At 41.6% G+C, this 132,906-nt stretch overlaps 8 protein-coding genes across 9 annotated transcripts; 4 read left to right on the forward strand and 4 right to left on the reverse strand.

The window, feature by feature from the left end:
• Positions 1–2,727: 2,727 nt before the first annotated feature.
• stat6 (signal transducer and activator of transcription 6, interleukin-4 induced) lies at positions 2,728–21,015 on the forward strand. The gene is made up of 20 exons (XM_070839248.1): positions 2,728–3,014; positions 8,217–8,362; positions 8,661–8,805; positions 9,154–9,234; positions 10,333–10,516; positions 11,894–11,994; positions 12,130–12,278; positions 12,849–12,965; positions 13,098–13,265; positions 14,255–14,342; positions 14,420–14,542; positions 14,678–14,770; positions 16,826–17,029; positions 17,105–17,199; positions 17,296–17,429; positions 18,746–18,895; positions 18,999–19,059; positions 19,172–19,240; positions 19,689–19,811; positions 19,931–21,015. The coding sequence occupies exons 2-20, from the start codon at positions 8,229–8,231 to the stop codon at positions 19,989–19,991; spliced, it is 2,280 nt and encodes a 759-aa protein (XP_070695349.1). The 5' UTR covers positions 2,728–3,014; positions 8,217–8,228; the 3' UTR covers positions 19,992–21,015.
• Positions 21,016–24,163: 3,148 nt separating this feature from the next.
• Positions 24,164–25,424, reverse strand: mipa (major intrinsic protein of lens fiber a). The gene is made up of 4 exons (XM_070839246.1): positions 25,065–25,424; positions 24,688–24,852; positions 24,472–24,552; positions 24,164–24,349 (listed from the first exon to the last, which is right to left on the reverse strand). The coding sequence occupies exons 1-4, from the start codon at positions 25,422–25,424 to the stop codon at positions 24,164–24,166; spliced, it is 792 nt and encodes a 263-aa protein (XP_070695347.1).
• A 3,789-nt stretch (positions 25,425–29,213) lies between these two features.
• On the reverse strand, positions 29,214–33,889 carry ptges3a (prostaglandin E synthase 3a (cytosolic)). Its single transcript, XM_070839247.1, has 8 exons — positions 33,753–33,889; positions 32,703–32,816; positions 32,396–32,465; positions 32,208–32,306; positions 30,390–30,479; positions 30,233–30,289; positions 30,038–30,065; positions 29,214–29,675 (listed from the first exon to the last, which is right to left on the reverse strand). Coding segments are annotated over exons 1-8 (480 nt in total). The 5' UTR covers positions 33,755–33,889; the 3' UTR covers positions 29,214–29,655.
• A 5,120-nt stretch (positions 33,890–39,009) lies between these two features.
• Positions 39,010–44,598, forward strand: dtx3 (deltex E3 ubiquitin ligase 3). Of its 2 annotated transcripts, XM_070839334.1 has the most exons (5): positions 39,010–39,427; positions 39,656–39,696; positions 40,244–41,046; positions 42,165–42,382; positions 42,597–44,598. In XM_070839334.1, the coding sequence occupies exons 2-5, from the start codon at positions 39,684–39,686 to the stop codon at positions 42,670–42,672; spliced, it is 1,110 nt and encodes a 369-aa protein (XP_070695435.1). In that variant the 5' UTR covers positions 39,010–39,427; positions 39,656–39,683; the 3' UTR covers positions 42,673–44,598. The 2 variants fall into 2 exon arrangements, with proteins under 2 accessions (XP_070695435.1, XP_070695436.1); XM_070839335.1 differs by lacking the exon at positions 39,010–39,427 and having other exon boundaries at positions 39,563–39,696.
• A 1,661-nt stretch (positions 44,599–46,259) lies between these two features.
• On the forward strand, positions 46,260–49,054 carry LOC139210048 (probable E3 ubiquitin-protein ligase DTX3). The gene is made up of 3 exons (XM_070840005.1): positions 46,260–46,574; positions 47,524–47,741; positions 48,182–49,054. Exons 1-3 carry the CDS (start codon positions 46,272–46,274, stop codon positions 48,258–48,260), a joined length of 600 nt encoding a protein of 199 aa, XP_070696106.1. The 5' UTR covers positions 46,260–46,271; the 3' UTR covers positions 48,261–49,054.
• A 15,045-nt stretch (positions 49,055–64,099) lies between these two features.
• rnd1b (Rho family GTPase 1b) lies at positions 64,100–71,656 on the reverse strand. Its single transcript, XM_070839936.1, has 5 exons — positions 71,537–71,656; positions 70,920–71,007; positions 64,926–65,035; positions 64,649–64,783; positions 64,100–64,345 (listed from the first exon to the last, which is right to left on the reverse strand). The coding sequence occupies exons 1-5, from the start codon at positions 71,654–71,656 to the stop codon at positions 64,100–64,102; spliced, it is 699 nt and encodes a 232-aa protein (XP_070696037.1).
• A 7,297-nt stretch (positions 71,657–78,953) lies between these two features.
• Positions 78,954–89,342, reverse strand: cacnb3b (calcium channel, voltage-dependent, beta 3b). The gene is made up of 14 exons (XM_070839104.1): positions 89,291–89,342; positions 85,855–85,974; positions 85,509–85,631; positions 85,255–85,376; positions 84,974–85,026; positions 84,611–84,630; positions 84,305–84,385; positions 81,112–81,170; positions 80,787–80,887; positions 80,462–80,613; positions 79,820–79,915; positions 79,515–79,685; positions 79,379–79,426; positions 78,954–79,283 (listed from the first exon to the last, which is right to left on the reverse strand). Exons 1-13 carry the CDS (start codon positions 89,333–89,335, stop codon positions 79,397–79,399), a joined length of 1,173 nt encoding a protein of 390 aa, XP_070695205.1. The 5' UTR covers positions 89,336–89,342; the 3' UTR covers positions 78,954–79,283; positions 79,379–79,396.
• Positions 89,343–101,554: 12,212 nt separating this feature from the next.
• LOC139209987 (adenylate cyclase type 6-like) lies at positions 101,555–131,755 on the forward strand. Its single transcript, XM_070839927.1, has 23 exons — positions 101,555–101,657; positions 103,839–104,036; positions 104,189–105,080; positions 119,290–119,439; positions 119,851–119,972; positions 121,759–121,870; positions 122,175–122,302; positions 122,503–122,661; positions 122,765–122,906; positions 123,124–123,252; positions 124,786–124,814; positions 125,071–125,218; positions 125,333–125,430; positions 125,575–125,662; positions 125,801–125,917; positions 127,271–127,429; positions 127,627–127,799; positions 128,134–128,160; positions 128,276–128,408; positions 128,822–129,085; positions 129,309–129,513; positions 129,708–129,832; positions 131,084–131,755. Exons 3-23 carry the CDS (start codon positions 104,190–104,192, stop codon positions 131,210–131,212), a joined length of 3,528 nt encoding a protein of 1,175 aa, XP_070696028.1. The 5' UTR covers positions 101,555–101,657; positions 103,839–104,036; position 104,189; the 3' UTR covers positions 131,213–131,755.
• Positions 131,756–132,906: the final 1,151 nt, after the last annotated feature.

The following is a 132,906-nucleotide window of genomic DNA, read 5'->3' on the forward strand; positions in this document are numbered from 1 at the left end:
TACTAAAGAGTCTGATCTTAACGGTAACTGGGTCTGAGTCCATCAGCCCTGCAGTATTTGGCAGTTTTTGAACACAGTAGCAAGAGCTAAGGAGATAACATGGAAAGACTGAATCACGATTACCACGTGAAGTCTGCAGCTTGATGCCAGATAAGTAAGCCAATCTGAAATGTAGATCAAGTGAAGGGAAAAAAATGGCACAATGCTCTTTTGAAGGAAATGATCACATCTTTGCAGCTGCATTGTTTCTGTGTTGGACAGGTCAATCAAAATTCACAGGAAATTGGGTTTGACAGGTGGAATGTCCTGGTGAAATGCCCTGGCCTTTCCCCCTCTCACATGACTAAAATGTGATCACTAAATAAATAAACAGTATATAGTTTAATATAAGAGAATAAACAGGTTTCTCTTGAAAGCCAGAAAAGTCCCTTGCAGCAGAATCTGAAGCTGACATAAACGGATGAAAGGGTTAAGATGAAATTCTCCTGCAAAGTTTGATCCATGTAGACTCGTCTGCTATGATGGAACATAATTTCAAACAGACCAGTGAGCCCACTGAAGACAGGTGGGTTTTATGCAGGTCTTTACCTCCCTCATGTGGCCAATTTAAGAAAATGTAAAAACCAGATGAGGATCCACTCAGATTAGACCGCAACAGATAAAGCTACAATGAGCTGATTTTTTTGTTTTTGGTATTTATTTTGACATTAAAGTTAACCAGAATTGATTTAGCCAAAGTATTATATTGGACTCAGGACGTGCAGTGCTCACAAATAGGAAACAGTATTTAATCTAGTGTGTTGGATCTAAAGATTACCAGATGTAATATGACAATGAAACAGGGTTTTAAAGATTTGCAAAGTTATAAACAGCCACAAAATACCTGTAAAATGAACAGAATCACAAGTTTATAAACTTCAGACAGCAAAACTGAACTGTGACATATTAAACACATCAACGCCCCCTGGTGGCTCCTTTGAGGAAACACTGAAAAATTCCATTCATTTCTGTTCCACATGAAAATGAAACATATGTCCCTTATATGCACAACATGAAATATATAATTTATACAAAAGCATCCTAATATAAAGAACAAACATACTGTCCACTACAGGTAGTGTGTTACATGTCTCACATGCAATGATCATATCCAATTCTTTTTTCTTTATGTCAACATGTGAGTTCATACAGTGTATAATAAACAAACATACTGAATCTGTCGACGCATATGAGGTAACATAGTGAATTTATTGCTATGTACGCTGACATATGTGGTCTTGTGGGCAAACTCTAATAACATTTATATGTTATAATAGCACATACTTAACTAGGAGTGTTTCTAGATACTCCCATTTTCTCCTTCATGTTAACATACTAATGCAGTACTTGTAAACATATTGGATAACGTTTACCACAACGTTACCACAGTGTGAATATTTCATGCAATTTTTTTTTTTAGATGCAAAAAAGTAAAATTACAGGTGTTGTAAAATGTACCTCAATGTCATAGAGACTTTTTTATTTTCAAGTTTACATAAGCTGCATTTTAATGTTTTAATTGGATCAGGTTTCACCATTTTATATTGCCAGGAGTGATATAATCTACAGCAGTACATCAACATTTATATTTCTTATGATAATATCAGTGTTAAAGAGTAAAAACCACAAGTGCTCTGTTGCTACACCTCATAATATTTCTCTGCTCTCATGTGTTCTTCTGCTTTTAGGCAGCCCTGTGTAGCTACAGTATAATGTCAATATAAATCCAAAACCCACATATATAATTAATGATATAATGTAATATGTGAACACGTTGTCAGAACAGTTGTATGTTCACAAAGCTTTGGTGCATAACAAATTATGGAGTGCGTCATCCTGTGCAGTCCTTTCATACAGTATTTTGATAGAATGGCAGCTGTGGTACACAGCTTGTGTCCACATCCCTCATTTAAGTACAAGCAGCATCACCACAATATATAATTACTCCATTAAAAGTAAAAAATCAAAATGTCAGTAAAAGAGCAGAAAAGCTCCCGACACTGTTGTATGCATACATACATACATTTGTATCTCAAAATTGTACTACAGTGCAGTATTTGATGAAATGTAAAAGCTGCACAAGAGGCACCTTATAACGCTCTAAGAAAAAAAAAAGTCAAACCACGGTCTCCTACTCTTTCAAACTGCTCGAGGTCGCAGAAAAGGTAAAACAAATCCCGAGTATTGATGAATTCGATTAATTGAGGGAGTTGATTTTCCGACAGTGGGTGCCGTTGAGAGTATGTCTGACTTGAAGGCAGTGCCATCTGCAGATATGGTATCGTGTGTCTCAGAAGAGCGTTACTGGAAGTTACAGCATAGATCTGGTGAAATGACTCAACATTACTCCGCCTACGTTTGCTTCAGTGGAAGTTTACCAAGCTCACAGGACTGTTGTAGTTTCTGCTCGAAAGGCGGCGCATAAATGCACAAGTGCGCTCTAGTTATGGCTATTTTCGGTCTTGTTTCAGTCTTGTGACATTACCAGAGTGCAGATGCGAGGCCAGGGCCACACAGGGCGCACAGCTGGGGGAAATATTGCAGTTTATCCTGCATGCGCAGACTGTAAACAGTGTCCTATTGCTTAACAGCACAACTGCTGCTTTCCTGGATGTTTCATACTTGTGTGAACTTGAACGTGAGCACAGGAAATAAAGCGCGCTCTTGCGTTACTGGCACACGCACGCACGCACGCACGCACGCACACACAACGTGCGCAACAGGGAAGTGAGCCTAACCTAGTTTATGCCTTGGTGACAGTTGCTCGGTGCTCAAAGTTGATCTCTCCTCGGTTAAAACGAAGGTATCTGAAGTTTTCTTTTTTTTTTTTTTTTAGGGAAGCGTCCACGTTAAATTGAGTAATGGAAGCAGGAAATGCTCAGTAGGATATATTCGGACTGTCGGAGTACTCATGAGACAGAAGAGGAGGAAGAGGACATAACCGATTTTCAATGTTTTCTATGATTTAAGTGAAGGTGAGTGTCACTGTTGTTTGTTTTACTGTCACACAGTGGGACCTGAAGCTGATAAGACCTTGTCAGATGTATGAACGGTGGCTTATAGAGGAGGTGTTTGCTTCTGTCATGCTTTGGTTTACGTGACAGGCTGTTGTGCATGTTTTCCTCGGCCTGAAACACAATGTCATGTGTCCTTCTATATAAACCTTTAAAGTGATTGTATCCAGCAGTTTTCACCAGTTGCGCTTTTAATCGTTGTCTCGTGTTTTATATAATGTGTGACAGGGATTATGTGTTGAGGCAGCGAAAATGTTTTCTTTATCAGCTAGTCAGTCCCTCCCTTCATGCCCCAATAGACGCGGTGTTTCACGTCAACTGAGCTGTTCCTAGAAACCCTGGTCAGTTTAGTTCTGTTTATGTGGCATGAAGCCGTTCACTGATGGGATTCATTAGATTTTAACTTTGTTCATATCATAGTAGTAGCTCCCCAAATAATATTCAATGAATATCATACACGATCCAGGTCATTTCCTACTTTGCCATTCAGTATATACTGGTGTAAGTATTTTTGAGGCGTGTGGCTGCACTGCTCTCCAATGTGAGGGTGTAACTAACACATGAGGGGCAGATTAGACAGCTGTGACCGTCCCCTGTGTGCAGATGTCATCCAACAGAATCAGAGATATGAAGCCCCTCCAGATTTCACAGAGCCAACATTAAGGAAACATTAGGCAAGGTGCATTTATTTGTATAGCACCTTTCAGACACAAGGCAATTCAAAGTGCTTCACATGGACATAAAACACAATGAAAACCACACACCGAAACATTAAATGACATGTAAAAGATCATAAAAGCATGTCGATAGATGTGGACAAATTAAAAGAAGTTATGTGCTTGGTCTGATTATTGGAACGCTGAGTAGACCAGCAGCAGGTGACCTGAGGGGTCTGGACGCCTCAGACCTTACAAGTAAGTCAGTTATGTATTTGGGTCCAAGACCATTTATTGCTTTGTAAGCAAGTAATAGGATTTAAGAATTGGTGTGATGTGCACCAACTTCTTGGTGTCAGTGAGGACTCTGGCAGCTGCATTCTGGACAAGCTGCAGTTGTCTAATTGATTTTTTATTAATACCCGTAAAGACACTATTGCAATAGTCTAGCCTGCTGAAGATTAATGCGTGAATAAATTAGTTTAGACAAACATCTTGGTCCATTATTACACCAAGATTTCTGGCTTGATGAGTTGGCTTTAATTTCATGGAGTCAAGATGAGCGCTGACTTTTAATCTTTAGTGTTTGGGGTCAAAAACAATTATTTCAGTTTTATCTGTGTTTGGTTGTAGGAAATTCTGGCACATCCACTCATTGATGAGGTTGATACATTTGTTTAGCAAATGTAAGGGACAGTAGTCATGCGGAGACACTGTTACGTAGAGTTGTGTGTCCTTTGCATAGGTATGATACGAGATGGTGTAAGATTCAATGATCTGAGCAAGGGGAAGCATACAAACGTTAAAAAGAAGAGGTCCAAGAATGGACCCTTGAGGTACCCCACATGCTATTTTTGTTCGCTCAGATTTAAAATGACCAATTAACACAAAGTAGTCCCTATCCTTTAAGTAAGATTTGAACCAGTTTAACATGGTGCCAGACAGTCCCACCCACTTTTCTAATCTGTCCAGCAGTATTTCATGGTCGACAGTATCAAATGCAGCACTGAGATCCAATAAAATTAGAAGAATTAGATGCGTCATTACTCAGCTTTCCCAGAAAAGGCAAGTTTGATAAGTCTGTAGTTATTTATCACTGAAGCATCTTGATTAGACTTTTTCAAGAGAGGCATAATAACTGCTGTCTTCAGGGCCATGAAGAGAACTGTTGACAATTTGCAATATATCTGATGGTAAGCAGTTAAAAACATCTCTAAAAAACGGTTGTAGGCAAGCTATCAAGGCAACACGTAGTGGGTCTAAGATTACACACAATGTCTGTCAAGGCTGCACAATTTACAGAGTGAAAAAGTATCAACTTAAAAGAAGTGGTTTTACATAGAGGCACAGGTGACGTACAGGTTTTGCCCAGAGACGAATTACAGATTTTCTGTCTGATCTTTTCTATTTTCTCTGTAAAAAAGGATGCAAAGTCATTGCATGATTTGGCGGATAACAGTTCAGGGGGAACTGACACTGAGGGGTTTGTTAGTCTGTCAACGACAGTAAATAAAGTGCATGCGTTGCTGTTATTTTTGTTAATAATCTCAGAGAAAAAAAGATAGCCTTACCCTTTTTAATTCAAAGTTGTAAATGTGAAGTTTTAAAAATATCATAGTGAACCTAATGAAGTTTGGTTTTACGCTCTCTGTTATGCGTTTTCACCAGTGTGGCATTCCCCCATGGTGCTTTCCTCTTACCAGAGACCACTTTAGTCTTTAAGTGGGCAATGTCATCTGAAATATTTGTTACATTAAAATTGAAACTGTCAACAAAGTCACTGACGGAAAATGAAGGTAGAGCTGGTGTGGATGTAAAGGCCTGGGTGAATAATTGGAATGGTCATTTCAAAGAAAGCACGGTAGTGAACGGAGAGGGCAACATCAGTCACTACAACCTCAGAGATGAGTAGGCCTTTGGACATAATTACGTTTAAGTTATGTCCCTTATTGTGTATTGACTCTGATACATGCTGAGAGAGTTCAAAGTAGTTAGAAGTGTGCACTCAGCTGGAGTGCAACATATTCAAAGGAGGCAAATTTTCCATATGAGAACTGTTTGCATTGGTAAGTATTGTTAAATTAAGTGGCTACTCCTCGTCCTTTCTTAAATACTCTAGCCTGACTGATAAAATGGAAGTTTGAGGGAGCTGATTCAATAAGGGCTGCTGCACTGTTCAGACTGGTGTGGATGAGGAGTAACGATGGAGGTTAGTCAGCATGAGGGAGAGTGACAGATGGAGTAGAAAGAGTTGTCAGTTAGAATGTGTAAGCCAAGGCCATTTGTGTGGATGCCATCCTGACGGAAAAAAGCTGGATGATGAGTGGAGGAATGGGAGCATGAATAAACTGACCATTGACCATGAGAGAGTCCAGAAGTCCGATGAAGTTCAGAGGTCTGACTGGGAATGTCATTAAATTCTATGTGAAGGACAAAGTTTTGGGCTTTTCGGTGCTTGCCCAGGATTGTGGGAATCTTTCCTATGGCATCAGTAACTTTAGAGTGTGTTCAAATGTTGATGTAACAAAACCTAAGAATCTGTAGGATGTGGGGACCACAGAGGCGCTCCTGGGAGACAGATGAAAAGCCAAGTCTGCTGAGTGCGTCCTGTACAAACTGTATGATAAGAGCTCATATTGAGCAGCCACAGCTGGACTAACAAGCCACTCAGACAGATCGATCTCCTCTGCTTTCCACTACACATGATCAAAACGAGAGGGGAAGTCTGATGCTTTCTCTTTCAATTCAAGTCATACCAAACAGAATGGTAGGAATCTACAAATGACAGATGATTGAAATCACTGTATAGACATATATGTTCATAAAAATCCACAATATTACCTGTGACACACATTTACACTGAAAACAAGAGAAAAACCATGATGGTAACTGTGTTAATTCATTTGTTAGTTGTAGAGGAGAGAAAGGCTGCTGGAGCCAAGCAACAGATGGATTGGGTTGTCAATGCTCTTTGGGTAATAACAGAAGATTTTAAACATGTGTTTCTGAATAGTGACCTGGCAGCTTGTGCTCTGTTCCCTTGAAACACTTTTGCAGAAGCCTGCATTTGGACATTCAACTGAGTGCCTTTCCCAACTCAAAAATCAAACGAATGGGGTCCCACTCCTCACCACCTCTAACTTTCTTTTGTTTCATTAGCTGCTCATTTAAATAGCCTCTCTGTCTCTGTCTCTGAGCCATTGCTCACAAGTCAGCAATTATCTGACTTTTGCTTGGAATAATCAGATTAGGGGCTACAAAGCTTTGTTTTGTTAATCTATGTAATATGAGTCTGTAAAATTGGAAAATAGTGGAAAATGCTCATTCCAATTGTGTCTTCAAATTACTTGCTGAACAGGCCAGAACAGAGAACACACCCGAAATATGTCCGTACGTACGTCCGTACATACGTACATTTGCCATGGCCTCTAAAGCCGGATATGAAACTGGCCAATTTCATAAAGCAGGTTATAAACTACACAGAAGAAAGTTTATTGCTATAAACCCAAACTGAATGCATTTGGAGACAGACCAGGACGACATTCCAGGCTGTGGTTCTATTCTTCACTCTGTGGTTGTTTACTGCTGTAGACTCCCGGTGTGGCTGCCTTTCTCCCTCCAAGTCGGAGTTGGCAGTGCATTGTCCAGAGTCTAATGTCGTATCCCAACAATAACGTGTCAGAGGTCATTTGTGCTTCCTTTTTTTGACAGACAAGCAAAATAGCGGCACGTGCAATAAAACTTGTAAGCAGACTTCCCAAAACTATTCTTTAAAGGGGGGATTTGTTCTCCCTGCAGTATCCTCATTACTGCTCAGATTTTTAGAGAGCTTCCTCGAAGAACACAGCCTCCTCTGCCCGACCTTAACTTAAAGTAAGTTTTTCCTTTAAAGCACGGTGGGAATGTTTGTGGCAGCGAAGGAATTGCCTTCAGATTAGATTACGACATCTGCTGGATCCACGTAAACAGCTTGTCTCACGCGGCCCCCCTCGCCTCAGTATGAAGCTGTAACAGTTATAAAAAGTTGCTCAATTTTGCGTACTAGATATCAGGACCTACTGTAAGAATTTCCCTTGTGCCATCATCTCTCTCCTCACCTTTTAAAAGTACAGTGTCTGAATTGGACATACTTTATAATGCTGCTGTTTAATTAAATCAACATGAACACCAACTCAGATCAAAAATGAAGGTTACATAATGACAGCGATATCCAGATGAAATGAAAATGAAACTCTACTATATATTTCTGAGTCATTTTTAAAAAAGATTTACGTTTTTGTGAAGAAAGAACGTTCTTTGGCCTTAGTGCCAACAGTACAAGAGACAAGAGATTTATACATTGTTAGGTTTGGTCTTTTCATGGAATTGGTTGAGAATAAGAAAAATACTGAGTAACAATGCGTCCAGTTCTTGGAAGCCTGCCATATTGGACCCTTTAAAGTCAGTGTGACTCTTGATCAAAAGACTGTGAATTCAAAAAATGTTGTCTGCACTCTGACTTGTGCAGCCCTGCTCGATCATGGCCCAGTGGATACACATGTCCCAGATGATACAGTGCCTACCTGAGGAGACTGTCAGCAGCCTCTATCCCCCATCTGCCTTCCCCATTGAAGTCAGACATTTTTTAGCTGAATGGATCGAGAACCAAAGATGGTATGACACAAACACATGCTCATACAATAACATACACACACACAGACACACAAACATGCTTACATATGTTCTTTATGTTTATTGCACATGTGTGCAATGTGTGTGTGCTTGTTCATATGTTGCTTTGCGTGTATGGATCTGTGTGCATGTGTGCTATTAAAGAGTTTGGTCTAGACCTGCTCTTTATGGAAAGCATCTTGAGCCAACACTTGCTATGAATTGGTGCTATATAAATGTGTCTATGTTTACATGCACATACTGTATATGAATGTGCATGTATGTGTGTATGTGCCGACAGGGATGACTTTACCCTGGAAAAGGTGGAGCAGGAGAGCCAGGCTCAGGCTCTGTTGGACCAGACTATCAGCATGCTCCAATCGATTGCTCAGCAGAATGCTAATGTGGTGGACAGGATGAAGCTGATGCAGATCAGCAGGAACATGGTAGGGGGACGGGGGACAGATGGGGGGGGCGGGTTGGGGGGGATAGGTTCCTATCCAGTGAACCCTGACAGGTTTCAGTAAAACAATGTCAGTCTGCCTGCTGTCTGCATCTGAGGTCACATGCAAAGACAAAGGCATCAAGTACTTCAAGAATTCTGATGAACACAAGATATCATAGAAAAAAGGAATTCATTATAACTACACAAGCTTGCTTAAATGTGCTTGTGCTGACCCGCTATAACATAAAGGAAACGAACTAGAAGTGTGTTATCTATGATCTACCAACTGTGTAAAGAACTACACGCTCCATGGTCTTTAAGATTTGATTAACATGTGTTTGCTTTACAGGCCATGTTTCAGCAGCAGCCTCTACAGTTTGGAGTGATGGTCAGGGACATCCTCAGGAAGGAGAGGGCTTTCCTCAACACAGTAAGATCATTTGTATCAAATGTCACCAGTGTGTAGTTCAACTACAACCCTCATCCTAATAAGATGCCTGATCTGTTTGTTGGGCTCGATCTCTGAGAGTTTATATTATAGGTGACCATCACTAATACATAGTCCTTAATAAAAAGGCATGGCTACTTTGCCAGCATAACTTACAAAACACAGAACTATAACATTGGTTTTGCAATACCAGTGGTGCATAAATGACGATTTATATTTTTTCCAGGAAAACATCCCAAGTGTAAATTTATTTCCTAACTTCTTGGCAGCCACCGGTTTCGGTTATTATCAGTAGTATCAGTTATTGCTCAGAGTTGAAACTTGCCTGAGAAAGTTGTAACTTTTTAATCAGAGCATTCACTCATAATTTAACATCTCTCCTTTGTGGTTTATGTGTTCAAGGATCCAAGGACCATGAACCTGTTTATTTAGCTGTATTTTTTTCCTCCGGCATTAGTTTGGGGTGCGTGACAATTGTGCCAGCGTTTGCACTCCCTCTCTGAGTCTTAACTGAAATGTTAACACAGACATAATCAACTTGTTTTTGAGGATTTCATTATATCTGATGTTCATCGTGAATAAACGACCATAGATCTGGGCAGAAATGATAAAAAATATGCTCCTTATTACTCCAGAACTTGCCTAAGAATGTTGACGTTTTCAAGTTTTCTTCAGTATCAAAGCTATCCAGTTATAGTTGTCTGTACATTTATGGGTACATTGCAAACAAGAACTGTTAATAGCTGATTCGGCATAGTAATTGGTGCCAATTTAGCAAAATGCATACAAACGTGGGTTAAACAAATGGGTTATAGCACTCGGGTAATTTGATAATGCATGTTATTATATTTGTTTATATCCCCCAAATTATGGGAATTCAGAGTATAATTATCCCCCACATCAAATTAAGACAAAAAATAGTAATAGGAGCAGGGTTGGAGTCGTCAGACTTTGAACCCCCGATGTAATTACGTGTGCTATCTTATTACTATACATACTACTATTGATTTACAAGTAAACAGTTCTGAGCCCAGCACCATCGTACTGTAAGTATATTAAGTGCCGTTTCTATGTTTGTAGCCTTCTCAGATCTCCAACCCTCCACAGTACCAACAGTACCCGAGCAGGGAGTCCTCGTTCCCCAACATGCAGGATGTAGACCACCTGGTTCTGAAGGTGCTCGATGTCCAGAATATACGGCAAAAGATGCACCAGCTGCAAGAGGAGCTCAACTGGGAGAGGCAGAACTATGAGGGTTTACAAGGTGAGAGGCAGACGAACACAACACGAGCACAAGATAGATGCACACAGAGCTCACAGAGCTTCAGCAATGCTTCATGGTCACGTACATAAATAGCTGTGATTTAGCATAATGTTCCAACAAGCTCTAGTGATGCAAGTGGAGCTTACGTAAACATCTTACCACAGAGGCTGAGACTGGTGTAAGGTATTTTAGTTCTTTTATTTCTTTTTCAAGATGAATTAATGGTGTGATTTTATTTTCAGCTCCGTTTCCTGAGCTTTTGAAACAAGTTCTGTTTTTATCTTTGTTTGACTGAGTTTGTGACTTCTGTCTTCTCAATCATTTGGTGTCATGTGGTCATAAAACTCAACCTGACACTGTCTGAAGTTAAAACCTATTTAAGTTAAGGTTGAGCTCAGTTTGGGGAAAGAAGGGGTTTTCATAATCAACACTGCACATGCTCAGTTCTAAAGCTGGTTAGTTAATGAACCGATTAACAGAGACAATTAATCTGAAGCTGTTTTGATAAATGATTTATCGTTTGTCATTTTCAGAGGCCCCCTGGGAAACTGTGCTGTAGAGGTTTCACAGATCTCTCACATGTTATTGATCACAAGATTAATATAGAAAGTATTCAGTGGATTAACCAATAGTGAAAATATTTATTAGATGCAGTCCTACTCTACTTTTTTCTTTGCAGGAAATTTATGTCACAAAGCCGGTTGTGTTGAGTAAGACGGACAGTGTTGTTGAGATCAGTTGACAGATAGAGCTGCAAGTCACTGGTGTAGGAATGAAACACAAAGGCATTACGTCTCCGAATGACATGACAGAGAGCTAACATAACTAAATGCATGAATAAACCTGATCTTTCTTTCTAATAATACCCTGCTCCTACTACACACGATTCATGGATTAAACACTGTCCTCCAACATGTGTATAGAAAATAAAAAGAGAAAATGTGCTTTCTGTTCTTTTTCAGTGGGACATAAATGATGTATTTCTTAGTTTTTTCAAAAAAATCTTTTAAAATACTTTTTCAGTGTGCAGTGCAAGTAGCACTATCCATACCAGCTGTACATAAAATGTTTATGTGGCCAAGCTTAATGTATTTTGTGTGTCCTTTGTTTTATCTGTCAGAGTTAATAAGAGTTTTTTTTTTATTTTTCCTATCACCATCAGAATTCCCGTCAGAGTTCCCCCCAGTGTCAACCCTCACTTATAGTGATAATATATATTATTAGTGTTTTTGCTTTGTTTTCAAAACAATGACCACTATTTCCCATTTAGGAGTTAAGTCCACCAACATGCATTTTATATTCCTGTTTAAGGAAATGCAGTAGGATCCTGTAGGTTAGGATGGACTCACCATTTGATGTTATTCATTGTTTGCACAGGGCCGATTCAACAGAACGGACTGGATCCTGCAAAGTCAGAAATCCAGAAACTCCAGAATCACATTCAGCAGCTGGAGTACAATGTGAAAGCAATGGCCACGGTGAGCTCGGCAGTGACCTCTGCTGCTAGTGCCAACATTACCTGAACCTTGGAGGAAAAATAGGTCTTTTTTTTAATAAACATTTCTGAAGAAATTAAAGTTGTTTATCATTAAATGGATGCTGGTTGTTTGCAGAAGCGTTTCCAGCTGCTGAAGGAGTGTGTGGACTGTCTGGACAAGTGTCAGACCCGACTGGTGAGCAGGCTGAAGGCGTGGAGGTGGGAGCAGCACAAGGCCGCCATCGGACATCCCTTCGACGACAACCTCAACCCCCTGCAGACCTGGTGAGGTGCATCACAATCTGTAGGCCTCTGTGTTGTGATCTTATCCTGAAAAAAGCACACACCTAATTAAACATTACACTTGGTTACGTTACATTACATTACACAGCAAGACGATATCTGACACATGCTTATCTTTAAATGCTGTCTTACAGGTTTGTTTTATTTCCTTTTACAGGGCAAATCCATTGTGATACACTATCACTGCTTTACTTACCAAGGGGTCAAATACTCAAACATATTGCATCTCTGTAGTTACACCCCAGTAATTAGCTGCATCCCCATTCAAGTATATTGTTCTATTGATTGATATATTTCTACCCATGCTAGCATTGTGGCTCAAGGAATGGTTGGTCATTCGTTCCACCAGTCTGGTCCAGACTGAAATATCTCTAACTAACAAATGGACTGTCATAAAATTTTGTTTTCCAGTGAAATAACTGTATAATATAATTATCGATTATGCTTTAAATATAATTCTTAAGTTAATTTCTTTGGTAAACATGTCATGTTGTATGAAATGATGAACTTTCTATCTTGCCTTCTCATTTTCTTCACATATGTCTTTGTTAGGTGTGAGCAGCTGCTTGGTGTGAACGGGAAGCTGAGACAGGAATTGATGCTGATAGGGGAATCATTCCCGGAGCTCCAGGAAAGGCTGGGGCAACTTCTGCAGGTTATCATTCAAAGGTAGCGCCGTCAGATTGTTTTCTTTTCCATATATTCATATGTGAGTGCAAAAGAAAGACAATGTATTTAACTTCACTCACAAACTGCAACATAAAAGCAGAAAGTTTGTTTCCTCACTGATGTCTCCTTCAGCTCTCTTGTAGTGGACAAGCAGCCCCCTCAGGTCATCAAGACCCAGTCAAAGTTCTCCACCACTGTGCGATATCTGCTGGGGGAGAAAGTAGCTCCGGGGAAGCCTGTGGTGCTGAAGGCGCAAATTATTAATGAACTGCAGGCCAGAAATCTGGGCAGTGTACCAGGGTGAGTCATATGCGGCATATGCTGAGGAGGAGGAGGAGGAATATCTTGTTTTTTGTGGATTCCCTTTGTTGATTATTGGCTGTGCCAATTTAAGATGACTGGAATAATCTACCTGTTTGATCCATATCATCTTTCCACTTGTTCATGCCTTGTCTTCTCATTGTTGAATCAGTTGTACATGTCCATAATAACACAATTATGTTTCATATCTTTATTCATTCTATTAATGACATTAACATTTTTCTGTAATCTATGTTTTTTTGTTTTGTTAGTTTTTTGTCACATTTGGTATTGTATAATTACCTTGATGTTTTTTTGTTATATGTCTTCTAATTGTACTGTATTATTGTCATTGAGGACCCCTTTGAAAATAAGGTGATACATCTCAAGGGGTTATTCCTAATAAGGTGTCACAACTCTTGGAATCCAAAACATTTAAAAACACTTTACTTGGAAAAAAGTATTTGGTACACAAGCGATCTGTCTGGAGGATGACTAACAATCTAAAAGCAGGAACACTAAACATGAGTGCTGGAACGTTTGACACAGAGGTACACAGACGAGCTGGCACAGAGAGGGAGAAACACATGCACTAAATACTAAATAAAAAAGGGGAGGGAAATCACACTGGCTGGAAACACACAAGGGCAGCAAGTGAAGTATCTGAAATGAGAGAATCGAGTATGACGGAGTAAAACAGGAAATGACGAAAGAATTCAAATGAATGGGTCATCATCTGACTTCTGCAGGGCTTCACGATGAGCAGATCGTTTGAATCAGGTGTGTTGGAGCACGTAAACATCTAAAACATGCAGTTCAGTGGGCCATCAGGACCAGGATGGGTCCTGGTCCAATACAGACATCAGATCAAACAAACACAATAATAGAGACACTTCAAAATGGCCTCCATTAAGGTTCATACTCTACACTACTTACATGAATAAAATACTGACAGTAAACATCTGTTGTTTTTGTTTTGTTACCTGCAGTGATAATGTCGGTGAACTGATTAACAACACAGCCATCCTAGAACACAACACAGCCAGCAAGAGCACATGTGCCACCTTCAGGAATATGGTACGTACCTCTCGGCCTAAATTAGATCACAGTGTTGTCTTGTTAACAAATTTAAACTTTTATTTTTCCTTTAACAGTCCATCAAGAAGATCAAAAGAGCAGACAGAAAGGGATCAGAGTCTGTGACAGAGGAGAAATTTGCTCTCCTGTTCTCGACAGAGATCAGTATCACGGGCTGTGACACTCCCTACAGGATACAGGTTTGACCTTTATGAAAGAAATGTTGTTTTTTCTTGTATCACATTACATTGAGCTGAAAACTATGTGGTCATTCAGTATATATCCTTGGTGGGATCAGGGTTGTCAACAATTTTAAAATATGTCATTGATTATAGATGATCTCACTGCCGGTGGTCGTCATTGTCCACGGTAGTCAAGACAACAACGCTCTGGCCACCATCATATGGGACTGTGCTTTTGCGGAAGCAGTAAGTGTCAAAGTATTCTTTTCGCTTTTCTTGTTTCCTCTCTTTCGGTTTGATACCTCTTCACTTTTTAGCCCCTGTTATCAATGGTGCACTTTTGTCTGCCTGTGCCGTTGTGAACACAGTAGCTCTACTTTATGCAGTGTTAATGTTTGGTGCTTAGGCTCTAATGTCATCACTCCCTGTGTGGAAAGACCGAGCTCAGCACAGCAAAGAGTGGGGTGTTATGATAATAACTTCTTGCCATAGGGGAGCAAAGGCTACATACCCCACAGGTGGATGCTGGGATGAAGGTGGGGCTCATAAAATGCAAAATGAACAGCATTGGTAGCGAGTGACAGCGTAGCTCTCAGGTGAGCGCTGTTGCAGAAGGCATGAGTGGAGCACTGATGGCACTTGAGGGCACTGCCTGAACAAGGTTGCAAGTTTCACTTCATGAAATCAGTGACATATAGAGGCTCACCTTGTAGACTAGTTGATCTGATTGACTTCTAGAGGAATGTTCTGTAATTGCTTTGATATTAATTTGATTGGAAATGAACAATAACTCCTTAAGCTTACTAATCAGGGATGTCCATCTCCAGCAAAAATACTATTCGATAGTCACTGTGAACTAAAGATTATTCCAATATTCCCCTGACATGCAGCAATAGGCGATGACAGCTATGCTGCAGATAATGCAGCAGATAACTTATTAATAATTAATCATTATTAACTTATGTTATGTGTAATATATTCATGACACAATAATTCATGTTGTGGAATAGACAAGCTATATTTTGTTTTGAACAAAAATATGAAAATAAACAGCAGTGCAATGGTCTGAAGGAGAGAATGACAGATTAATGTGACATCTAGGGAGTACATATCTTCTTTCCAATTGTAAATGTTGGGACTTTGACAACATGCAGATAACGGATGTGACAATGAAAAACAGAACAGGAGGAAATGGCACATTCAGCCATAGAAAAATAAAGGAAGCCCTTGAGCGAAAAGCTTTCCTGTATTGAACTTTTGCCAAAGCTACATTGCAGGTTGATGTGTCTACAGATAGTAATGAATTTGCTGATTCCATTAACAGTGTAGAGTCTGGTGACAGCATAGTTCAAAAAGGTCTGCCATTGTTTCTTTATTTATCTAAGGTGCTGAACCACTTGTGTGAGCTCTAAATACTGGATAATGTAGAGCAGTGCCAAAACATAAGAGAAGGGGAGCAATCTGCACCCTTCACAAATGGGACCTACATTAAGACACAATTAAGCAAACTATCTTATCAGATGTAACTTAGTGTCAAAGGTTAAAGCTTAAAATTAGCTATGAGTTTGACTCATGTTGTACATGAGGGCTGTACATGAGGACTTTTTTGACTTGTCATAGTAAGAAAAGCAAACAAATTTGTGTCCCATTAAGCCATGGTGAGTGAGTGAGCCAGCATGAACAATAGGGGGAATACCATGGAAGTATGACGCATACTGTAAATGGAATGCAGTCATTTTTTATGCCTGCAATGAGAAGTCATAATGTTTGCTGCAAGAGGGCTAATGGATTTTTCCATAAAGCCAATATTACAGGAGGATAATCTCTATGTAAATGGGCTGTGCGCAAGATGTTTACGTCCTTAGCACCAAAATAAAATATTATCCTCCACTGGAAACCTGAGTTTGCATAAACCCTATTCAGACAGTACAGTACTTGTACTACTGTACGTCTTTGTCAAAATGTATTGTATACATGGTATATATTTTATGCAGCTTTACCAGTTTACTATATCAAGTTGGAAGTGAGCCATAGACTTCCAGTAATGTGCACACAATCCCAGTGGGCCTAAACGGATTTCCTGTTTGTTGCTCTTTGCTTTGTCTGGAAATAGTGAGATGTGTCCTGTAAGAAATAAATAGATTGTCTGAAATGCCTAACCACTCAATTAAAATGAGCAATGCCTAAATAAACGATAAACATTTGTGATACAAGTGTATTTAGTCATTCCTTTTCTCTTCCCAATTTTTGTTTCTTTCACTCTTCCCCTGATCATGTCAGCCTCTTTGTCGTTGTCATTAGGACAGAGTGCCATTCGTGGTGCCGGAGCGCGTGCCCTGGAGGATGATGTACAGCACTCTCAACAGTAAATTCACAGCTGAGGTCCAGACACAGCACAATCTGGACCACTACAACCAGCACTTCTTGGCCCAGAAGATATTCGACAAGCCTGATTTTGCAGACGACTTCAGCAACATGATGGTTTCCTGGGCCCAGTTTAACAAGGTACATGCACACACGCGCACAGACATGCACTGGCTGACATACGCTCACACCTAACCGAGCCTTTCAATCTCACAGGAGGTTCTCCCAGGTCGACCGTTCACTTTCTGGCAGTGGTTTGAGGGAGTGATGGAGCTGACCAAAAAGCACCTGAAGACGTACTGGAGTGAAGGGTGAGGAAGGCTCACTTGCTATTTCATTAGTAAATAAGAACAACCAGCGACAGTCTGTTAATAATGACAATTGTTTGTAATGTTTTGCTCCACCAGCCTGATATTTGGTTTCATTGGGAAGCAGCATCTACACCTGATACTCAAAGACAGGCCCAACGGGACGTTCTTGCTTCGCTTCAGTGACTCTGAGATCGGAGGCATCACCATTGCATATGTGTCTGCTAGTGAGAGTAAGTGTTGGTGTGGCCTCAGTTTGATTTTGATTGTGTATTTTCCCACAAATTCCTCTGTTTCTTGTCTTGACAATGATAATTCTGAAGTACACCCAGTAAATTCAGTGTGGACATATTTATCTTTATTTATCTGTTATTTTTATGTGAAGGAATTTGGGGACTTAATTTTGACAATTGCCATTTAAAGCTTTAACAACCCCCCACCACTTTACGGGTGGCTCTCCTGAATAAAAACAAATGGATGGTGTTATTTAGACCCTTTCAATAGATTTCGACATCTGTGGAGCTCCTGAAAGGCCATGGTGAGATTTTGTTTTCTGAAAAACTTTTGCATCTCCCTGCATTAAGTTTTATGTTCCCTCACAGTTCATTTTGCATTTCTTTCTTGGAGATGGACTGTAGCTGTTATTGTGACTGTCGCCATAGGATGGCATAGCTTTGGCCTCTGCCATCGTTGTGCTTTGGTTGTTGTGATTATGGCTGTGACACATTAGTTTATAATGGTGTAACACTGTCGACATGCAGGTTGTGGTTGTGTATGTGGGGTGAAATGACATGGTTGTGGTGGCACAGCGTTGAAGCGAAACTAGAGTATACCTGAACTCCTGTGATGTATTACTAAAACATCTGTCATATCTAATGTAAGCACCTCAGATTCAAATCTTCAGTGGCTCAGCAATGTTTTCTTGGCAGACAGGAGTACTGAAGAGTAGAAACAGTACAGGGAGCCATATCTGTAACGCCATACATGAATTAAATCACAAATGCAGCCTCAATCACCACAGCCAGGCAGAGCAGCTGCAGCTGTGCTCTTGGTCAGTGACTGGAGTTTGGCCTTTTGAAAGGCGTAATGAGCAAAAAATGCATAATCTAAAGGGTCTAATCATCTCTCCTTTCTGTTGTATGTGCATTGTTCCCATAAACTGGCAGTCTAACTGCTCTATAACTTGGCTGAACCAACACACTAACTGTTCATCTGGATCAAAGGGAATGCAAAAAGCATTAACGTAGTTCCAGGAAAAACCCCACTGTGTCCTTTTGGGGCTCCTTAGATATCCTTTTTTGAAGGCAGGAAGCCACTTTCTGATCTGTACTCCTCTTGTGTTTTGGATGTGACTCATTTTCACAACACAACATTGTTTTTGAAAATGACCAGAAAGACCAGAAAGACTTTTCTAACTTTTCCTACATAGTTACAATGTCTTAGATGATCAGTGGATATTAAGCATTAAGTAATAATAATGTGATAATACTCCTCTGCCTCTCCCACTCACTCATATGCACTGACACATCAAACATTTTTTCTCTTCTAGACGGGGGACAGAAAATCCAGAACATCCAGCCGTTTACCAAAAGAGATCTTGAGATCCGAAGCCTTGGCGACCGCATCCGCGACATCAACCACATAACACACCTGTATCCTGACTTTCCCAAACATGAGGTTTTCAAAAAATTCTACTCAGGTAACGGCCTTCATGCACAGAGTCAGTTTCATGCTCAGAGGTACAAGTGAGAAGTAACTAACAATTCTTCTTTTTTTTTTTTTCCTGCTATCATTTAAACCAGAGCCTCAACCGTCACCCATCGGGGGTTATATCCCTGTGTCTCTCCATACTAAAGTTGGCATGTAAGGATTAATTTTACACATAAACAGTGTCATTTGATGCACTTTGAGTAAAAATATTTGGAACATGTTGGTCATGCTTTGTTTCTGTGTGTGTGTGTGTGTGTGCGCGCAGGGAAGCTAGCTCAGCCACATCCGTGGCTCCTCTCGCTGTAAACCCTCCCAGTAATGCTGGCTTCACCGGGTAAGTGTCACTCTCATTTTTTGTAAAGGTTATGTTGAAATAGTTGGTGCTACACTCATGCTACTTTCTTCCATTATTACTTTATTGGCTTGGTTAGAGTCATTGTGTACATACCTTACATTATGCAAAATTTTCGTACGTCATCCCCTATAACGTCTCATGAAATAGAAAATACATGCGCAAATCAAGGGTAACTCGTATTTGTGGAAATTTCAGTATGATGCATATTTGTGTTGATATTTCGCTTTAGATTTGACATTGAAAGATCTTTAGTAAATAATGAGGACCATAAATTTGATGTGTAATTTGTAATAATGTGTCAATTTCTTGCGCTTAAACATGCCAACTTTGAGTCCTTTGATTGAGTGAATGACGGAAGTTTGTTAATGGTCATTAATGAATCCAAGGTTCCTTTTTATAGCGCTCCTGTTCCCGCTGTTTATTTCAGACATCAGTTCCAGCAACCATTTGGTTCGCCAGAGTCCATCAGTCTGGACAGAATGGAACGTGCTCCCACTCCTGCGGTGGAGTTCAGTCCAAACACTCCTGGTGTCTTCACTCCACAAGACATGTAAGTTTTTATCTTCATGTCTGTGTATGAAATCCATTCCATTGTTTCTTTTGTTTTTTTCTAGTTTGTAAGTCCACAGTTCTGAGAGGCCATTTTATGAATGTTTGTCTGTCTTCTAGTTCCACAGATACCAGTATGGACATAGATTTGGACACTCTCCTTCAGACTCTGAATAATTAGGAGGATTTCCCATCAAAGACATTGAATAAAGACCAAAGTCTTCCATCTACAGCTTCTTCTACTTTTGAGTAAAAACTTCCCAGAGACCAGTCTGACTTCTCTTGGACTCAACATGTTGAGCTGGTGCTACGTGAAAGCAGGAAATCATTTTAAGGACAAAGTAAAAACAGAAGAAGCCAGATCGAGAAGTCATTGTCTGTCTACCAAATGTGTTGCGCGCCTCTTTAAAAACCTTCTCTCTCTCTCTTTCTTTCCTGGTGGTAGGTTTGTTGATGCTGATCTCTGTGCTTGTCTGTTTATACTACACTCCATGCATTTTGGGAAATGAGTGATTTACTGTACATAGTGCTCCGCTTTTCCTGCAACAATACATCAAAGTAGATTGTGTAATGCTCATGGAAACATAAAAGTAAAGTGACATCTCCACTCAGTGAACAGTCATCAACCGAAGATTGGTTTTGACGTTATTTTACCTTCAATACTTGTTGCATGTTTTGCAGTCATATTTGAATATTATCCCTGTGTTATACATAACCCTTTCTTGTGATTGAAAAGCCTGGCTAAGCCTCGGTGTGTTATGTACTGGGTCTCACGGTATGCATGGTAAACACTTAGCCCATCATGCTCTATGTTATAGTGAGAATCAGCAACATGAAAGGAACAATAAACTTTTCATCACTGTTGGCTGTGAAACATGTTGATGGAAACTTACAATGTAGCACGATGGGAGTGGTGATGATGATGGTGGTGGGAAAATGCTTACATTATATCTTTAAACTAAAACTTCTGTTGTATATATATATTTTTTTTCAGTTTTTGCCTAATAACCTCAACTAATAATTTTCGGGCCTTTTTGTAAGTAAGTATCAAGTCCTGCTTATTGAGCATAAATGTTACTGATTACATGGGTTTGATTTTTTTTTTTATTACTCTATTTAGATGTCAGTGATGAAATCTGAATCTGTCTTCAGTCTTTGGAGTGAAAAAAACAGATGACAATGGCAAAAGTAAATGATCGACAATATTTTTACATATCACTGTTCTGAATTATTCTTCAATGTAAAATCTCCAGTAAGATGTTCTTTTACGTAACTGAATTAATGCGCCGTTTGGAGTGTGACGTGACACCTTAATGTGCCGTTAAAATGGTTTAAAAGTATAAGAAATATAAAAGTAAAGACGTAATTAGCATTGCAGTTAATAAACATTATAGGGTTAAGAGCAATATTATGATGGGGGTTACTGTATTGTTTCATTGTGGGAGCTCTAAATCTAATATTGTTCTGATTTTAGGAGCTTTTATTTACCTCTGAATGTATATCTAAACAAATCTTCCCCACAAACTAACTTCTGGGTTTTTGAGAAGCTTTGCACTACCTACCATCACGGTAGATAAGATAATGGTATGTTGGATGGACCGTGTTGCATGCATGCTTGCTGGATGGTGAACTTTTATATCTTGTAGACTGACTTTTCTTTACATCAATCCGAGGCTACTACTACAATCCATATAGTCTTTTAACTGTGGGAACAAATAAAATCTCAGTTTATCTCAAAATATCAAAAATATTTACAGGAAGTTTGTCATCTCCCTCAAGTCAACGTTGACTGATATTACAGCTGTTTGGGGAAAACTTTGACACTCTACACATGAAGGAATGCGTCCTACAAGCAGTTACAGACAGATGAATCCCAACTTTTACTGGCCACTGTGGTATCACAGATATAACCTCAGCAGATGTTTATGTAAATGGTCACAGGCCTAAGTTCTCAGGAATGAATTTGTCATGTATGATAATTGTTGTGTACATCTAAGAATCCCTTGCAAATGCACATATAGGTCTGTCCGATCTGGAACCATCTGTTTAAATACCATATTTTTCTACAGTCAGTCCAAAAGAAAACAGACAAAAAAAGGATTGGAAACGTAAGAATTTTCGGATTTTTTTGACATATAAAAATAATAAATCAGTGGCATTGTGATTGGGAAGGTATGCCTGGTACCAAAAAGCCTGTCCATTGAATGAAAGCATATTGGTGTATAACATAATTGGCATTACTTCCATAATCCATCAGCCTAAGAGGAGACATTGCATAACTAGCATATTATATTTCCTATCCATCCAGTTTCAACAATCATGATATTGATTTTTTTTTTTAAAAAAAAGAAAACTTTACACTGTACATCACAAAGCTTTTCCATTAGAACACAAATTCTAATTTCAACATGTCACTAAAATGTAAAATTCTACTCAACCACTGCCAGGGAAATCACACTGGAAAAAAAAGGTTATGTAGAGGAAGCAGAAAGAGAATCAGCTTACATGCCTGGTTCATTAACTGCTCTGGTGAAATTTGTCAAAATGCTAAATTAGCATCAGTGCCCCGTCCCCTTCCCTCCATCCCAGCAGCTTTAGATGTCCCCTCATTAGAGCAGAACAAGATGGCTGCCTCGTAAACAAAGGGAGGAGGTAGGGTGAGGGAGGGATGGAAGAGAGAGGGGACACCAGGGCAATGTAGAGCTTCAACTTCAAAGTTCATTCTCTCTTGTGTAGATCGTATGAAAATAAAGGTGTACATTTATCACCCTGTACAAACACACTAAAGATTTCAGTCGCCTCACAGTGACCTTCTCTCTTCTCCCAAATATCAGAGAGGGGCTTGTCCAATAAAACTATCTCACTCCCAAAGAGCCACCCAGCTCAGCGTAGAAAAGAGAAGGCACCAGGTGTTTGCCAACACCAGCAACAAGCCACCACACCTCATGCACTCTTTCATTTCTAACCTCGAGTTGATGTAACAAAGACCCTTCAGTCGTGCCAAACAACACAGTTCAACTAGAAAACGCTTGTTCCTCACGACAGCTTGTCAGGTTTGCTTTCTTTGTTTTTCCATGGCAGACACGCAAAAGTAAAAAGCAAACCAACTATCACACACCTGTACATGAATCTTTGATAAGCGCTGCTCTAGAAGCAAAGCTCATATCAGAAAGTCATTTAAAATGTAGCCCAACACAAATACTGTATAAGTTCTCTAGATGTGGCACAAACCTGCAGATTTCCCCACTTATAAAGCAATGGGTAACAGATTTGCTGACAGTTTTAACATTTCAAATGTAATTTTGACTTTGTGGAAGACTGAGCTCAGAAAAGACCAGATAGTTTTGTGTTTTGTGTTTATTTTAATATAAATATGAATGTGTGTGTATTTCACTAGATGAGACACAAACTCTAAACTGAATGAATTTGGCTTTTTGACTCAAAGGCATAAGTTATTTTCATCTGATATAAAAAGGGGATCACTCTAAACATGGAATCTGTTGAACTTTTGCCGCATCAGTGAGGGCGTGGAAAAGGCTGCATCTTTCCCTAAAATATGCTTGTATGATAAAAAAAAATCACGATACAGACAAAGGATTGTGGCAATGAAAAATGAAAAATAAAAATGATAAATTAAAACAAGCACTCACGCATACACATGCGCAGAGACATGAATGCACACTCACTCTCTGTCTCACACACAAACACACACACATACAACTGGAAAAAAAAGTGTGAGCCAAATAAATACTGGTAAAGTACAATACGTACATGTAATTTACCCCAAAGTTCATTAAACGAAACAAAACAAAGGGCGAGATCACACTGGATCAAAATGGAAAAGCATGCAGAAGTCCACTGCTCTACTGTAGCTTCACTCCTAGCAGACTACAAAATAGGGAGAAAAACAGAAAGAGGGAGAAAGGGGAAGAAAGATAGAGAGAGGCCCCTGTCCTGAGCAGTTATAGCCACCTGGTCAGCCAGGAGTAACTGACTCCCCACACCACAGGGCACAGGGTGCTTCCTTCAGTGGCAAGTCTTCTTCTAACCCTCCATCTTTGTCCTGCAGTCCAAGGGGAAGGAGGAGGAGGAGGAAGGATGCGTAGAGGTGAAATCAGGTGAGATGGTCGGGGCTGTGGGTGCCCCTTCGCTGTAATTCAGCAGGTCCAGTTCTGGATGCAGAACAAGGATAACAAAGGTGTTTGGGATCTGTGTTAGCATGTGTGGAGGCAGGGAGGAGGTATGTGTGCAGAAATGCTGAATGGGCTGAGGATGGACCGGGAGTTAGGGGTGCAGATTGGGGGGTGAGGGGTGAGGAATGGGGGGTCAGAAAGCCAATCTTCTTCTCCAGGCTTATAGGGCCTGTGTCTTGAGCTCGATGGGCTCTCCCCTGGTCTCCTGCTGGCCCTCGGCTTCTGGGGGCCGAGTGCCCTTCAGTGTGGCGAGCCTCTCGGAGAGGCCGCGCATACGGGGGAACAGCATGAAGTCATACAGCAGAGCACCCATGGCACCACCAATCATTGGTCCCACCCAGTACACCTGTCATTAACAGAAAAGACAGAGAGCAGAGCGTGTTGGCGTGAGTTTGTTACTCACATTCACATTACTGTGGTTTGCAACAGTTTGTAGTGTAAAAACACTTAAAGACACAATTGTCTTACCCAGTGGTTGACAAAATTCCTGACCAGGACAGCAGGGGCGAAGGACCTTGCTGGGTTCATTCCTGCTCCGGTGTAGTACATCTAAGTCAAAGACAAAGAAGGAAGTTCTGTAAATGTGACCGTCAATGTGTTTATGTGACATGATACAATAGTCAGATCATTGTATGAATCCAGTGAACCGTTTCAAACGTTCACATCCTCCTGGTTGGTTCTTACCCCGAGAAGATGCCCCATGAGCACAGAGAAGCCGATGGCCAGGGCAGCAGAGCCCATGCGTCCATTGCGCCTCTCATCAGTCACAGCAAAGATGCAGACGACAAGCTGCAGGGTGAGGAAGACCTCCATGGTGGTGGCCATGCCCAGGCTGATGCCTGGCTGCAGCTGAAAGACCGGAGGGGAGAAGAAAGAAAATTAAAAAGACACAATTAACATGGTTTTAAGTTCTGATAGATGCAGTTGCATTGCTGTTTATGTAACTGAGATGCAGAGTTTATTTTGCAGAATTGGCTAAATGTAATGTAACATTTGTAATACAGGAATGAGACCCTGTCTGCTTAGTCTGAAGCATTTCAGTGATTGGCAGGTGATCTTACCGTGTTGAGTGCTAGATTTCCCCTCATGTTGCCGGGTGTGACCCCATAGAGCACGGCAGCACCAGCCATCGCTCCGAGACACTGGGCCATCATGTAGAAGAAAGCACGGAACAGGGACATCTGGGAGCCAATCAGGTAGGCAAAGGTAACAGCTGGGTTGATGTGTCCTCCACTGATGTGGCCGATGGACTGGATGAGGGTGGCAGCCGCCATCCCAAAGCAAAAGGCAACATGGAGGACATTATGGGGCCCAGTGGTCCAGCGGAGGGCTGCCCCGAGCCCAAAGAATACAAAGAACATGGTGCCATAGAACTCAGCGAAAACCGCCCGCCAGAAAGACATAGACCTGAACTCCCACATGGTGGCAAAAGGTCAAAAAGCAACCTCTAAGCAATGGAGGGATGAAAAATCAACAGAAAAACTAACTAATTAACTCCACAATAATGACTGTCAGAGACCAAAAAACACAGAGCAAATGACAAAAATTTGCCCTCAAACAGAAACTGCCTCTCTAAAGCTAAATGCAACAACACGTAAACTGCTCAACATGTAACTCTCATGCAACTGTGAACAATCTGCTGCTCTGCCTGAATTCTGATTTCTGTCATAGAGAGCTCCTGAGTGGAGCAATTCGCCAGTCTCTGTGCATCTATGTGCCAACCCTGCTGGTTGTTAGTAGAAGAACATGGATAGACAAACGTTAAGCATGTCCTGCAGACATTCAGCCTCTTTACCAGAGCAGGGGGACCTCAGAGGCCCTTTTATAACACCCCGGGGTCACAGCAACCCCGCCAAGCCCAGGGGAGGGGCCAGCGCACAATACTACAAATCAAAACAAAATCATTTAACCCTTCGCATGCCTTGACATCCCTCTATCTGCTCATTGCAAAAAATTACACTGAAAGCTCTCAACATACTGCACTTAGTCAGTTTTCAAGGTGCTCTGAAGTTATGACTTGAGGTTGAACCTATGTGCTCAGGACAAGAGGAGAAGTAAACAAAACTTAAAAAGCTTTGGAACATCTTCTATTATTACACTGGGGGCTCGTTTTTACTGGAAGAGGTTGAGATCTAGTACCTGAGTACCACAAACAGCCTGGTTGAAGCATTAAAACAAACAAAGTGGCAGAATATCCCATTCATAACTGACTGAAAAGCCCCAGTCAGTATCTGCACCGACCTGAAAATAGAAAAGCAGTGGGCATGTGGTGGACAGAACCTGTGAACAGGTAGAAGTGGAAAGCAATGGATTTTTGCTTTGTGTCAATTAATTTTTATGTTTTTTTTTTTTTTTTACAAGCACGGAAGTCATGTAATTACAGTGTCCACCTTTTACTCATTTCCCATGATTTTGCTTGCATTGTCTCCTCTGCAATGTACGATCAACAGTTCACATTCACTCCAATCAAAGCTGTGATCACCAACGCACGAGCAATTTCTCAATTTCTCCACTTGTGCTCTGGATTAGCACAAATTAGGTTTGTGGCAGCAGAACTGATTAGGCACAGTTTTGCATTGTGTGTGTGTGCTGGGCAGGTTTGGAGGCTCAGGTCGGATAAAGCGGTGGAAAATCCACGGTTGGAGAGGAAGAGGGGAGAGCCGGCCTGGTATTGAGCTTCTGCACTGGAGCATCATGCTGACCAGGGCAGCCAGAGGGACGGCCGCAGCCCTCTGAAAGGATTATGCTGAGCTCACTGCTTTTCTCCTTTCATGCATGGAAACAAAACGCTGGCAGTAACAGTTTCTGCTGGTTTCTATGATCTGTTTGTGTTGCCATCTCTGAATCTGTGAGTCCCCATTTCCATGGGCCACAGTGGCTATATATATAAATTTACATACATTTTTGCCGCTGCACTCATGCTTCAGACAGCTGTGTTGAAATGGCATCAGAAGAATGCATAAATATAATCAGTGGACATTTTTATGTTTCAGATATGTTTTGTGGAAGTTGTCTGTGGTTTACAAATATTCAAAGTGATTTATCATATCAATTTCAAAGCAGCCAGACATTTGGATGTTTCATCACCTCACATTCAAAACAGGGGGAACAAAATCTAAAACAATCATATGCTGTACAATGGTGGTTGTTACTGGAGAAGAAAAAAAATCTATCGCTAAAAATAGTGTTGATGCTGTTGCCCTGATTCTGACAGTTTATTAGTTTGCCAGTTGGTGAAACTCTATTGTGGTGAGTATTATGTCCTTCTCATGACTCCCTCCATCAGTAGTAAGCCACCTTTTGTGGGTTTAAGCCCACAGTTTAGTTTTACAGGGGAGGGGGTTGAAAAGGTGCTTGCATTGTATTTTCCTGTTCCCTGGGTCCAGACTGCTGACACATACATAATAACATGCAGCCCCTAAACATCTCACAGTGGAGTAGGAGCTCGGGCCTGCAATCAGCACACAGTGGTGAAAACATGCATTACAATCCTTCGTGAGATGAAGGACTTTAATATCCATGTAATATATGGGGTCCTCAGAAGTGCTGATAAAAGAAAAAAAATCCTCAACAGGAGATTTAAATGATCCATTTACATGACAGAAACTACAGATTGAATACCTTCGTCATCTATAAAATCTATTATGAGCCTCTAAATACTTTATAGACTATTTGTTTTAATACCAGATATAAGAAGCGTCAAAGATATATGAGATAGCACCTTTGCATATTACTAAGGGAAGTATGTATTACCGTTACCATGTTTTGAAACAAAACAAATGATTTACACCGGAAATTTACAGCATAAAAGAATTTCTGGTTTCCATTTCCCTTTTTTTGCACTAACTGTAAACGCACAGGGAGGATGGGAAGCCCCTGAAATGTCCTGAGTAATAATAGGGAGAAGTGAGAGTAGAGTGCTCAGAAACATTAGCACTACACAGTGGTGACAAAGTAACATTTCACATTTCCATGTGAATCAGACGTTATCAGAGTTAAGACACGTGAAGTGGGTATTTTGTTTGTGTTGTGTTTATGTCTTTTTAGTGTGAAGTTCCCTCTTTGGGTTACAGTCACTCTGCTGCAGCTTAGAAAGGAAATAGAGAGGGAATTTTATTCTAAAAAGCCTGTAAACTTGGAGGATCACCACTTGTCTACCTCATACTTAAAAAAAAAACCAAACACAGACCACATATCAATGATTTTGCACGCCGTCACTTATATTGGATGGTGTTAGGAATGGATCTTCTTGGCCAGTTAAGACAGGAGGATCAATTACAGTGTGAGGATCAATTACAGTGTCGAAACCGAGACCAGTGGTGGAAAGCAACGAAGTACATTTATAATACAAACTATAACGAATTTAACTATGTATTATTAAAAATCAAGTCAAGACTTTATTGATGCCAAGTGGAAAAATCAAAAGCTACTCAGCAGTATATTAAGTAATTTAAGTTAGCACCACCTTAACCAACTGCATCATTAAAGTGATGTTATCATTGACACGTCAATAATTATAGTGCAAAACAATAAACACTGCCTCTACTTTCGTGCTTCGATGCAAGTCAAATCTTGCATATATTTATACACTATGGTATTGCTAGTTTTATAGCAGTACTTCATCACTCCCACAATATTAATCCTCCCACAGTGTATTAAATCTCTAAACTCAATTGAAATAAATTTTTTGGGAACTTTGACAAGTGATGATTCAATACTAATATTTGTGTTCAACGGTCTGAAACAGTTTATTAGAAATATATAACCAAACTCCCACAGCATATGACAAACGCAAAAGTGTTCAACACGTGTTGCATCAAACACACAAGCTTCAAAGCATAGTTCTAGTGTATCTGATTGACAAACATTTATAACCTGTATGGTTTAAACTATTTGGGAAACTCTTGGTAGACTACATAGGATTTCTGCCTTGCCCTCTGGAAGAAAATGCATTTTAGCACCTGCTACAATGTGCAATGTTTTGTACACTGGCATAGAGAAACAAACTCAGTGACTAGATGCGATTGTACTACTCCAATTGCTTAATGTCAACACAAGCTGTAAGTTGCACAAGCATGTTTATTTTAAATGCTGAAATATGTTTTAAAAAAATGAAATTATTGTTAAATATCTGAAGATGTTGGCATACATTGGAAAACCCATTTCAAGCGGAACCTCCTGCTTTTTAAATTAACAAACAAAATAAGTGCAATTTACAATACAAACATTAAAGGGGAAAATCTGTCATTAAAAAAATCTACTTTTTTGGAAAATAGGCATTTTGAGTTATTTTTTTTTCTTCTTCATTAGAAATCACAATGTCCAATACATAACCTGACATCGCAAAAGAACAGAGAGAGAGAAGGTGTAAGACATCAGCACATCCCATTACAGTCATTTAAGTCAATGAACAATAACATTTTCATTTGAATAGTCGTCCATGCAGAACAGAACAGCAAAGCACAGCACTGTATGTCGCTATGGATCTGTGCATGTCTGTATCCAACAGTCACTCCCTTGAGGGGTTTCACTTTGGAAACTGCGTAGAGAGATGAGGTTTCTTCTCCAACATGGCTGCCAACTCATGTCTACTCTCTCTTCGACCGATTTATAACTTGCTTTGTTTACTACTGAGGTGGCATCCATATTCATCTACTCCAGGTCGGGCATTTCTGGACGAGAGACAAAATTAAAAACGTGATGTGTGAGAGCATGTGATTTCATTTGAATCTAATCATTTGTCAATTAATAATGACAAAAAAACTAAAAGGACCAAAAAGTAAAGCTTTAAAATGTAATTTACAAGACATTCAAAAAAATTACAGTACTACATTATTCGGCCACATTTGTGATTTTATGGTAAAAGTTAACCAGCTCTTAGTTAACTCTTAATTTTAGCCATTTTGATTGAATACATTTTCTTTCAAAGACATTTTATAGCTTACTTAACAGATCCTAACAATGACCCCCCCCCCCACTCCATGGGATCTACTGACTACAAATTATAAGGCAGCTCTTTGAGAATAGTACTTACTTTCATCGTCGCTGTCTGCAGAATCACGCTGCAAAACAATATTATATAATTATAAAGCAAAAACAATGACAACTTCCTGCGCTGCTTTACCTTGTAAATTTCACTTGATTAAAATCTTTCCAAACAAAACACATGCATCTGTAATAGAGAATATGAACTACTTAAAATAGTTGTGAATGCGCTTAAAAAACAAACCTCGTCTTCTGCACCATCTAAGTCAGGTAGATCATCCCCTCCCATGCTGTTCATCATCTGGAGAAAAGCGAAAGAGACAACAATGAGCACATTACAGGCATAACAGTACATCTGGAAATACTCACACTTGAGCACTGTGCATGTTCAACATGCTTACCTCTGAGAATTTGTCAAAACTTGACAAGTCCTCATCTGAGTCATCTTCCCAGTCTTTCCAATTATTGAAATCCACACTCAGCCAGTTGTTCTGAGAGAAGATAGATTCATGTAAGGCAGCATTTAAAATGTAGTCAGTTTATCTCCGCCAGGCGTCAGACTGCAGGGGATCATGTGTTTGCTCATGTGTAGGGATGGGCATTGTTAGGATTTTATTGATATTACTGCTCTTATTGATACTCCTTATCCGTTCTTTACTGATACTCTTCTTTTTTCATTACAAAATCATTGCATTTCTTTATTAAAGTCTATTCTGAAGTTTAGAAAAAATGAACAGACGTCAGTGAGTATAAGTCATTCCTCATGTCCTCTGTCCTCCTCCCTCTACCAGCGTTACCTGCTGACAGTGAATCACCTCAGCAGCAGAGGACAGCTGATTTGTCTCAGCTAAGTTTAACAATTTAGTTTTAGCTTATACAAAACTTTTGTTTTACCTTGTTTGTACCAGGTCGCTATTAGCTGAGCTAGCGCGCTGTGCTTGTGTTAAACAGCTGTGATGGATGAGAGACTGAGGACACAGCTGATTAAAATATCATATTTTTACACTTTTATGCTTATTGAACAGGTGTACTGATGAAGTATTGGCTGTTAACTTGCAAACGTTTATTGGACTTATTTATTGGATTACAGTAACAAGTGTAGATGTCAGCTCAAGTAATGTGAAGTACAAGTTATCTTTCACTTCACCTGATTAACTTCCTCCACCAAAGCCACTCTGCTGCTGCACTCTGTGTATGAGGAAGAACTAGGCCCAAACACAGAGAGCAGAGAGGCTCCAGCGTGCTAATAAATTAAACAAACATTATAAAAAGTATGGATAAAAGAAACTGCAACAACAGAGCTAATCAATTCTATGGTCTTTAATAATTTAGCCCCAAGTCCAGTTTAATACCAGGCTGTGGTACCTATCCCTTATTTTGTGTGTGTGTGTGTGTGTGTGTGTGTGTGTGTGTGTGTGTGTGTGTGTGTGTGTGTGTGTGTGTACCTAACCACATGTCCGCAGCTAACCTTGAATACTTCAAAACAAATCAGCCTTAGTTATTTTTATGTAGATTTATGCCAGTATGCTCAACAACCCCTTGTGTTAGCCTATTTTATTGACCATTTTACAACGTCATTGACTCCTGCAAGTAATTAACAACTGCTTCAGTTTGACATCACAGTGCACATGGCATTTGCAGCATTTGTCAAGGCCAAAAAACAGGCCACGTTTTGGACTTTCTAATGACTCAAATACTGAAACCCACAGAAAAGTTTGGCCTCTTTTTGAACCAGATCATCTGCAGATAAATTCCACACCTGATATGGTATGATCCACTTAAGTTAAGTAAGATACAAATAAATTCCTGTATCTGTTTATCTTGCCACCATGACTGTTAGGGGGGGGCGTGTTAACAGCTGTTGAGTTGAAGTCTGCTCCCCCATTAGACAGCGTTTCCCTGTTGCCCTCTGCAGGTGGGGTTAGATTATAGTTAGGCACAGATCACATAGTGGAGATCTGCATTCTACTGAGTACACTTTTGTATGTAGTTTTGTATTTTTTCAATTCTCGTTTACTTAGCTGTTTAATTAGGTGGTATACTATATTATTACCATGAATAGAACTGTGGCTGCTTTTAATCATACTTAGTAAGACTAAGCAGCTAGATGCATGTTTATTTTTCAATATAGAGGTTAAATATGAGTTAAAAGCTTATTAAGATTGATGGCAATTAAATTGGCAGTATCTGGTCCGTCTTTTTTAAATAATCAAAGTTACCTTTGTCTTATCTTTGGTAAGTCGTGGCCATGATTTTCCAGACTCTGCTTTTCGTAAACAACACAGCACAGACCTGTCCGTCCGTCTGTGTTTGGATGCCTGTGTGAAACAGAGAGAGTTTAATGAAGTATTTGAATGAATAAAACATATGGTGGAACTATAAATATATCAAAAGGTGACAAACATACTTTGGGGTCTATCTCCCCAAACAGGTCCACTGTATTCTGATGTTTGATTTTATCTGTCCCACTAACACAGCTGTAAAGATGAAAAGAGAAGAGGTTGTGAGATTTCCAACAACAGAAAAACAATAAGTTGTTTGTGTTTTAATCATTCTGCTCATATACTGTATCAATACCCCATTACCAAAAAAGCATCTCAAGTATAATCTTTTCTTTAAGACGTTTCTAGAAGACAGGACCTCAGTCGGTTAGTCCAAAGGACAAGTAAATTCTTCAGAATTTAACCATTTAGTGTGCTATTGATGCAACTTACTTGAATTCAAATTTGGAGTTGTCGAATTTTACTTGCACATCTTTACTGTCCTCCACGCAGAACTCTACAAAAACAGAGTCCCGTCTGTCGTACCACTTGGCTGTTGCAGGCTGCCTAATGGCAAAGAGTGGAAAGAAGGAACAAGTCATATTAGGACAATCCAAACTCATCCATGCTTCATTCTAATGTGTCATCTATCCAAGAACTATCCCGTTTGTTAATATTAGTTGGGCATGGCATGTTTCCACAGCTTGGGATCTGCTTTTTCTGATCTGGTGGCCCATGAGGTGAAGGACATCCGAAGTCAGGCTTGACTCATGTTGACGAAAGCTTCATTCATTCTCTTCAGATTAGCATGAGAGCCTCAAAAGTATCATACTGCGAGAATGAGCCCTTTAATCAAAATGGTGCACCTGCTAACATTATATTTCGGCTAACACACACATATGAGAGCACCAATTAGTCTGTCATGCTTGGAGGGAAACGAGTAGTACTACATTAATAGTAAATTGTATGTCTATTTGAATGAGAACGACAGTGAGGAAAGAAATATTTGACAGAATTTTGCCAGCTTGTGTTATGTGTATCAATGAGAAACGTGTGTAATTTGGTGTTGGCATGCGTTAGCTAAAGTAAGGTTTTCCGAGCTAATCATGACACCATGCTTTTTCAGCGCTAACATTAACGTTACCCTTATTGTGTTGGTTGACATTAGCCGGCTAGCTAGCTAGCCAGCTAACAAAATTGTAGCTGATGTGAGGTGCGTTAGCAAAACTAGAGTTTATCAGCTAATGGGGCATAGTGGTGCCAAAATATATAACGTTGAAGAAAAGTTAGCTGTCGGTGGATTTAACTGTGTGCTGTGCCTTTTAGTCTTGACAGCCGCGTAAGTATGACTGCACCACTGAGGCTAACTCGTGTGCTAAGCTCAGTTAGCTAATGTTAGCTAATGTTGATCCGCAGTATATCACACCACCAAGACTTGCAGCCAGTTAGCTACCACGGTTAACGGTCTATGCTAACGACCACGCAGTCACACCCAAAACTTACATCTCCACAGTTTTAGCAATTACACTCCCTCGTCGGACCACGATCTAGGTAATAATGTTATCTAGCTGTAGTGCCCGGCAAAAACTGCAAACTGAAACCTAAACAGTTAACTCAAACGTTTGTATCAGATACATCCAAACATCGCGAGTTTTCCTCGTTCTCTCGTGACGTACCGTTCCACGAGACTGAGCACGAGAGCTTCGCAGGCCGAAACCGTTTGAGACAATTCTAGAACATGTGCCCAGAGTTCCAGAGCAGCGCAAGAGCTCCACCAGCAGTGCAGCAAGAGAATGGATAATCTGACACTTAATTACCCGATGAGAAGGCATGTGAACACCTGATAATGATACTCTGCTGAAGACAATGCACTGATCGATGTTTCTTTTCGTTTCCTTTCCACCTTTGTGTGTTCAATATCCCCAATCCTCAAGTAAAAGTGGCAATACCACACTGCATAATACTCAAGAGAAAATGTAAATAATAGCTCAATAAATGGATACATACATAGTATTATTAACAAAATGCACTTTAGATATCAAGGAAAACCCTATTCAGTGTAGAAATATGGCCTTTGTGTGTGTCATGTTATTGTTATGTCATTATGTGTGTGTCATTTTCCTGTTGTAGTTTTTCAACGGAGAACAAATAAAAAGTAAAAGACAATATTTGCCTCTGAATTTTGGGATATTATTATAATATAATATAATATAATATAATATAATATAATTGTGTTAGTATCACCACTGTAGGCACATTTAACAAGTCACATCTTCATTTACAGTATAGGCCTAAACTAACATGACATACAGAGGGCAACAGTAAGCACATTGTCAATGATACAGGGAAATTGTAAGAAGCATTAAAAAAAGGACTACTGTATATATCATCCGTCAGTGTCTACACGCAACACAAATATTTCGTATTTACACATAATGTAAGATAGAATAAAGTAAAACCTTTTTGATTCAAAGAGGGGAAACTCACAAAATACAGTTTTAAGGAACCTTATTCATTGCAAAGTCAAAACACAAACAAAAAATATGTTTCCTATAGTGTGGAACTGTAATGAGAATGACTCAGAGAAGTTTCATATCAGCATGCTGATGTTGCAGGACAGATAACACGAGCAGCAGGTTTTCCTTGCAGGCGGAGCAGAAGCAGTTTGTTCACGTGCAGGACTGTCTACAGTTGCTGATTCCAGTCTTGAAGCCATCACATTCAGAATATGAAGCTGATGTTTCTGTTGTCATAGTTGAGTCAGTGTTGAGAATATGACTTTTACAAGTGATTAATATGCGAATGTGTGATTGTGATATGTGCTCTATTTATTGCCATGGAAAACAAAATGAGGGATGGCACTTCTGTAGCTGTTCCTAACCACTGCCTCCATCAAGGGATCTTGTACTCTGGAGAAGGACTAGTAGGCAGAAGACTTGGGGCATTTCTGCATTTGGAGGTGATGAAAAAGACAAAGGACTCTGGCTTGTAGTAATTTTCTCAACAGAGACGAGCACAGATAGAATGGTGGAAGCCAAAGCGTGTCCCTTCACACCTAGTTTCTCAGCCAGCTTATTAATAAATGTCTCTTTAGCATTACTCTCAGCCATAAAATCTGAGTGAAGCTCAATCAGTTTAGGTCCCCGTAGGTATGGAGACTGTCAAATGCACCTGCTACAGGGACATTTAATTTCCCATTTTGGTTTTCTTAGGGGCCAAAAAACACTCAAACAGCAAAAAAAATGACATTGGAACTGACAGGCGACTTTAAAAGCAAACAGGGAATGCTCCAGCTACTGTCAAGCAGTTTCAAGCAGCTTGACTTGGACAAGAGAGGAGATAAGCTGAGAGACAGTGTCACCAGTATGACGCTTGGCAGCCGTTGATAGAGCAAGTGGAACAATAGCACAAAGGCAAGGAAAGAGAGAGCAGCACCATCAAATGAGTGGAAAGTGTGCACTGTGGACCGAGCCACAGATGACACTGATGATGACTGATAGAATAACAATGCCAGGCAGCTTCTGAGTGTGTGGGACAAGACTGGTGATGTCGAAGATGATGGGATGAAAATATTTGAAAGAATAGGCGAAGGAGGTTTGAGTAGATGGGTAAATACTGATGACAAATAAATTGTTTCTTTCCAACCGTAACCACCCAGTGCCAGACACGTGCCTTTCACGGACCAGAAGTGGAGCCAAAACAGTGGCAGGCCTTATGGGAGAGAGTGGACAGAAGGAGGGAGGGAAGACACTTTGGAAATGAGATGAGAGGCTGGACGTAGTTGACAGATGGCAGTTTTCATTTGCCATGGGAAGGACGGTAATTAGAGTACACAGTATAACTACTCAGTCCCAATTTTAGCCCCATTTTTAGTAGGACGGGACATGAGGCTCAGACGAGAGCAAAAGCCGAGTATTCACTTTTACAGGCCTGAGCATTCCTTATAGGATAATATATAAGGGTCAGTTCACAGAAAGGTCTGTGGATTTACTCCATTAACTTATATTAAGTGTCAGCTATAGAACATCTGCAAAACAAACCAAACTAGCTGCATCAGTCTGCGTCACACACTGTGACAGTGTGTGTTATTGTCCTCCGTTTATTCAACCAACCTAGTCTCGTGAATTAGTCATCATTAAAAAATGAAAGACATCAGTGAAATCTGAATTACTTCCAAGAGCTCTCTGCTGCTGCAATGTGATCTTAATGGGGAATTAACAATGGCTTGCTGTGTTTTTCCCACTAGTCACTCTTTTGGATAAAAAGCCATAATTGGGATGCATTATTGTGATCTTAAAAGCTAATTTCCTGCTTCACTGTGGTCCAGTTGACAAAAGTTTGCCTACTGGCCTCATTGTACTGATGGCATTTACACAGTTTGTATGGCATACTGTTGAAACTATGTGGTAAAATGATTTTACATTGCACTTTATGGTGATACACATAATATAATGATAAGTCTTTATATACATCAGATGGCCTAAGAGAGTTTTGTTTGCATGCTCACATTGGTAAATGGTAAATTCTGTAAGGAGGTGGCCTTAAAAAAACCACATGAAATCTAGTCTAACATATAATTTATATTATTTCTTTAATATTTTGCAGCTCTTACAGGGTTTAATCTGCAACATTTTTTCTTTAAATAGCAGAGACAAGATGTCAGCCTGACAGAAAACATAGGGCTTCTTCATATACAATAAATAATGGATCAACCCTTTGGACACTATAACTGCCGCCATGAGGGGCTTTGCCCAGATATGTCTACATTTTCTGCTTCACAGCTGAATGTCCTGCATTCATGTAACCCTCCATCTATCCATCCTTCAATTTTCTATACCACTTATCTTTAAGGGTCGCGGGGCGGGGTGGGGATAGCTGGAACCAATCTCAGCTGACATTGGTTGAGAGGTGGGATACACCCTGGACTGATTGCTTGTCAATTACGGGGTTGACACATACAGAAAGACAACCACTCACACCAATTTAGAGTCACCAATTAACCTAACCTGCATGTCTTTGGACAGTGGGAGGAGGCGACGGTCGGTCAGAATTTCCACCACTTTGGTCCAGACTGAAATATCTCAACAACTATTACTGTTGAGATACTGACTTTGGGGATACTCTGACTTTTAGTTTGACCAAATTTTAAGTTGGGCCAACTAACCTACTGTACACATGATAAATGTATCCCGGTAACTGGAAAAGGACTCGAACACAGAGTCACACTAGCTGCAGACTGGAGAGGGATATCTAACTTTTCTGTTGCCCTTGTGTCTTGTGTATTTTAAGTGGAGGAGGAAACTTGAGGAGTCACAAAATATCATTGGTTTCAAGAGGCTTAATGATGGCTGACCCAGTACAGAGGTTAATGTGAATCAGGCTTAGGACATTCTTTGAATGTTCTTATTATCATTCATTTGTAGATGTTGAGACATGCTGTCATTAAGTCAGTTTGAAGATAATTGCATCACTACATAAGCCCCACATTAAGTGAAAAGCAGCAGGACGGAGATATTGTTGACACAGGGATGATTCCCGTGTCCCACCCTGATTTTTTAGTACTTTTTTTCTAGATTATTTTCTTTTTCTTTTCTTTCAAAAGTCTGTGCAGAAATGGAGCAGACAGCACTGATTGATTGAAAGATATCTGTAGTGCTGCATTCTTGTCATATCGGAGAAATGACTTTCTCAATCAGAAGTAAACTTACAGATGCAATTGTGATTTGCAGCCAACTCTCAATCATTAGATTTCAGAGCTGAGAGCACCAAAATTACAAAACACTACCATTTACCGAATGAAAATGTGCCAATATGTTGGTTACAGCATCTCAAATGTGCTAATATTCTGCTTGGGTAAATTTAACTCATTCTTTTTTTTTCCTGTTGGTTAAACAAAACAGGAAATTTTAAGACACCAGTCTTGTAACTTGGGAAGAGTGTTGTGATTGACGTTTTATAGACACAATGATCGGTAAATGTATCAATCAATGATGAAAATAAAAATTTCAGCCAGGTTTAGTAAAGTAATAATGACAGACAGACAGATAGATAGATAGATGTAGAGGAGAAACAAATCACATTACAAAACCACAAATATTAAATAATCACTAATCAATAATAAATACATAAATACATTTAAAAAAGTCTGAGGGTAGAAACTAAAAACTAGAGCCAACTCATCATGTATTGAGGGTTTACTGTGTGTACAATGTTGTAGGTCACACACACGCTGTCAGAGTAATAATTTAACTATAGCTTTATTATGCATCATTCATATCCTCTTCCTACAGTTTCAGCTATAGAATAGTGAATTACTAAAGCTATATAAGCAGACTGAACACTAACACCTGATCTATTTTTTAAAACTGTACATACTATTACTGAATTTGAAAAAAAAAAATCCACGTGCTCATGTAAAAAGCCGTAGTTACACAACAATGTGTCCTGTCGAAATGATCACTGATTGCAACATTGACATCAATAAATCAGTGTTCCTGATTTGCATGATAATTGAACGAGTGGGTATTCCCTCGATGGCGCGTGGGCTGTCTGACTCTCGCGTGTACTTAGCCCGCATTGAACGTTGATTTATCATAAAAGCTGCTAATCACGACAAAAGTGTGATTCACTCGAGGTATAAAAAGAAAAAAAAAAAAGAAAAAACACGCACACAAACCACCATTTGCCAGCCAATCGTATCGGTCCAGTGACGAACTTCCTGGCCACATCTCGTAAGTCCCAGTCCTCTTATTAATGGGTATGTTTGCGCCCTCACAGTCAACAGAGAGTCTGAAAAAAATGAGAAGAAAGAGCAAATTATCCGCCTGGAGAAAACTGTCTGGTAGCTAGGGGATCGGAAAAGAGAGCACAAACGCTTTTCACCCAGTGTTGCGCCGAGCCCAAGGACGTACCCAGGAAGGCAAACACAGGCGAGACTTGGGGACGAGGTGCGGGATTTGGATGGCGTCTGCCAGCGCCAGGGAACGGCTGTGGAAGACCTAAGGAGATGTGAGCTTGGGAATGCGTTTTGGATATCATGTCTTGACTACAAAAGACCAACTACCCCGCGGATAAGCTGCAGCAGCACGCCAGAAATAAAGGCCTCCTCTGATGGAGCAGTGGGCTTTTTAATCCAGCCAGAAACCTCCCTGACAGGCAGCGACGAGCTACGGCAAAGGGTGAGGTTACTGAGACAATCCGGGGGAAAAAATCACTTAGCTTAATGTTGACGCAAAATGTAGCAAAGCTTAAGTAAATGTTGCCCTTTGCTGCTGCTGCTGCTGCTGCTGCTGCTGTTGCTGCTCTTTCTGCTGCGGAGAATGGCTCAGCCGAAATACCGCCGAGCAGCTGTGATAACGTTTGCTCCAGACCTTCAGCTTTTCTTCCTCTCTTTTTCTGTTCAACAGGACGCTTTATCCGCAATTGAAGGGATTTATGGGATCACAAGGTAACCTTTCAACCTGTATAAGTGTCACTCTTGTGTTTGCATGTGGCTGTCACTTGGTTTTCATGTTCTCCGCGCCTGACGGGGTTTACTTTCCTTTGTTTACAGTCTGAATCTCTGAACAGCTGATGAGTCCTCAGCAATGCCGCGATACTGCCTGTTGTTATGTAGTGTATGAATGTATTTGACGCGGGTGCAGCCACTGCAAGTAGCTGCCAGTGTAGAGGCATTAGATTTACTTTGCCATGCACTGATGGGCTGCACAATAACTGAGACAGATGCCACGTTATTCGTCATTTGCATTGTCTGAACTGCTAGGCCACGTAGAAGAGAAAGTAAAGCCACCACAGTCAGTGGAAACAAAAACACTTGTGCAGCTATGTCTGCGCCCATAGATAGCATCATTCCCTATAATGCATTTGGAAATGGCAGTATGTGCTAGTGCATAGCTTAGGGGGGAGATTTCCACAACTGGATTTACACTCACACAAGTGCAAATTTGAACACCTTTGTTGTGTGCTGATGACTTTCTGTGTGCCTCTCTGTGCAGTTTCCTCTGATGAGATGAGTGTGCGTGCTGGCCAGGGCAGTGATGAGGTACTGGTTTCGCAGGCGGTGTGGGATTACCTGGCTGCAGCTGGGCGGCCCTGGCTCATTGACTTCCAGCACAAGCAGGGGATGAGCGCTGGTATCATTAGGCGAGGAGAAAGGGGGGGCTGCTGCGCCGTGAGGCTGCAGCCGGTGGAGGGCTCCAGGAGCGCTGGAGCTGGTGTGATGGATGGACCCATCTCCAGCGAGACACGAAAAGCCTTCATTGACTTATGCCGCTGTGCCCGCAAAGAAATGAGCAAACAGGAGGGGGGACCCAAGAGGAAGAGGGCTCTGCTGCCCTGTGTGGGAGTCCTGGAGCCAAACGGAGAGGGGAGCCTGCTTCAGCCTCCACCTCCACAGCCTCGGCGCTCCCAGAGGCAGCAGCAGAGGTTCAGGAAGCCCGCTGATGAGGAGGCCTGCGCCATGTTCCACGAGGCAGCCCAGAGGAAGGACGTGGACTCCAGCTTGGCTTCCCATAGTGAGACAGAGGACAACAAAACTTGTTCAATCTGCATGGGGGACATAGTGGAGAAGACTACCCTGGAGAGGTGTGGCCATTCGTTCTGTCGCTCTTGCCTGGATCAAGCCTTTAAGGTGAAGAAAGCGTGTCCTGTGTGTCGGCTAGTGTACGGCCAGTTGATCGGGAACCAGCCTGCCAATGGTACAATGATCGTAGAGCGAGACCCTGATCTGGAGCTTCCTGGCCATGAAGGCTTTGGGTGTATCTGCATCATCTACAGCTTCCCTCCCGGCCTACAGGCGGTGAGTAGACCAAGAGCATGTGCAGACAGTTTAATACCACCACCACAGTTGTGATAATCATCTATGGGTAATACTCTGTTCATTTGGATAGTGGACATTGACAAAGATATTCAAATTGCTTAGAGAACTTGAGTCTTGAGTCTTAATTTGGCATAAAATCTTATTGAATTTACTTCTTGAGTCTTATCATATATGTAGGTGTTACTGCATGATACCACAAGGTCAGTTTAAACAATCAAGCCTGCTCGACTGTGTGCATTTCGGCAGGTTTCTATTTGTAATATTCACATTTAGTCAACTTCAGTACAATCACACTTTAGTTTGTCTTTAGTTGAACTTATCCTAAGTTGTTGTTGATCAGTCAGACTGTACCAAGGTAGTGTTTGTCTTTGTTGTACCTCTTTGTTTCAAAAATGGTCACATTATATATTCCCCATTATATATTCTGTTCAGTTTGTTGGGTCAGTTTTATTATCTTCAGTTTTATCCAGTCACTGTTAAGTTAACATGGTCTATCTCTTTTATGGGCTAGAACTTATTTCCTTATGTAATAGCTTAAATTGCTTCCTTAATGTTTGGTAAATAAAACCCTCTTTCTGAGCGGGTGTGTATCATCCTACATTTACCATAATGGAACCAGTTCTGTCTTTTTTAGCCCCTGCCTGGTAAATTACAATGTCTTTATGAAATCAGCATTTATTATCAGACTTTCCGAAACTCCTCCTCAAGAAGACGTCATGGAACCATTTTCACAGGCTGTAAGTAGTGTAAACTGACCTTTCATTTGTAAAATCAGTTCCTCATTCCCAGGAAGGAAGGGGAACTCCAGTGATGCATGTCAGTGATAACATATTTGGTCTTTATCACAAGGGTCAAGATTCGGGGTTGGTTTTACTATTTCTGAGAAGATATTTGGGATTGTTTTGGATGCCACAAAAGACTCTTAATAAAAACAAAACATGCAGTAAATGCGGTTCAAATTCCAAGATAAAACAGTGGCAACACAAACGTTGCAGTAATGAAACATTTGCCACAACCTAATAGACAGGTGTGATTGTTTTACAGCCTTTAATTCCACTTTTAAACTGATCGTGTTTTAACTCCTCTGTTGCCAACAGCCAGAGCACCCTAACCCAGGTGTTCGGTACCCAGGAACGGACCGTGTGGCCTACCTCCCTGACAGCCCTGAGGGGAACCGTGTGCTGGGCCTGCTGCGCCGGGCCTTTGAACAGCGCCTTATCTTCACCATCGGTACCTCCATGACTACGGGCATGCAAAATGTCATCACCTGGAATGACATTCACCACAAGACCTCAATATGGGGAGGGCCGCGCTGGTATGTATGCCCTATTAGCTGGATTTGATTTGGTTCTAACGTCAGCAGTTTCTTAAGAGTTGCGGTAGCTGAGAAAAGCTCTCAGTAAAGACTGACGGATGTAATTCAAGTTCCTGACAAGCAAATGCTCTCAGTTGATGTCCTTGGCTAGATGGCACTATTGCTGCCTGATCTCGTACAGATGCAGTGATGGCTTTTTTATTTCTCCTGACAGTTTTGGCTACCCAGACCCCACTTACCTGGTGCGAGTGACAGAGGAGCTCAGAGAGAAAGGCATCACGGTGGAATGACAGCGTGAAAATGACTCTTCCAAGACTTTCTAGGACTTTCCGAGCGTCCGTTCAATGGACATGACTCGGCTCCAGGTTGTGCTCTGAGACTGCCCGTCCCATAAAGGATGGCTGAAGACGAGGCCCTCAGCAGACAGGCGTCTTAATGCTGCAGCAGAGCCCACATCACTCCACTAGTTGTTCCTCTGTTTGTTCATTTTTTTTCCTCCAGAGTTCAACTTAACCCAGTGCTACACGTGGAAGAAAATACTTTGAGTGCAGTGCATTCTTGTATTACACAATCCTCTGCCTGTCACTGTTGGCAATAGGACCGATATCTGATGCATTTATTTAAGAGCATCGTGGTGTGTGGGAATTCATGGTACTTATATATTATTTAGGAAATCTAAGTTTAATGTAATAAAGACAGTTTATGTTATATTAATGTTAATTTTTACTCTGGGGATTATTTTATTTCTTACAAGCACACATTCTTAGTTTTCTCTCCCCAGAAATGTTTGTTAATTTCTAATTTGATTGTTACTAATTACCTGGTGTAAGGATAGTACTTGGGTTATTTGGCAGAATAGCACTGCTTCAATAGAGGAATATTTCATTTTCTGAAGTTATTGCAATCTAAAGCACTCACAGGCACTTTGGTAAGGGAGTTTGTTTTTCAGTGAAGTTGTCGTCATGGATTTTGCTTCCTCTGTGGAAGAGTAATCGGGGCAAACAGGTTCATGCAGCCATCAGCTGTTAGCTTGGTGACTACAAGTTGATGTCAATTGCTTGGAACTTTTCATTTGCGTGTGACCCCCCCCCCCCCCCCGTTTTGACTGAAATAGGAAGAATGTTTAACTATATCACATTGCAGCACCTTTCATCATGCGCATTAGGACTTTCCCCTGGGTATTTCTGCCACCGGTCACTCCTGTTATTTCAAGATGTCTCGCAGGTGTTGAGCCCATTACCTCAGTTGTTAGTAATGTGCTCCTCTAATTACCAGATTTATGACGATGTCAAGTAAAAAGGGCATATAGACCACTTAAACCAAATCAAAGGCACAAAAGCTCTTTAAATATCTATGCCTCTGTCCCTGTCAAACTGGGAGATTTGCCTGCTAATGTTCTCATTTAAAATGAGGTAACTGTTGTATATTTGTTTATCTAAAAAGATAATCAAGGATACACAGTGAAAAAATAAAAGAAAATGTTGCTGTAACAATTGATCTGATTTAGCGTGGGGTATTGATCTCATTTTTTGTGCCTTTCTTATATTCACTTTTGATAAAAAAAATAAATAAAAAAAAACCAAGCATGATGTTACTCATGAGGGTCAAGCAGTTTGGGCGTATTTCGGTGTTAAACAGCATTACGTTTGTAGCTCTACTATCTGGCTTTAAGTACAAAAATTAGTTCATGAAGATATGTATACTAACGTGTATTAAATTAGCTTCTCCTCCTTAAACATTCTTGTAGTCCAAATGCTGAAAAGCCCTGAGACTTGATAAAGCTGTAAGTGTGAAAGTGCTTCGCTGAGTACAGTAACCTGCTTGGCTAGTTGTAAATCTGTCATTAATTTGACCTGTCAGATCCATACATCAAACACCCTTTCATAACGTTTTCATTCCCCTTTGTATTTTAGTTAAGGGACCAACTGAAATATTTTTGGGACACAGGATTGTAGTTTACTAAAGCTACTGTGCAAACATTTCTATGCATTACATGACCGAGGAGAAGCCAGGCGAATGGGTAGTTGGAGAAATTACACATATTACAAATTGATTGTTAAGGAAAAGTTGGAGTTTTGCTTTTCTAATTGTGTTGATTCGTACTTTGTTGATATTCCGAATAATGTGCTTTACATTTTAATACTTGAATAAAAAGTTATGTTTGGGTTTGTGTTGGATATTCAATGTAGGCCATAAATAAACCAGGTGCGTCATTAGCAAGTGAATATCGAACCTGTGTCCATTTGGAATGAGTTGGGGTTGTTGCCTCTAACCAAGATGTGAGCTGAAATGTTCCCCTGTTCCCCCTCTGCTAAAGCACTCTGTGCCATCTAGTGGACAACAACTGGCAATACTTCACACCACAGTGTGTACTTAATTTTACCTAATTTTACACAATAACTACATTAGAAATGGGTAATCACAGGGGCTACGTTTGATTATGTATTTTGAGTATAATTATGAATATTAATGAATCAACTTTCCAGTGCATCTGGTATGCTATTGTAGGTCCTTGCAACAAACTGTTCAGTATACAGTGTCACAGATTTGGCATCCTGCTAACCACAGTGCACTGCTCTATATGCGGCTGCGGTCCTTTATTGCATGTCATCCCCCTTTCACACTCCTCATATTTCCTGTCTATCTCTCCACTATATACTGTCAATTAAAGGCAGAAATGCCCAGAAGTAATATTTTAAAACAGCTGTTAGGTATCCTATGCTACCGCAAAATGTATATGTGCCATATTGAACACCAGCAAAAGGGATTATATAAAAAATGCATAAATGCTGAATGAAGGAATAACACAGAGGCTCAAATGCATCACTGTTAGTACCTGCTCATCTCAGCTCTATGAAGAAATACTAGCTGCGACTGCGACTGATTGAGGAATTAGAGTTGACCACTAAATTAGAAAACAGTCATTTTTTTTCCACTTCATTTTATTTTTGGCAAAGTTTTAATCATGTTTGAAAAGAGAATTACAAAGTGGCTTTCAGCTCTGAAATACTCAGTAGGAGACTCATCTTAGTTTGCTTTGAAGCTCTTTCATTGATAAAGCAATCTCCCAGAAAGCTTTCCTTTAAAGAATCACAGAACTCAAGACAAATTATGGGTAAGGACACCTTGTTTGCCCTTTAAAACACAATGACTCTGTGCATGAGTACTTTAACTTGAGTAGTTTTACAAAGCCAGCAGATAATAAAGTTGCCACTCAACATCCTGATTTTTTTACTCACCTCAAGGAAAGAAGTTACTGGTTAATTATTAAAAATGGTCAAAGTATTGACGTGGCCTAAGCATTGTTTGGCCTAATAAATTGCAGGAATATTCACTCCTGTGTTCTAAATGTTAAGTGGGTGAAGTATGTAAGTAATGGCAACAAAATCTATATAAAGTATAAAATTCACTCACTATGCAGGCGAAATCACCACCGTCAGTGTTACATTATTATAAAATATAGTAGTGGATTATCATTACTGATGCATTAACATGCACACTGCATTTTAGTACTGTAGCTGACTGCCTATTTTCTATATTTCTGGTTGGTTTAATTAAACGTATAACAACATGTATTATATATATGCTCATTATCACCATTAGTGACTAGCTGTCAGGTGGAATAAAAAGTGCAATAATTTTCTTTTAAATGCATGTAGATGCAGTAGAGGCAGCCATTGTTTCTATTTGATTCGTTAAATGTGCAGATGTCTTTGCAGATGAAGATAAAATTCAGACCAATCAGAGGACTGTTTGCACATTTATGCGCATCCCCCGGTGGAAACAGCTCTTTCCTTTCCTTAATTTGACGTCACATGTCTTCAAACTGAAGCCATTTGCGTCCGCACGCAGATACGGAGCGTAGTCGTCACCACATAACCGGAAAACAATGGAAAAGAGACCCAACGACCACAATGTGGTCCGTAAAAGTGCGGAAGACTGCGCCATTTGCTTGGACAACATTCAGGAGAGGAAAACTTTAAAGTGCCTCCACTCGTTTTGCTCTCAGTGTATCGACTCGGTTTTCAAGTTGAAGCCAGCTTGTCCGATATGTAACACCCTCCACGGGGAGTACACGGGGACGCAGCCGGACGGCACCATGACGGTGACGCGCAGCTGGCAGCGCCTCCCCGGCTACGAGCACTGTGGATCTATTGTGATAAAGTACGTTTTCCCAGCGGGGATACAAGAGGTGAGGACGACACTACAGACGGAACCTACATGATGTCGTTACCTCTGAGTGCCGCATATGCCCAACAGGGGGCGCTGTCGTTTGTTTTTGTTGTAATCACAGGTCCACAGCCCCGCACTGACACATTAAAACATCTGGATTAGGTATGATAAAATGGCCGCTAGCTCTGTTCGGCGCCCCCCCCACCCCCCAGCCACTCACATGGGATTGTCCTTTAGCTCCAGTCTCTTATTGTAAAGCATCATCCACTGTGAAGCGTTTATGAACCATGCAGAGATACGAGGAAGTGATTTCAGAGGAGCATCCAACTGTTGCCATAGAATCAGTGAAGAGGTGGAGGAGGACAAGATGCTCGCCTTGTTATTTAGGAGTATGAACTAGGAGCATGAAAGTATTTTGCTGGTAGATTGGTTTTATTACTTACTCTGACACTTTGGCTGAATACATTCAAATTATTGTTTTATTTAATGTGTAATCGGCCAATTCCTAGATTCCATATAGGCTACTGACAAATGGATCAATGACCGTGCACTTTTTCTCTGACATAATATGTAAGAGAAGTCAAGCCAAAGAGACTTGCTGAAGTCTGATAAATCTCAAGTGGGGCTGCAACAAATGGTTATTTTCGCAATCTGTTAATCTGCAGATTATTTTCTTGATTAAATCTTTGTGATGCCAAAGTATTACTAAAATTGCCCATCACAGTTTACCATTGTTTTTTTTTTACCCTTTCAATGCCTTCTTTTTTCTAGTTATTGATTCTCAAAAGATTTTCAGTTCAGAAAAAATGCTGAAAATGATTGATCATCTCTCAACACCTTTAGTATATGGCCGAAATTCAAATTCAATTTTTCCACAATTCCTTAAGGGAGAATTTTCACCTGCAATAAAACATCACAAATGGGTCACATTTGTTGATCAGTGCATGCCTCTGTTTACTGTATTACAGCCAAAGCACCCAAACCCTGGGGTGAGGTACAGCGGCACCTTTCGCACTGCCTTCCTGCCAGCATGCGAGGAGGGTGAGAAAGTCCTGAGGCTGCTGAAGAAAGCCTTCGACCGGAGACTCACCTTCACCATCGGACGATCTGTTACCACTGGCCTCAACAATGTAATCACCTGGAACGACATTCACCACAAGACCAACATAGAAGGGGGTCCGCAATGGTATGCACATCTTTGCTGTGGAATCATATAATAATAATAATTTTGACCTGATGATGGCGCTACATGAAAAGTTAAGGGATCACCAAAGTGCAGAATTCGTCATGAGGAGAACATGAACATGTCTACAAACTTCATGGCAATCAATCCAATCGTTGCTAATTATCATTCTGGGACAAATAAGCGAAATGCTTGTAAATATTTACTAGGTATCAATTAAAATCTACAGGGATTTTTGATGCTTGGCTGTCGGAGCAGCATATTGTTGTTGCACAAACCTCTCTAAGGCCCAGTGTTTCACATTTGGCTCTAAACTCTATATAGCCTTTGGTTATAGTGGATGAATTAAAAAATGGGTTCAGTGAGCTAAAAGAAGAGCTTTTTCCTTATACAGGAGATACGATCAACTACATTTTCTGTTATTTTTTCTTTCTCCATTCCAGTTTTGGATATCCAGATCCAGAATATTTGTTCAGGGTTCAAGAGGAGCTTCGTCTTAAAGGAGTGACAGAAGATCAGTGATGAATGAAAACAATCAGAAAACATCCTTCAAATAGATGTGTATTGTTACAGTGTTCTGATTTCAAGCCCGCAAGTTGTGCAGTCCTCAAGCAGGGATCTTCATCACTGACACTTTAAGATGTTTTTTTTTTCTATGTGGATACATAGAATTATTATCTTGATACATGAATGTTAGTGGCTTTCCCCAAAGATTTTTCAGAATAACCTGACTATGCAAAAAAACCCAAAATGTCTGTACTGTATGTAATCCAACAAAACAAATATTACATTGCAGAAGGTTATCAATAGGGTTCATACTTCCAGACATCAGATTTCAACAATTTGAATTTAAATGCCATATCTCGTCTTTTGTAACACTGGATCACAGGTCTGGTGCCTAAGAGCAGACACAGGAGGCAGAACAGGTGGTAAAAGCAGACTTCACCTGATCTGACTCATTGTTTGCAGCAAGGATGGAGGAAGAACTGGCAAAGTAATCCCGAAGGGCTAAAGTGAGCAGAACGGCGCAAAGGCTGCACAGCGTGAACTACGCGGACTGTCTAACTGTGAGTGAGTGCTGGTTGTGGTGTATATAGTTTACAGTATATAGGGGAAGTGGCCACAACCAGTATCCACATTTCTGAATGTAACTGGAATGGGTGCAGTAACGTATCATTACTGTTGTTTATTCCAAAGCTCAAGCCGTTATTGAATGAGTATAATTTAGCTGATTCTGGGTGACTGTTTGGACAGTGGTCAGTAGGATAAATTCATGCTCTGTCCACACCCTCAACCAGTGAGGTCCACAGTAGGATAATGTGTGTGAAATGAATTGGTAAAGTTTCAGAGGAAAATAAGAGGTGATAATGTGTTTGAAGATAATACATTTCTTCTGACAGAGTCAAAGGATAAGCTTGGTGATATTCAGTATTTTTCTTATAGTCAACAAATCCCATAAAAAGCAAAAACAGCAATGAATGGATCCTACAAGTATTGGCTGCGTAGCCAGCTCCTGTGTAAGATGCAGTTTAATCATCTGTAGAGACGTACGTTTGAAGTTGATCCCACATACACAGTTCTGCTGCTGTTTAAATAAAAGTCAATGGTTGGTTTTCATTCTTTTATCGGATATATTGACAAAAAAACAACACATAGAATATCACCAGTCTTATCCTACAACATGTTTAATACTATATAAATTAGTTTGTGCCTTTATATTATCAGTCAGAGTGATTTTGAAATTTCAAATCTATCTAGTTCTGGTAGTTGGAAAGCATCTTTGGTGTATTTCAGCCCTGCCTTGTACCTGTGTGGTCCACTAGAGGGTGATGCTCTCTTCAAAGACGACTATGCGATGGCGTCTGCTTGGTATGCAGCTGTACCATCACCACAGACCCACATTCCCTCAGCACCTCCCAAACCTCGTCGGCCAAAGTCAGTGAGAGGAGCATCTGCTATAGATGATGAGTCATGTGTTTCTATGGTGCTCGGGGCAGTTTTAGCAGCAGCGGCTCACACTGCATGTAGCTACGACGGAGAGAATGGTCATCACTTTGTGTCTGACCACACTGAACTGATCACCTCTGGATTTCTTATGGCGGCATGAATACTGTTACAGATGAGTTGTGGCTGTTACATGCACAGAAAGGTGCAGATTTAATTTAAGGGTTGATAAAGACAAAACAATTCAGGGCTCATTTTGTTGAATGTTGAATGTTTAATGTGTAACAAGTGTCCTTGCCATCACTAATGCAAAGAAACCTGAAAATACTGCAACCAGATCTCTTTTTATGTGTCTAAAGCTGGACACAAAAGCTCAGTTTTTGCTTTTTACTGAACTATCTGACCAGCACCCATTTCTTCATTTACAACTTCACATGAATAAAGTCCAGCTGCGCTTCTCAGGGACAATAGTACAGAGTTATTGGATGAGGAAATACCTTAAACCCATATTTCTGTATCAGACAGAGCGCACATGTGACAAGGCGGGGTTACTGGGCTCAGCCTCTTTAGTGCTCTGGTGTTTAGCGACTGAGGGCATTTCTGTGGCCTAGGATCTCAGGGCATCTGCTGCTCTCACAAAGCAGAGCTGGACCCATCTGCTCGCACGTACACTCCCCCCACCTCCTCTTTCTCCCACAATTCATCAGTCCTGTCCATCCACGTCTCATCATCATTCCTTTCCCTTACTCGACCCTTTATCAGTTTTCTATTAACTGATTATTTATGGGATTTTCCCTTCTGCTGTAAATGCGTAAATGGAAAGCGTATACAGCAGCGTCTGCTACAAATTCATGAACATTTCATTGCGTATTTGCATATTTTGTTGTGATTCATTACTGTGTTTTAGACCTTTTATTAACAGTCGAGTGACTTACAGTGACAGGCTGGAAAATTGTCTTTCTAAGTAGAGGAGCAGATTGTGAAAAGAAAAAATGGAGGTTCTCTGGAAATACAGCAGACATTCTTCAAAATTCATGTTCAGTTCAGTGAATGTAACCTACATTTGAACATAAGATATTATATGTGAAAGGCGGAAAAGTGTTTCCATAAGAAGACATCCTCCCATCTGACTGTATTTCTTCAGGCATTATTATTTAAATGCAAATTATCTTCTTTATTAAACTGAAGTAAAATGGCCTGGCACTCTCAGTATCTTGTTTGCACTCCCTTATAAATTAAGGTCATGGGTCCGGAATCTTTATTAAATTTGAATGACCCTTTGCCCCTGTCTGTGGGTATCTCCCTTCCCCGTTATTGTCCATCTGGACATCTGGGAATAGGAGCAAAGAAATGCAACCAAAGATATAAATATGTATCAATGATTATGCAGGGCAATATTGTGGGTGGATTAAACATGCATTAATGTAAATTGCCAGTGACAAACCTCCCCTATAAAATGGATTGATGACAGAGTGAAAATAAGCTCTCAGTGTATGGATTAAGATGGATACATCTGTAGCTGCTTTCATTCGTCTCCATCAAACGTGGATCCACACTGTTGTGGCAGGATGACTTGAATCTTCTCCTGTCAGGCACTGAAAATAGCACCAAGACTTTCTGGGTGTGACTAGACAGCGGCTCAGGGGGGGCTCACGAGAAACACACAGACGTGCGTACCCATCAGATGTGAGATGTGTAGTGTTTCCTGTACTAGAGATGATAAGAAAATCATTATGTGACAATGCAGGGCTGTTGTTCTCGCCCCCTCTCCCCACTGTGCTCCTTAATTAGAGTGTCTCTGGCTGTGGGGAGAACCCTGGCACATCGCCTGCCTGCCTGCCTGCCTCCTCATCCTCTCATCCTCTGGTGCTAAAACCACCCAATCACAGACAAACCTGTCTATCTGGGTGCAGGGCACGCTACTCTTCGTCTCCCTTCACTGTAATGAGGATCAACTCCACCAGACGTAGCCTACTTTAGCATACCTTTGATGGCATGTTTATTATATCTTCACCCACTTTCTGCTTTTAATGCCAAAGTTCACAGAGATAAAGATTCACTGGAATTAAAAACCTCTATATCCAAATCATATAGGACAAACAAGGATATTTCAAGCAGTGACTGTATGTTAGGTAAATGGACAGAAGGAGGATGAGGCTGAGGCTGAGGCTCTTTGTGTGACAGAATGTCAGCCCACACCGCTGACATGCTCATTCACTGTGCCTAAGGCTGTTTGCTTAAGAACAGTAAAGTGAAGGTGGGTGTGTGGGTGCTTGTGCTTCTATGGCTTTTGTTTGTGTGCCCTTGACTGCATCTGTGCATACAGTATGTACGGATATGCACTAGTGAATCCTTGAGCATGTGTCTGTGTGTGTGCACGTGCGCATGCTTGTCGAGGTGGTTTCTCACATTCTGTTCTCTGATTCATAGCCGCAGCTACATAGCTTTTTGTCTGCCCGATTTAGCAGAACAGACCCTCTGCTTTTCTTAGGAATGCTGACAGATTTACTGACTTACTTCACCGACAGGACACAACAGCAGAGCTGGCAACTATTGGGGTCTTTGGCTTGGTTGTCAGCGTCACAGATTGAAGGCTTTGCTCAAGCTGTTCTTCATTAGCGACAGCTGAGCTTCTCCTTAATATGAGAATAGCAGCTCCATCATGCGTCCCTTGTGAGAGAGATTAAAACAATGTCCAGTAATTACCTCTCCAAACTGAAATCAGGAACAATGTTGAATCAGTCGCCTGTCTTGCTTATATAGGTGTTTGTGTTCATATCACTCACAGTACCCAACCTCATAGTCTCATATTTTCACGTTTCACTGCAATAACAATGAAACATGAAAATATTCAACAAAAGCTGAACAAAAATAGAGTGTAGTGTATTTTCTGGTTGCACCAGGAATGCCAATCTCCTTTGTTGTCCTCCCTGTCTGCATCCTCAGCCTTGGCCATTCACTCTCAGACCGCCTCATGTAAGAGCAATTAGCTTTGGCTGTCATGGCAACTAGCATGACCTTTCTGTCATTTTACAAACAGGAATCTCAACCAAGGCCTGTCTTTCTTCTGAACAACAGCTGTCCTGGAGCTTTTTTCAGATTAGTGAATGTTTCTGTTTCTGTTTTTATTACAAAAGCTGACAGAGCTCAGTTTGGTCTGCCACAAGTTTAAGTGAATGAAAAGCACTGTAGTGCTAAATAAATGGAATTAAGGATTAATTCAATTACTGTTAACCAGTTGTTTTCCAAAAGAATGGCCAGATGTCACAGAGAAAGCATCCTTATTAAATACACAATTGGGCCTAGGCATCGTCCTGTGCGCAAGCTTTTAAGGCTTCACATTGAATATAGAGTTTAAATATAAATATTGACCAGCTCATGAAAAACTTGTGATTGCACAATTGTAGATTTTATATTGCTGTGCCAAGGTGTGGGCTGAAAAAGTATTCTCTGCTGCAGCTGAGTGCACTCGCTGACAGATATTGTGGGCCACACAAAGATTTTACTCACCCACATGTGATGTAACTATTTCTTGTACTGTAACCCAGGTTGACCATCCATGCAGACATCTGATACAGATGGAAGACAATCAGGCTAAACCTGCTGAACCATCAGACAAGTAATACCCGTCTCTAACCAGTGTTTTTTTTTTTAGATGTCTCAAGGTTAAGTGTGTGATGGCGGGAAAATCCGTACGGTTATGAAGTGGACACCTTGCTTCACCTGTGGTTTGTTAATGCAGAGACGTCACACTTCCAGAGGACTTAGCTGGAGGTCTTACAATTAGCAAATGGAACAGCTGCACCTTATGGCAACAAACAGCTCACTCAGCAGTTTAGACGTTGAATCATAAGCGTAAACAGAAAGCTTAATCATGTCAGATAATTATAGTAAGAGTTGAGAATGTCTGCTAGAGTATGTCCTTGTATGATACATAAATCAGTGTGAGTCATAAGACACATTTTCACATAGCCCTCGTAGCCCAGCTCGTATCCCTTTTATGGAAGAGAGATTGGTCAGATTGTACTAGCCAGCTAATACAGTTACAGACTGGAAACATTGGAAAATGAAAGTAGTCCCACCTGCGAACATGGCATACCTCTCACAAACCCAAAAGAATGAGGAAATCTTGAGAGAAACTTATGCCTTATTGTCATATTTAAAATTTGGCTAAGTTCCTGGCATACATAGTGCAGGTAAACTATCACAAAACAATTGTGAAATGAGGGTAATGCATTAGTTAAACTGTAGATTTATGAATATTTTGTCTCCATTCAAGAGCTCTTTTAAACATCACAAGCGATCTCAGTATAATTAGAGGGAGAAGGAGAAGTTGGAGAGAGAGAGAGCATTTAAATACTGACTGTGGAATACTGATTCCTGTCACAAAGGTGCCTCGAAGCCTTCTGCAGTCAGTATCAAGGCAGGAAGGATAGCAACTGGGGGGGGAAAAATGCATATTTACTTATCAAAGACACCCCCCAAGCAGCTGTGAATCAAAAGCCAAGGAATATGTGAGTCAAAGAGACGACGAAGAAGAAACAGTGGAAAAAGAAGAAACAGCATCAGGATGGAGGACACAGACAGAGAGCGGATTAAAATCCTCCATGGGAATATCTTTGGAGCTGATGTGTTGCATAGTAACAGACTGCATCCCATCCAGACTATGCATTGATTAAAAACTTCTCTTTCATCTCCAAGTACTTTCTTTGCCACTCTTTTAAATGTGGTGATGCATACCCAGACAGAGAACCTGGCTTTATGTCTGATGGCTATCAGGACTTGTATGATTGTCTAATGAGGAGAGAATGTAAAGCACGAGTAGGTAAGAGCAATCCAAGAAAGTAGAGATGTTCCCCCCCCCTGCCAGATCAGAACATCAGACAGGATCAGTGACGTGCACTGTCCTTGGACACTAGCTGAAACCTTTGGTGTGTAATTTAGAATATGAAATTATGCACCGTTGCCGTGCTGAACCACTCTGCTAGGTAGTGATGCTGTGCTTTGCCTTCTGACAAATGTGAACTGTGACCTGTGAATCTGCAGGAGGTCCAGGCAAAGATTTTTGTTGTGTAAATCACTATTACATTTATTATTTGCATAATTTTATGATAAATAGATGAGTGGCAAAGTGAACATTTACAGACATTGGCACAAAGGTGACTCCTCAAGATAGTTTGAAATGTCACGACCTACAAAACAACAACCCTAAAGATGAGCAAAGAATATCTACCAATTGTGTTCTTCTCCATTAAAATAAGTGGGCCGCATGTCTGCTCTGGTTGGCAGTTGGTTTGATCCTATATGCACCCACAAATACAGAAATATGGAGATGCCAAGCAGGCATGCAGGACTGATGTTTACTGAGTTCATCAACTGTCTCGTATGTAGCACAGTGTTGCCTCAGTATCTGTGCTGAATGTGCTGCCGAAAATACTGCTGTGAGTCAGTGACTGAGGCTGATACTGTAAATCCACACCAGCCTCTTGACACCTCTGTTACACTGTAAGACAAGAAGATGCACACTGCAGTTAGATGGTAAAACAAGTCTGATACATTTTCTCTGAAAAGGCACCTGCGCAGCTCTACTGTCTCCTTCAAAAACCCATTCATTGCACGTCTGCCTTTTCCTTTCCTCTATAAAAAAAAAGTAAGGAAACATGCTTTTAACACAGATGGGCTAACCCTAACCTGTTGTTGTCATGACAACATATCCGTGCAATGAACTTGTTGCAGATCGGCACACCAAATGCCAGTTAAGTAATTATAGTGATAACAAAAAACTTGCAAGCTTGCTTGACTTGTAAGACACAGTGGCCATAGCCTCTCTTGTATTTTCTCGTAGGATAATCCTCACATCTTCGCTGCAACTTTTGGTTTGTTTCAGTGTTCTGTGGATGCTGCCTTCCAGCAAAGACCTCTTCCCGGTGCAGTGCTTATGTAATCTGTATTGGCTCTATGCTTCAGTTCCCCTTTTGAGTATGTACATGCAAGAACATCCCTCTAGTGTGTGTATTCTCTGTGCTTTCAGAGCTCCCTTGTCACTGTGGCTCAATGTCATTGCTCAGCGCACTTTCTCTTAGGTACACCCGCCTTCTTTAACACTCCACTGTCCATATCATTTGTAGCAGGGTTAACATGAAGCATTTCGCTCTTCGAAGGCCACTCACTTTGAAGTAAAATAGAGATGAGGTTTACATCGAGCCACCGAAGATACCCTCCCATCTCCACACACAGCCTCCCCCTCAGCCTTTGCTCCCTCCCCATCTACTTATTCCTTTACGCCCAGCCCCCCCCAGGCAAGAGCAGGAGAGTTATTGCTCGGTGGGAGGGCCCACTGGTCCGGCGTGCATCTAGGACTAAGCCGAACACACACCTCACACTCCCTCAAACCACTAAAGGCACATGCTCCTGCCTGTAGCCATGGTTCCCCAAAGAGGAGTGGTGGAGAAAAAAATGAACAGAGTGCTGTCTGCAGTGGCCTCTGCCTCCCTTTTGTCTGTCTCCCATCCTCTCCCCCCACTGCTAATGCTTCTCTCATAGCTGCAGGGACCTTAGGGGTAACAGTTGCACACATGCACACACATACATGCACGCTGATCACTGATGGAGACGTGCTCTGTTTGAAGGAATGCACTGGGATTTTTTTTATTGCTGCTGATGTTTTCCCTCTGACTTTTAGAGCAGGTTCATCCATCAACTTCAAATGGATTCAGTACTTTGATGTGAGCAATTAAAGCAGTGTTTTTGCACATAACCACTGAGTAAAACAATGATGGTGAAACACAGCAGAGACACAATACGTGTTTAGGCGTAATTATGGAGTAATTATCACTGCTGTGCACTCAGTCTGCTGCAGCTGACCTAATCTAGCATTTTAATCAGCATGAAGGACAAAGCATCAGGGCCTGCTTATTTCTCCACTGGTGCAGCTGAAGGGATGGCGCTTATGTACTGGATGTCTCCATGTTATTTTGGCTTGTGCAGACACACGCAGGATGTGGCCCGTAGCCAAATCCACTGTGTGTGTGTGTTTCTCTGTGTGTATTTGTGTGTGTTAAGTGTACAGCCCAGTGCTCCTCCTCACCCTCTCGTGCTCAGTGTCACAATGTGCACAGCAGAGCACGCCTCAGCCTTTGTGTGCGGTTGCCCAGTGATCACAAAGACGGGTGCAGAGCATGTGCGTCTTGTGTGTGCATTTGACTGCGTTTTATGTTTTAGATGCAAAGTTTGGACTGATGCACTGCATATGATCTGTATAAAGCATGCACAAAAGAGTTGCCAACACAATTTAAGACACACACATGCTCATAAATATGCACAAGCAATTTCTTAATAGTATTTATTTGTAATGAACTGTTGATGAAAAAATGCCATTTCATTTATTACCCCAGACTTTTCATCTGCAGTCCTTTCAGGTTAAGATTAAAACATATGCACATATATATATATATATATATATACACACACATATATAAAGCAGTAAAACTTGGTACAACATAACATCCCTTGTATGATGTGAGATTAAAATGTACATATTTTTATTTTCTACCAGCAAATACCTGCTATTTCATGTAAACAAGAAATTTGCTCCCCTGGCCAATAGGGGCAAGTAAACATTGCTATCAGATGCAATGCTCACACACACAAATAGCATATAAGGATTAGAATAAACCGATGATTCCTCGTTCAGCCTGCATCTGCTCAATTTGCGTGACTTGTGCCACAGGCACGTTTCTGGCCCACACTGGTTAATGCTTAAGGATGTGTCCTAAAAACAACAGAGCATTTTTTTTTTTTGGATTCCTTTGAAAAATAACATCCAGTTTCAGAGGAACAACTTGTGCTTTCCCACTGTGGCCACAGGGAACATTAAACAATTGCTCACATTTGACTGAGCTCATTGGTGGTGCTACCAGGGAAACACAAGGTCAAGAGAGAGCTCTAGGGGAGGCGAAGGTTTCACCACAGGCAGCAGTGTGGGGTCAGGGGTCACGCAGAGAGGTGGGGGTGATGGAGGAGCTGCAACATAGTATTTAGTCCTCACTGAGTCTGACGATACAGAGGAAAGATCTGTTCAGGTGGACAGTCACTGGTGCTGTGTGTATAAAATGACAATGCAGAGAAGGTGTTTTTTTAAGCTGAGGATTTCATTAACGCCATCAACAAGTAAAATAATGAGATACAGAAAAGAGAATATTTAGATTTTACATCAATCCATAGACCTTCATCTCTAAAACCCCAGTGCAATAATTCCCTGTGAGCCTGTTCATATGAAAAGAACACGATTTAAAAAACTGCTGGCCTTTGCAGGAGCTGGTATAGAGATCATGGGGATAAAAGGCATAAAAGACATGTGATCATGTCCTGTTGGATCCTGTTATGCTACCCCCTTTTTGAGAGCAAAACTGGCTGAAGTAGGAATTGATGGGTTTGGATATTCTGGCCCTGCCCTGCACTGCGGCAGAGGCAGAGAATCTGGTGTCTGAGAGAGAGAGAGAGAGAGAGAGAGAGAGACAGAGAGAGACAGAGAGAGAGAGAGACAGCACAGACTGCAGGGCTCGACACATCATCACACCTCATCAGTAATCAAAGATTAGCACATATCTGCGTGTAGATGGATACAGGCAAATTTTCGCCATAGCATTCATGAGCATAGTTTGTTATTTTTTAAGATGACAATATGGTAAATTTGAATCTGCCTCCATACAAACGGGAAACATAAAGTGACAGATTACTTCTGGAATGTGCTGCTGTGTTGTTGTGCTCTCGCCGAGAGTTATCTGAGGACCCAGAACATGATGCTAATGTTACACAACAGCACTGAGGGCTGTCCACTCAGTGCTGCATAACTCCCCTCAGATCACCCTTTGTACACCACCGTCCAGACCCGCAGAAAAACTGTTCATTTCAGCCTGAACACTGACTCATTGTACGATGCTGTCAGGTCTTAAACCTGTTTTATTTCAGTTGCACGTGCCTTTGAATTAGAATATAATCACAAAAACTACAATAAAAAGGAGAATTAAAGTTGGTTCATCTTCCATCATTTATGATAATGAATTAATGTCACCAGGGAGATAATGATGTTAGCACTCTTATGAATTTCATTTTGTGATGTGGATTGATGTTCTGATTAGTTAAGTGTGTGTGTGTGTGAATCAGAATTAATACACTGTGTCTCACAGCCTGTTAAATTGTCCTTGTGTGGGTAAAATACCCTCTCTCTTCAGCTTTTGTCCGTGGCAACACTGTAATCCTCGGTCAAAGTGACCCCACTGTTTGTGTAGGAGACAAAGAACTTTTCTAAGGTGGCTGTGTGTGGCAAAGTCTTAACAAAATGGCAGGGTCGATCCTGAAAGCTCACTGGACTGTGCCTCGACGGCACTTCTCCTTAACTGAGCCCTCAAGGTACAAGCCACAGCTGAGTGGGCAATTGAACTCTCTGTGCCTGTCCAGATGTTGCCCTAATTTACTACGACTAGCAGCGTATGTGGCCCATTTACATGTCCTCACGCCCAGTGTGTGTATCTGCATGTGTACAATGTCAGCCTCTACCTCAGGTGCTCTAGCCTCAACCTACTAACATCCCATGATTCATTTTGTTTTTAGCAGCAGTGTTTTTTTTTTGTTTTTTTTTTCTTTTTAGAAAAAAGTGGCAAGAGGTTTGCTTTGTGAGTTCTGAATCCAGGACAACTCAGTGTCCCCACACAAGTTTCTTAAGGTTCATTTTTATGAGAATAGAGACACATTGAAATCCTGGGATGATATTTTAATGCTGGCACTATTATTGTTCCTATGCCCCCATGTTATTTAGCATGTCAGACAAGTTGAGATGACAGCATAAATGATCATTTGCTATGGTAATGTCACCTTGCTACTATGTAGGAGGCAGTTAACTTCTAGTTCCAGAGTACATGTCATCGTGATCGATCACTGGCTCTTGCGTGGACTCGTTTTCTAATCCAGGACTAAAACATAAAATAAATCTCTTCTGGACAAAAAGTAGACCTATATTTGCATTAAAGCTGATGGTACCAATACTTTTATCCAAACAATGGATCAAATAGTAGTTATAGTAGTTGTAGTGATGAACCAAAATTTACTATTTTTGGCCACAGCAGAAGGCTGTTTTCAACAAAGGAGCTCTAAAAACTAATTTATCACAACCTGCTCATACCAAGCAGTAGATGTGGTGGAGTTAGCAGCTAAAGAGCCAGATAATTTACTCAGGAGTTGATGGACAGCAAAATCCAGCTAAAAAGAGAGTGATAATTCATCAGGGGGATACGCAGATGACTCCTAAAGAATTCTTATGTAGCTCCGTATCTGCAAGATGTGTAAATAAACATCTGTTTGCTAACAAGATGATAATGTGTTGCACATTTTTCTAGTATGCACTTAGTTACAGTAAAGAAGATTTTATTGTTCTTCGACCTGTACACTGGAGGAAGAGGAAATGTGAGGGCACATGGGCTGGTTGGCCTGTTGGCACCTTTGCCGCATTCTGTGGCATCAGGCCAGTTTTAGACATCTCTGCAGCTGGCAGTGGCCAGATGTGGCGTGTTTGAAGACAGATGAGAGCAGCGGCCTCATGTATCTTCAGAAGAGACGGAGAATCTGTGAATACTTCCAACAACCTGAAAGGCTGAATGTGTGCCAAGTAGTGTCTGTCTGTTTGTCTGTCTGTCTTGGAAAATATCCAGTACTTTAAATGGGCTTTTCATTGCCTTCAAAAGAATCAAATATATGTTAGCACAATATTAGCACATAATTAGTTTTATTGATCCATTAAGCAAAGGTGGACACCAAAACCTTCCTATCCATCATCCTTATCGCGCTATTAATCATTTGTCAGTTACACATCATGTTTTTCTTTTCTCAGTCTGTGATAATAACTCCCTGATCATCAGCGACTGTGATCTTCACTCAGGGTTGGAGTAATAGAAAATGACAGTAATCCCCCATCCATCGTGATTCAAATCTGCTCTATCCTTAATGAGACATGCTCTGCATGCATGCAGTGACACGGGGCCTGTTAAAGGAATTATTAGCACTGATAGAGTGGATAAGATAAGCACCTCACTTCCTACAGAGATGATTGAAATGATACACTATTAGAGACATCTGTTAACTTTCATTATAACACTTTCAGAAATATGTATAAGACGGGGTTTAAACTAGATGAGCATCATTTTCATATTTTAACTGTTAGTTTAACTGTTTTTTTTAAATATGTGTAAGGCTTTTTGATAAGGTCCATGCGAAGAGTGAAATTATAAACCAGAATCTTTATATCATAATGATGTGTAAAATACTTCAATCTAAGAGAGAACTGGATTTAACAATCAATCAAACTGGGAAAAAGATTAAATAAAAGCGATACTACTCTAGTTTTACAAAGGAGGTGTACTTAAATATATTTTTGTGTACAAATGTATTTAGAAATTAAATTGAGGTACTTAATTAAAATTCATAATTAATCTCACCACTCGCTGTTTTATTAGGATTCTTGAGTACATGTTTGAATTCTTTTTCTGATAATTCATGACAAAACTGTCAAACTGGTTAGAAATGAAAGAATATCCTGAAGAACTGAGGTATTTCCATAATGAGTTGTTAAAGATTTAAGTTTAAAATGACAGGAGAACGACAATTCAAGGGTGCCAGACAGGGCAAGCTTTATTTAACACAGCAAAAACAAAGAGAACAAAACAAAAAAACAAAACAAAAACAAAAAAGTAAAAATTACAAAATAGATTTTAAACAAATGTACATGTCAATCAAAAAAAGGCAAAAATAGCTACCAAATAAATATTCACAACAACAACAATAGTTTCATGTGACATCCTTGAAAATGTCGTACAATGATTATAAAACAAGAGAAGGTATGTACAATCATACAACTTCAATAGGACATGCTTAGGAGTTTGACTGCACCATTGTACCACACACTGACTACAACACAAAGGCTGCATATTAACTGACATGGTCCGTGAGCCGCCCATCTATCATGTCTTCAGAAGGCCCGGCATCAGCTCCCTAACCCAAAGAAAAATATCAAGAAGTGTTTATTCGAACAAGCCTGGCAATAAATGCATAACTGACGCTGTGATAAAGGATGTTGGGATGTCTGCTTGTGAGCCAACCCTCTCTGTCCACACAACCAACCCGAGAGCCAGTCTCTGTTTCCTGCGCTGAATTGTTGCTAGGCAATGCAGAGGAATTTGGTGTGTGACCATGAACTGGGAGCCTTTGTGCAAATCGCCACGTTAAGTTCCTCCGACTACCAGGGGCAGTCCATATCTCCATAAAGACACTACAATCACCTCAGAACAACACTGGGACTCACATCATGCTTTTAAATACCAAAACAAATACAAATAACAAAATATACATCAACCAAAAAAAAAGAAGAAAAAAAAACAAATAATGGAAAAATAGCTTTCTTTGGACAGGGCCAGCCTGTGCATTTTGATCACATGTTCTCCTTAGTCCTATGTTATTTCTTTTTTTTTTTTTTCACACACTAGCCCTTTTTACAAAATGATTGTTAGAGTTTTGAAGATTTCCTGGTAGATTTCCAATCTTAAAAGCATATACTGCATTGTCAGCTCACTCAAGCAGTTTATTTAGATCCTGCTGCTTTGATACTTTTTATTATGATGATGCAAAATTGACAGCAAAGTCCGGCGTCTCCAACTCAAAGACCGTTGTTCCCTCTTATTCACATAGTCTTATCGATTTAATAGCACAGCATCTTCATTGGTTATTCTATATACCAGTGGCTACTTACACGGAGGAGGAGGAGGGGCAAACACAGATTAGCAGCCTCTTTGTACAGCAGAGATGCTTTCAGTCTATAACATGGATGTCCATGGAGCGCTATAGCATGACAGGGATCACAAAGCTGCATCTTTATTGCCACACAGGTTACCTTGCATCACAAGCACTTAAATCGTTATTGCTTTATGGTTAGAAGCACAGAGACCAATGCTGCACACACGCGTAACCATGAAGCCAAAGATTTAAGCTCAGAGGGGTTCAATTTTTGCTCCGTTGTCATTGTAACCTACAGTAGGTGCTGCTTATTGGAGGTCAATAGATTACGAAGAGTGTGCGACACGAAAACGTGAGTCGTCTTGGAAGAGAAGAGTCAGGTTGGGGGTGCTACATTTGATTGTTGCAAATGAGAGAAATCCACAGGCATATTACAGTAGTCAAAAAATCTCAATGACTTCTGGGAACATGATATGAAAGGCATTTTTCAAAACTGCATACCATTTAAGAAGTGTTGAAAAAACTCTCAACAAAGCAATGCTACAAATCTTTTCCGAAGAATATTTGAAACTAGAAACCAGATTTTCCCATTAGCAGTCAGCCTGACTTAGGTAGGCATTATCCTATGCTTTTAAATATGCCTCATAACAATGTGACTGCCATCAATAACCAGCCACAGCTTCATAAATAACACTCGACAGCTCGGCATCGGGCTGCTTGTGTTTGCGCTCCTGGTCACAACAAAAGCCTCTTTTCTCATCTGTTAAAATATATCCGTCCCATCACCAAAATCCTTTTATTTTATGTGTGTCATCATTTCTGCAGTCGTTTTGTACACACAGAGCCTCTTTGGCCTCCTCCACTTAGTCCACAGAAAGCCTGTGGAGCAGCGCTGTCCAGAGCTACACAACCATGCATCAACAATCCACGCAGGTTGAATTAGTCTAGACTGCTGTCTGCACAGCAGCCTGCGCTCACAGCTCTTATCCCTGCTCTCATCACCACTGAGACAATGAGAACAGCTCTCTATGTAATAGCTCTCACTGTGGTCTGTCCCACTACTTCCTCTACATCTCTGTGCTTTCACAGGCTTAAATGGGGACACCAGCGACAAGCTATTTCACACCTCACACACCTTACTAAGAGGGATGTACAGGATTTTGCTAATTCCTGACAGTTTCATGCTAGATATATTTTTGTACTTAGAAAAATATCCATTGAATTGTCTGAGAGGCATTTACATCACAAGATTAAACGTCACACGTTGCACATTTCCAATTTGGACAAAATCAACATGTGCCTAGAGATAGTAAAATCAGACAGATGTAACACCATTGTAGTTGCATACTGTTTACAGGTGAAAAAATGGTAGCTCGATGATCAAACCTTGACTGATATTGTTTTTCAAAAGTAAGATAAACAGTGGTGGAAAAAGATGGATGTGCGCTAAAAGGTTCAGGAGTAAGTGGACAGCGAGGTGTCCACCTCTTCTGAGGGGTGTTTGGTTTCTGGGGGGGTGAGGGAAAGATTCAGCAGGAAGCCCTGATAAAACCATCGTGCCCACCCCCCCTTCCCCGAGACCAAAGAGGCAGGGGCTTGGGGTCGCATGTGATGACTGTAACCCAAGAGGTCTCCACTCACATGACCGAGCAGCTCTTGGCCTTCTCCTTTTTGAAGGTGGAGGAGAGCAAATCTGATTTGCTGGGCAGGTGGAGGAGTCTTTTGGAGAGGCGGCGGGTGGGGCTGGTCTTCGGGAGAGGCTGCAGCTTGTTGATGCAGGCCATCGCTGCGGTGCGGAACACACTGTGGATGCTTTTCTCCGAGGTGAATGCTGAGCACTCCAGGTAGGCCTCTGCACCCAGCTGCTTGGCCATAGCAGAACCCTGCAATAAAAGGAGTGATGAAGGGGGCCGTTCATAACATCCTTTAATACATCTTTATCGTTTTCTATTTGCACCACGGTCACCGTGTAGTGTGGAGTTCGGGAAGAAATGTCCCTGCAGGCTCATAAAATGGCTGTGAAATTAAAAATGAGGGAGCATGCCATCGTTGACTCTTCTACATGACAACAGGTGACTCATTATCTTCTTCAGCCATGTACTTCATGATAATAACTGTACTATTTAATTGTGGATGTCATAGCTGTTGTTAATGATTCTAATCCCAATATGCGTTTCTTGTCTCACCTGCTCGTAGGTGATGGGAGTCTGTTTCTGATTGGACAATTCCATCAGTGTGCAGACATCTGTGCGCAGGTCGGTCTTACAGCCAATGAGCAGGATACGTGTGCTCGGACAGAAATCCAGGATCTCAGTTTTCCACTGTGGACACAGAAGAACAATCGGTTCGGTGGATCGGAATACTTTCACAAAAAAAAAGCCATATTTGTAGCAATGCTGATATTAAGCATATGACAGTGGGATACCAAGGAGCATTATGAAAGTGAAGTACTGAAGTCATTACCTTCTTCAGACTGCTGTCCACAGTGTCTGGGCGGCTGATGTCAAAACACAGCAAGACTGCATCTGAGTCACTGTAGCACAGGGGCCTCACATTATCGTAGTACGGAGAACCTTTGAGGGCAGAAAAAAAGAGAATTGTTAATGTGGATAAAAGACAAGACAAACTTTGAAAACACATCTCTGATTTCAAGCAGGTCCATGTGCAATGACTTAAATGCAACTTTTGACCACAGGAACTCAAAGTGTGTGGAGTGGAGTTCTGAGTATTGCTGATTTGTGAGACAAATGTTTTGCAAAGCCACCATTTTGAAATCCTCAATGTTTTCCTAATTTTCATGGTAAAACTTTGTAGTTTCCATACTTTGTAGATCTCAGCGTTTTTTTGTTCTTCAATTGGAAAAGGGCTTTTTGATATTTTTAAAACTTTGGGGTCAGACCTGCAGGTGACTAAACGTACTATTCTAGTGCAACAAGGCTTTTTTTTTTCCTACCAGAGGAACAAAGGTAAAATGTTTAAGAGTTGATGATTTGACCCAATGATTAATCTCTTCTAAGTGGAGATTGCTTCAGGAGTTGAGACAACAGGCTGTTGGTCGGAGCAAAAAGGGTGATTGAGCGGCAGAGTTGCACAGGCACAGCGAAAAAATACAGCTGCAGGGATTATGTGCAATCGGCATCACTTCTCCTGCTGAGCCTCACTTTGCTGTCCCTGAAACTGCTCTTTTCCCTGCTCCTATATCCTCTGCTGGCATTTCAGAGGGAGAGAAGATGACAATCGAGCACTAAATCCTCATTGATCTTCTCTTGCAGTAGATTACGCAAGTGGAACGGTGGGGCTCGGGGCAGGCAGACGCTCCCACTCATGCTCAGAATCCTTAAGTAAACCACCCACCCCCCCTCAAAAAATCCTCTGCTCGGTGTGCAATACCGCCAGTCCCTCTGTTACCACAGCAACAGCCTTGGAATCCACCATCTACATCAGGCATTCCTCCCACCTCTCCATAAAGGCTCACTTTAACTGCCAATCAATCATTTTACACCGCAAACTGCCCACCCACCTACATTTGGGGACATTCCTCTGCTCTGCAGCAGACTTGGGGACCACAGCCATACATCCATCGCACACAAAGACACACACAGTCACCAATGGCAACACCACACCTAATGGCACACAGACTCAGTATTCAAATTTGGCAGCAGCCAGAGGTGAACCCAATCTGTGATCAGATGAAACAGTAGAGGGGCTGCTCAATGGGATTATCATGTTTACTTTAGGCTCCGCGTGAAGCCCAAAAGGGATTCAGTGTTCCTCTTATAGCTACAGATAACAAAAGCAGTCTGTGTAATCACTCATTACATGTTACACGACCGTCCTAATTGATTTACAGCGTGGAAAACAATGCATCAGAAGAAAACATATGAAAAAGCTCACACAACATGGATGTGTGCATATAGCTCGGTTTCATGAATACTTAATGATTTTCCACATTATCAAAGGGTAAAACTGAATTTGCCAGCTGCCGGGCGCTGTGAGTGGAATAATGACAAGCTGCGATGAAATTCCTCAGGGCTCAATGTCCTGAGGAAAGTAAACATCGCGGCAATGGAACAAAGGGACACGCTTGTTGTATTATAACTCTGTTTCTGTGCCTTTGGATAGAAAAATGAGTTTGTTCTACCCATAAATAGCAAATTTACTGAAACATTCTGATTAATCTGATTAAAGCTAATTATTTACTATGAGTGCATTTTTATACAGGGGACAAACCTTAAGAATGCAAATTACATTGTTGCTCTAACACCTCTAACACCGAGGGCTGGAGAGGAAAAGCAACGCTCATCTGTGAGACAACTTTGCGTTTGCTGACTGTGAAAATTGACACACATTAAGATCAGAACAATTAGCACCACTGGGATGATGAGTCTGTGTGTGTGTGTGTGTGTGTGTGTGTGTGTGTGTGTGTGTGTTGCGAATCTGAGGTATCTCATAGGAGGGTCAGAGGCAGGGCTCTCTATAAATCTTCTCAATCTCCCACAAGGGATTATCACACAGCTGGGAAACTGGGTGTGATTCTGCATTAAATGGCCACAGATCTAAATGCAGCAATCAATAGAAAGCTGCACAGGGGGTCCAAGAGCCTTTGCAATTAAAACTGACAAATTAGTTAGGGAGGAGGAAGGGAGACGGAGGTGATGTCAAAATGTTTTTTTTTTCCACAGAAATCGATTTTGTCTTTCGTTCTGGACAAACAATGCGTGATTAACTTGGCATATTCATTCAATCTTAAAAGGGAATACGTTTTTTAAAATGACATGAATGTGTAATGTAAATATTAGTATTTGAAGCTCCACAGCATATTGTTTGGGCAAGGGGAGCAGCCTTGGCAGCACTCTCCCGACACTCCAGGACCCAGTTTCTAATCCTGGAAGAAATAGCTCTTTCTATTGTAGCAAGAAAAAGCCAGGAGGAAGAGGAGGGAAAGCAGGAGTGTAGCCTACTGAGGCAGATCACAAAGAGCCCTCCTATGTCATTAATCCTTCACCCCCTGCAGTCTGATATCACAGAGCACCAGTCTCTGTCTCTTTCCCTCTCTTCCCTCGTTCTCTCTGCTGCAACAACCCAAAGAATGACTTGGACGGACAGATCAATACGCATGCAGAGCCCAAGCATGCTCCAAATGTTCCCTTTCTTCCTTGTTCTCAACAGCATGCCTCTACAACAGATGGAGAGTTTCTGAGGCATGAAACATGGAGAGTGAGGCTGACTAACTGGGGAATGGAAGGAAAAGAAAAGAGCATAACCAAATTCCTGCGGCTGAGCTCAGCTCCATCCGTCTTGATGGTGCGGTGCCCAGAGCTAAGAGTCGAGGTGGAAATTGGGCCAGAGCAGAAGTAGACTTCACAGGCCGAGACGGCGGGCCCTGTGCTGGAGCGTACAGGTGGGGGAGGGGAGGACCTGATTTTCTGTGTGTGCATGAGTGAGAGTGTGAGGGTATTTTTGTGCATGTATGCTAAATCAACTGAGTGACAGAGCCCATTTTCATCATTAGCACACTCCTCTCCTACAGTGAGAATGCAGGGGTCAGACAGATTAATGATCCAGCGATGGGATGACTCACAGATTTGGGGATGAGAGCAGCCCTGCCCCTCCACCCACACTCGGCCGGCTGGGAGCTGTGCTGCTACTGCTGCTGCTGCTGCAGCTGATAACTATGGACTTCACATCCAGGCCAAAAAACACACTACATTGCGTCAGACAGTTGTTCCCTAGTTTCACATGCTAAAGCCAGTCAGAATCAGAGCTGAAGCCCCCTGCAGGGAGAGAAAGGACGTCTCTTTGTTCCTGAGCATCACCACGTCTGAGCTGTTAACAAGCTTTACTTTGTAACTTGACACTGTCAAAGCTGATCACACTCTGAATTTTGAAGTTGAGTCAAACAACAGACTCTTTAAAAAATTTAAAATAAAGCCTTGACGTGCCCTGAATTAAAAGTGTATCTTGCCAGTAATTGTTCACAAAGTCATAGTAGAGGTAATAATAAAAAAAAAAAAGTTAGAGCAGTTAAAGGGTTAACGCTAATATCAATCAAGTCATGCGTTTTAATGAATTATCCTTAATTCTAATCAAAAACTAAACTAGTCAACTAGTCAATCAACAAAAACTTCACAATCATTTAAATGATCAGTTAATCATCTAAGTCATTTATAATGGAACCACCCAACACACTGGGTGGTTCAGGCTTCCCAATTGAGGGTATTTCTTACTTTTCTCTGTTTAATATCTTTGTATATTGAAGCTTGTGGACTGTGGAAAGTACAGACAAATTTACTCATTCTCAGACATTTTAATAATCAAACAATTAATTGATTAATCAGAAAATGTGTAAAACAATTCTGTAAAGTTAATTCTAATTAATCTATGTACAAAATGGATATTGGGTTCATTAGAAATCAATCTTATCCATTAATCATAAAAAAATTATTATATATACAGTATCCTCTAAAACTAAGGCTTTATCAGCAAAACCATTCAACCTAGAATAACTCACTAACAGCATAATGAGATCCATTATTCACTATACATGAGTTACAGCCACTAGATTGTGTTCGCCTTCCCCAGTTTCTCCCACCCCCCCAACCCACCCCTGCATGTCCGATCGGACCAGGCTGATTAAAACCTGAGGATTGATTTTGGTCTGTAAATCCATGCTGGGGCTGAGGGAAGACGCTGCCTGCCATGTGGACCCAGAGATGAGGTCAGTCCAATCAATGAAGGGGAGTTGGGATAATGAGGAGACCCTCTAAGTGCGGTGGCGCTGCAGCAGCACAACCCCACGCAATTAGAGCAAATTACAGAAAAGAGAAGGAACTGCCTGGTGTGACCAACAAATAGCCCCTGTACCTGTCGTCCATCACTTTACATGAGATACATGATGGGGAGGAGGGTTTGATATGGGATCAACTCTTAGTGGAACAAGAGAGTGAAAATCTTTAAATCAACCCTAAAGCCTGTTTTAAATAAACATATTCACATCATCATGAATATCTTTTTGTGCTGCCTTTTGTGGCCTATTCAATCTGTTAATTCACAGCTGTCTGTAAGGCATGTGTATCATATATGTTGTGCTGTATTGTGTATTGTACTGCATTGCGTGGTATGTGTTTGTTATTGAGTATGTTCATTGTTCCTTGTGATGCAAATTAGCCGGAAACTAAGTCGTGCAATTTTGGATTGTTCACGGCCAATGAGGAAGCACAACAATAGCGAATAGAAGGGGTAAAAGAAAGAAAGAAAGAAAGGTGTTTCAAACTTCGGGTCAGTCAGACGGGGCGGCCCAGTGGTCCCATTCAGACTCTTAATCCCTTGCATCATGCTGTTCGAGTGGGTGACCCGGAGTAGCATATGGAGGCGAATGCAGGTCACCAGAGTTTCTGAGCTGCCTCCTGTCTGTCTGCTCCAGAAAACCTTCCTGCTCAACAGGATGTCTCTCTGTGTGCCCATCATCCCCAGGCACCAGGCCCACTCCTGCTGGCCAGACCAAAGGTCCACAGTCTAGGATTAAAACGCAGGATTTGGTCTGGGGAGGGAATTACACTCTCTTTTTTCCCCCGTTGTCGCTTTCGGAAAACGAGTGGGGAAAAAAAATGCCAGAGCACAGTAAATACTGCATCATCTCGTACAAGTGGGTCTGTTACATAAAGGATTTGTTGTACACGGGCGCACGTATGCACCAACACGCAGACACGGGAGCCAACTTGCTCAGCCAGGGTGACCCAGTGAGGCTGCGGATACATCCAGCACGAGTGTGGATGGAGAGAGGGATGTGGGCTGCTGAGAGAAACCATTGTGCAGTGAGCACGAGGGGAATCAAACAGGTGCCGCAGACCCGTGCTCACAGTATCCAGGTCAACACTCTAAACTGCAGATCCCCGGGGAGATCCACACTGACACATTGACCCTCTTTTTCACGCTTAGTGTAAATGAACATATGATGCTCAAAGTCAGCAATAACAACAAGTGAAGCGGAATAATCTCTGTTTTACTGCCTAGTTTTCAGAGAGACATATTAGGCACTGACACGCACTCGTAGATCTGTCAGTCCTCCTGTAATATATGAGGAAATTTAATCAGCTGTGAATTACAGATTTGAAAGACGAGTGAGATTCTTCACTTCAACAAGTGCACATTTCACGTGCCCTTGCAGCAACGAAACAAAGACAACCAGGGCTGCCCTCAGCCTTAAAGTAATAAAACATCACTTCATTCTTACGTCTCCTGCTATTCCGAGACGGATTGGATCATGACAATTACACTTCTTGCTCCAAAGAGAGGAAGATCTGGGAGGAAATTCAAAGGGGCAGATCTCCTTTAAACTGAGAAAGGCGCTCATTACATTCAAGGCGCATTGCCTAATAATCCCAGAGTCCTTCAGTGCTGCAGGCAGGGTGGCGGGCCATGATGGGCCAGACAGACAGAGGAAAGGTGATCAGTTACCTGAAGTGTCCCACAGACTGAGCTCCACTCGCTGCTCCTCCAGCTCCAGACAGGCTGTGTAGTTTTCAAATACCGTGGGCACGTAGGTCTGAGGAGCAATTAGCAACACGGTGCCATTAGTGTGGAGGTGTCAGTCAGTCAGCTACAGGTTATGGAATTTATCTGGCTAATTAGTACAACACGAAAACACGCTCTGAGGGATCAGGTAAATAATAAGCCTAATAATACGTTTTCCTCAATCTGGAGGTATTTCGGATCGATCAATCACATGAATCACTGCAGCTGCAGGAAATATTCAGCACAGGCCAATATAATATAAAACAAACATAAATGCGTAGGCAATGCATGATCCTACTGATCATTGACATTAAAAAAAAAAAAAAAGCTAAGCATCACGGTCTGTGCTTACAAGATAAACCACGAGGACAAGATTTGACCAAAATGCGCATGAAAACTGTGACTGACTGCAACAGACGCACCGATTTATTTCAGCCACATTCAGTCATTTTAAGACACCTTAAAACTCTGATTATCAACTAAACACAAGACAGCATTACTTGCATCTGTACATGTGTGGTTAATTATTCTAAAACAACATGAGCCACATCACAGCATACCTCTGGATAACAGTCCTTCGCCAAGACTTGCAACATCGCCGTTTTTCCGCATTGAACGTCTCCCACAAGAACCAGTTTACATCTCACCACCAGCGGCTGCGTATTTCTCCTCTCCTTCATGGTGTTAATGGTGGGCCAGCGTTTTTTTTGTTGTTGTTCTTTTTTTTGTTGTTGCAGAAAATATCAAAAACAAGCAGCAGTACAGCCCTGAAATCGTCCCAGTGTGATCGCGCGTCCCTGCGTCTGACTCTCGGAGGATGTTCGCAGTTGATCTGATTGAATTTGCCACTGCGGCTCTTTATACAGGCGAGCAGCAGCCAATAGGAGCCCACCGCTCCACAGCCTTTCTAACATCCATGTACTGCTCTCACTGATGTTACCTCAGAGCAAAAACAAGTTCTTTTGTCACGGATGATAGAGCAGTTGTGTTATGATCACTTTTTTTTATTACATTTGGTCAAAATACTGTGTAAGATTACAATGTAAGAGGAAAGAATCGTTATGTTACCCACAAACTAAACAAATTCATTGTTATGAGTGAGCTCTCTCTCTCTCCAGCAGTCAGTCACTGCAGCCGTCTGTTTTGTCACCTGTGGGTCCTGTCACTTGGCCTGCCGCAAATTGATTGATTAGATTGACTTGACTGGCTGGATCAATAGCATACCAGTGGTTTAGGACAATGGGACTGATACACCAATCCACAGCAGGCAAATTAGTCAACTTTAATCTGCATTACAGAGCCAAGTCAATATACTCTAAACAGCACAGCTTCCTCTTTTTCTCCATCTTCCACCACTGGACTGAAATTTCCTGACTCCTGGTTTAGCAGTGTGGGAGTTTGTGGGGGGCAACAGAGAGAAAATGAGACAAAATAGCCACCACCTACATTTTTTTAAAATGAATACAGGTGCTCTGACAACCTTCTAAAACAGACAGATACGGTTTAAATAATCTTTCAGTGAGTGCTTGCTGATTGGGGGGCAGTCTGGACTGTGTCGGTGTGGTGATGAGTTTAATACCCCCTGATAGGTGACCAGCCATCGGCTGCTCACCGGGTCAAGTCAGAGGTCTTTCCTCACACTTATGCTGGTCAAACCCCTGGAGACACACAGACACTGACTTTCACACCCTGAAGGTTATCACTGTATGGAAACAGTATCTCATTGTTAGGAAAAGGAGAATTAAAAGATAAAAGTCAATTAGCTGCCTTCCCCTGAGTTTGGCAGCACACCGTTTAATTTACTTACTGTTGCCAATCAGAGGCCGAGCAGTTTTTGCCCCAGTGGGTCAAAGCAATTTGTCTTTGTTCACAAACAGCCGTATCATTCATCCCCCATGCTGGCGTGTGTTTTACAGCCCAGTGTGTCTTGTTGTCGTCACACACAGCTCTTATTGTGGGGGTTGTGTCTGCATGAAGTGGAGGAAATGTTTTGCAAAGCTGACAGCGTTTCATTTATAAACATTTGTCCAAGTGTACTTTCTGTCTTTATTCATAATATCTCTTGTGATTTTACACCAATCTTGCAAACAAATATTTTGATATATTGCAGCTCATTATCAGTGGTGCAGAAAAGGGGATATTTGTTCCAATCCAACTTGATGTTTGGCTAAATTTAATCTGGTAAAACTAACGTTTTTTGAATTTCCAAACAGAAATAGATTGTCTCCAAACTCAGTTATGAAATTAAAAGCATTTGTATCTTTCAATAGAAAATTGATTTAACACAACTGTTTAATATTGGCTAGTTAAGCTAGTTAATAATTTGATAGTTAGCATGCTGATAAATGGTGCAACATTGCCTTCAATTTCAGATCCTTTTATGGTAATTTGCCTTTAAAGCATCTACAAGGAGTTTTTAACAGGTTATTAAACATACTCACTTTAATACTGATGCCTCTATAGAATTTTCATCAGCAAAGAGACCGTCAGCAAGAAGATTGGTTATTTATATCTTATTATTCAAAATGCCTGCTCCCGGTCCTATTCCAATCAAATCAGATGGCTCTATTTACGACACGACCTGAAGAGCTTCTGTTTACAGTGAGCTGTGTGTTAGTCAGTTGAAAGGAAGCAGGAGGATTTCATTTATGATGCTAGTTTCTGTGATCATGGCTGATGCAGGAGAAAAGAAAAGCATTGAATTGAGGTGAAAAAAAGCTAAATGAACATTGATAGTCAACCATGGTTAGTTATTCAACAGATTGAGAGAATTGCAGGATTTGAAAGGATTCAAAACCAATCTTGAACTGGCCCCGTCCCTTCACGACAGATTTGAAATGTGTCTATTTTATTCAAAAAAATATTATTGAAAAAAAGTTGCACTCTTCCTTCCTTTCACTCACTTCTAAAACAAATGCTAACCACATCAGGATCTCTATGGCACAAGGCATTGGTGAAAATAGTCTTCACCCCAGGAAACACTACCACTTTTGTCCACAGGGGCCGCCAAAGTTAGTCTGTGTTGCAACAAACTCTTTTTGATAACAAATTCCCACTAATTCAGCAAACAAAACATGATTCCAGTGACGTCTTATTCAGTTGTGTCTTATAATATAAAAATGCATTAATCCTCTCTCAGTGTGTGGCCCAGAGTCAGGCGGCTTTCCACCTTTGTCTCATGCCAAGAGTTAATCACAGGTATTAAAGTTTATTGAGGAGAATTTGCTGAGATTTGCTGTAATATCAGACTGTGCAGCATTTCTTAATCATTAATGTATTCTAAACACTTCATGACCAATTACTTGTACTGGTGTGACATGGAGGTATTGAAGAGGGAGGGGTCCACTACGTCTTCATGTATAAGGAACCCAGATTTTTGTGCTACGCCACTGATGAATAAAACCACAATATAGTGATGCATGCTGGAAACATTTAAGAAGAAAAGTTGCAGACCACGAACTCTCCCTAACCCTTTGAAACTAACTGCAACGCATACATGAATGCCTGTGTGAGCACTGCAGAGCTCCTCTGATGGGACAGAGAGAGGGACAGGTGGCTGTGAATACTCATCAGGCATATTGTGACACCTTCCAATATGGCTGATAGCAGAGCATGATAGATAGAGCAGGCTGAGGAGGAAAAAGCGAGAGAGAGGGACAAAGGATACAGCACTGACACCTTAAACTATCACACCTCAATGTTTTTGGTGACATAATGTTAGATGATAATCATTATGTGAGATTGACAGCAGTCCACATACGCTCTCACGAAAACAGACAAAAGCTGAGTCACTATCTTAAAGGATTCTCAGATGGTGAGAAATGTGAACAGGGAGGCTTCCTTATTTTCCTGCTACAAACTCATCAGCAGATGGTGTTGTAACCCAGGATTTCTAGCATGATTTTCATGTGTGATATACTAGGCTTACACATGAAGCCGCAATTTACACTTTTTTTGTGAGTGCGCCTGAGTGCGATGTAAGGCTACCAGTTGAATAAATGTGACATTACAAGCACAGGACAAATGGTGACCGATCATGTCCAGATAAAGGTGGTAATAATGTGGCTCTCTGTGGGAAATAGCACAACCTGAATGTGAATGAGTGGCGTGTAAGTGCAGTTATGATTTGAACAGGTTTATTTTCATTGTTAAAAAGGCATGCGAGGACTAAAGTTAGGACTGAGTTCTGACATCTCTGACCTCTTCTTATTACATAAAAATATGCCAACACAATGCCCCAGCTTTGATGTGGCCAGAAGTATGTGGACACTCCATACATCCACGTTACGATCAAACATCTTATTCCAAGTCCACGGGCATCGATACGCTTAGCAGCCTCCACTCCTTTGGGAAGGATTTCCACGAGATTTTGGAACCTGGCTGCAGAGACTTGCTCCCGTTCAGCCACAAGACCTTGAGTAAGATGTTGGGCGATAAGGCCTGGCTCACAGTTTGGCGTTGCAGTTCATCCCAACAGAGTTGGACGGGGTTGAAGCCAGGGCTCTGCAGAGGCCAGTCAAGCCGAACTGTTCTCAGTTGAAGCCTGAGATGACAGAAATCTCAAACCTGCCCTGATAAAAAAATGTAATTGTTAAATAATTTAAAAGTAATTTGGGTGAACGGACCCTTTAAATAGACAAAAAATGTCAGTGAATGATATTTGTGGTTTATTGGTTTGTTCCATAGCATGGTATCGCCAGAACACAACGTGCCACCTCTGCCCTCTGTTGGTGATATTGTGAATCACTGAGGAGAAACAAAGACGCCTCACACTGAAATGTTACTTAAATGTTGTGTTTTATTCACCCCCTCTCTCAAATGTGCTATTGACAAAAGATGCACCCTGTACACATCATCATCAGACGCTGTTGGATATCATTTATCTTGTCGACTTGTCAGAAACCACGTGAAATGTTGACATCATCATTAGACCAGACAACTTATTCAGTTTTGGAGGTGGGTACAGCATAACGTTTAGTGCATTTATTGCATCATAAAGCAGACATATAAATGATAGTAGTGCAATCATACCCCATCATAACCGAGGAGATATCTTGATAGTCTCAGCTAGTGTCTCGTCAGTGCTAGACTTTGTATTGCATACAGAATTTAGGCAAGTGAAACGCAATAGGAAATAATAATTGTAAAAAATTGTGCTTTGGACATCCAAAGAATAACTACCTTTTTGTAGAAATTTCCTGCAATAAAAATTAAGCAAATACAAGGAGCTGATGTATTTATATTTCTATATATATATATATATATATTCTTTTTCATCGAAAGAAGGTACTGTGCTCTCTGTGTTTCATCAAGTAGAAGTTATGTATCTCAAACCTGGTCCTTCAGAAATGAATGTGGGTGTCAGTGAAAGCAAACCTGACAGTGGTCCTAAATAACTGCAGTGCATCATTCTAAAAAGAGAGGAAAATACATACAAACACATGCTTTCTGAGGCGTTAAATATAGATCTGTGTACTGTGACTAAAACCCTTCTACTCTCGGTCAGCATTTGTTGTTTCTGTGCAATTTGATAGTAATAATAATAATAATAGTAATAATAATAATAATATCTGCATATTGAACATACAGTATGTACAATTAAGCCTTGATAATGTATACACGTGACTGATTATGTAGGTCATGTTGGTTGTTTCATGTGAGGATGGTCCCGAAAAGCCCTTCTGATGAGACAGGAATACATTATGTCATGCACGTACATTAGATTATTTACATATGTGGTATGTTAGCTGAAGTTTTATATGGTAAAAGCAGATGCATTAATGTGAGGATTTCTGTGCTTATTGAGATGCATTCATGTTTATTAGTACCGTAAGACATGAAATGGAGGCAAATAGATGATTAGATAAATATAAAAGAGACTTTTGGTGGCTATGCCAATTTTGGATGAAGCTTTTAGTGTTTGGAGCAAAAACATCTAATTAGCTATTTGACTGGAGGGTGAACATATTCTTAATTTATGTGGATACATATTTAATGTCTTCCAGTTTGTTTGCAATGGGCAAATACGTAAGCAATGATCAATATAACAACAACAACATAAATATGCCACCAGAGGACGCCCTCCATATGCTTATAAGCCTGCAGCCACATGCTGATATTTTTTGCTGTTTATGCCAAAATACAATGAAATAATTTACTGTGCTTATTAGGAAGTGATCCTTTGCAATCTGTTAATATGCTCAGACACTTGAATGTGCCTACAGGGGGGACAAAGTCTTTCAGTGTTGTAGCACAGCGGTGTGGAGGAGGCTGGGTGCACATGTATGCAGCCTTGCTACTTATGATGTGTCCATTTCTTCAGTCACCATAACACCACTGTGTAACAGTGAAGTGTGACATTTAAATGATGATGACCTCTGATAAAAGAAAAAAAAAATGCATTAATGTTCCTGACAGTGTAGTTTGTGGTGATGTGTTTATTTTAGTTTAGCGCTAATATCACCAATAATTACATTCGGCACACATGCTGAGGTAACATTTAACTGTGTTCTTAATCTATATCTATTCTCTTTGGAAATCATACTGTTTATCTATTCAACAAAGTGTGTTTTTTTTCCCAGTCTGCTTGGAAACCTAAGGAGTAAGTCACACTGTGTTAAACCTCTCACCAATTAATCATTTATACAAGAATTTATCCAACAACCAGCCAATGGCAAATGTTGTTGTCTTTTTTTTAAAAAAAACAAAAAAAACACACATTGTAAAAAATATGGTTAAAAGAGTAAAAAGACAGTTACAGCCTCAAGCCTTCAGTTTTGTCATCAGGAAACAACAGCTAATAAATACAAGGTGTGTCAAAACTGAGAGCCTGAGACTGGAGCGATGTATCTGTCCTTTTTGAAATAACCTAAACATGAGTTAATATCAGTGAATCTCTTGATATTTGGTTATGCTACAAATTATATTTCTGGGTGGATTATTATTGTCGTTGTTTCTGGGTGGATTTCTTTGGGATAAATGCACATTACTGTGCAGCAACTGTCACACAGTGTGATTACTCAAAGTGATTAAATGTGCTAATTAATTAGAATCACATTTGAAGCCAAACTGTCTGACTCAGTGATTTGTTTTGCATTTGTTGGAAGAGCCTTCTTGTCTCAGACTACTATAACTAATATCAAGAACCACAGTTTCTGGTTAATACTGAATTGCATTGTCATTTGAGTCAGGTTATGGGATTTGCTACCAACCATCCGCAAACAAACCACAGTTATTAAATAATCCGTCCAAAGAAAACGGACCAGCATTTATACATTCACAGCTGTGACAAAAGATGCATATAGACTGTTGATGTGCAAGCCTGTGCTTGTCATGCATGGGTTTTGCATCACTGTTCCCTACAGATATGTGATCAGCTCTACTGAGGGCCAAGATATGAATTATAGATAGTAGTGTAGATATTTACTGTAAAAAAAAAAAAAAAAGAAAGAATAAATCTAAAAAGGCTACTGGATTAAAAAAAGAAGGTGATAAAGGAACAACTGTGCCTTTGAGGAAACATTTGGTTAAACTGGAATGACAGCTCACAGGGAGCTGTGGCGATGGAAGACATACAAAATTGAATTCTGTCACTCTCTGTACTCTTTGGCCAGAGGGGGAAGTGAGGTTTATCAGAGAGGACACCCTACAATGGGAAGCTATTCATGTTTGAATTTTGTGTTGCACTGATAGCATTGCTGCGCTACAGTACTGCATGCTATCATACTCTGACTTCACAGGTGTGCCATTGGTCTGCAATGAGAGCTGAATGAGCTGATCTGCGTCTGGGACAGCCACAGTGGGTGTCTGATCACACATGGGCTGGCTCAGCTTCGCCAGGAGGGGGATGCAACTTCTGGTGTGAAAGCAGGAAGTTGGGAACAAGGTCAGGGTGGGAGGGAGGGTGAGGGAAGGTGGTGTGCAGTGACTGCACTGCTGTACTGGTCTTTGTTACCAGTACATGTGCAGCTGTAGAAAGCGGCCCTGAGTTGTCGCGTGGCGGTGGGAGCAGGGAGCTCCCGCCGAGGGGGCAGCAGTGAGTTGGAGGCTCCTATGTTTGGTCAAATCTTCCTCCTCCTCCTGCTCCTCTCCCTCTTTTTGTTCCTCCTCTTCCTCCAGCTCACCAGCCCCCTGCTCTTTCTCTCTAGAGGGACTCCTGCTCTTGCTCTCTTCTTCGCCCCAGGTGTGGCCAGAGAAGGTGGTGGCTGGCTTTGAAAAGATGAGGGCTGCTGCTGCCCCCTGGTGGCGCCCTGGTCCCTGTGCTCTATGACCTCCTTGTCTGACCCCAGCCGACAGCACAAGCTCCTCCTGTGAGGACAGAACAACACCAGAAACTATTAACAAAACAAAACAAAGACTAGAGCTTCCCAAAGAAAGAGAGAAAGAAATAAATGTCTTCTCACCTATGTCTGTGGTAGTAATCATTCTATCAACTCTTGAGTCTCAGAAAACTGGTGAATGGACACGAGAGACAGACAAGTAATTAATAATGTAGCCAACATGTTAATAAATGAAGCATCAGTTGTGTGTTTGTCTTACCTGTTGGCTGGAGTTAGCTGAGGGAGGTGTGATCACGTTTTGTTCCAGTAAGGGGTTAACAGGGGCAGAACAGGGCAGATGTGTAGCACGCCAGTAAATTTCCAGGTACTCTGCAAGGTGTTCACATGCATCCTCCAGCTGATTCTCATCCAGGATGACATCGAACATCTCCTAATGAGTCCAAGACAGGAACACGAGAGATGAGAAAGAAAAGTCACTACGAAAAAGAGTTGTATGAATTACGACTTTATTTCAAAAGCCTTTTCTGAGCATCTTTATTCTGAGTTTTAGGAAGAGTGACGTACAGGTGGACACTGAGCCAGCTTGTCCCCTGCCATCATTTGGACGTTGAGGTGTTTGCTTTGTGACTTCCCTCGAGATTTGATCAGCCTCTGAAGAACCTGTGTGATGAGCCAAAGACGAAGACAGTCGAGCAGTTAAAAAAGAAATAACAAAATCTGAATGGGATTTGGTTGAGGTTAAATACATAGTTGTAATATAATTTCCTTTTTGTTTTCTTCTTCTTATTTAGTCACACAAAGTGAGCATATCATTTGAAATTTCAACACTGTTTTCCATCTTTCAACCTCCTTTTAATGCCTACAAGATTTGAAACCCACTATAGTCTGTATGACCCATGACTCATGAGTCATTAAATGTCAGGAAATTCAAACAACATATTCTGTGAATCATTCAAAACAGGACTGCAGCTAATGATTTTAATTTAACTGATTATTGAATTGATTAATCATCTATAAAATGTCAAAAAATTTGTGAAAAGTGCTCATCACAAGTCTTGGGAGTCAAAGGTGTTGTTACCTGTCCCTGTCAGTCAACTAGTAGATAATTCCGCTACTTCAGATCTGACTTTAATAATAACCAACAACCATGAGGGGGAAAACATTTGTTTTTAGTGAACTGTGAAGTTTATGTGGGTTGTGCTCTACTTTAGGTGAGGACACTTTGACGTAGACGATAATGGGAGCCAGAGAAGTTTTGAGGAGCTGTGCTGGGTGGTTGATGGTGTCTGCATCCAGGACGACCAGCTGAAGAGATTTGGCCAACTCAAAGATCCTCTCTATCTCGCTCTGGACCTCAGCTGCCAGCAAACCAGAAAAAAAACAACAACCAAGAAGATGTATTTAACAGAGCAACATCACTTGCTTAGGTTTAGAACAGACTTCATATTAAAGACAGAAGAGGCATCTATATTTAGCAGGTACTAATCTTTATTTAGCGAAAAAGATCAAAGACAAGTGTGTCATCACTCACCCAGACTGGAGCGTGTGTTGGATCTCTCCATTATGGCCTTCTTGTTCAGCACAGAGCGCTTCGCCAATGACAGATCAGCAGTCACCCGCGTAATGGAGATCCTACAGAAGAAGCGTCTTATCACATCACATCCACAACTGTTCCATTTCAAAGGATGAGATGAACTTCAACTCTCTGCTAGCTAAAAATAAATCATCATCATCATGTGTCCTATCGACCATGAAACGCGATAGTCAGAATCCCACGAACAGCTCTGTAGCTCGGTCACACTGTTACTGTACATTGAGCTGCAGCTGTAGAGAGGAACAGAGACAGCCGTACCCACCTGCCGTCAAACCTGTGCTTTAGGAAGTCAAACAAGGCTTTCTGCATCATGTCTGTTACCTAGGCGACAGATAGGAGGAAGCAAGAGTGGACAGAAGTCAGGAGGAGAGACTAATGTTACAAAATATAGACCTATGCAGACATAACACTGCATTATTACTGATATTTTCAATTTTTTTTCCATTTTTTATTAAGGCAACACTTTAGTTTGAATCCCCATTTAGCATTTATAAGAACTATAAAAAACATGTGTTTATAACACACGATATCATATAGTGTAATGTAATGTATAATGTAAAACTCCAATGAACCAATAGCTTGCTTTATATTATCACACCAGTGTTTTAGAGTATTGTTATTCATTATGTGCTTACAAACCAGCCTCCACTTATGGTTTCCCACAGGAAAAGTTCTAGTCTCTGACAAATACATTAATAATCAAAACACACTTCTATCTGCTTACAACTATACTGAAGTGTGTTATGAACATGTATTCAATGTTTATATTCTGCTCCTGAATACCGAGTAAGGGGACTGTGAGTAAAGTGTTGCCTTGATTGTTGACAACTAATCACTTTGAGTTTTATCTCTTTTACAAGAGTGACTTGGCCAAAACAGCTGCGTAGAATAAACAGCACACAGTCACACCATGAATCACTTTGGCACGTTCACATTTAGTGCAACTCGATGGGACCGAAAGACATTAAAATAACAATGTTCTTTTTTAAACAAAGTTTTTAGTAAAATTACATTCTTCATGAAAGAAGCTTGTGTTATCGCCTGAAAAAACAGTTAGCGCAGATGGAAATGAGCACCATTAAAGTCCTGTTTCACTCAAAAATGTGTTTTGCTTATTTTTACTTTACTTGGATGCTCCAGCCACACTGTGCTTATGTATGTGGTAAAACATTTGAAATTAACAATATTCTGGATGAACAACCATGTCTTCAAACATCTATGGATGACATGTAGAGAGATGGTCTGTGCTTGGTTGCGCATGTTTGCATGTACACAGTGACGATGAAGTCAAGCAGTCTATTTTCAAACAGTCCTGAAAAATGGATGGCCTTTGGAGTAGGGGATGACGCGCACAGTGGTGTTGCTCTTCCACAGTGCAACAGAAGGACGGAGGAACAACGAGATGGAGGTGCAAGAGAGGGAAAGAGGAAGAACAAAAGAAAAACAAGGAATGTTGAAGAACAATGGTGAGCAATGGAAAATAATATGTACAAGAGAGACAAAGCAGAGAGAATGAGAACGAGATGGGAAGAGAGAAGGAGGGAGGCTGGTGTTCACCACTGGAGCATCCCCAAAGCACATCACCAGAGCAATGCATAAATATTTCACACACACACAAAACAAACGGCTTGGCACACAGCCTGCGCAGTCACAGAAGACAGAGCGAGGCAGAGAGAAAATGTTGTAGCACAGAGACATTCTGTTCAATTACACGCCTCACATTTCAGCATATCCGCAGATTCATTCGAAATTGTCGTGTTCTAAGATGAATCGAGTTTAACTGCAATGTGTTTTCATACATCTCATCCCATATGTGTTACAGGGAGTTTAGTATAGGCGGATATCACATACAGTGGCTATTGTAAAGCGGCATGCATGCAGTTCTTCCAGCACTCCGAATGGATCTAAGATTCCCGATGTGTGTGCTTTAATTTCATCAGGATGTGACTGTGGTGTTTAGCATCAGTGTTAATGGGATAATGGAGGCGAGAGTGATTCCCTTTAGATCAAACCAGGCAGCTCCATACTGGACCAGAAAATACAGCCCAGATTAAACTGGAACAAAAAATGGCCGTCCGCAGAAGAAAAGACCAAAGGCTGAGCTCAAACACTGAGATACAGTATGTACAGTTTCCTTTATTAATTATTGATGTACTGAGTTTAGATTGATCAAATAATACTGAATAAATACAATTAAAAACCCATCTGAAATTAAACAATTAACAACAAAACATTCTAGCAGCTCTGAGAGGCTGTGTTTAGGCGCAGCAGTTCTTTGAACTAACATGCTTACAATGACAATGCTAACATGCAGATGTTTAGCAGGTATACTGTTTAACATGCTCACTGCCTTGGTTTGGTGTATCAGCATGCTAACATTTGCTAGTTAGTGCAGGGACAGCTGTGTCTGACAAGGATGTCATTGATGTTGCAGGTAGTAGTACTAAAATAAAAGTGAAATTCGTGGTGCAAGAGGAACAATAAAGGGATCAGCAACATGACTATGTTTCATTCCAAAGGGGACATGGATGTGTATGCTAAATTTTATAGCAATTCATCCAATCCAAAACCATAAATGTCAACTTCATGATGGTGCTAGAGTAAAAGGGATCACCAAAGTCAGGAGGATTCATTGTTTGAGCGCACATAAACGTCTGTACTAAATGTCCTGGTAGTCTAGTCATTAGATGACGAGATATATCAGTCAGGACTGAAGTAGTGGACCCATAGTCTGTATCACCCACTGGTTTGTGGACTGCAATTTTGAAGCCTTCAGTTTAGCATTTTTATTTTCATTTTCATTTTTGATTTACGGCCATCGCTAACTTGACATTGGAGCTAGAAGTGGCGCAGTTTTTTGCCCACCTCTGATTGGTTAGTCACAAGATAGTCCCACCCTAAAGCATGCCCTGCTTTATCGTCTATTTTAAACTAAATGATTTAGAAAATGAACATCATGCTGTATTGAAGAAGACTTGAAATTAGCGTCTGAGACCTTAAACTTATGAGGAAAGTGTTTACTAAGGTAACAAATAAAGTGAGAAGCAGGGTCATTTTCATTTAGACTTTTTCATACAAACTGACTTGCTTTGGGGCCAGTGGAGTCACCCCCTGTTGGCCTTTAGAAAGAATACTGGTTTGAGGATCCTATGGATGTGCCAGACTAGCACTGCCATCTCCACAGCCAAATGATTTAATGTCATGAAATGTAAGATTTAAAAAGGATTTAAAAAGAAAAAAGAACGAGCTGGAAGACTGCATCTAATTTCAGTGATATTTTTAGTGAAATAATTGTTTCCTAAAAAAAATCATAGGTTAATTTTCTTTAGGTTAACTGATTGACTAATTGCTCCATATCTGCAGACATCCCTGTAATTACTCCAAACATGAGACAAGACTTGAATAAACAGAACCAAACTATTCTGACCAAAAAGCTGTGCTCATGGTTGTCTCACCTCATAGCCTTTCAATGAAGGGCCCACCAGCACCACTGGCCGCATAGACGGGACTACATCATATGGAGGAACATGTTCAGTCTGCACAGGGTTTGGAGGAGCAAAATATACAACATGATGATGTGAATTTCCTGTAATGTCATATGCATTTAGCTAACACACTCAAAAAATGACGTGTAGTCGCTCTGTATGTCACTAGCAATGTTCAGAGCCATATATGTGTAGCAGTACAATTGAGGGTGTTCTTAAATTAAATGTAAATATGTAAAGCGGTACACAGAGGTAGAGGCACAATAGTGAACATACCTGTTTCTGCTTCTGTTTGGCTTTCAGAATAAACAGAACGAACATTAAGCAAGAAGGATAAAAGCTAATAAGAAGACTTTGGGTTTGGGTTTTAAGGCTCTGTAGGAGTGTATTAACAAAGCAAACATGCACGCCATGCTGGACTGAAGAAGTACATTTACAATGTGGCCAATTAGTTGTCATCACTCATAATCTTTCCGCTTAGATTGAGGGAAAAGGCAAACTATGCTGAGAGGATGTTTCCAAGCACATGTTAGTTCAAAAGGGAACATTTTAGCCCAAGAATAGTCCCGTGAGAGCATGCAGTCCCTGTAGAGGCGGCACAGACAGACACAGTAGCTGGACTCCTCTAGTCCCACTTACCTGCAGATGGCGGGGTGGACCTCCATCCTCCGGATGAAGCGTTCCCTCCTTTCCTGTGGAGCAACATAATGCAAAGACTCATTATGCGTGCATCCCCTCAGGAGCCAATTTAGAAAGAAGAACTTCTAAAACTGAGCAACACATGAGCAAGAACTTGTTCTAAAAAAAGTTTTCAAAGACTGGAAGCTGGTGGAATTAGGGCAACAGAGAAAGGCAGTGATCCGGAGACAAGTAGAGGACTGATAACAGGCACTCTCTCTCAGAGCTGTGTGACCTCTGACCTTGCTGCTGCTTTCTGCTCTTGCTTTATCCTCATGGCCTCTAGTTTGACTGGGCTTGGGATGAAAGTGATGTCTGCCCCTTCCTTCACCAGCCGACCGATCCACCAATCATTGTTATATTTCTGCGTGACAGTGAAACACACCTTTTATGACTCCCAAGTTATGCTGAAAAATGTGTTAACATGGATCAAGCCTGATATCAGACGTCTTTATTTGCTAGTAATGTGATAATCTTAACGCTGAATCCCACTCACCTCTTTTATGTGCAGAAAGTCTTTGGTTTCAAAGTTAATAGCGGCACCTTGGACAGGACAGTCTTCATCCAGGGCCCCACAGTAACTCACATTAGTTTTCACTGCGAATGCTACTGGTTTAGACTGTTGAAAAAACAATGAAATTTGAAATGAAATATATGAAAATATGTATTATCACTGCCATTATACTTCAATCTAATGATTCATTTTACCTTAATGAATCTACAAAATGTCTATTGAAAATCAACCTCTGAGTATTAACACGACTTAGCGTGACTCAGTACATACCGCCTCTCAGGAACTGAAGCTGAATTTAAGGACAAGCATTGAACTTTGACCCTCTCACCTTGGCTCTCTCAAGCTGTAGCTGAGCCTGGCGCTCGGCTTCACGCCGAGACGCCTCCTGGTCCTCCTCCAGGGACAGGTCGGAATCCGAGGGTCGACTAGTGTAGGAATCGGCTGAACCCTGAAAGAAACAGGTAGGGGAGAGAAATAACTACTTGCTACTTCACAAGTCCACAATTATTCATGTTATAGTAACCGTTGACTTGCAGCAAATAGACCTGATGCAGCTCCACACAGATCACCTACATCTCCCTCCGTGTCTGCCATGTCTTTCTCCTTGTTCAGCCTATCTCTGAACCTGCCTGACCTTTCCCGAAGCCATGTGATCTAGCCTGCAAGGCCCAGTAAGTTCCTGTAGCTTTCCAAAGCAGCCGTCTCAGGGGACCAACATGTGCATGAGTGCTACAACAACACCAACAACCAGCAGAGTGCTTGCTGTCTATTTATCCACTCAGCCAGTGACACCAGATGTTTGGAAAAAGCTCAGATACCAAGCGGGGAAAAAACACAACTCTAACAAGTGTAATGATAAAACAGGTTAATGCAACAAAATACATCCTTGGATCAATTTTCTAAGCCTCTAGATTGGTCTGTATCAACAAAGTATAATTATATCTGTTAAGTTTGAAGTTTGTGATCTGAAATTGTGCATAATTTAATTTTTAAAAATGAAGTTCCAGACAGATAAAACTCTCACAAAGCATCACTTCACCCAATCCCACATTTGTCGTCTGACTGCATCATCAGCATCCATGATCTTCCCCAGCTGGGTGCAGAGCTGGAAGACTCCTCACATACTAGACAGGAGCACCCACATCTGAGAGCCAAATATAGCTCCATAACAACGTCATCCTTCTTTTACCCTTTTTTCCCTACCTGTGTCCTCCTCTCTCTTCTCTTCCCACCTCCCCACCATTTCCTTCCCTCCTCTGCTTTTTTTCCCCCTCTCATCCCCACCCAAAAATAAAAATGCATTAGCTGAATTCAGCTCAGAGTTTGTGGGTATCATTTGAATATCAAAGCCTGCCTGAAGAGTCTGAAGGGTCTACCAGCAGAAAAACAAAACCTAATTAAAGCACACACAGTTCTGCAGATGGATGAATAGGATTGATATTTTGAAGTACAGACTGAGTCCCACTTTGCACAAAATAGCTTTACATTGTCTTCACCGATACTGATGGCATGTTCATATTGTTTTGATTTGATGTAGAGGGACTATAGGGAAAACTGTCTTGTAGATTAAAAAAATGATATATGGCAGAGAAGACACATTCCCTTAAAGCTGAAGCACTGGACTGCCAGTCCCTTTCTCTGTCCAGATTAGTTTCAGTGATGCAAAACATTCAGATATTCTTTGCTTTCTGCTTTTTTAGCTTCTGAGTAGTGCTGAACTGCATAATCACTCGATAAGCACAGAATTTTGTCATCATTATCTCTGCCAGGAATAAGCCTGGCCTGACGTAATGATATAATGATATAATGTTAATGATGATGATCAGTTCATGCATTTGGTTGTGTGTGTGTGTGTGTGAGTGTGTGTGTGACTGTCTGTCTCGCATACTACTTGACCGATCAGCCTAATATTTATAGTCCATATTTACGCCTGCATGATCAACAGCCTCTCATGGTTGCAGTGATTCACAATGTTTAAAAAGTCTATTTTTGACTATTTTATACCGTCATTGACTACAAGCTCAACTGCTTCAGTTTGGTATCCTGTTTCTGCTATGGACAACATATGTTTGCCCAGATTTGCCCGCCAAAGCCTGACAAATGTTATTTGTATTCATGTAATCAAACACAGCAGTGGTCATTTAAAACTTTCAATAATGCCAGCAAGGTGCTGAACACCTTTGTCAGTTAACTCGTGCAATACACCAGCAACTTTTTGGTCAACATGAGAGTGCAATGTGCTCGCCACAGGAGATTAGCATACACTGAATGCTTTGAAAATGAAATGAAAAATCACATTGCAAAAGGACAAAAACAAGCTTTATCTATACAACATGACTAAAGTTCTTGTCCTGTTATGTTCACTGCTATCATGGTTATAAAGGGGCCAGTGTTACCAGGTGTTGTGTCAAAGTCTGTTCCCCCATCAGACAGTGTTTTCTGTAGCAGCGCCCTTCACAGTTATTATGGTTAGGTGTAGCAGAGGTCACCCGGCGGAGTCCTGAACTCTACTGGGTGCATTTTTCTATTTTTTTGCTCCCTGTTGCCCCATCAAAGATATTCCAGATCTTTTAAGACAAACTTAAAATTAACTGTCTGAGCTTTCAATACAAAGATTGACTGAGAAGTTGGAGATCAGTATTTTTAATACGGCACAGGTTTAATGATTAATTCTTTTGATTGTGTTGGAAGTTTTAGATAATGTGAACTGATGAAGCCTCATTCTCCTCCTCAGTGTCTTTCACTTTCACATCTGTGTGATAAATTCACATATTAGTCACTTACTATGTAGACTTGACAAACGCCACCTCATTGGTAACTCTGCCACATCCCTTGATGCTGTGCTGTCTAAAACCATTTCCAGCTTTAGAGATTTTGGACTCTTGTCTGTTAGAGCCAACTGTAACACCTAAAGCCAACAAACTCACCTTGGTGTTTTTGAACAGACCAAAATAAGAACCTGGAAGATTTTAATATGACTGTCAACTAAGAACTTTCCTCATAGCAACATGAACAAATATTATGGGCATGCATACTGCAAGCTTTGAATGATTGATTGAATGATTATTCAAAAAATATTCCAAGTTTATGTGAAGTTAATATGAAGCTTCAGTAGTCTGAGTTAATCAAATCAAGCGGTCAGTTTAGTACAAATTTCCCTCTTTGTGTTTCCATGGACAGTCTTTTCTTACTGAGCTGAAGTGGACAGATAGCAACACAAAGATACTACAAATCTTTGAAATATTCTCACTGGACCATTGATATAGTCATTCACTTCCATTTTAAGTGTATTACATAGGGATCTTTGCAATTTTTGAAATTTCACAGTGGTCTGTAGCACTCCCAAAGTAACATCATAAAACTGACTAAACAAACAGAGACACAAGTATGGGCTCAACTGCAATACTGAAAGGTAGGAGTGACTTCATGAAAACACGAGAGATGAGACTCATTCAACAGATGGGCTGCTCTGTGAGGTACAAGTTCAATGCAGACTGCAAAGTAGCCTACATAGAGTTGAGATACATAAATAAGAATAAGAAGATGAGGAAGAGGAGGAAGAGTCGAGAGGAGAAGTGGGGAGATGCTGGGAAAGTGAGTGAACCAGAATAGACTTCTGCTGAGACAAGAGTGAGAGGGGAGGGGAGAGGAGAAAAACAGAGAGAAGAAGATGTCTCAGAGCAGACGAACAGGGGACTCACGGACGGAGAGACTGAGTTTGCATGCAGAGTGATTTAACAAAACGGGGAGCATCAACAGCATACCTTGTTACAGATGAGTCCTGTAGCGCTCGAGTCGGAGGCAGACATGATTCTGCTGCCAGCGCTCTCTTCTCCCCCATTGCACAGAAAAGGCAGAACCCTCCTCCCCTCAACCCCCGTGGTTACAGGGGGGAGAGAGAGGGTGGTGCGCTCAGCCTAAGTGCTTCACAGCTGACGTTGCTGCGCTGCCTCAACAGCCATTTCCTATACAAAATTGATGCCCTGACTGCAGCACTGGTGCGTACACGCCCGCGTACTGGTACAGTACAGTGGGGCTCTTCAGCTTCGAGCCAGCCCTCATGTAAGAAAGGAGCTTTGTTCTGTTTTCATGCACCATCTCTATCTCTATCTCCTCTCCTCTCCTCTCCTCTCCCACCACGCCACAAAGCTCATGTACCCATCTCCAGCATCACATTCCTTTCTAGTTATTTCATACATCAATCTTATGTCAGTTCCTGCTTTAAGACATCTTGAAAAAATGACATAAAATCAACCAGGTTGGTCGATTGACTTGCATGCTGCACAGAATCAGTCTCTCACTGAGCGCCGACAGAACTTTGAGACAGAACAAAGACTGAGCAGTTATGTAAGTCACGCTAAGTTAACAATAACCAAGCCAGGAGATTCTGAGAGACAACTGTTTATACTTGTCATTCCTCTGCCAATTAGTTGCTCTCTTTGCTTAACATGTGACTGCTTCAACATAAAAAATGACACAAACTAACACAAAGGGTGTAAAACTTAACAGAGGAACAAGAGGAGGACATGAATGGAGCAATGAAAAGAGAAAGAGGAGGGTAGGGCCGTGCCCGCCTGCCTGTCTGTCTGCCCTGCACCATCCTCCTGACAGGAAGGTGATGCATGAGCCCACAGAACAGAAATGCAGTGGTGAGTCAGCATGCAGCCATCTAGAGTCCATCAGACGTCCTAATAAGCCAGCAGAAAGGTCTCTATTGTAGGAGACAGCCTTGTTGTTCCTGGCAAGCCAGGGCTGCATGCCTGTTCTCCAGGTTGCCCCAGGCACAGAGGACCCTACTTTGCAGCCATTATGCTGGCAGCGTGTGCTCTCTCACCCTCATTCAAGTTTGGCTGCTTAAGAATTAAGTGCACTCCACCAGGGCTTTTAGCAAAAATGTCTCAGGGCTATATTTCTGCGTGGCTTTTTGAAATTAAAGCGAAGCAAGCAGGCAAGCATTCAAACACACACACACACACACACACACACACAGACATGCACACACATATTATTATAGTGAGAGCAACTAGCTCCCTCAGGAGCTGCCTCTGGAACAGAGAAGATAGGGTGACTATTTTCATCATTAATGTTGTGCATGAAGCAGCTATTGAGTAACAGCCTTTCGAACAGCGGGAGAGGAATGCAAAGATGGAGATGGAGTGAAAGCACAAGAAGTAAGAAGACGGCAGAAAGAAGAGGGGAGCCAAGAGAAAACGTGCCCGATTGGCAAATTAGACCAAAGCAATACAGAGAGAACTTAAACACTAAAAAAGAATAATAAATAATGATTTTTTAATAAATATTCATGTCATTTGTCTGCTTTGCGAATGTCAACTGGTAAAGCTCTTGAAACTGTATTGACGAGAGGAAGACAGAATAATAAGGAAAAAAGGGTGAAAGAGTGTGAAAAAAACAGAGGGAGAAAAAGAAAAAAAAAGCGAGAGGGAGGAAGACAGTCAGTACAGTAGAACAATAGGACCAGAGATTAACAGCAGAATCTTTTCTTTTTTGTAATTTTTTGCTGTTCACATAGTCTAAATATAGATCTCCTCTCCTCCCCTCCCCTCCCCTCCCCTCCCCTCCTCTCTCCTCTCCTCTCCTCTCCTCTCCTCTCCTCTCCTCTCCTCTCCTCTCCTCTCCTCTCCTCTCCTCCCATCACAGACTGGGGTTGGCAGTGGGGAGAGGATAGCGGAGGATTGTCAAAGTTCACTGAGTTTTGATGAATTCCCTCAAGAAAGAGCAAAGCAGATTTGAGACTGGCTCAGCTATATTCACTGATGCCAGATAGCCCATCTGAATGTGAACTAAGTGCCTATATGGACAACAAGAACAGCTTGTCTCTCTTCAGTCTACGGCATGTATCCAGTCTCTGCAGCAATAGTGTTTTTTTTCATCTTCTTTCCAACAGAATAATATTACATCTCAAGCCTCCTGATAATGTGATGCAGGCGCACTTGTGTTCTTTTTTAAGCACTTTCCTTCAAAGTTCACACAGGCCGTCACGATTGAGGTAAAAAAAAAAAAGTGGGCATGGCTACACAAAGATTTGATGTGAATGTAGGAAAAGTGGGTATAGTATATTCAAAACTTGATATAATTTTCAACCATTATTGGATCTGTGACACATGCTAATGCTCATCGAGGCATGACTATAATTTGAAAACTAGTGCTCACATAATACCTAAGTTTTAGAACTGATTCTAATTGTTTTTCTCAAGATCTCAAATGATGAGGGTTGTCTAAGCACAAGCAACCATGTTTAAAATACAACCTAACATTGGGGAAATATGTTTTAAATCAGTAAATATCTGATTGATTCAACGAGACTATGAATTTGACACTCAATGCCCATTTTTAACACCTGACAGTTTTCAATACTTGCTGGGACTGCTCCATACCATAAAAGTATTATGGTCTGATACAGAGTCCTTTGTTTATTTTTTTGCTGAGCACCGCAGAGCCACCCAGTGCAACCGCACTCTTGTGCTGTAAGCAACTGAGAAGCTCTGCACCAACTGGGAACTCAGTGGCTTGCGAAATGGCACTTCAGAGAAGACAAAGTTCCACACTTCCACAACTGGAGATGTACGCACAGAAGCTTTCTCCAACCTTTTGACACCTTGCAATCTGTGCAGTAGGAGCTGAGGCAGCGTTACAGGCAGAGGTGGATCATCCAGAGCCAGAGAGAAGGTCTCCTGACAGTGCAACCAGAGTAGGGCAGAGTGGATCAATAGGAGAGCTACCCAGATTGATACTCCATCCTGTCCTGAGCAGCTCCACCCTCCTCCTGCTCTAATGTTACCTCAGGATACTTTCTCCCTGCCTGTAATGAGCCCTTGGCAGCCTATAAATAAGCACTTCCAAGTTATTTCAACGCATGCTACACAACTGCTTTCTCACCGAGTCCTCACAGTAACAGCCGTCTGTATGGAGGTTTCAGAATTGGGGGCATCTTGTATTAGCCAACTGCAAAGAGAAACGCTACAGATGCAATGACGTGAATCATCACGGATGGGTCGGCAGTGAAGCTGGCATACAGTGGAGGAAGAGGAGCAGGACGCAGGGAGCCCGGCCAGGAATCTCTATCTTTCATCCACGCTGTCGACTTGGCCTTGCCGGCTACGCTGTGCATACTTAGGCTTTCATCCCCCCAGGGATCCCTCAACCTGACTTCACCAAACTGCTTCAAAGTGCAGAGAGGCTGGAGCTAACCCACATAAGCTGTGTACCTACAGTGCAGCACAGAATGGCACAGTGCTGCTGCATCCTTCATTAAAGCAGATGTGTTTGTTAGAAGCTGACCTGATTAAGGCTCTAGGTTTGAGTCAGGCCTAATTGGTTCATCTTGACTAGTGGGCTGAGCTAACTGAGGGAATGTCAGACTTATCAATATGTAATGGTGCCCTACATAGTCGCATATTCCAGCTTTACATCTAAAAACAGTATGTTTTCTTTCAGGTTTAGTGACCGCATGGGGTTAGTTTATCAAAATAAAGGTCACTTGTATGTACTGATTGCAGATGTCACAGCCAAGAAAGCCAGATGGATCAATTGGAGGTGTTAAAAATAGTATTACAGAGAGATGTCCCAGATAAGGCCAGCCAAACATACAGATGTCCTCTGAAAAAAATGAGAGGGCGGCTTTGTTCTTGTATTTAATGAGTAAAAAATTATTTAATAAAAGGCAGGGTTTCTAAGCAGGAACTCAAAGAGGAGCTGAACAGGAATCTTTAGCCCTCTAAACGTTGCTGGTTCATCAAATTTAATCAAGGCATTGCACACTGATGCGCCAACACACACACATATGCATGCACAAACACACACACACACACAAAGCACTTCGCTCCTCACGGGACAGGCTTTTAGTGCTCTGTCTCATGCAGTATTTAATTGACCCCACACAGGAAGCCTAGCGGTCCCAAATGCACCCCCCCCACCCCCCCACCAACAGAGAGAGCATGAATGCCTGCAAGTATGCCCACAGCTTCCCACCACCGCTCCTCTGTCACACAACTGCACTAAATGCCATTTTCTGCTTTAGTGCAACTCAGACTTTCCACAGAAATGTCAGCGCTGAGGGTGAGGAGTTTGGACGTACATCAAATTTGTCCAAAACGTTCCAATGTGGATGAAAATTCAGCCATGCCCCACTTGGACTGCCGCATACATCAACTCAATCTCTCAAACTTTCACTCAAAATTACAAGATCAGACCTGAAAGGGTTTCCTGTTTCTACAAAGTGAACCTACATTTTTTTTTTCATCATCATTTAATCAGGTGTTATAAAAACAGCTTCTACAGACCTATTGTTAGGTTTATAGTGGCTATCAATAAAATTTTCAGCAGAGATTAGATAAGAGATAGCAGGGTACTTACTCAGTTGGAGGTAGGAGAGCACACTCCCCGTCTCTCTTGCTCGCTCTCTCTGCTAGTCAGTCATGGTGTGCTCTCTCTCTTGGGTAACACTGAAGTGTACTGTAGCGTGCTTGTAAGCAGTCTATCCCTCTCTCTTTCTCTACAACCCCCCTCCTCTCTTATTCTCCACCACTCTCAGTACACAACCCTTCGCTACGTCAGTGAGGCTCTCTCTGCTCTGCATATCATCCTTCCCACCCTCTCTCCTGCTCCCTTCTCTCCCCTTCATCTCTGCCTCGCCTGTCCAATGAGACTCTGTATCGCAACCGCATGTACAGTTCATTCATGACTCTGTCACGACAGAGCGTCGCTGCAGTGTACAAGGTGTGTTGTTATGTTGGATGGGATTGCATCTCACAGCAACAATCACGCTCATAAAGTCTCATCTTGCTGTTATTGCAATGTAAAATCATACAGGCAAAAAATAAACAAGCAAAGAATTAATGAGAAAGCATCATATTCCCATTTTACTCACTTACTGGGATCCTTACATGCACCGAATAGACAAAAGTATGCGGACGCCTGAATATTACACCCATATGTTATCGCTGAACATCTCATTCCAAAATTATATGTATTAAAATGCTGCTCTGACTCTTCTGGGATGCTTTTCACAGGATTTTGGAACCTGGCTGCAGGGATCTTCCTCCCATTCAGCCACGTGAACATTAGTGGGTTCATGCACTGATGGTGGGTGATGGTCTGGTGTTGAGGTCCACTTGCTTTGCGCACAGTTTCAATACCATGTTGAAGTTGGAAGTGCTCTACTGTCTATGATATATTTGTATATTGCAGTATTAAGATTTCCTGTAACCGAAACTAATGTTTCAAGTCTAGACCATGAAAAACAGCCCTGGACTCAGCAGACACCAGCAAGTGGACAGGTGAATACACTACTATGCTGTGTAACTCACAAACACAAAGACAAAATCTCAGAGGGGAAAATCTGCCACTTGTACAGTCCTATCACATTGTTCAGCCGCTGTGGATTTCAACATGTCAAAAGCCAAAAGTTTAGAGACAGGAGGTCTTGTGGTGGTGAGGGGATGCGGGAGCCATGTAAGTTGTCTCCGTTCGACATGTGGAGGCGTCCCCAGCGTAGCCGTCTGTTCACCGAGTGTGGTCTGTAGATGTCATGGCTGGCTCTACTCTGAAACCTACTGTGTATGGGTTTAGGTTTTTGTTTTAAACTATCCAACCACTTAAAGGGAAGAAGGACATATCTGTTTCACGTGTTGTTGTGTGTACGCAGAGAGGTACGGCGTGAGATCACCAACATGCCTCTAAAGACGGAGAAGCCTGATACCATAAAAACATGACTATGGGTGATGTGAAAATCTCCAGCAAAGTTGAGATTCATAATTCATAGGATAGGTTGCAGGAAACAGTGAGGCGGAGGAGAAAAAAAAGAAGGAGAGAGATGGAGAAGGCATCCATTCGAATTCTGCATGAGCAGTAGATGTGAATAAAACATGAATGAATGAAGGTTTGAAAGTTAAACTCCATGGTGCTTTGCGCTTAGCGGGAGACAGGCAGAAAAAAGGGGAGAGAGAGCAACTTTAGGAGCTGCACCCAAGCATTGAGTGCAGATGTCTGTTAGTCTGTCCCATATGAAGTGCCTCTGTGGGCAGAGCTGCTGCTGGTGCATTATAGATGAGGGGCTATTTTAAGGCACCCGGGATGCTGCGTTTTGATTTTTGAGTGGAGGGAGATGACACCTGGCTGCTGCCAAATCCTTTCATGAGGTTTGTACGGTACTTGATGGGTTCAGACATGCAGGTACAGCTTGTGTTCCAACACAGACCTGATCCCTGTTTGAAGTGTGCGCAGCAAGAGGAGGGAGGAGGTAAACAGACTGGTGGGATGCCAGTGAAGTGAGTGATTGTGTCACCTAGCGGCTCTTCGCACAGACAGTGTACTTTCAGTTGTGATTAAGCACACATACATACAGCACATGGCATCGTTTCTGGTGAGGTTATTAGTTAGTCCATTTAACCACTTCGCAACAACTTTTCCAAAATGCCAATATAATGTGTATTTTTTTTAGAATGTGTCACACATTCTAAAAAAAATACACATTAGTCTGCAGTCAGAAATAAAAACTGTTGTATTGAAAGTGAACTGATAACAGTGTTGATGAGTAATGTGATTATTTGTCATGGGCATGCATGTCCACGCTGCAAGCTTCAAATGAGCTTTACATTTAAACTTTACTTATTGACATCAACAATAAACAGCACGAGATTACTCTCTACACTACTGCAATGGGAAAAATAAAATGTACATCTATTCTTTGTCTCAAGATACGACTTGAATTTCATTAAATCAAAGTAGCAGAAACAGATTTCTACGCTTTTTTGTGCTTTTAAAGAACTCTGCTCTGTAACTCTACTCTTTTCTCAGACAAAGGAATAGCAAAGACAAAATCAAAGGTATCTCAAGTGTCTCATACCGCAAATATAATGGTACAAATTACACAAGTCATTTGGAGCTTACTTTTCAAGAGATGTTTAATTTGGAGTGAAAACCTGTTTCATTCAGAGATGCTGGAGAGACTTTTAGTACTACAGCACACAGGATGGATCTGGAGAGAGACTGACTGGACCCCCTGCAGTTTGCCTACCAGACACACACTGAAGCACATGATGCAATCAGCTAACGTTTGCATAGAAGACCCTTTTCCCAGCTGGAAAAGGCTGGCAGCACAGTCAGAATCACATGTTTTGACTTTTCAAGCACCTTTAACACTATCCAGACCCTCTGGGTGGGAAACGAGCTCATAGAGACGCAGATGGACGCCCCAAAGGTGTCCTGGATCACAGATTATCTCAGCGGTGGGCAAGCAGTTTGTCAACCTTCAGAAATATATGTTCATAATGGGAAATACAGTGTCTAGCTCTCTCCATCAAACTATCTTCTATAAATCAAGCCTCCAGGAAAGAGAGAGTCATGGTAAAAAAAATCTCAGAAAAGACAAAAACATCAACCAACAAAACAACCTAAAAAATTAAAGATGAAAGGTTTTGTGACTCTTTGGTAAAGTATTGCATTGCTGTTTCATCACACTTTTCCTCATAATGATAGAACTCTGTTCTCTATTCACTGGCTAATGGTGGGTTACATTACATACAGAGAATTATTACATTTGTAAACATATTGGGATTACAATTTTGACTCATTTAGATGAGTATTATTACATCATGTGCATACATGCAGATACTGCAGCTGTTACATCATCAACTGCTGCACATTACAATGTTACAGAGGGAAGCTCCAGTCTAAGATATTTTGGTTTTCCCAACCATAAGGCGTTTAAATTCCTTGCTTTAGGTTGTTCACTCTGACACTGGCTTCGACTTCACTTGAGAAAGTTTTGTTTTTTAAATCTTTTTTGTAAATATTCATATTTTCCTAATATCATTCTGTTGCAAAGGGTGTACAGACAATATAAGTTCCAGTGATGATATTAGCATGTAAGTTCAGGCAAGCAGAGAAGTCAAACATCATGCAAGTCATACGGAATAGTGCAATATGAATGTTCTCCTCATTCAAATATGTGTAAAAACATACTCCATGTGTGACAAAATTATTATCACCGCCTAAATCCAACTAGCGTCTCCTGGAGCAAATATGCAATTAATTCTCTCATGACCTAATAAATGAAAAGGGGGAAGCATGAACACACCCACAGCGCTGGATGATTGTTTTCATCTGTTGCTCCAGCTGACCAATTGTTTTTTATTTTTGTTTTTTTTTTATTGCAAACGTTCATCACGGACATTTAAAAGCCCCCTGCAGCTCTGCTCATCTGCCCCTAATTTCTGCTGGCAGACTGACAGTGCCAATCCACGCTCCGAAGTGAAAGATTCCCAGTGAGGTCAGTCTGTCTAATTCAATCATATGCCAACAAGGACCTGCTCCCACCTTTACTGTTTGTTGCCGTCTGAAGGTTGAGAGAAAATAAAAGGCTGCACGACGCATGCAGCTTGGTTTCAGCCCCTTTCATTACGGCACAGGCGCCCGCTACCTCCACCGCCCCCGAAAGAGATCCAAAAGAAGAGGAAAGCTGAGAATAACCCACCTCGTTAAGCAGAAAGACGCTTGAATTGGTCAGGGACATCCGCAGTTAACGGGGATCTCGGTCACCTCAGCCCAAGTTGGGTGGAGAGAGAAAAAGAAAAAGCCCCAGGTTTTATTTGACAGTGGAGGCATCAACTACAGCAGGATCACCGCGCCTCGTCCAAACATTTTCACAACACCAGGGAAAACGGCTCGGCTGCTGTGGAGCTCCGGCGGCATCTGCGCTGTAAAATCTCTAGTTTGTGGGTTCACGGCATGATCAATGACTGTACACAAAGCCATACGCACGGACACACGGATGGATAGATTACAGCTTTCTCTATAAATTATGCAAGACCTGCACTTTTCACACAGCCCCAGTCTCCGAGAATATCTGCGGCTTTTTGTCGGCTTTTCTATTTTGGAATTTGAATATGTGATGATCATCTGAGAGTTTGGCATCAGCCCTCTTGAATTTGAGCCCAAACTCATTCACCTTCTTGACTATTTGTCTTAGGATTCAACTGTATAGATTTTAGCTCATAACTACAAAATGAGTTTTATCTTATTCTCTTATTGACTGTGGATTTCAATATTTTCTCAACCCAGCTGTTTAGAAAAACTATCTCATAAGGAGAAAACAGCCCATGGCCCCCTCGAGCAGGATTTGTTGCTTAGCAATAACTGAATAAAATGGGATGACCCATTATTTTATATCTCACATTGAAAAGAAAAATAAATGTGTTACATAATCATCTGAGTCTGAGAGGTCCCATTATTTCCTTTTTATGACATCTGTGAGGTTTGTCTGATCTGGAGGCTGTTTTCAGGCGACTTGTGCTGGCTGAGGATGTCCAGGCAGGCAGGCAGGCAGGCAGACAGGCAGGCAGGGGTGGAGGGGACGGGATGCGGGTCTTCTCGGTTTTCACTGATCCAGCACTTTGGCCCCCTCTCATCCTGTGAACGCCTGCCATCTACACAGGGCCAATCGACCGCTCCAGTCAGGTAGCCCACACATACTGCCAATGTCAAAAAGACACACACACACACACACAGGGACACAGAGGGGGCCCTTAAAGTGGACTGGAGCACCTTTTGTGTTTGGTGGATTTGAAGCAGCTTGTCTGTGACAATCTGAGACATGCAAATATAAAATCTGACAAACTGCAGTGAAAGTAAAATGTAAAGATCCCCTCCAGACATGTTTTAACTTTCTAGACTTCGACTTTGTGTCTGACATGCTTTTCCCACAAAGTTCCCTGCTGAATTAAAAGTTTATCACATCTCTTTTGATTCATTGAAGAATCCAGAATAAATGAAGAGTCAGATGTTGTTCATGTCAAGTTTCCATATCACACTTGTGTAAGTTGCATATTGGACTATAATTGGCTTCCGACTAGTTGTTATGTCACTAAATCATGCTTACACACACACACACACACACACACACACACACACACACACACACACACACTACATACTTTTTTAACCCTCAAAAGATGAACATTCAATAAAGTGGAGGCCAAACATCCAAATGATAACAATAAGCAAAACACATTTTTGAGTGAAGGGGGACTTGAAGAGGATTAAACTGGCCTGGATCTGCACACTTTTGTTGAGGCAGCCCATCAGGACAAGTTTTATTTAACAACAGACAATTTTTAGTGCTGCAAATCAGCATGCGGGTTGTGGATGATGGCTTCATGCAAGATAAATGGTGAGAGAGTGGTGGGAACTGTCTGTTCATGAGGCGCACACACACACACACAGTCAGATCATTTCTACATCCTGTGTTTCCTCAAACCTTTTGGTTTAGTCAATGAGCAATACTTATTTCCTTATTTCCCATTCAGTGGTTTTGGTACATTTTCATTTTCTGTGCTGTAGATTGATATTGAAGACACCAAAACTCTGAAGGAACACATGTCGAATTATGTAATCAACAAAAAAAAGTGTTAAACAAACCAGGACATGTTTTATATTTCAGATTCTTCAAAAGAAGTAGCCGCCTTTTGCTTTGATGACAGCTTTGCACACTCTTGGCATTTTCTCAATCGCTATCATGAAGTAGCATAAATACGTGTGTGAACACTATTTTGTTAACTTTCCATATGTGTTCCCTCATAGTTTTAATGTCTTCAATATTCATCTACAATGTAGAAAATGATAAAAAATAAAGAAAAGGGAGAACATGCAAACTCCACACAGAAAGGTTCAATATTCAAGGTTCACACCACAAACCTGCTGGCCAGCGGACTCCAGCCTGTAACCTTCTTGCTGTGAGGCAGCAGCGCTAACCACTGTTAGCACTAATTGTCCTAAGTGTTTAGTCTTATAATTCAACATCTGCATAACTCACCATAGACCTACTAACTACAACTGTGTGAAAACACTTTTACTGCTAAGGGTGCAAACTTCTGTATTTTGAGCACCAACACACTTAAATTAAATGTTTGCATATATTACTTCAAATTTGTATTTTATTTTTTTGGTCTATTTAGTGTGTGGTGGCCAACTTTTTATTTCAGTTTTGTTTATAGCTTTATGATGTAGATAGTATTTTAGTTGGAAAAAGTTTTTCTATAGTTACTTGTCTATACTCGTTCTTGTGTTTCTGTTGCTTGAACACTTTCATTTCCCTGCATGGGAACATCATCAGTAGAATCAGTAGGCCTATGCTTTAATTACAGTAGTACAGTAAATGATTGACTTCATAGTGATAGTATAGTTGTGGTGATATCTTCTATGCAGAGTAACTTACTGTAGCCTAATGTTTAATGTTCCCGTTGGGATCTTCCAGGGCGTGTTGTGGTTTTAAAGGGAGAAAAGTAAACAGATTTGTCTGTGTCAACACCAGTGTTGCCTTACTGGTTTACAGATTAAACTCAATCATGTGATGGGCTGTTTACTAGCTGATCCAACAGCCATTAAAGCTGATGCTGTTTTTCTTCATTGCTTCACTGTTAAAATGAATGTGAATGAGGAAAAACAACATGGGAGTAGTTTCAGCGTAGCCAGCATGGCAGTGATTATAAATCTTCTCCACTGGGTGGCGCTATAAAGCCTGTCTGACTGGGACGGTGCTCTGACACCACTGTTTGGGTCTCATATTGTCTTGTGCCGCTTAAAATAGAGCAACCTGCGCCTCTCATCTGCGTGTGTGGTGCCATAAAGTGTGTGTATGACACTGCTGGCTGATGTGAACGTGGGAGTACAAGTAAAAGAGCAGATGGAGAACATTGCAGCAAAGTTGTAAATCACACACACACACACACACACACACACACACACACGCAGGCGGAGACACACTCTCACCACCTCTAGGGGGACTCCTCTGTTCACGAATGGGAATGCAGCGTGTGTGTGTGTGTGTGTGTGTGTGTTTGAGAGAGAGGGAGAGAGAGAGAGAGAGAGAGAGAGAGAGAGAGAGAGCCGAGGCGGTGGGAATTCACTGTAGGTCTGGCTCAGAGGAGCGAAGCTTGTCCAGCCAGTCCTGCAGTTCCCCCCCCCTCCTCCTCGCTTCCCTCTGAACCCAAACCCTTCCTTCCACACGGACAGACCCGCATCTGAAGCGTGTGACGGCGGATGCGTGAAGACTGAAGCTAAACTGGAGCTCCACTGCAGTGTCACAGTTACTCCTGGAAACGAGGATGTCCAATGGTAAGTACACTGCCTCTCTTAAGCTTTCCGTGTTGGGCAACTGCTTTGCACAATGTTAATTTGTTGCAGGCTGGATAAGCTGAAACGAAGTAAGAGGATACAGCAGACGGGGTGGAGGGGTGGAGGGGTGGTGGTGGGGGGGGAATGCCAACAGCTGACTTGTACTACAGTGTTTTGCTGTGGTGATTGCGGCGGCGTTGAGGAGCCTGAACTGTTCTGCAGGACTGTACTCACTAAGCGCTGCTCCTCATGCAGGCACAGGCTGATTCATTCACACTTTATTAACGCGAAGCAGCGATTAAGAGATCAGATCGGCTGGTCGCATTGTGGCCCGCAGCATCTTCACCAATTTCCTCTCGTCCAGTGACCTGTTTGGAGTCCACACAGAATGACGTACGGGTTTATAGTGAGGGAGACGGGCCCAGCGTGTAGCCTGGACCGCACATCCCTGCGATATCAGGAGATCCGGTGCCAAGGCTGAAGTTGCCCGACGGAATGTTTTACTCCTGATAAGTTGGAAAAGGCGGCGATGTGTGTCGAGCTGCACTTTTCCCTCTGCAGCCCACAGACTCCAGGCTGACTTCGGGCTGCCCAGTGTCTCCATGTGTTGTGTTGTTTAAGAGGCTTCATTTGAACATGGAGAGCTGTCGACTTCCCCTGTAGGCTACTTGGAGCGTCCTGTTATGTAATGCGCTTCGGCCGACTGCCCGCATCCAAACAGCCTGGGCCTACACGTGTAATTGTTAAATATGTTTTGTTTTTTGTTTTTTTTTCCCCATTAGGCCTGTGTTTGCAGTTGTGGCAGCCGGGCTGCTGGTCAGAGCCATGTGGAAAGAAGCGAGATTTTCGTATATAGTGACATTTTAGTGAGAGCATAACTATCTTCTTAATTTGTAATGCCCGCAGCTGACTCCATATGTGGCACAGATTATGTTCATGATCTATGGCAGATGCATGTGCAGATTGCATTATGCAAGAGCCGCATGCCGCTGTCTGACCTGTCGTAAATGTATCAAAGGTGAGTCGAGGACTAAGGTTATTCCTGCAGGAGGCCTGTAAACTCGATGAGCTGGCCACATATTTGCATTATCCCACAGTGGGTTATAAGATAAATTGAAGCTCTTAGTATGAAATGTAATAAAACCCTAGATAGAGTTGGTTATGACTAGATTATTATTATAAGGAGTTTAATTTATTATAGCTATTAAGGAAAGAGTTTTCCAAGCAGGAAACATCACTAAGGGTGTTATCTCTCTTTAAAAATATACATTTACACAATCCATACATGCTCTGCATCTAAAACCATTCTTTCAATTAGATTTTTTGTGCCGTTATTGAGTAACTCACATTACAAACTGCTGTTGGTTGTAAACACGGCCATGTGTGCAGTTCCAGTGTGTTCTTCCCGCTGTTTGTCTCAGCTCAGTCAGCCTGGCAGAGATTTGCTTATTAAGTTTAGAGGTTAGCAGTGTCCTTGACATGTGCTGCCAGAAGCCAGCCATAGTGAGTCATCAAAGCTAATGGGGGAAGCATGGACAATTTAATCTGGACTGGAGAGCTCTTGATCTCTGATGGTGCCCACTCAGTAGGCCTTTGTTGTCAAATAGAGCACACCCATCCCTGCCCACTCAAGATGTTTGGGGCAGATTGCAGTGATAGAGCGTAGCAGAGTGCTATCCACCATGAGCAGTTGTTAGTCTCCTCTAAAAGCTCCCAATGAAAAATGTTCAAAATTCCAGCAATCAGTTGAGAGTTTGTTGTAATGGGATCGTGTTTAACTTTACGGTTTGATTACAAAATTGACCGGTGGCACTTGCTGCATGAAGCAATAATTGGAGGAGATTTCGCCGTCTCAATCCAGTGTTTTGCAAACAAAACAGCAGATCATTACCATGGAAATGCTGTCCAGACTGGTGGGGGAAGGTGATGAGGGAGTGGAACAGACAAGCCATTTACCAATATTATATCTTGTCTCTGATATTGATTGTCAAGTTTTCTACCAGGGAATCATACACGAGGACATGCACACGCATACAGAAACACAATACAACTGATGCAATATGGCAAAGATGTGTTGTTCTTGATGCTTATGTATCCAGTATGATCTTGATCCCCAGGTGGTATTTCTTCAGGCAGAGTTAGCTCAACATCATCATGTGTGTTGTTTGTGTGTTTTCACAGGACAACAGGTGGTCTATAGGGGCACTAGGTGGTGTATAAGCCTGACACACTGACTGTTTATACAAAGAAGGGCGGCTCAAACACAGATACACCTCTGATGTCTCTGGCCAGTCAGAGCTCATGGTGTGTGCTTGCTGGGATAAACTAGTGGCCTGGCCAAAGAGCGCAGTGTTGCTACGCTTAATAAAGCCCACACAGGTGAGAGGATCCTCTCTTCTCTATACCATTATCTTAAATTCACATTTTGCATGCAGGATAATTAGATTAAATGCTCTAACTTCAGTGTTGTTTTATGTGAATTTTTTTGTCTAGCTGTATGTTCTGTTAACGTCCCTGTGTTTTTTGTTTAGGATGTCGTGGGCCAGAGGCCTCTTCGTAGGCAGAGTGGATGAGCGAAAGACAGCATGGGGAGAGCGCAATGGCAAAAAGAGGAAGGACAGCTCTTCACTGTGCAATCCACACTACATGAGCTGCCTGAGGGACCCTGAGGAGCTAGAGCTTCCTAATGCGGCCCCTCAGCATTACCATTGCGGAGCGGGCACCAGTGGGGGCAGCTTTGGCTTGCGCTGCGGCTGGCAGGAGGACCACTACGGAAAGAGGATGGGCGGCGGGGATCTGGGTCTAAAGGCTGTAGACCTGGGCTTTGAAGATGGTGAGCTGAAGGGCAGGAAGGAGGAGGAATTAGGGGAATTAGCAGAGGGCAGCTGCAAGACGATGACTGCAGCAGACTGCTGGATGCGGGTTGTGTGGGTTTTCCAATCCAAGAAATTTCAGTCCACCAAGCTGGAGCGTCTGTACCAGCGCTATTTCTTCAGGCTCAACCAGAGCTCTCTGACAATGCTGATGGGGGTGCTGGTTGTGGTGTGTGGGGTCATGCTGGCCTTCCACTGCATCTACAGAATTCCCATCGTGCACTACGTCTCAGTACTCTCTGTGGCCATGGCTCTCTTCCTGGCCATGATGGTGGTGTGCAATCGCAACGGCTTCCACCAGGACTACATGTGGATCGTGAGCTACCTGGTGATCGGGGTGCTGATTGTAGTGCAGGTTTATGGGGTGCACATGGTGCACCCACCCAGTGCCTCAGAGGGCATCTGGTGGACGGTCTTCTTCATCTACATTATCTACACGCTGCTGCCGGTCAGAATGAGAGCTGCTGTGGTTAGTGGAGCCGTGCTGTCCACCATACACATAGTGACCGCCTGGCAGCTCAATCAAGAGTACAAGTTCATTTTCAAACAGGTAAGTGATAGCAGGAACAACACAGAACAATGAATCAGGTCTGTATATATGATGGAGGAAGATATTCACTGATATCTGTTACTCTGGTGTGGGCCATATATATCATATATATATCATTCCATCATGATACATTTAAGATTATATTCTCTGAAATTCAGAGAGTTTTTTTCAGTCACATTTCAAGCAAGTTTTTGCAGGTATTAGTTTAAATGTGACTATTTTGTCTATTTTCTTCTGTTTGTGAATTCTCTTTGGGGTTTAGGCTGTCGGTCAGACAAAACAAGAAATTTAAAGATGTCCTGTGATGGCCATTTTATACAAATTTCTAACATTTTATAAAGAAAACCGATGATCTGTTAATCGAGAAAATAATCTGCACATTAATTGATGATGAAAATTATTATTAGTTCGAGCCCTAATAATGATATTCTATGGAAATTCAGTTTACAAATAAATTAATATATGAAGATGACATTAAAAATCTGACAAATGAAGGTACTGATGCAAAGAATCCGTAATTGCTGTAAAGCGTTTCTACTAATTGATTTGCAGCATTGTCCACAGTGGTCTCACACAACCAGAGACATAAAGAGCTATAAAAGGGTTGGCAAAATCTCAGACAAGCAATTAAGTCTAATGTAGCTTTTAGAAATACAATTAACAGTTTTATAAAAGATCCGTTCACAACGTTTCAAGTCTAAATAAGATACTCACATGTCCATGTACAGTACAGCATAGTGTACAGTACGTACAGTAAAAGTTGCAGTAATTGTTCTTCCGGTCCATAATTGTTGCTACTTTAAGCAATTTCAATGTAAAAGCAGATGGGGGAGCAAAAACAGTGTTTGCTTTGGGCGAAAATACACAATCTCACACTAAAAAGACCATAACTTTGGAAGATACCCACTGGGCTTGTCCAACTCGGACGGCTGAAGCCTTTTATCAGTTTGTGGCTGAACTTCACAATGTGTTTTTGAACTCTCTAACACAACTCTTTTATTGTACATTTGGGCATTTGAGTATTAAAAACAGATTGGATGAAAAATGGGGAGGGGGAATCTATCCTCTAATAGTTGTAGTGACAGTCACTATATTCACACTTTGAGATGATTAAAAATTCTCTGTTTGTGAAATTTGATTCTTTACATGTTTGCTGCTAAATACACAACCATCTCTGAAAATCACAGTGACCATTTGCATTCATGAGGAAACAAGACACGTTTCTCAGACTTGTGCTAGTCAGTCAGGGCCCACTATTATCACCATTCAATTGAGCACAATGTTGTTACTGTATTCACAAGTGGAAACGCCCTACTTTCTCTTCCCATCAATATAGGACAAACATTGTAGAGACTCCTCAACCACTTTTCCATGTCAAAGGTGCCGTACTAAAAGTAGATGGTGCTGTAGATCTCTGCAGCTTTTCAAATGAGATTTTTAATGAGCCTATGTTTTGTGCTGTAGGGCAGCTATTGGCAACTCTGTTGGGGTTTGTGGAAGGTCATCTGGGTTGAATGAGCCCGTTAAGCTGTATTGTGGAGGAATATCATGATAATGTAGCATGGTGCCATTCAAGCCGCAATTCCCTAAAACAAGGAGGCTATTGTAGTAAAATGAACTAGGGTGGGGTGGGATACTCGGATTGTGCAATGAATTCAATGGAAAACAGAATGGTTACTACTTCGTCTTGGAGGCTGTGGAAAAAATTAAAAGCAGAATTAGACATATATAATGTCTTTAACTCCCAACACATTGAAGATATTTCCTCATTAGTCTTGTCTGTTAATTCCTTTTGAATGTGCTGTCAAATCCTAATTGATTTTCTCATAATGGTCAATGTGTTTGTGTTAATTAGATGTACTCTCAGATCAGATGGATGCACTATTAAATTGTACTTAGGGATTCAGCATCTATTCACGATGAATGTCCTTTTGCATGGCCATAACTAACCAATATTTTCATTAACAATTAATCTGCCAGCTTTTTTTTTTTTTACGATTCGTTCATTATTACATTTTTCCGTAATATGTCAGAAAATAGTAAAAATGAACATCACAAGTTCTCAGATCCTTGTTTTGTTCAACCAAATGTTATTTGAATTAGCATTTGAATTATAAAGAGAGAAAGATAGAAAGAGCAAACCCTGATATTTTAGAGCACTTTCTAGCAGATTTTATGTATTTTACCTTGACAGACAATTTCAAAGATTTTTTTTAGATTATGTTTCTGTTGACCTAGTATTTCAACTAATAATTTCAGTACCAAACCTTTAGAATATGTTTTCTTAACTATCCAGCCATGTTCAGTGATACAGCAGGCCATTCAAAATGAGAGACATTTTGAATCATAGTAGCAAAAGAACAGGTTTAAGTGATAAAATTAATAAGGGCCAAGTTTCATTTAGCTTTCATTTAGCTGCTTCCTTGGTGTTGTGCATGCTGGCTCGCTGTCACACTGTCGTCGCTAAACAAGTCACCTGAAGAGAACAGAGCCATCTTTAACGATTTAGTTACACCAGTGCTTTCACCATTAGAACAGCTATGACCATGAAAAAGGGCTGTGATAAGAGTCACCTTTTTAGTCTCATCCTACGTATGTGTCCCACAGTTTTTCCGGCATTTAATTGGTGCCATAGGTCAGTCTGCCATAAAGAGCTGTGCGCTGTAAGAAGAATTTCATTGTACAGTTGTCAGTGGTGAATCTCGCTGTCCCATGGTGGCCTACATGCTGTTTCAGAGGCTTGGGGGAAATAATCATGTCACAAACTTAAATACATGATTGTTTTCCTGTACGAAGTGGTGATGGTTGAAGACAGTGAATCCCAGCACAAAATTACTCCAAAAACGCATGGTTTGAACATGGTGGCATGGTTTTAACGCAGACGTATTATTGGTTTTCTCTACCAACCATCACTATTAAGCAACCAGATGAATGTGCAGCCACTCTGAATAAGGCAATATTGACATAACTCTACTGGTCCAGTGAGCTTGTGTGTTAAGTGCCAATGTCCCAGACTAGACACGGTGACTACAGGCACATTGGTCTGTTGCCCTTATGTACTTCAGCCCTGGTTGGTTGCATTGGTCTTCTGATGATGGACTGCTGCCCTGCCTGAGGGCTTGGACCCCCAACACAATACGTTCCACTTCTCTGAGCAGTCAATGATAGGACATGGGCCTCGCACTGTTTGGCCAGAGGATTGGTCTCTCTCTTGGGCTCATAGGCTTTTAATAGAGATGAAGGAAAGGACATCAGGTTTGCTTGGGGATGTTTAACCATGTTACCAACCATGTCACACTCTTTTGTGTGTATAAAACAATACATTTTTAAAGTAGCATGGTGGCTTCAGGGTGAATTCTTTGTTTTCACCTTCAAGAACAGAGCAGCACAGTGTGTCATTTAGTCAGCTCTCAGTCTCAACAGGTGTCACTCAGTCTGGCTTCAAGCTACTCTCAGTTGCATGAATACAGGACTCCATTCAGTCTGTCACACTCTGTGTCACACATGTCAGCTCACACAAACTCTGTGTCTCCTGGAGTCACATGGCCAGATTCCCTGATCTGGGAAAGCTGGTTTCATCTTCTGGGACCTCATCATCCTCCGGCCCTCTCTGTGTCCCGGCCTTGTTTTTCCCTTATTTGTATTTTCCCTGCGGAGACGTACATGCAGGATCAGAGCTGAGAAGATGTGAGACCGATTATGGTGAGGACAAAAGGGATCTTTGTGAGGGACCTCCACGATGAAGCAGGGGAAACATAGAGAGGGGGTGTGAGTGGGGGGTTGTGGAAGTTATAGTGGTGACAAGGGGACGACCACGGATGGAGAGAGTGAAATAATGCTCGGCTGACGCACTCTGTTCTAAAAGAGCTGCCAGTCTCTTCTCTCTTTTCTCTCCCTCCACTTTTCTCCTTCTTTTTCTCTGAATCATAATTCCATTCTCACAAAATACCCCTCAGATGGAGTGGCCTTTTATTTCACAACAGGCCGAGATTGAGCTCATGCTACTCATGGGAATTGTTACCATAGATCTCCATGTTTCACCGCTCTGCTCTGAAGGGCCTCCTCAGACAACTAGAGACAGATGAAGGTACAACTGCTCTCAGGAAGAAGCAAGTTTCACTGCTGCTTTTCATTTGAAGTGTCTCCACTATCATACAGGAAAAGGGTTCATTCATTCCTACAAGTGGCCTCTGGTTCAAAAGAAAGATTTTGACTTAGAGGGGCAGTAAGGGGGGCTGTAATGTGGTCCTGACCGTTGTGTTCTCAGTTTTAGCTACCACACTGAATACACATCCACATTTTTACTCAGATTTATTTGGCACCGTTTTGCACAGACTTAAGAGCATAGTTTAACAGGGAATTATCAGTTCTTCTATGATCAGAATGGCCCTTAACTGCTGTAGATTTTGTGCAGTATGTTCATTTCTATTATCTCTTCTAGGAGCACAATGTGATATACAGTAGGCTACAGGACATTATAGTTTTCAGAAGAGTCATAAAAGTTGCAAGTCAAAGCTAAAATAATTGTTTTAAGAAATGTCCAAAAGAGACTCACTCCAAACCACAAAAGATCTGCCCCTTTACAGCAAAGGTTCAAACAACATCACCTGTCTTCACTTTCAATGCTCAAAATCAAAACTTTTTTTTCATTTAATACAGTGGATGACATATTCTGTCTGTGAAGTCAAGTTATTGGAAACTCTGCATGAATGTTTTGTCAGGTTGAGGTCCCTCAAGTGCTGCAACTTAACCACAGAAGGGTCAGTTCATTATTTCCTCATCTTCATTTCTGCTTACTGGGATTTTGCACGCTTCATCCCTTTAACTGCATTTGGTTTAAAAAGTTTGCTGCAGGCTGCTCTGACAGCTGCCGTGGAAGCTGTTTTAGTCCAAATTGTGACAGTTGGCTGATTACCAGCAACCTTTTGATTTGAGGAAGCTACGAAATTATTATTCTGTCCATGACGTCAGTGTTCGTTGTGGTGTTGGGTGTTTCTGGCGTTTCTGCCCCTTTGCAGCATTGAATGTCCTACAGTTGAATCCTCGCTCCAGCACATGCATCCATCAGACAGAGCAGTCTGCGTTCCAGTTGCTTCATGAGGTTTTGTTTGAAGCCTTTAGTGTTAGCATAATCCTAATGGATGATCCTCAGATTATCAGTATCTCACTTTTTATCACCCACCCCATTCCCATCATGTTGGCTGGGAAGTAGAGTGTGACTTAAGAGATTCACCCAAACCCTGCATTTAAAAAGAGTCCTCATTAGAAAATGCCCCCTTGCACTGGTCTACTTTTGTCCAGTCACCTGAGTTATGATTTCACCTCGTGGCGCCAAGCACTCAGACTGTGGCTGGAAGTCAGATACGTACGAGTCAGTGCACACACACACACACACACACACACACACACACACACACACACACACACACACACACACACACAGAAAGATGCTCTCACAAATGCACATCACATGGTCCAAAACAGATTCATTTGGCCCTCATAGTGCTTCCCTGTGAGAGACCACCTGTCCGTCGTGTTTTTGTTATGTCACTCTCTCTTTTGGGGAGATGAGGCAACAACAATTTTGACATAATTGGCATTCGGCGCCATGCTGAGAACTTTTGCTTTGATATGTGTATTTCCATAACTTAAGTATGAACAGCTGTAGATTCATACGCCCATATGTCTGAAGGGGGATTATATGACTTACCGAGCCATTGTTTAGTTCTAAGAATTTATAAGCAGCCGGCGTGCAAGATGTCATACATGGCTTAACAAGGAACTAAACAGAAGTTGTTCTTTTGTGTGCAGTGGGATATATTTGGATAACCAAATCCCAAATGGAAGAGCTATTGACAGGCAGGTCAAGAAGACAGTGAAGTCTCCAAGGCACATCTAGTCTGTGCTTTTGTTATTGTGTGCTGGTCTGGCACTAGAGGAAAAACCTGTTCCCTTGGCAGATTGTTGTGGGGTCAACGAATGTGGGACTAGTGGAAACATACTGATCCTCCTGCTTAACACTGGTGAAAAAGATACCAATCAATGAAATGTCATAGGCATGACCGAGATGTGCATAATGCATTTAGGCCAGAACATCGGGGTTATGTAAGAAAAACCTGACAGCAACCACACAGGCAGGCTACCTTAACCTTTATGCAATTATTTATGACATTTGCTTGGAAAGAATGACAAGAGCTGTGTCGGATACTCACATGGAGCCTACTGTAGAATGAGAGATATTGAAACTAAAAGAAAATGTTCCTATATGTATCAAGTATCTGTCTGAACACACAGTATATATTTTAATTTTCAGTCGACTGTATCAGAGCTCACAGTGTCTTACTTTTGGGGTAAGTGTTGTTAAAATGTTTTTCCATGTGATAACTGGGTTTCAATAATGATACCAAAGCTACTTGCTAATGTTTTTGTTTGAGGAATAAAAACTAAAAGTAGCTGTATTAGATTAAATAACAAGGAATGATTTGCGATTTCCTGATTTAGATCGGGACATATGTGACAAAAAAAAAGAAGCAAACATTCTATGTCACTACTTAATACTTGACACTCTTCGATACTTGATTCTACAGACACATGTTGGTCAGCACTCAGTAAGTGCTGAAGTTTGATACCCAGCCCTACTTATGTTGAGCGAATCTGGTGTCCAGTGTACACATGTTATGTACACACGCATGCACACACAGGCCATGAGAAGTGGAGTGTGTGATCTGTGTCTGTCTGCGGATCAGAGCAGCTCATTTGGCTGCTATCAAACGGTGAGAACCCATCATCAGGTACTGTGGGTGCCAAACAATGCACTGGCTCAAATAATAGATCCCCCTTTACTCCCAACCCTGCCGCCTCTCAGAGAGGGAGAGAGCTTGTGACTCATCCACTTATTGTATTACAACCAGAGGCGATGATACAAACCAGGATAACTTCCACCACCATGGGTGGGAGCAATTAGGATTAGCGATAAGCGAAATATTGCTCTTAAAATACAATCAATGATAAGGCAAATAATAGCAGGGCTAATAATAGCTGTGTGAGGCAGGGATGAGGAAGTGCAGGCTTCTAATAACAGCTCATGGTTTACTAACAACTTGGCTCTCATCAAAAGTAAATACAGGGAGTTAAGGCTGAACTTCCATGGCTGACAGCCAAGAGATATATATTAGGAATCCATTAGCGGTGTTAAATGTTGATCTGTGTGGCATGCAAGCCCCTAGGCTTTTAAGGGAAGTTGTACTCTGAGTCCTGCTGAGGGTAGTGCCCCCCGTCCCAGTGCCGGTGACAGGCTCTCTGTAAAGGGTCATCATCACACCAGCCAACTCTCTTGTTATCCCACTATCTCAGTTACAATTACAATGTTAAAGCAGCCACAACATATGTTGGACCGAGGTGTGAATGCTTTACTGGAGTGAAGCTGTAATTAACAAACATGTTCGCTAAACACAGTTCTGCTATTGAAATGTACACCACTATGAAAAACCCTCTTCTAGCTGCTCAACCTGACCAGCTTGGTGAATTAAAAAGCAGATCACCCTCATGATTTTGTCAGTGAAGACAGTTTTTGCTGTTAGTCGTAAAAATTTAAAGCACGGAGCCTCGGCGTCTCACAGCATGTCTTTTTCACATTTTCAGTGAATGATGTCAGACACAATAACAAGACCCCAGTCCCATGATGTAATTTCACACATTCAGAGTTAATCCAAAGGAAGTTGCACATTCTGTGTCCAGTTACACTGTGTTGTGCCTTCACAGGATCTGAAAGGACCAGTCCTGTAACAGAAAGCTCAAATAGCATGTCGTTTTGTGGCTTCGTGTATTCTGCTCCCTCCTAAGACATAAAAAATAAAATCCTTTCCTTTCCTAAATCGTTGGGATCAAATATCACGAGCACCGCCAAGTTGTAAGGAAGAGTTTCTTTAACATTGAATATGTGTGAATCACATTTCCAAGTTTTTGTTTTTTTATCTATAGCCTTAAAGATAATTAGGACATCATAGATAAAAGATCAGAACACTAGGACATATACATTAGCAGTTCAGCTTGTAGTTTTCAAACCACGCGTTGAAACGCAACACCCGTGCTTTTATTCTCCTCTGCTAATGTATCAGGCTTCACAAACATGTTACATGTGACGTTTCCTGAAGTTGGCCTGTGAGGGGGATGTGTTACATGCATGGGTATCAGTATCAGTATCAGCTCATCTGTGACTGAGCAACTCATGGAAGACCAAGTCAAAACTTTAGTTGACGCAGTTTCCAAACTGCTTTTGTGTATCTGCTGTTTAAACTATAACCTGTTGTTCTTGTACCAGTATTGATCTGTATGCTTTGTGGTAAAAGTCAATATTGTGTATGGTTGAAGAGTTTGAACAGGGAAGGGCAGTGATTAAAACTCTGTAGTGAAAGTCAGCTTCTATAACTGTGACAGTGAAGCTAAACCCCTGCATTTGAACCACACACACTTTCTCATTTAATGTAGTTTATTTCCCCCTCTCTTTATTATGGTTGTAACTATTTAAAGACATTGTGGCTAAAAGGAAAAAAAAAGTTGTACTAGTCACACGCAGACATTTTCCCATTTGGGACTCATCGTTTGTTCATTCATTTGTGTTACACCGACCACTGTCAAAGTGAAATGGTGGCCTTGGGTTCGTGTTGCACATTGTGCTTAAAAGGAGTTGGAGGCAATAGCAGCTGAAATGGGAATTCCTGGATGTTTAGCTCACAGTTATACAGTTCAAGGTCTGGACTCCCTCACACAGTTCAAATCAGAGAGACAAGCCAGCACAGGAGTGAATGGGGCTGGTTGGCTGGTTAGTTTGTTAGGCTCATTAACCAAATCTTGTGTTCTTGCAGCCGCCGTGCTGTAATTGCAGCTGTGCCTGCGAGGGTGTAAATGGGCAGGAAGTGAAGGGTTAGCGAGGACACAGCTGGGAGGAGAATGCTGTGTCCAGCCCTGCCCACTTCTCCCCCTCCTCCCCCTCGACTGTCTGTCCAGCAAAAGACTGACCCCTGACCACTGAGCAGCCAAGACCGCTGACAAACAGACTCTGCACTCACCATCAATTAAAACTGATGATAATAACAACAATGAAATATAGAAACCAGATCTATGGCCAAAAACAGAATGTACACACAAGGAAAGTAAACAAAAATGGACATGACTCTATTAGAATAGAGCTGAAACAATTAGTTGAGCAATCTATTAGAATTGGTTATTAATCCGCAACTATTCTGCTTACCAATAGTGTTTTCCTTTCATGGGAAAATGCCATATATTCTCTCAGTTATCGTCTCCAAAGTTAGAATTTGAATGGACAGTTGTTGAAGTAACAGCAATAGGTCAGGCAAAGTACATATAATCCTTGAAAACCTGAGGTTGCATTTAATGTGGGATTATTTTGTGGTTCTCTCTCTGGTTCAAAGAGACAGGAAATGTGGGAAAGAGAGGGAAGAGGGACAAATGTTAAATGTCCCAGAGCAGACCTACACCCAGGATGCTACATGATATAATTCAGCCAAGTGAAGCGAGCCACAAGAAAGTAAGAAGACTGCTAAAATGTGGGCTCGTGTGATCCTCCTGCTTTGTTTTAGGGAGCGGCCTCATCCAAGGCTCTCAAATGACAGCAACCTAAAATCTGTTATAACTGTGTACAGTTTCACGAGAAGTTGTTTCCCTGTATTCACTGTCAATCTGTGAAGCCAATAAGGCCTCTGTTACTGTTCTCAGGTACATACAGATACGGTGTCAGAAGAAATGTGGTAAAACCAGGGCCAGTCAGATGCACATTTTCCTTATTGGAACTGTTGAATTGTATCAAATCAGTCAAGACTGAAGGTCGACATATTGAAGTAGAAGGATAAATAAGCATTAAAATCTTTTGATTTGAGGAAAAATTTGTTGGTCAAATTAGAAAAATGGAGTGGGTAGTTTTAGCTGGTGGCTGCTATTTGTTTTAGTCAGTAATTCCAGGATCGCTGGGAGATTTTCGTCAAGTTTGGACAGCGTTTATGTGCAAGTATTAATTCAGGAACTGATTTCCAGACAGATGTGCGGCCTGGGTCCAGCTCTATTTAGCTTCATGGAATTTGCTTCAGTGCTTAACAAAGATTACTCGGTGGCCTCTCTGGTCGCCTGAGACCAATTTTGGTTTGGCCCAAGCCATGAAGAAAACAGAGCTCTGATTTCAGATGGCAGGGACCCAAGATGGCAAAGACAGGCATCCCCACCCTTCTGCAACATTTATCTTTATAAGGAATGGCCTCTTTCTTATGTCAGTCATTACACATTCTAGTAACCCAGATTAGATCAGGGCTAGTGCAGCCCTGTCTCATAGTATTGTCTATTTTCACCACTCTGGTACCACATGTTATCTTCTCAGGCTATGATCAGCAGTGTGTGACAGGGCTTTGACGTTCATCTCTGTAAGACATTTTAAAAACTCCAGATGCCTATCAAAGGTCATGTGCTAGAGAGTGTCCCCCATGTCGACAGCAGTCACTGTCCCCAGGGCCTATGTGTTGACTCATGAGATGTAGCATTCTGGCCTTTTTAAATTTAAACTTTGGCTTTAGTGGAGCTCAGGGTTGATGGGATATCTGAACTCATCTTTCATTGCAGGCCTTTTCAGATACTCCTGGATAAATCCAAACATTTATTACACGGACAGTGCCTGCATCTTTAGTTATCGGTTCTTAGTTTACCTCCTCTCACTGTATTATGTATTATCTAATTTGTATTATAAATTCGTCAGCATGTGACCACCTCAGCTCTGCTTACAGACAGCGTGTCTACAGTTGCCGTCGTTGGAGATACTTGTACCGTCACCACGGTGCAGCAGGCCATGGAAACATCCCTCATTCATCTGTACAACACATCAGCTGTGGCCCAAGTTTTTCTCTTAATGAGTGTCCTGTGAGATATTATTAAAGACAGAACGGGTTTGATGTGTGTTTGCCAAGCAAAAGTCTTTTCTATCCCCCTCCTTTATTCGTTCTTTAGCATGTTTTCCGTCTGCCTTACTTTATAAAGCACCTTGCCGGGAGCCACACCTTATAAGCCAATGTTTGGACTCCTTTTAAGTTCACCGCCAAGAGGTTCCTGCTTAAGTAAATGTCGAGTGAGGCTCGTCTTTGAGAGCCAAAAGTCTGCAGGAATAATGGTCAGGAGACATCAGTGGAAGATGCTTAGCTTAGCTTAGTGGTTAGAAAGAGAGTGGCACTGTGCTAATGAAGAGAAGCCTCCTCTGCACTCTTTACACCAAATCACTTTTTGGTAGAGGGTAGTGTCAGAGCGGCTGTGGGTCTGTGCTAGATTTACATGCCTGGGTGACATAAGTGCAGCAACAGACACAACAAACTTCAAGATCAAAGAGCTGCCAGTCAGACATACACACGCACGCATAGCTCACACACAAGATTTATTCAAAAGCCTCTGCAAATGCTTCTGCCTCTAATCTGCAGACAGTGTGGTGACTAAGCATAACGTGACATTAACGCTAGCTTTGTTCATCATGTATTCCCACACTTATTCAGAGCTATCAGGCTGTTGTGTTGAGCTATCATTTGAGATGAAGTCAGTCAAATGCAGTTGCAGCTCAACTTGAATGCGCCGTACCTGCTGATGTCTTTGTGCTCGTGCAAGGTCTAGATAGATGCTGCACTTGCATTTGCCTCAGATTTGCAAACAAATGTGCATCCGTGCTATTGCCGCACTACTATGCGCTTTACTTGTTCAACTAAGATAAACAAAATCCTGAATGTGGGATCTCTTAAACAGTGTTTTAGCATGCTCCATGTTTGTTGCCAATCAATTTGATTGGAATGTGTTTTGGATTGAAATCTGAGTGCGCTCACATGGGAAGCGGAATTGGCTGAATGTAAATTGAGTGCATTGCTGAGAAACATGGTCCTGGGAACTGCAGGTGGCCCTGTATCTCAGACAGGCCACTTAACTTAGTTATCTGGCTCACTCTGTTCGGAACCATCTGTTTGGGATTAATGCAATCAGGTTATATCTGAGCGCTTCAAGACTTGAGTGTCAGGCCTCTATTGGTGGTCTATAACATTACGATGCAGGGCTTATCACGAAGCCCTGGCCGGTCAATGATTTATGAACACAACGGGCTAATCACTAATTGAGCGACGGTGCGGCACAAATTCAATGTTGCACTTAGGGAACAATTGCTCAGGCGGTCATGTGAAGTACAAGAGTAGATGTTATTCGTAGGTGCTCACGGCTGATCTTCAGTAGCCTGATGATGAGGCGTCTCACACCTCTTGACAGCTTTGATCTGAATCTTTGGAAGTTGACTGACAGTTGGCATCGCTCATTCTCTGTCATCCTGCATCAAGGAGATCAGGAAAAAGTGCTTCTCTCCTGAAAACCTGTTTGATGGTACCCGGCTGCATCAATAACCCACAGAAATAAAAATGAGGATACATTTTGGATGCTCTGTTAGTTGTTAGTTCTTGAATAATGTTGTTGCTCTCTGCCTGCATCAGCTACATCAGGGAGTGGTTTTTATCCAATACATCAAAAGCATGTTTGCTTCTGCACCTGCGAACTATCAGTGTGTTTCTTTTTTGCTTACTCCTGTGCTTCTAATCTAGTTTGGCCATTTGTTTTCAGATAGAATAGGAAGTCACCACCAACCGCCACTGTCCTGCGGTAATGGTGCTCTTCTTCAGGCACAGGTTGTTAGATTGTCTCCGTCTTGTTGTGACAACAAAGGGCGAGTTCTTGTGTATACAGTGTAAACGTCATCTCAAGACTGTGGTAGAAATCATCCCTCCACAAGTTTGAGACCGTGTTTTACTCTATTTTTGTGGGGAGTTTTGATCAATTTGGGGATACTAAGTTAGTAGTAGTGAACCTCCTAATTTCATTTGAAGAGAACACACACACACACATATTCATGAAAATATGCAGCGTATACATGTGTACAGATAATGATCCGCTATCTCCAGTTCTCCATCTCTCTTCTCATAAACACACATTACAAACATGCACACAAACACACACTGGTTTGGCAACATACCAGCCATGGCTCAGAAATACTGGTACTGTTGATTAGATTTTTTCACGTCCTCCAGTTCAGTAATGTTACTACTAAGGTTGATTGAAACTCAGCCTTTGTGTCTGTACCAGGCCTGCATGTCTTTTTCTCATTATTGATGATATCATCTTCAGAGGAAACACTCTGTGCTCTGGTCATAGGTCAAGTGACTTTCCCAGGCTGGAGTGTGTGTCTGAGCATGGAGAGGATGTGTGTGTTGTTGTGCATATGCCTGTGTGTTTCTGAGCAGAGGGGAAGTCCAGAGCTCAAGGCTCCATTTCTGGTGTTCAGTCTTGGCTGTGGACGAGCGAGGAGGGAAATCACTAACACACTTACCCACTGGCTCACCACGCGTATCCAAAAACACACAGGCACACACAGAATGCGGCTGGAGCAGCGCAGGGGAATGCTTTTAAGGTCTATGACCCCACAAAGCTAACTGTACACTATATCTGAACTTCATTTACTCAAGCCACAGATAATGCTGTTCTACAGTTTGTGCCTCTGCATTCTTAGAGCCTCATTGTTCAACCGACATACCTCACTGCACTGGGTACACACAAAAAAGTTACATTAACGTCTGCTTCTGTGTCTTTAAAGCTGCACATTCAAATACATCACAAGTCGCACAAACATGTCTCTATCCTGCCGGTTTACGCTGCTGTAAAAAAAAGGCTGTTTTGCATGTTCATATCGTCTAGTTATATTTTTACATGCCAAATGAATCCACCTTGTTTCCCTTTCCGATGAATTCCATACATTTCAGCTCAAGCAGAGCAAAGACAGGAGTGACACAGTCTTCACGTGTCACCAGTCATGCATCACGGTGAACCCTCTTGGCTTCCTAGCTGCCGTTCAGAGCACGACGTGAGGAGGATGTCCTCTTACAGAGTGACTACAAGGCCACGCTCATCGTCTCTAACCAGATCACTTCTAATGGCTCCTCAGACGTTTCAGGAATTTTTCCTCTTCCAGTAAATCCTATGACACAGAGTGTTATCAATTTTGTTATTTGACCTCTCCCAGGTCAGGCAGAGTTTGCTGTATTTGCGTGATGTTACATGTGCATTCTTGGTGGAATTGTCATGTTTATTGTTATTTTCCTTGTCACACTCTCTGTCATGTTTGCACGTGTGTTTGCAGATCAGTGCCAACGTGCTGATCTTCCTGTGCACTAACATGATTGGGATCTGTACCCACTACCCTGCTGAGGTCTCCCAGAGACAAGCCTTCCAGGAGACGAGAGGATATATCCAGGCCAGACTGCACCTGCAGAGGGAAAACCAGCAGCAGGTACACATGTGCACACACCTACACACACACACACACACACGCATGCTTACACAAATAATTGAGGGAGGCAGCGCTGCCCACGTCCTGTAGGTAATCTAAACACAAATGCAAAAGAGCAACAAATGGGTGTCTCCATTTTCCAGTCTAATTTTTTTCAACAATATGTTCTGAAATATAGCACGTATCTCCACTCCTCTTTATTTGACTAACACATTCCCACGCAGATGCCAACAAGGCACGGTGACTCATTGAGCATTCTTAACAGTAGAAACTGATGAAAATGAATGGGCTCCGTCACTCTCTGTCTTTTTTTAATTTCTCTCTCTTTTTCTCTCTCTCCCACTCTCCCTCTCTCTCTCCCTCTCTCTCTCTCTCTCTCTCTCTCTCTCTCTCTCTCTCTTTCTCTCTCAGGAGCGCCTACTGCTGTCAGTGCTGCCAAGGCACGTTGCCATGGAGATGAAGGCTGATATCAATGCCAAGAAGGAAGATATGATGTTCCACAAGATCTACATCCAAAAACACGACAATGTTAGGTAAATACAGACAAATACACACACACACACACGCACGCTTCCACACACACTCAGGACGATGTCGGAGAGCTTGTCTACTTTGCCATCACAGCTAGCACCAGTGGCTTTGACCTCACTCTGCTGACTGATGTGTCAGTTACAGAGTCACTCCAACAGCTATTTCCCTGACAGCATGTATTATGCATGTTGTTGTTTATTGACACTGACAGCACCGGCTGCAGTAACGATATTGACTTAGGCACACTGCTGTGCTTTCTGTAGCAAATGGTAGGAGGCAGGGCTCAAGTTTGCTGGCCCCCTGTCTCAGCCCTCACCCCTGGATTTCACCTCCCGAGTGGGAATAACTCAGTACTAACAGGTGATTAAAACTCTCTGTCCATTAGTCTACCGTTGTGGTTGGTTGTGATGGCAATGGTGGTAGAGGACAATGAAATGGAATTGCAACAGCAATCTCCTGTCAGAGGTGACCCAAATAGGTGCAGGTGATGCACTTAGTGGAATAATCTGTAGGTAGAATAATGTACCACAGTGGAAACTTACAGGAACAATCCATTATCTGCTGTCTTTGTCCCAAACTGATGCACAGGTCATTTTGTAAAAACACTTAACACCAGACAACAACTACATCTAAATCAACGACTACATTAAGATCACAAAACATCAATGTTTTGTGATCCTGTTGAAGGCATGTTTTCATCATTGATGTTTGTCTGTTCTTGTTGATTTGATGTCAGCCCATAGACCCTCAAAATGCATATCTATGTATTATGTATTAGTGCAACTATACCTGTAATTTAAGTAGTATGTAAATACTGATTGGGCCTTCAAAGGCACAGTTCACACAAACTACAGAAAAATATATTTTTATCACTTACTCCTAGTAATATCTAGCCATACAGGAAGTTTTGGTTTCGTTTGCCCAGTCTTTTCTTTTGTCTTTTGCTGCCACTCAATACAATGGGGATAATAGCTTGTCTGTGAGGCTTGCAAAACTGCAAAAAATGACATTTTAAAATTCTTCAGCAACATCTTTCTCCAGAAACAATTTACGGGTCACTCCACAGATAATCCTGTCAGTCTTTGTTAGGACTATTTTTACAGTAGAAAGCAGTTCCAAATGACAGCACACACACAGTGACACCATAAACTGATAAACCTCGAAGCTTAAGGAAAATATAACAAAAAACTGCATGAAAATAACTACATCTGCTGCATGGCTAGTTACCACTAAGCATAAGTGAGAACATTTGTAAAATTAGTAATTTTATTAGAACTGACCCTTTTAAGATAATCTATTGCATCATGGCTCAGAGCTGTGAGCTATGGGTGGGAGATGCAGACAGGCTCTGGACTTCTGTAATTAAAGGCCAGCTCTCCCCCAGTGGATGACCTTACGGGACCAACAGCGCCATCTGTCACCTTCAGCTGGAACTAAGAATGTCAGTGGTGTTGTTTATCCTGGCCTTTCATTACTATCAAAAGTTAGCAATGAAAGGCATGCAGACAGGGGGACGGGGGGTGGTGTTCTCAGAGGCACGGGCTGGAGGAGGTGACCTACATTGGCCTAGATGATGGGAGCCAGAGCTGAACAAATGTCTGCCTCTCTCCCTCCCCTGCTCGCATGGCAGCTGGACAGTGAGGAGGGAGGGAGGCGCTAGACCATGCTAACTAACTCTATACTTTATTGATTGATCTCATTTTCTGTGTCCTTTGTCTTTCTTTTCCTCTCTGTCTGTTTCGGTAACGCTCACCCTCTCCCTCGCCACCGCCATCACCTCTCCTGCAGCATACTGTTTGCAGACATCGAGGGCTTCACCAGCCTGGCGTCTCAGTGCACGGCCCAGGAGCTGGTCATGACGCTGAACGAGCTGTTCGCTCGCTTTGACAAGCTGGCCTCGGTGAGCCCTGACAACCTGCCGCCACCATTCTCACAGCAGAACTTTGAACCACTGTTGCTTATGTAACCGTACAGTCTGTGGCCTTCACTGTTAGTATGACAAAGCCAACATGATGTGCTTGTTGGGAGGGGGTGTTACTTAAGCATTGTATAAGACATCAATTACACTATACTGAGACTGATGAGTCATTTAAATTATGCATAAAAGGCTCTATATTTGACATGAGCATGCTGTGTATTAGCTGTAATTGAGGGCCTAATATTTTACATGTGTGTGTGCGTGTGTGTGTGTCCTTGCTGTACAGGAAAACCACTGCCTGCGTATTAAAATCCTTGGGGACTGTTACTACTGTGTGTCAGGGCTGCCTGAGCCCCGGGCAGACCACGCCCACTGCTGTGTGGAGATGGGAGTAGACATGATTGAGGCCATCTCGTGAGTCAAACACACACAAATGCACAGAAACATCCACAATCTCAAATCAAGAACACACATAATTACAGTCACATAGTAATGCTCCAGTGAAGGTTACGATTTCTTGCTTTGATTTTCTGCATGGGGTGCAGAGGAGACGCTGTGAAGCTGAAGGTGACACTAGTTTTTTGACAAAAGTTTGTGCGTGTGTACATCTGCAGGCTGGTGAGAGAGGTGACGGGCGTTAATGTGAACATGCGGGTGGGTATCCACAGCGGGCGCGTTCACTGCGGGGTGCTGGGCCTGCGCAAGTGGCAGTTCGACGTCTGGTCCAACGATGTGACACTCGCCAACCAAATGGAGGCTGGGGGGAAGGCAGGGTAAGTACCTCCTACTCCACCTTCTGTTCTGGCTCTCATAGCCTGTTCAGTTTCTAACACATAGTATGTTTGTATGGGTGTGTGTGTGTGTGTGTGTGTGTAGACGTATCCACATCACCAAAGCCACACTACAGTATCTGAACGGGGACTACGAGGTGGAGCCGGGATTTGGAGGAGAGAGGAATGCTTACCTGAAGGAGCACAGCATTGAAACTTTCTTGGTGCTGGGCTGCAGCCAGAAGAGGGTTGGTGCACGGTCTCACGCGCACACACACACACACACACACACACACACACACAAACACACACACACACATGTCCTTGATTCCTTCATTATCTGCTTGACCTCCTCACAACTTCACATCAGTGCCATATTTCACACTAACAATATAATGGCTTGTCATCTGGCGTAGAAGACCTTGTTTGTCAAAGTGTTTACCCTGATGGGGTCCTCACTTCCAGAAAGAGGAGAAAGCCATGATGGCGAAGATGCAGCGAGCACGTGCAAATTCTGCCGAGGGATTGATGCCTCGCTGGGTGCCTGACAGATCCTTCTCCAGAACCAAGGAGTCCAAAGTCTTCAGGCAGATGGTGAGATACACACGGGGAGCACTTAGCCAAGCACATGGCACCTGTTCGTCTTGTCTATATCCGATTTCCTGTGTCATCCTCTTCACTCTCTGAAGTCACATCATAAATATCCTTTCTAAATATGTCCTCAAAGTAGCTGTTAATATTAGCCATTCCTCTTATATGGTCATTCAAGGGTCAGAGGCTCAATGCTAGGACAGCTTCTTACAATTCACTTTATACTGACTTCCTCTCTTCTCATAGAACCTCTGAATACAGATTTAAAACATCCTGATGTTTTTTTGTCCTGCTAGTAGCTTGGCCGTAGGAATATCTGTCAGTCCAGACTGAAATATCTCAACAACTATTGAATGGATGCCATGAACTTTGGTACAGACATTCTTGTTCCCTGCAGGACATTCTTGTTCCCTGCAGGAACAATAATGTAATAACTTTGGTGATCCATTGACTTTTCCTGACATTTGTGGTTTTCAAGGTACAAGGTATGCACAATAAAGAGCAAGCTATAGTCCCATTTGCCACTACAAAATAAATAACCGTTCAACAACTATGAGATGGTTTTCCATAAAATTTGGCACTTACCGTCATGTCCCCCTCAATTTAAACTGTAATAACTTTGGTGGTCGTGTGGCCTCTAGATCACCATCATGCCAAAACTTAAGTTTGTCTAATACTTTGGTATAAAACCAAATACTTGCAAAACTAATGGTATTCACAACAGCTGCACTGTGTTTAGTGCCAACAAAACACCAAACTGTTTTATTTTCTCTTCTGTCAGATAACTGTACAGAAAACAACAGAAGTGCCTAATAAGCAAATGTCAGCATGCTAACACGCTAATCTAAGATGTTGAACATGAACATGGTAAAAATTATACCTGCCTATTAGCACTGTCATTGTTAGTGTGCTGAAATACAGCCTCACAAAGCTGCTAGGATGGCTATAGACCATTGTGTCTTCTAAAATACTTTTACCTTTAACAAATATGCTGAAGATGCTGTATCAGTATGAATTTGAGCACCTGACGGTGACAAATGTGTACAGAACTGTATATGGGGTACAGCCAAAAGAAGACATTGGGAATGTGAGAGGAAGTATTGATCTATTCCTGTCAAACAAACAGGAATTACAACAGGTCTCCCAGGGATTCCCAGCTCATCATTTACTACTGAAGTTAATCTGATGAGGTTGCAGCTGCAGATATTTCTCTTTCTCACTCACTTCCTCCCTCTCTTTATGCTACATATCTCATTTTCTTGTCCTTCATACATTCTTCCCCTCTCCTCCTCCTTTTGTCCTCTCAATCTCAGAGGGCTTGAGCCCTAGGGGCAAAGAGGGTGTAATTTGAAGCCTCCGAGCATTAATTAAAACATCAGTCTGGCTCTCAGGGATTAGCTGTGCAGATGTCTGAGTCTCTGTCTATTTTTCTGTTGTACCGTGGCTGCAAGATAATCTCTCCCTTTTCTCTCTTTCTCCTTCCTGCACTGCCTCCGAATTTTGGTCTCATTTTCACCATGTTTTTGTTTTTCTCAGGGCATCGATGAAGCATCCAGCAAAGACAAGTGAGTGTTTTGGCCCCAGTTTTTGTTATTAGGATGGCTTTTGTTATTAGCGGTTGACTGGCAGACTGTCACTGTAGTGGTCTAACTTTAGAGCCCACTGTTGGTTTTATTCAGTCAAATCCAACCCAGCACTAATACCACATGAGCTCTGAGTCATCCTGCCTGTCACAGCATAGGCCAACTCCCTCATACACACTCACACACAGATGCAAACACACACCACACACACTGACCTATTGTTCCATCTACCTCGTAGCCGCTGCGCTCAGGAGGCCCTGAACCCTGAGGATGAGGTGGATGAGTTTCTTGGACGAGCCATTGATGCGCGCAGCATCGACCAGCTGAGGAAGGACCACGTCAAGAAATTCCTACTCACCTTTCAGACCGCTGACCTCGAGAAAAAGGTTGGTATTTGATTGTAGATGGTTTTGAATTCACTATAATTCCCTAGACTTTGATAGTTTCTTCTTTAATTGAGCTACAAGGAAACTTATTTCTCATTGATTTTCTGTTTTCAGTACTCCAAAAAGGTTGATGATCGTTTTGGGGGATATGTGGCCTGCGCACTCCTTGTTTTCTGTTGCATCTGTTTCATTCAAATCATCATTTTCCCAAAGTAAGTAGCTCTCTCTCTGATAAGTTGCCTCTTCCAGTTCCCCAGTTATACTGAATTGTGGACAGGAAATGTGGGCTTGATTCATTTATGAGGAGTTAATGAGAGTTATACATCCTAATGAGCCTGTTTTCCTCTCTTCTGCAGAACAACACTTATGCTTGGACTTTACATCAGCATCTTCATCATCCTCACCAACATCCTCTTCATCTGTGCCATCTACTCCTGCATCAAAGTGAGAAACAAAGGCCCTCGCCACTCATATGGTTTCTCTTGCAGATATCCTCAGATAAGAGTCATTATCATATGTCTTCAGCCAGCATCACTAATGGTATTAACTCTCTTATCTGATCCTCTCCTTTCTGTATTCAAGCTCTTCCCAGCTGCCTTGCAGACTGTAACCAAGAAAATCATCCAGTCTCGTGCAAACAGCACACTGGTGGGCGTCTTCACCATCCTCCTCCTCTTCATTTCCTCCTTTGCTAACATGGTAGGGACTACAGCTCTTCATTTTGTCATTTTTGTATCATGCAATAGCTTTGATTGATGATGTGTTACTAAAAGTTGACCCCCAACGATGAAATAAGGGAAGAGCTCGTGTAGCTGACTCAGTTCCATTTTTCTGTCCTTCCATTAATCTGTCATACACCTCATCTTAAATGCTGCTGATCAGATTTTCAACAGATTTGAAGAAATTCCGCTGCATCTTGGCATTTTTTTAAATTAGACCAGTTTGCCTAAGGGGAAGCTGTAATTATGGGCTGAACTGTAATTTGTCATAATCTGTCATTGCAACAGATGGGGTTGTAGAAAATTGTCTATTTTTAACCATCACATTTTTTTTCCATGTTTACCAACATTATGTAGGCTTATTTAGCATTACGTTTTTGTATGTGTGTATCACAAAATGCTTAATGCCAGCACCTGTATAGAATATATATGTCAAATTATAAACGCTGCCGGCCAAGAAAAGTGTTGAGAGTCATTGAAAGATTAAAATCATGGCAGTTTATCAAAACTGAAATCTCACTTCTGTGCATCAGCAACATCAAATGTGTTTTTTAAATGATGGTACGTAAAAGACTGTCACCTACAGAAGTTATGCTGTAATTATAGTCTTACATAATATTTTTATTTTTACTGTATGCATTGATTGTAAATCTTTACGATACTAAGTTTGACTGTGGACAGTGCAGGACAGGTGCCACCTTGTGTGTCAGTCTCTTTATTTGTGCTCTGAGCTCCATAGCTGTTTTGTTTTTCTGATCCACTTGCATGATTGGCTGCCTGCAGAGCTGTGATTGGTTGTTTTTTTGTCTCGCTTGAACATCAAGCAAGCCAATTTAGATTTTATAAGCACTTATTCAGCAGCTGCTTTCTTTGTTTCTGCACCATCGAGCATTAATCAGTCTGCTCATTTTTTTACTCTTTGTTTGACTGTTATTGTGTTTTGATACAATCAAAGTTCGTAATATTACATCACGCGAGTATCTACGGTATGATGAAGAAATTATTTTTGAGCAGTGTGACTGAAGGCATTAATAATTTTGTGTCAAAACTTTTGAAATTACATGAGACATGATGAATATTTCTTGGATGAAAACACCCGCTTACAGTATTAACTGACTCATGATTAGCCCAAGAGCCGTTTAGTGATCTTTATTAAAATGTTTATGCTATATGCAAATATATCAGTATCAGATTCTCAAACATATATAGATATAGTCGTTCGGAGTACTTGCATGTTTTATAACGTGGCTGCTTTTTTCAGCATTACATTTATGTGTGCTGTTTCACCTTTACTGGCTGTTAAATGACAGACTGTGTCCTCCTTTCCTGCCAGTTTACCTGCAGCAGAGAGAGTCTGAAGGAGTGTGTGGCCGACGAGCTGAACACATCAGTGGCATCAGTGAGTCTCTGCCTGCTGCACAACCTGACCAAGACAGCAGAGGACGGTTTGACTCTGTGTTCCAGCCAGGCCATGCCCTGCCATTTCCCCGAGGTCAGTCCCATAACCTTTTAGCATGTGTGTACACTGTCTGTGTGTTCATATAAAATGCACATGTGCGTGCCTACGTGCTTGTGTACGTATGTGGTTTTTTTTGTGTGCATGAAAGATATGTTTGAATACTCACCTAACCTTACTCCTCCTCCTCCTCCTCCTCCTCCTCCTCCCTTGCTGTCTCCTCTCTGCTGCAGTATTTCAGCTACAGCGTACTGCTGACCCTGCTGGCCTGCTCCGTGTTCCTCCACATCAGCAGCATAGGGAAGCTGGCTCTGATGCTGCTCATCCAGCTCACTTTCCTCCTGCTGGTGGAGTGGCCTCAGGTGGTCCTGTTTGACAACGCAGACCTGCTGGTCACTGCCACCCTGTGAGTCCCCTGCCAGGAACATACACACCCATATACAAACACATGCACTCATTCTGAAAAGTTCGGTTCCTGTGTCACAGTACTGCTGTTCAGGTTGGACATGGCCTACTTTTTTACAATAACGTTTAGATTGTAAAAGACCTACTTTCTCAGTTGGGCTCTACTCCTATTTTTTGAATATGTTCTCATTTTTTTTTTCCACAAGCAATTATCACCTGTTAATGATTCCCTACAACAGTAGGTTGTATTATTTTGTTTTTTGTTTTTTCTACTGTCTATTTTCAGTGGCTCATATGGGTTGTAGATGTGACTTTCTTTGTTCTTTGTTTTCCAGGCCTTTCAATGAAACTGCAGAACAGTGGTAAGTAGCTTTCACATGTTGAATTTTTGTCGTATGCGTCATGTTGCATACATTTTACTCCTACGCAAGATACTCATGACTCACGACTCTTGTCAACTCTTCTTTCGCTCCTCAGCCTGGAGAGTGACACCAAGGTGTCCCTAAAGGTCATGACCCCTGTAATCCTGATGGTGTTTGTTCTGGCTCTCTACTTACATGGCCAGCAGGTGGAGTCCACCGCGCGCCTTGACTTCCTCTGGAAGCTGCAGGTAAATGAAACACTTTCAGGGGTTAAACAGAATACACATATTGTTATTTAAACTCACAAGGCCTTTTTCATGGCAGACATTTTGACCCATCACAGTAGAAAAGGGACAGGGTTACTAATAACATTAATAATGTTAACAATGTTTCTACAATGTAAAGTGTCCTTGGGCCTCTTGAAAGGCGCTATATAACCCCAAGCTATTATCATCATTATTATCATTATTGATATTAATATCGCTGTTCTCTTCAAGTGTCCCAGTAAGACAGCACAGTGAGACAGTGAGCCAACATGAAGAAAAAGGGACCCTGAAAGTGAAGCAGCTACATTTCCAAAGTGTCTTCCAATGTAAAAAGGCCTATAGCAACAACTCGACATTGAGACTAAGCAACCACTTCTCTTCCCGTCCCTCCTCAGGCCACAGAGGAGAAGGAGGAGATGGAGGAGCTGCAGGCCTACAACCGGCGCCTGCTCCACAACATCCTGCCCAAAGACGTAGCCGCCCACTTTCTTGCACGGGAGCGTCGGAATGACGAGTTGTACTACCAGTCATGTGAGTGCGTCGCTGTCATGTTTGCCTCCATCAGCAACTTTTCTGAGTTTTACGTGGAGCTGGAGGCTAACAACGAGGGAGTGGAGTGTCTCAGGCTGCTCAACGAGATCATCGCAGATTTTGATGAGGTGCGAAGAGATGAGTGAGATATGAGAGATGAACACAAATTAAATTAGTGTAGAAAACATGTATCGTAGCACATTAGATATTTGCTTTATGCTGCACATGCTTGCTGCTTTTTCCTAGTTCTCTTTTTTGTTCTGCCACTTAGCAAGCTGTAGACCTATAGCTGATGTGCTTTTGTTTTTTCTCATTTCCTCTTCTCATGCGCCGTTGATAACTCGTCTGTAGATCATCAGTGAGGAGAGGTTTCGTCAGCTTGAGAAAATCAAGACCATTGGCTCCACCTACATGGCAGCCTCTGGCCTCAACGACTCCACCTACGACAGAGAGGGCCGTTCACACATCCTGGCTTTGGCCGACTACGCCATGAGGCTTAGGGAGCAGATGAAATACATTAACGAGCACTCCTTCAACAACTTCCAGATGAAGATAGGTAAGCCTGGAGGGCACTGGAGATTGGTCTTGGAACATTATCTGATAAATCTTTGGATTGGCAGTTGTTTAAAAAAAATCCTTTTCCCGATCAAAGGAGAGCTACAGCAATTTACTTCCTTAGAAACAGCATTATAATTGAGTTAATGTGGTGTAACTAGTGTGATGTAACACAGCTAGGTGATTTGTTCTCAGGGCTGAACATGGGCCCAGTGGTAGCAGGGGTGATTGGAGCCAGGAAACCCCAGTATGATATCTGGGGGAACACAGTCAATGTGGCCAGCCGGATGGACAGCACAGGAGTACCAGACTACATCCAGGTACTGCACACAACCCTTCTCAGTACCTCCTCAGCAGTTTGTAACTTAATGTTCACAAGAAGCATTTTGCAGTTTCACTTACTGTTAAATGAATCAGCCTATGTAGAATAGCAAGCAACTTGAAAATTCTGCATTTTATCATCTGCTGCAGTGTAAAAAAATGTCCTCACCACAGACATCTTTCCTCAAACTGGGAGATGGTTATCTATTTAAGTATTTTTTGTGGTATCTAAAAGAGACAGTCACTTGAAAGTATCATAGCAGGTACCAGTTCTACAGATACTATCAGTGCGCAGGCCTCCAGCTTGAGGATTTGGGTTAAGACATCTGTTATGCAGAGGGGCCCTTGAGCAAGAAAACCTGTCAGCACCGAACATGCTGTTCTCATCTGGAAGAGGGAAATCTGAACCACAGTCAGTAAGGTTACGTTGGTTACGGACAAGATTCCCACGGTCTCTTTAGTTATGTTATTCATGGATATATTGTTAAAGTTAACACTCATTTTTAGATGAGTGAAGAACACCCACCGAACTAGTAGTGAGAGTCCTTTTGTACCAAAACAAATCCATAAATTGGCTGCCAGAAAGATTACAGTCAAGAACAATGCTGCCATCTGTTGTACAATATGAGTTATTGCAAATCAAAATGCCCTCTACAATACAGCATGAACCTGCTTGAATATGAAAGTATTAAGGCTTCAACTAATGGTTATTTTGGTATCAATTAATCTGATGATTATGTGTTTTATTAATTGATTCATCATTTATATTATGAAATGTCAGAAAAAGAATTCTCATGTCCAAAACAAAATATATCCAATTTAGAGAGGCAACAAATCTATGTAATCTAAGATGCTAGAAATTCTAGTTCAAACAGTTCAAAACACGTTCAGTTTACAGTACAAAATATAAAAGAAGCAGCCTTTGACAAGCTGTAACTGGATGTTACATGGCATTTACTTTACTGTATGGTAGTATACTGTATAATAAAATTAGATTAAATTAATTGTCATAATTGCTTTGGATTGATTATTATCTGTCAGTTGACCATTTCTTTCAGCACCAATAGACAAGCGGATCTATCTACTTTTAAACAAAATGCATATATCCAATAGTCCATTCTTAATGTCACGCCTTCATCACAGTCACTTCAGAGTGATTATTAAATGTGAAACGAGGACTGACAGTGTATCTCTTTGGAAGGGTTGAGTGTCTCACATCCTGGGTTTCATATGTCCATGTCCTCTCTTAGGTGACCACAGACTTATACCACGTGCTGGTCAACAACGGATACCAGCTGGACTGTCGAGGTGTTGTCAAGGTGAAGGGGAAGGGGGAGATGACCACTTACTTCCTCACCAGCGGTCCCCCGGGCAGTTAACAACAAAGAGGCCGACCGCAGCCTGACTCCCACTGCACTGACAAGACAGAGACTGCAGAGAGACTTAGTGGTCAGCTCGGCTATGAGCACCGAGGCAGGGTGCGAACACACTGGGGACAGGAGACGGCCAACAGAGATGAGCGTGGCCTGTCTGTATGTTGTCACGTACTCAGATGCACACATGTAGGACGTTGTCCATGTTTGAAGGCTTTTTCTCAAGCTGCTCGAGAGATCACAAAGCCCAGTTGCCTTAGAACGGAAGTGGCTATGCTTGTGTTAATGAGCAATAGTACAAGTATTTCATCTGGAGTCGTTATTTATTTTCATTCGGATGGATTTTTTGTGATGACCTTGTACAAAAAAGAATATATACACAAAAAAACAAACAAAACTACGTTACTTAAAAGAAAATATGCAAGGACAACATGAAGGATGAAAATGACCAAAGAACAAATGTTTAATATGAAACACACACTAATTCTGTTCAAAAGTACAGTAACATTGAGTAATTTATTCATCTTTTGACAGCAATGGCCACGGTTATGTCACTGCCGTCAACAGCGGCGAACACTTTTTTTTTTGTTGTGGACTTAATATGAAGGAGAACACATGCACACGTTCGCAGATAGAAAACACTCACAATAACCTTGGCTTGGACTTGTGTCTCTTATCAGGGCCTTCTTTGTTTCTTCCAGCCTGTGATTAGCCATAGCCTGGACACAAGGATGTTTGTGGTTCACTGAAATGTACGATTGATTACCTTCTCCCTGCAATGTATTTTTGGCTCAAGCCAAAAACAAGAAGTATAAAACAAAAGAGGAACAGCTGCATTAGTGTCACGGTACTGAAGAGAGATTGTCAAACTGTTATGAAACATTTTATATGTGTGTGTGTGTGCGTGCCGTATGTATGACCGTTTGGGTGTGTGTGTGTGTGTGTGTGTGTGTGTGTGTAAGGGTGTGAGCACACGTAGCTGAATGCTGATCTTTATCTATAAAGGGGCATACTGTAACTTTTCACTGTGAGGTTTTTATGATACTGTATGACAATGCTTTCTTGCCAAACTGGTTGCTGCGAGGCATGTTTTATATTATTCTTCGGAGTTGTGTGCCCATTCCTGATCTCTTGTGTCAGTATATTAATTTGAAAAGAACTGCGTCACAGAGCCTTTTACTGGACTGTGACTTTGACTGACTTCATTCCAACCTAAAGAAGCGAAAGCCTATGAAACGTATATTTTGGATTGTGTCACAACGTGGGAACGGAAACTACTTTCCTGACGGCTTCAGGATTAACTGTATGCAGGAATTCTCCATCTGCTCACAAATATTGCCTTGTGATTATGCAGTTCCAAAGTCTGTGTACTTCATGGACCAATATTCACAACTTTACACAACAGTATTTGACCCTATATGGTTGTATTTGGCACATGGAGGCTTGTAACCCCCCAAAATTAATCATATGAATGTATGTAAAAATGAACATTTTTGTCCACAATGAAATTACTACTGAAGAAAACCACTCTTTACATTGCCTTTGGTACTGAGGAAGGAGCTTAATCATTGTACTAGAGGCCAAATTGATTGGACTTGATGAAAAGTGAAGGTATATTTTATATTTAGATGCACAACACTTGGTGTTGATATGCTCACTTTTCTGTCCGAGCCTAAAAATGCTGGCTTCATAGGCTACAA

Source organism: Pempheris klunzingeri, chromosome 11 (genome assembly GCF_042242105.1).
Source record: "Pempheris klunzingeri isolate RE-2024b chromosome 11, fPemKlu1.hap1, whole genome shotgun sequence".
Taxonomy (NCBI): Eukaryota; Metazoa; Chordata; class Actinopteri; order Acropomatiformes; family Pempheridae; genus Pempheris; species Pempheris klunzingeri.

Coding starts and splice junctions, on each gene's coding strand:
- ptges3a (XM_070839247.1), bottom strand. Junction 32,466..32,702: donor AACTCCAAATTTGAATTCAA/GTAAGTTGCATC, acceptor TCATCTTTACAG/CTGTGTTAGTGGGACAGATA. Junction 32,307..32,395: donor TTGGGGAGATAGACCCCAAA/GTATGTTTGTCA, acceptor TGTTTCACACAG/GCATCCAAACACAGACGGAC.
- stat6 (XM_070839248.1), top strand. CDS start 8,229: ATGGCCCAGTGGATACACATGTCCCAGATGATACAGTGCCTACCTGAG. Junction 11,995..12,129: donor ATGTGAAAGCAATGGCCACG/GTGAGCTCGGCA, acceptor GGTTGTTTGCAG/AAGCGTTTCCAGCTGCTGAA. Junction 14,343..14,419: donor GTGCCACCTTCAGGAATATG/GTACGTACCTCT, acceptor TTCCTTTAACAG/TCCATCAAGAAGATCAAAAG.
- mipa (XM_070839246.1), bottom strand. CDS start 25,424: ATGTGGGAGTTCAGGTCTATGTCTTTCTGGCGGGCGGTTTTCGCTGAG. Junction 24,853..25,064: donor GAAATCTAGCACTCAACACG/GTAAGATCACCT, acceptor CCGGTCTTTCAG/CTGCAGCCAGGCATCAGCCT. Junction 24,350..24,471: donor GGAATTTTGTCAACCACTGG/GTAAGACAATTG, acceptor TGTTAATGACAG/GTGTACTGGGTGGGACCAAT.
- LOC139209987 (XM_070839927.1), top strand. CDS start 104,190: ATGTCGTGGGCCAGAGGCCTCTTCGTAGGCAGAGTGGATGAGCGAAAG. Junction 119,440..119,850: donor AGAGGGAAAACCAGCAGCAG/GTACACATGTGC, acceptor TTTCTCTCTCAG/GAGCGCCTACTGCTGTCAGT. Junction 125,431..125,574: donor CAAATCATCATTTTCCCAAA/GTAAGTAGCTCT, acceptor TCTCTTCTGCAG/AACAACACTTATGCTTGGAC.
- cacnb3b (XM_070839104.1), bottom strand. CDS start 89,335: ATGTCTGCCTCCGACTCGAGCGCTACAGGACTCATCTGTAACAAG. Junction 85,632..85,854: donor TACAGCTTGAGAGAGCCAAG/GTGAGAGGGTCA, acceptor TTTTTTCAACAG/TCTAAACCAGTAGCATTCGC. Junction 84,631..84,973: donor GTCCACCCCGCCATCTGCAG/GTAAGTGGGACT, acceptor TTATTCTGAAAG/CCAAACAGAAGCAGAAACAG.
- rnd1b (XM_070839936.1), bottom strand. CDS start 71,656: ATGAAGGAGAGGAGAAATACGCAGCCGCTGGTGGTGAGATGTAAACTG. Junction 65,036..70,919: donor CAGTCTGTGGGACACTTCAG/GTAACTGATCAC, acceptor CTGCCCTCAAAG/GTTCTCCGTACTACGATAAT. Junction 64,346..64,648: donor CTCCCATCACCTACGAGCAG/GTGAGACAAGAA, acceptor CTTTTATTGCAG/GGTTCTGCTATGGCCAAGCA.
- LOC139210048 (XM_070840005.1), top strand. CDS start 46,272: ATGGAAAAGAGACCCAACGACCACAATGTGGTCCGTAAAAGTGCGGAA. Junction 46,575..47,523: donor TCCCAGCGGGGATACAAGAG/GTGAGGACGACA, acceptor ACTGTATTACAG/CCAAAGCACCCAAACCCTGG. Junction 47,742..48,181: donor ATAGAAGGGGGTCCGCAATG/GTATGCACATCT, acceptor TCTCCATTCCAG/TTTTGGATATCCAGATCCAG.
- dtx3 (XM_070839334.1), top strand. Junction 41,047..42,164: donor TCCCTCCCGGCCTACAGGCG/GTGAGTAGACCA, acceptor TGTTGCCAACAG/CCAGAGCACCCTAACCCAGG. Junction 42,383..42,596: donor ATATGGGGAGGGCCGCGCTG/GTATGTATGCCC, acceptor TTCTCCTGACAG/TTTTGGCTACCCAGACCCCA.